This window comes from Drosophila takahashii, chromosome X, assembly GCF_030179915.1.
Source record: "Drosophila takahashii strain IR98-3 E-12201 chromosome X, DtakHiC1v2, whole genome shotgun sequence".
Lineage (NCBI taxonomy): Eukaryota > Metazoa > Arthropoda > Insecta > Diptera > Drosophilidae > Drosophila > Drosophila takahashii.
The window spans coordinates 22,212,425-22,353,033 of record NC_091683.1 but is presented as its reverse complement, the minus strand read 5'-3'; the positions used below and the strand labels follow the sequence as shown (position 1 = coordinate 22,353,033).

At 37.2% G+C, this 140,609-nt stretch overlaps 16 protein-coding genes across 39 annotated transcripts in view; 6 read left to right on the top strand and 10 right to left on the bottom strand.

Moving 5' to 3' along the window:
• The window catches only part of LOC108054731 (farnesol dehydrogenase), a 5,975-nt gene extending 5,068 nt beyond the window's left edge, over positions 1-907 (bottom strand). The window contains exon 1 of the mRNA XM_017137794.3: positions 317-907. Coding sequence (XP_016993283.2) covers positions 317-892 — 576 coding nt within the window. The 5' untranslated portion in view covers positions 893-907. The remainder of the gene's footprint in view (positions 1-316) is intronic.
• A 1,371-nt stretch (positions 908-2,278) lies between these two features.
• On the top strand, positions 2,279-2,701 carry LOC108054730 (myb/SANT-like DNA-binding domain-containing protein 3). Its single transcript, XM_017137793.2, has one exon. The coding sequence runs from the start codon at positions 2,279-2,281 to the stop codon at positions 2,699-2,701; it is 423 nt and encodes a 140-aa protein (XP_016993282.2).
• A 13,751-nt stretch (positions 2,702-16,452) lies between these two features.
• On the bottom strand, positions 16,453-18,175 carry LOC108054733 (uncharacterized). Its single transcript, XM_070218701.1, has 6 exons — positions 18,041-18,175; positions 17,855-17,983; positions 17,722-17,793; positions 17,352-17,521; positions 17,144-17,297; positions 16,453-16,667 (listed from the first exon to the last, which is right to left on the bottom strand). The coding sequence occupies exons 2-6, from the start codon at positions 17,979-17,981 to the stop codon at positions 16,507-16,509; spliced, it is 684 nt and encodes a 227-aa protein (XP_070074802.1). The 5' UTR covers positions 17,982-17,983; positions 18,041-18,175; the 3' UTR covers positions 16,453-16,506.
• Positions 18,176-22,907: 4,732 nt separating this feature from the next.
• stnB (stoned B) lies at positions 22,908-33,849 on the bottom strand. The gene is made up of 7 exons (XM_017153652.2): positions 33,738-33,849; positions 30,434-32,059; positions 27,657-28,920; positions 27,294-27,545; positions 27,054-27,235; positions 26,429-26,639; positions 22,908-25,334 (listed from the first exon to the last, which is right to left on the bottom strand). The coding sequence occupies exons 1-7, from the start codon at positions 33,847-33,849 to the stop codon at positions 25,190-25,192; spliced, it is 3,792 nt and encodes a 1,263-aa protein (XP_017009141.2). The 3' UTR covers positions 22,908-25,189.
• Positions 33,850-33,897: 48 nt separating this feature from the next.
• On the bottom strand, positions 33,898-39,458 carry stnA (stoned A). 4 transcript variants are annotated; one of them, XM_017153656.3, is made up of 3 exons: positions 39,356-39,458; positions 36,058-37,386; positions 33,898-35,177 (listed from the first exon to the last, which is right to left on the bottom strand). In XM_017153656.3, exons 2-3 carry the CDS (start codon positions 37,355-37,357, stop codon positions 33,898-33,900), a joined length of 2,580 nt encoding a protein of 859 aa, XP_017009145.2. In that variant the 5' UTR covers positions 37,358-37,386; positions 39,356-39,458. The 4 variants fall into 4 exon arrangements, with proteins under 4 accessions (XP_017009145.2, XP_017009144.2, XP_017009142.2 ...); XM_017153655.3 differs by having other exon boundaries at positions 36,058-37,531; positions 39,356-39,448; XM_017153653.3 differs by having other exon boundaries at positions 36,058-37,531; positions 39,136-39,407.
• A 2,792-nt stretch (positions 39,459-42,250) lies between these two features.
• Positions 42,251-45,314, bottom strand: FucTC (alpha-(1,3)-fucosyltransferase C). Its single transcript, XM_017153853.3, has 2 exons — positions 44,527-45,314; positions 42,251-43,677 (listed from the first exon to the last, which is right to left on the bottom strand). The coding sequence occupies exons 1-2, from the start codon at positions 45,312-45,314 to the stop codon at positions 43,242-43,244; spliced, it is 1,224 nt and encodes a 407-aa protein (XP_017009342.2). The 3' UTR covers positions 42,251-43,241.
• A 2,300-nt stretch (positions 45,315-47,614) lies between these two features.
• Positions 47,615-48,779, bottom strand: Rab21 (RAS oncogene family member Rab21). The gene is made up of 2 exons (XM_017153504.3): positions 48,571-48,779; positions 47,615-48,499 (listed from the first exon to the last, which is right to left on the bottom strand). Exons 1-2 carry the CDS (start codon positions 48,632-48,634, stop codon positions 47,895-47,897), a joined length of 669 nt encoding a protein of 222 aa, XP_017008993.2. The 5' UTR covers positions 48,635-48,779; the 3' UTR covers positions 47,615-47,894.
• Positions 48,780-50,593: 1,814 nt separating this feature from the next.
• Positions 50,594-53,762, top strand: Coa7 (Cytochrome c oxidase assembly factor 7). Of its 2 annotated transcripts, XM_070219015.1 has the most exons (4): positions 50,594-50,610; positions 51,905-52,047; positions 52,195-52,484; positions 53,009-53,762. In XM_070219015.1, the coding sequence occupies exons 2-4, from the start codon at positions 51,948-51,950 to the stop codon at positions 53,417-53,419; spliced, it is 801 nt and encodes a 266-aa protein (XP_070075116.1). In that variant the 5' UTR covers positions 50,594-50,610; positions 51,905-51,947; the 3' UTR covers positions 53,420-53,762. The 2 variants fall into 2 exon arrangements, with proteins under 2 accessions (XP_070075116.1, XP_017008992.1); XM_017153503.3 differs by lacking the exon at positions 50,594-50,610 and having other exon boundaries at positions 51,879-52,047.
• A 5,080-nt stretch (positions 53,763-58,842) lies between these two features.
• zyd (sodium/potassium/calcium exchanger zydeco) lies at positions 58,843-83,770 on the top strand. Of its 5 annotated transcripts, none has more exons than XM_017153795.3 (9): positions 58,843-59,416; positions 61,142-61,476; positions 77,610-77,783; positions 77,853-78,040; positions 78,112-78,298; positions 81,801-81,881; positions 82,018-82,536; positions 82,828-82,929; positions 82,988-83,770. In XM_017153795.3, exons 2-9 carry the CDS (start codon positions 61,443-61,445, stop codon positions 83,323-83,325), a joined length of 1,623 nt encoding a protein of 540 aa, XP_017009284.2. In that variant the 5' UTR covers positions 58,843-59,416; positions 61,142-61,442; the 3' UTR covers positions 83,326-83,770. The 5 variants fall into 5 exon arrangements, with proteins under 5 accessions (XP_017009284.2, XP_070074871.1, XP_070074872.1 ...); XM_070218770.1 differs by having other exon boundaries at positions 60,943-61,476; XM_070218771.1 differs by lacking the exon at positions 81,801-81,881 and having other exon boundaries at positions 60,943-61,476.
• LOC108065536 (sodium/potassium/calcium exchanger 4) lies at positions 83,351-91,416 on the bottom strand. 5 transcript variants are annotated; one of them, XM_070218773.1, is made up of 7 exons: positions 91,243-91,412; positions 90,149-90,358; positions 89,260-89,447; positions 89,010-89,193; positions 87,179-87,550; positions 86,689-86,864; positions 83,351-83,483 (listed from the first exon to the last, which is right to left on the bottom strand). In XM_070218773.1, exons 1-7 carry the CDS (start codon positions 91,286-91,288, stop codon positions 83,466-83,468), a joined length of 1,194 nt encoding a protein of 397 aa, XP_070074874.1. In that variant the 5' UTR covers positions 91,289-91,412; the 3' UTR covers positions 83,351-83,465. The 5 variants fall into 5 exon arrangements, with proteins under 5 accessions (XP_070074874.1, XP_070074876.1, XP_070074875.1 ...); XM_070218775.1 differs by lacking the exon at positions 87,179-87,550 and having other exon boundaries at positions 89,096-89,193; positions 91,243-91,414; XM_017153542.3 differs by lacking the exon at positions 83,351-83,483 and having other exon boundaries at positions 86,478-86,864.
• Positions 91,417-101,719: 10,303 nt separating this feature from the next.
• Positions 101,720-119,528, top strand: LOC108065720 (sodium/potassium/calcium exchanger 4). 6 transcript variants are annotated; one of them, XM_017153848.2, is made up of 7 exons: positions 101,720-102,081; positions 111,692-111,832; positions 113,784-114,091; positions 114,597-114,828; positions 116,098-116,244; positions 116,311-116,649; positions 118,534-119,528. In XM_017153848.2, exons 1-7 carry the CDS (start codon positions 102,003-102,005, stop codon positions 118,851-118,853), a joined length of 1,566 nt encoding a protein of 521 aa, XP_017009337.2. In that variant the 5' UTR covers positions 101,720-102,002; the 3' UTR covers positions 118,854-119,528. The 6 variants fall into 6 exon arrangements, with proteins under 6 accessions (XP_017009337.2, XP_017009336.2, XP_017009338.2 ...); XM_017153847.2 differs by having other exon boundaries at positions 111,689-111,832; XM_017153849.2 differs by lacking the exon at positions 101,720-102,081 and adding an exon at positions 109,491-109,562 and having other exon boundaries at positions 111,689-111,832.
• Positions 119,529-120,186: 658 nt separating this feature from the next.
• LOC108065742 (uncharacterized) lies at positions 120,187-122,019 on the bottom strand. Of its 2 annotated transcripts, none has more exons than XM_017153879.3 (3): positions 121,524-122,019; positions 121,380-121,466; positions 120,187-121,320 (listed from the first exon to the last, which is right to left on the bottom strand). In XM_017153879.3, the coding sequence occupies exons 1-3, from the start codon at positions 121,581-121,583 to the stop codon at positions 121,087-121,089; spliced, it is 381 nt and encodes a 126-aa protein (XP_017009368.1). In that variant the 5' UTR covers positions 121,584-122,019; the 3' UTR covers positions 120,187-121,086. The 2 variants fall into 2 exon arrangements, with proteins under 2 accessions (XP_017009368.1, XP_017009367.1); XM_017153878.3 differs by having other exon boundaries at positions 120,187-121,323; positions 121,524-122,018.
• Positions 122,020-123,322: 1,303 nt separating this feature from the next.
• LOC108065747 (uncharacterized) lies at positions 123,323-125,443 on the top strand. Its single transcript, XM_017153885.2, has 2 exons — positions 123,323-124,006; positions 124,559-125,443. The coding sequence occupies exons 1-2, from the start codon at positions 123,435-123,437 to the stop codon at positions 125,265-125,267; spliced, it is 1,281 nt and encodes a 426-aa protein (XP_017009374.2). The 5' UTR covers positions 123,323-123,434; the 3' UTR covers positions 125,268-125,443.
• A 111-nt stretch (positions 125,444-125,554) lies between these two features.
• LOC108065641 (uncharacterized) lies at positions 125,555-127,808 on the top strand. 2 transcript variants are annotated; one of them, XM_017153714.3, is made up of 2 exons: positions 125,555-125,791; positions 127,215-127,354. In XM_017153714.3, the coding sequence occupies exons 1-2, from the start codon at positions 125,555-125,557 to the stop codon at positions 127,320-127,322; spliced, it is 345 nt and encodes a 114-aa protein (XP_017009203.2). In that variant the 3' UTR covers positions 127,323-127,354. The 2 variants fall into 2 exon arrangements, with proteins under 2 accessions (XP_017009203.2, XP_070074737.1); XM_070218636.1 differs by having other exon boundaries at positions 125,565-125,791; positions 127,225-127,808.
• Positions 126,786-133,245, bottom strand: LOC108065639 (uncharacterized). 4 transcript variants are annotated; one of them, XR_011419647.1, is made up of 4 exons: positions 132,513-133,245; positions 129,496-129,698; positions 127,200-127,418; positions 126,786-127,052 (listed from the first exon to the last, which is right to left on the bottom strand). XR_011419647.1 is itself a non-coding variant. In XM_017153712.3 (3 exons), exons 1-3 carry the CDS (start codon positions 133,057-133,059, stop codon positions 127,362-127,364), a joined length of 807 nt encoding a protein of 268 aa, XP_017009201.3. In that variant the 5' UTR covers positions 133,060-133,245; the 3' UTR covers positions 126,786-127,361. The 4 variants fall into 4 exon arrangements, 3 of the variants coding, with proteins under 3 accessions (XP_017009201.3, XP_070074735.1, XP_070074736.1); XM_017153712.3 differs by having other exon boundaries at positions 126,786-127,418; XM_070218634.1 differs by lacking the exons at positions 126,786-127,052; positions 127,200-127,418 and adding an exon at positions 127,910-129,430 and having other exon boundaries at positions 132,513-133,244.
• Positions 133,246-133,252: 7 nt separating this feature from the next.
• On the bottom strand, positions 133,253-136,952 carry LOC108065640 (uncharacterized). Of its 2 annotated transcripts, none has more exons than XM_070218637.1 (2): positions 136,633-136,952; positions 133,253-134,235 (listed from the first exon to the last, which is right to left on the bottom strand). In XM_070218637.1, exons 1-2 carry the CDS (start codon positions 136,950-136,952, stop codon positions 133,254-133,256), a joined length of 1,302 nt encoding a protein of 433 aa, XP_070074738.1. In that variant the 3' UTR covers position 133,253. The 2 variants fall into 2 exon arrangements, 1 of the variants encoding a protein (XP_070074738.1); XR_011419648.1 differs by lacking the exon at positions 136,633-136,952 and adding an exon at positions 134,344-134,845 and having other exon boundaries at positions 134,145-134,235.
• Positions 136,953-140,609: the final 3,657 nt, after the last annotated feature.

The window sequence follows — 140,609 nt, the reverse complement described above, 5'->3', positions numbered from 1 at the left end:
GCGTCGAATTTCAAAGACATGGGCAATGGTTCACAATGGGGACTAATTTTTAGGAATGCCGTGATGTAGTGAGAGTAGATTTCAGCGAAAATATTTAAGGTAAGTCAAATTTTATCGGCCACATAATTCGCACTGTCGGCAAACATCGGATTTTTGTATTCTTAGCTATAACGCAGAACCTGTAGGTGATGGGACATAAGTTTGAATGGGACTTTTACTCACGAGCACCCAATTATCATGGAAAACTAGAAATGGTTCGTGCAAATTTTTGGCTGTGTACCTGTGTAATCGAACGAAATAGAAAGCATGTACCAACCGTGACTTTAACCTGCGTCTTGAACTCCCGCATCTCCTGGCGGAAGAGCTCGGTGAGGGCGGTGACCGCGTGCTTGGTGGCCGGGTACATGTTGAGTTCCTGCTGGCTTCCAGGCAGTGGGTTGAATATGTAGTGGCCTACAATGCTGTTGATGAGCACCACATGACCGTCGGAATGGCGCTCCTTCATCGATTCGAAGGCCCGCTGGGTGCAGTGGACCACGCCCATTACGTTCGTCTGCAGCACTTGCTGCACAGTGTCCAGCGGCATGGTTAGCAGCTGTCCGCCGGACAGCTTTCCGGCGTTATTAATCAGAATGTCCACACCGCCCAGTTCTCGCTGGACTGCGTCGAAGGCTTCGTTCACGGATTCCACGTTCGTAACATCGCACTGTCGGATGTGGAGCTGCGATCGTCGATCCTCCGACACTTCCTGGTGCAGTTGCTCCAAACGCTCCAGGCGACGGGCGAGGGCCACCACCACCACACCGGCGGAGATCAGTTTTCGAGCGATTTCCGCACCTATTCCTGAACTGGCGCCGGTCACCACGGCCACGCGATTCTGCCAACGGTTCATGACGACGACTCGAAGCCTAATGAAATCTGTCAGGTCTCTGAGTCAATCGAAAGCTTGGGATGATGGATACCCATTCTCTATTTCCACACACACAAATATGCACTTAAAGCAGTAAATAAATTAGAACACATTAAATATAATATTTGAGTCAAATATTATATTCAAATATTATTTAAAATTATTCAATAAATTACGTACATTTAATAATTCAAGTTAAAACCACCAAGTTTACGAGCTTCCGTGATTATTAGTGGTTCTAACAGCCAACATAAGACAGCACAAAACAGATTTATTTTAATTTATTAAAGATGATAATATAAAAAAAATAATAAATAATAAAGATAATATAAAAAACTAAAACTAACATAAGAGGTTATAGTGCTAACCTTCGACTACACAAATCAGCTTTAAAAACAAAAGTAAAAAGAACAGAAATTAAAGGAAGACTAAAAAAATTATTTTCGACTTGAAAAAAAGGGTTTTAATCGGAACATAAATTAAAAAGTTATTGATAGTTTAAGCAATTTGTATTACGTTAGTTTCACGGGGGCACGGATCCAAAGGAGGGGAAAAGAGGATAGGTATCTATCCCGAAACTAAATGGGACAAATTATACTTTTCTCAGTAATCAATTCTGACAAAAGAGGCAGAGAATCCAAATTTAGTTGGATAGTTCGGTAAACGGGCAGAAACGGCAGCACTGTCCATAACTCAAAATAAAATGTGTGTGTTGTAATTTTTCTACGTGCATTGACGTCTGCAATTACGATTTCACGTTGCATAACCTTCCCAACCGCAGATCAAAGCTATCCGAATACAGATCACTACAACCGCAATTCAATCACTGACGTTCGCCCCAGTTAAACATTTTCCAGTATGAGATCTGCACAGAGAGAATTCATTATACCCTTGCAGAGGGTATAGAGCATAGATATACAGCTGTGAAAAAAATAATAGCACCACTAACCCAAAAAAATTTTAACTAGTCACCCTACTCACATTTTTTAACTTTTCAAAACGGGTTTTAAATAGTAAGACTAAACATAATTTGAATATGAACAAAAATGTTAGCTTTATAAAAGGTTTCTGGACTTATTTAAGAAAATCTATGCAAAACTGGAAAAACGTACGAAAAAAATAATAGCACCACTTCGTCGCAGGTTCGTAACTTTAAACAAATATGTGGAAAACGGGGATTTTTATATAAGAAGTGTTTTTTATTATCTTGATTAGTATTCGCCCTATTTAAAAAAATTGATACGGATATCGAAAATATTGTCTACATATAATTTTTTCAATATGTTATAACATATAAGCCAACATATTATAATTTTTACGATTTGCATTAGCTTATTTGTTTATGTTTGGTTTGTAAAACTTGGAAATATGTCGGAAAGGAAAGTTCGTGGAAAAACCTTTTCATTGTTGGAGGAGCATATCCCCATTGATCTTGTGGATAGTATGAAGCACATTTTGGAAAATAAGAAGAGTGATGCCGATACCTGGAAGGAGAAAGCAGATGCCTGGGAACGTCTTGCTGAGAAATTCGCTGCCCAATCTGGAATAGAGCGGACGTGGAAAACATTGAGGGACAAATATGACCACCTAAATAAGAAAACCCGAAGTGAATTTGCTGCCGAGAAGCTCGAAAGATACCGCACTGGTGGAGGAGTCGCGTCTTCCACTTCTGTTTCCGCAATCTCCGAAAAGATAGGAGCCATAATCCAAACGGCAAGTACGCTGGATAGTTTTAATAACGTTTATAATAACTTTCTAATCTGCAGCATATCTACGTTCGATCGACGATAAGGATAAAGAACCTCCTAGTTTGAACGCCGTTAATAGTAATTGCAGCTTATCCGATACCATTGTACTACAGGTTGTAAAATTGAAGTACATTTTAAAATATTAGCTCTTATGTTTACATACTATAATAATTTAAGGAAGATCCCGCGCTGCAAGAACATGCCGCGTAAGGAAGTGGGATTTCAAGGATGGAATCCAACGAATCTAGGACAAGAAGGACAAGAAGTCGCAGAAACTGTGTTTTCCTCGAAAGAGAGGAGCAGAAGAAGACAGACTTTCCCTTCTTAAGCTTCAGCAAGAATATTATCGAAATGAAAATGATCGAGCTGCAGAGAAACATTCATGCGACATGGAGGGCCACAAACTGCATATGGAAAAGCAGATGGCTGAACTTTTAACTTTTTAATTAGGCATTTTTTAAGGGAATTTTAAATTAAAAAAATTCTGTACGCCCAAAATACACGCGGTTCCTGATTTAAAAAAATTATCCTCATATTGCTTCATTAATTCTTAACAAAGTGGTAAAATACAATTTTTGAAATCGCTTGACCTACAAGTCAAGACAACGATTTTAGTTTAGCAACTTTGCATCAAGCAACAACAGCGCAACGTGTAAGAAAGGGAAAGCCATATTTGCGCTCTTCGGTGCTCGTATTGCTGTTCTCTTCTTACACTAAGTAAGTTTGGAGTATACTCTTGGAAATAATATTTTTTTAAAAATTCTGAAAAATTCAAAATCGGACGACTATATAGCTCCATAGGAACGATCGGAATATTAATAAGAAAACAAGAAAAGAAGTTAGCTTCGGCAGGCCGAAGTTTGTATACCCTTGCAGTTTGAATACATGCTTACCTTCTTTGAGAGCTTCCAACGCTTTATTTCGATGGGTCCTGTTCAGGTATATCAGATGTATATTGGCCATTTTTTAGATTTGGTTTTTAAAATGTCAGAAATCAAAATGAATACACCCAAAAACAAGAAAGGAAGCTAGCTTCGGCCAGCCGAAGCTTATATACCCTTGCAGATAAAGTAAATACCTATAGTTTAATGCTCACTCTGTGCAGTTCCAGGAATTCCAGATTCAGCGTGCCTATTATTTAAATTTTGTTTTTAAGTTGTCAAAAATCAAAACGCCTACTTCCTACAAAGTTACAATGAATTTTCTTATATTTGTTTGAATATTCCCATGGGAGCCTTAAGATATAGTGGTCCGATCCGGCTCGCTCCGACATATGTAGGTACTACCTGCAAAAGAAAAAAGACTTTTGGGAAAGTTTCATGGCGATAGATTTAAAACTGAGAGACTAGTTCGCATAGAAACGGACAGACGGACATGTCTAGATGGACTCGGCTATTGGTGATGATCAAGAATATATATACTTTATGTGGTCGAAAACGTCTCCTTCACTGGCGTTGCAAACATCTATCTGACCCTCTGCAAGGGTATAATAATAGGAAATAAATTATAGCTTCTTTGCTTCTAATTTGTTTCGGTGTAAAACTAAAGGAAGCAAGCTAGGCATAATCACAAATAAATTTGCAATGATTGGTGGGATATTTATTTTAATATTAGTCCGCCCACCACGGGGGCAATTGTAAGCGAAGATTCTGGTTCAGGGTTAATTTCGATTTTTCTCCCCTAAGCTGTTTGCTTCTTCCTCTTTTCTCCTTTCTGTGCCCTTGAATAACTGAATCGAAGTCGTATGATGAGGATACCGTAATGAAATATTGACGGGTCGTATTCGCACACTTGTCGCAGCTGCAAGCCGGGCCAACAAAAGCAAAACAGAAAGCACAAGAAAAACAACAAGCTCGACAGCTGCACAAAAGTTTTTTCTTGGAAATATAAATAAAAATCAATTTGAGGCGCATTTTACAGCGCCGAAACTCAAACATAGCGGGCTTCAAAAACAGTTCGGAGGCGGGGAGCTGAAAATGTTCATAGGGGGTGTGCCTCTTACGCAAGCAAATGTCGGCAATAGTTTACAAATGCCGTAGGGGAAAGTCTGGTGGGGACTTCGTCTTAGTACCGTGTGTTATGCACCTTAAAAATATTTGGAATCAAAATAATGATTTTATTATTGACTTTATACATTTTATAAGTGTGAACTTTAATGACTTTCCCCTAATGCAAGCAGTAAGAACAAATTTTAGTTTCATTTAAAAACAATAAATGTAATGTTAGGTAACATTTTCTTATGTATAAATAGCTATAATAAAATAAAAGATAATTCTACTGAACGTTTTTTGTTGAAATTGTTGTGTAAAACATCAGCTTCAGCTCTATATGATAAGTCCTATATGATTTTGAGCTGTGAAACGATTTTTGGGGCTGTGATTTTTTGCGATTCCCGTCCCATGGGCACACGTGCTATTTGCTCACGTGTTTATGGAAATTGAGCAACGTATTTCAAGTATTTGGAGGAGCGTCAGCCCAAAGCGTCGTTTATTTGCTGACTCGGGACGAGCGAGGAAAAGGCAAGAAAAATGCGCATGAAAATTTCACTGATTACGTATTTGCCAAGGAGGAGGCAACAAACAAGACGAAGTGGGTGTCTCAAACTTTTCGGCAAACAAGAATCTATTAGTCGCATTAGACTCGGCAGGATGCGCCCCTCAGCCGAAGTCTGCAGGCTGGAATACGGGGTTTCCCCCATCAGGGTATGCAGCTTCTGAGGTGTCCGTACCAGTGGTCAGAGTTCGATGCTGAGCACGTGCATATACACTAGTCGGCATAATTATTTTGACAGATTTGAATGTTAACTGTAGTCAAATTGTGAACTTTTAATATTAACTTTTGGCACCTATAGAAAGAGCACTTCAATTCCGTTTAAATTACACAAAAATGTTCTTAACCCATTAAGACCCCTTTGAAAAGTGAGCAAATTTTGTGAAAGTCAAATTTTAAACTTTTTTCCTGGGGCTTAAAACAAAAATGTTTTGATGCAAAGTTTTTCCCCAATCAAAATTAATAATAACTGCAAAAAGTTCATTTGAATTCGGCGATCTCATAGATCTGGCAGCTTTTTTCCAGTGCCAGCGGTTCCAATGCCATCCCTAGATGGCGCTATTGTATATTGTATTGCGCCATCTACCTCCAGATATTGGCATTACTGGCCATGAAAGGCGGAAATGTAGGCGCTAGACAGGTTTTAACGTTTGGGCGTGGCAAACTTTTACTTGGCCAATCGATATGTATTGACAAAACGATACATATCAGTTACTTTCATTCATTTTCATAATAGCTTCAAACTCAGGAACTCCTAGAATCTGCATGCAAAATGATAATCTTCTAGCTTTAATAGTTTCCGAGATCTCAGACAGACAGACAGACATGGACACGACTACAATATACCCTTTTACTCTACGAGTAACGGGTATAACAAAAGTACAACATTTTGAACTAATTTACTACCACATTTTTGAAATATCTTACAGATTTGCTGAATGGATGAAGTAGAATGTCTCCAGTGTGCATACCACCACGGAAGTCTCTCCAGCTACTTTGATTCGCATTGCATTCGTTTTGCCGCTTCAACAGAGGCGACTGGAACAGCTGCTCCCGATCCTAGGGTGTCCTACTGCTCCTTGCGCTTGTTGTGGCGTCTTTTGCTGCTGCTGCGCCTGCTGCCGCTGGCCATAATTCAAATTTGCAGTTTTCTATGCTAATTCGTTTTGTATCGTCGGTAAGATGACAGTGCCCTCGGATCGGCCGCAGAAAGTGTGCCGGAAATTTATGCAGCCCTGGCATATGTGGTGTCCCCTTGAAAAAAGGGGTGTGCGAAATTCAAATTCGAAATATGGAATACGGAATGTGGAATGTGGAATGCGGAATGCAGAGTTCCGAATCCGAAGGACCATCAGGCGACAAGTGAAATGTGCAGGAAAACACGCGACATTTGCATTTTGCCTGACCCTCGAAGGCGGCGCCAGCTGTTTTCATTATGCCAATTTGTCTTGGCCTTCCCATGCCTCGAAGTCGCCCCGCATAATTATGTAAGCAGCTGTCCGGGCCTCCCATTCCCCTCTTTTGCTTTCGGCCATTTAAGCTGGCTTATGCTTCTGTTTTATGGTCGGAAAGGAAGGCTCCCAGGTGGGTATGTGCGGCAAGACTTCCACTGGAACGGCATCCACTTGGCGTGCGGGCTGGTATGACCACCCATAAACTGTCCAATATAGCCACGAACCCTGAGACTGCAACAATGTCCAGTAATCGCCCCGTCTCGCGCGATCTCTTAATGATTGATTCAATTTTAATGCGTATCGAAATTTATTATTATTTGGCTGGCACAGTAATTAGTTGTAGTCAGTAGTTGCCAACTGGTGAGCCGGATATCCTTTTTCAGTTTCAGTTTATGATGGCTCTTCCGCAGCCTCGAATTGGCCGGGATCCAGGACTTCACCGAATGCGAATTCAAATATGGCTACGATGGTGCCGGAAGTACTCTTTTACTCTTGCTTAAAGAATTAAATCTAGATACACTGATAAAAAAATGGAACAGTAAATTTAAATATCCTCCTATTGAATCAAAAATCTCAGATTTGGTATTTAAATTTAATACAAAAAACATTGTATTAAATACGAAACATATTAAAATGCCTAGTTTAATATTAAAATATTTAAATCCATGAAGGATTTATTTATTTGAAAAAGTTTTATATTTATTGTTAATATTTTCAGAATTAAAAAAAAAATGGGTGTGTCAAGTGAAACTTGTTGTGTTCTCTCGTTTATCATTTCATTATTTCTTTTTTTCTGTCTAGGGTTAGTTTGAAGATTATAGGTTAAATAATTCAAGGACGAAGCATGGATTTGGTTTATTTCATATTTATTTACAAGTATACAATATTACATAAATAACAATATTACAATTAAAAGCAAGAGAGAACGCTATAGTCGGGTGGGTGTCCCGACTATCTAATACCCGTCACTCAGCTAAAGGGAGTGCGAGGGAGATATATATGGGACGCTCCATATCAACCCGGCCACCCCCCTTTTTTTTAATTTTCTATGTGGACAGTACCACATTGATTGCAAAGCCCCTTGCTTCCATTATTTTACCTCATACCCATTTTTTTAATGTTACCACTCGTTCGCCGTATAATCACGTTAAAAAGAAAACACAAAATCATTTTTATCCTGCGAACGGAAGAAACAATTGGCATGGTTCAAAATCAAAAAAACCTGTCTTTCCATAGCCGATTACGAGAAAAAAAATAGATTTTATTGGACCGTAGATGACCAAGCGATAGCGTTTTTAAAGTCTAAAAGTAGAATTTCGTCCAAAGGGCCAGTCTGCAAAAATACCATTATATTTTGCTCAGAAAGCCCCATATTTAACGGATTTTATGCCACTGATTTCAAAGTGGGATCTCTCTTGAGGAATTAGCTATGAATTCTTTTGTACGTTTTTGTAGTAGTTAACTGTCAGAAAAAGCTAATAAGTAATATAAAATAATCGTATATGCTTTGGAAAAAATTAACAAATCAATGAAAAGAATTCATAGCTAATTCCTCAAGAGAGGTCCCACTTTGAAGCCAGTGGCATAAAATCCGTTAAAGCTCGGGCCTTTTGAGAAAAATATAATGGTATTTTTGCAGACTGGCCCTTTAGACGAAATCCTACTTTTAGACTTTAAAAACGCTATCGTTTGGTCATCTACGGTCTAATAAAATCCATTATTTTTCTCGTAATCGGCCATCGAAAGACAGATTTTTCTGCTTTTGAACTATGCTGATTGTGCCTTTCGTTCGCAGGTTAAAAATGATTTTGTGTTTTCTTTTCAGCGCGAATATACGGCGAAAGACTGGTACCATTGAAAAAATGAGTATGAGGTAAAATATGGGAAGCAAGGGGCTTTGCAATCAATGTGGTACAGTTCACTTACAAAAAAAATCAAAAAAGGGGGTGGCCGGGTTGATATGGAACGTCCCATATAAACAATATTGATTGCGTATAACTTTTTAATGAATGGTCCGATTTGAAAAATGTCTTCTACATTTAAAACAAAAATGTTTTGATGCAAAGTTTTTCCCCTATCAAAATTAATAATAATGAAAAAAAAAATTGCAAAGTATTTTTTCTTGTATTTTTTCTTGTATTTTTTATGATATATACAATTTTGTTGATTGTTATTGTTGATAACTTTCGGAAATCTTTAAAGGTGTGGGCGCCACACCTTATATAATTGCAATTTTGTTGTGTATATTTATACCTATCGAAATGTAGAAGACATTTTCAAATCGGTCCATTCATTAAAAAGTTATGCGCAATCAAAAAAAATTGTATATATCCATCTCCCTCGCACTTCTTTTAGCTGAGTGAAGGGTTTTGGATAGTCGGGGCACCAACCCGACTATAGCGTTCTCTCTTGTTTTAACTTCATTCATAAATGTTGTATATTGTTCCTATATTTGGACCGGATTTTTAATTCAGTATGGGATTTCTATAGAAACATATATGTTCAGTTATCTGCTGGCGTTAAGAAAGGGGAATCGAGTAATTCTTTGTTTATTAATTTAATTATTTTTAACTTCAGAATGAAGCTATTTTACAGCGGATTACATTTTTTTAAAACCTTTCATTTTTTGGTAAAAAAGGACAACCGAATTCTGTGCAGCTGGGGCAGGGGATTTTGTTTGAGCTTCCTTGGCAGATGCCACTCAATTGTTTCAATATTATTCAATAACATACCGACGGGTGTCGTCGCCCTTTCCCAATGGCCAGATGTCAGAAACTCATATTCGTAAACAAGTTGATTTTTCTCGGCAGCTTGTGTCATTTATTCAGCTCAATTATTGATTCATATTGCGGCCGGGAGGAGACATGTGTATGCCGGATATAGAAGATATAACAAAGGACCCAAGACGTGCAGGACAAATGCTCAAGTCACTATTTAACACAGAGCAAAAAAAAATCATTAAAGAAGTTCTTTATTTGCAATCTTTGCATTATTTACTTGGGCCTATTAACATGACATTTTTATTTTATATGCTAATATTAATAGTATCTAATATTTATAATATTAAACTTCAAGATGCAATATAACATTGCGTACTCCATGACACAAAAACATTATACATTTTTTGGTTTTCAGTGCATCGAAGTATGTGGCTGTTTCAGCCATCAATTTGCTGTCGACGAATTTTTCCCACGTGTCCGAGAGCTGAATCAATCGAATCAGAAGTATACTTATTAGAATGAAACAGGTGCTAGAAAGAAGTAGTTGGAGCATATGCTCCGTTTCGACGGCTGAGGAACAGTGGATTTATTTAACTACATGTACTAAAGCACAGCGACTTACGTACTGGAGCACTCAAGAACCAGTCACGTCAGACCCACGTCTTTCCCCATTGGAGGTTAACAAAAAGGAGCAAACTGCCAGCACACAACACAGCGCAAAAGTTGAGCATAATATTTTATGAGGACTTCATGGCCAAGTCTTCGTCCTGCACATGTGTGCACTGATTGCAGCAGTCCTAGATTTGGGATTTGGGATCCCTCATCCTAAATCCAAGCTAATGATAAATGACCCCAACATGCAGCCAAAAACTGCAGTCAGTCGGGGGCTGGTGTATCAAATTATGAAGAAATAATAATAAAATGTAGCAAAAAGACATCCTACAACTGTTGATGATAAATGAAGCAAGCGTACATTGGGTTGCCGAGCTTTGAAACTTTTCCTCTTGGATTTAAAATACCTCCGTAACTACAAAGAAGCCAAGCAAACCGAATGAAACTTTGGATTGAAAGCAGTGAAACCTTTTGCTAAGTTACGAAACAAAGATTAAGAAGTGTTTCAAAGCTATCGATGCTTATAAAAGGGAGTTCAGTTTTTTTTTGGTTTTGTTAAATGATTTTAACATTGGGAAAAATTATTTGCTAGGATGTATTGTGTTTTATTGTGTCGGCTAGAAATGAAATCCTTGTCTTATCTGTTCGACTGGGTTGAAGTTTGGCTACAGGGACAGGGACAATTTGACAGCCTGATAGGCCCCTGTCTAAGGTGTGTTTCAAAATTATACGACACCAACACACTTATTTTTTGAAAATTTGTAGCGTTGTTGTTGTTTATAGAAAGCGAAACATTTAAATGCAGATCGAAAGAAGAATGTATGATGTGTACGAAAAAAAATACCACGCGTCCTTGATCCTCTTTTTAAGGACTTACCGCTAATTTTTCGAAATATAGTCTTTTTTGGCTATGTGCGATCGTTTCATAATTATACGACACCATCGATTTTTTCCGGTTCCAATGATCAATCTTAACCGAAATTTTTTTTCTGGTTAAATATAAACTAAAAGGTTCCATTTTGAGAGTAATCCAGCCCAAAGGTCCTTTCAATCTTCAACCCATACATAAATATTGAATATGTCTCTCTACACCTTAAAAAAGTACTTTTTCGAAGTCATATCCCACAATTCGTCTTAACTTTTGTCTGGTCAATATTCTTAGCACCTTTTAATCAAATAAGAATCCTGTTTAGTTCATTACGTGCACGAAACAGACCTCCAAAATAATTTTTTAAAGAACTGCCCGATTGGAACAAAACTAGTTTTATTCCAAAAATATTTGATTTTGGGCGATACTTTCTGTCAAAATGCAAAAATTTGTTCTTCAAAACCTTAATAAACTTTCCACATTTCACGATTGGAACATTTGAAATGCGAACCACAGTCTGCGCCCCCTTAATGAAATCTCATGCAGAAAACACTCAAATTCATATGAAAAAATTTGGAACAAACTTTAAAGTGGCGCGGACTGGGGTTCGCATTTCAAATGTTTCAATCGTGAAATGTGGAAAGTTTATTAAGGTTTTGAAGAACAAATTTTTGCATTTTGACAGAAAGTATCGCCCAAAATCAAATATTTTTGGAATAAAACTAGTTTTGTTCCAATCGGGCAGTTCTTTAAAAAATTATTTTGGAGGTCTGTTTCGTGCACGTAATGAACTAAACAGGATTCTTATTTGATTAAAAGGTGCTAAGAATATTGACCAGACAAAAGTTAAGACGAATTGTGGGATATGACTTCGAAAAAGTACTTTTTTAAGGTGTAGAGAGACATATTCAATATTTATGTATGGGTTGAAGATTGAAATGACCTTTGGGCTGGATTACTCTCAAAATGGAACCTTTTAGTTTATATTTAACCAGAAAAAAAATTTCGGTTAAGATTGATCATTGGAACCGGAAAAAATCGATGGTGTCGTATAATTATGAAACGATCGCTCATAGCCAAAAAAGGACTATATTTCGAAAAATTAGCGGTAAGTCCTTAAAAAGAGGATCAAGGACGCGTGGTATTTTTTTTCGTATACATCATACATTCTTCTTTCGATCTGCATTTAAATGTTTCGCTTTCTATAAACAACAACAACGCTACAAATTTTCAAAAAATAAGTGTGTTGGTGTAGTATAATTTTGAAACACACCTTATAAGCTGTTGTCCTTGCAGTCAACTCAGTGAGAACGCATTCAAAGGGTATGTTTATGTCGGAGAACCCCAAGGTCGCAACCAATTTGTTCGTGCAAAAGTATATTGAAAATGGGAAAAGTATGTAACAGGGAGAAGGAAGCGTTTCCCTTAATTTTAGAAAATCGCCCGTGATTTTAAAATGCCATTGAATTAAGAAAAATCTTGTTTATAGAAAAATTTTCTTAAGTATATGGAAATTTGCCTTTAATTTTTTTAAAAAATGAATAAGAAGAGTCGTTGAATTTTTTCTTTGGATAATGGCGATATTTTACGGACTTTTTTCTTGAGCTAATGGTGAAATCGCCTTTAATTCTAGAAAATAAATACCTATTTTTCAGGAAAGTTGTGTAATTTTTTAGTATTCTAGTATGGTGGCCTATCTGTTAGAGGCGTCCGGACACTAAACATTTGTACAAAACGCGCCGCGGAGACCGCGGTTCGACTTCACGCAGGAACGAGTTTAAATTGTTTATTTTAATAGTTACACAGAGAAAATTATCAAAAGTTGTAGGTGCAAGATAAGGGGTGAAACATTTTAAAAAGTAAAACGTTTCATACAAATTTTTTTTTAATTTGCATTTTTAAAACGTTTTCATTTTTATTTTTAAAACGTTTTTATACACCCAAAAAAAAACCAAAAGTTTACATTTAATGAGCGTTGTATTAAAAGTATACTAATGGTAGTATGAAAGTGTAAGTATTAAATTAACACTAATTAGTTTAAACTGTAAACTTTGTAGTGTAAGTGCTACACCAAAGAGTATAAGGCGTAAACCTTTAGTGTAATTTGTAAACTAATTTTATTCGACTACTTAGTTTATTATTTACACTTGTAGTTTCAAAAAAAACTTTATGTAGTATAAAGAAAATGTAGTTGCAACGTACTACAAAATAGTTTCATGCCTACACTTTATAGTTTTTATAGTGTGAGTTTGGTCCTGCATTCCTGTGAAATTCATCCTGAGTCAAGATGTAAGTAAAATATTTATTTTAAAATTAAAAGGTGCAATTTTTCATTTTCTTGTGAAAAAACCATTTCAGATATTCAGAAAATGGACCACTTAACAAAGTTCCTTGATGAAAACAACTTGGACCCATGTTGTCTTATAATCTTATAGGTAAGTTATTCATAATATAAATCGTAACTTTTATAATTAAGAATTTATAAAATATTTTTTAGACTCGAAAAACTACAAAACGAATACCTACATACTATTTTTCCTAATCGTGAAGAAACTACATTGCGTTCCGAGTTTAAAAATTAAAAACTAAAACAGTATATATGTAACGTATATGTGTATGTGTAAAAATAAAATAATATTTTAAAGCAATTTTATTGGGATTTTAGTTTCAAATGTATACTAACAATCTTGATAAATAGTTTAATAAGTATACTACAGCACACGAACTTAGTATAATATGTACACAAAATAGTATAAAACTGAGATTACATAGCGTAGCGTTTACACTAAATAGTATACAAAATAAACCACCAGCCTAATTTTCAGTACACTGAGTGAGTATAAAGTGTATACTCGTTAGTTTAATCTTGGCAACTTCCAAAAGTTTAATTTTAACACTTTTGAAGTCATTAGGTTAATACTCAGAGTATCGAGAAATTTTTGACACTCAATAGTTTACTTTTAATGTACAAATAGTTTAGTTTCTATGATCATTTTTTTTTGGGTGTATGAAAACGGCACGGCCCCATAAAGTATATATATTCTTGATCAGGGTCACTAGCCGAGTCGATTTAGCCATGTCCGTCTGTATGAACGCTGAGATCTCAGAAACTACAAAAACTAGAAGATTGAGTTAGATAGTCGGGACACCAACCCAATTGCAGCGTTCGCACACCCTTTAGCTGAGTGACGGGTATTAGATAGTCGGGACACCAACCCGACTATAGCGTTCTCTCTTATTATATTTATAATTTGTAATTTGTATACTCATTTCAGTTATTATTACAGTTCCAATTTAAAACCACCCATGTGCTTAATTAAAGGAAATTTAAATAAGGTGACAAACAAGAACGAAAAACAAGAAAGGAAGCTAGCTTCGGCCAGCCGAAGCTTATATACCCTTGCAGATCATTCCTATTAATTAACAAATCGCAAAAATGTTCAATTTTCTAATATTTCTCATTAATTTTCCGATCGTTCCTATGGCAGCTATATGATATAGTCGTCCGATTTTGATCAAATTAAAATTGAAATTCGGAAATATTTAAAAAGAGTTATATCCTAGAGTAGAAGATAATACAATAAAAACCAAAGAAGCTAGAATTTATTTCCTATTACTTTTCCATTAATTTTCCGATCGTTCCTATGGCAGCTATATGATATAGTAGTCCGATTTTTTAAATAATAAATTCGAAATTCAGAAATATTTAAAAAATAACATCCCCAAAAGTAGAAGGTAATATTTCAAAAAACACCGAAGCTAGAATTCTTTAAAGTTTTTTTCTTCCGATCCTTCCTATGGGAGCTATAAGATATAGTTGTCCGATCCGGTCGGCTCCGACATATATACTACCTGCAATAGAAAGAAGACTTTTGCGAAAGTTTCGTCCCGATAGCTCAAAAACTGAGAGACTAGTTTGCGTAGAAACAGACAGACGGACAGACGGACAGACGGACAGACGGTCAGACGGACAGACGGACATGGCTAGATCGACTCGTCTTGTGATGCTGATCAAGAATATATATACTTTATGGGGTCGGAAACGTCTCCTTCACTGCGTTGCAAACTTCTGACTGAAATCATAATACCCTCTGCAAGGGTATAAAAACAACATAAAGGCCGTGGCGTCACAGAAACAACCGGGTATAATTCCGAAGCCCGAAAATAGATTTTTGTATTTTCTGAATTTGAGACATTTTTTTTTTGTTATTTAAAAAACTGTATGTGTAAATATCACATTATTAAAAGCAAAAACAGTATATACATAAATCGAATATCGATAGGTTTTTGGCATTTCTGGATTATGCGGCCTTACTATTCCTTTTATACTATTCTTCCTCTTTCTACTTGGTTCCTTGTTCAATAAACACGTGTGCCTCCTATCAGCTAAAATATCTGCAACAAAGTGTTTCTTTATTTGTTCTTACTGGATATATACAAAAACAATATACCCTTTTACTCTACGAGTAACGGGTATAACGAGAAGTCAAGACAAACCAAGGAGATACTAACGAGTAATATCTGTGTTCCACTACTAAAAGGTTCTGCGGATCAAGCTGTTTTCTACAGATTTTCTACACCGTATTTATATTTTTTCGAAAACCTTTATTTCTAAATTCTAAGAAATATTTTTTTACTTTCTAGAAAAAAATTTCTAAATTGCAGTCTATTTTTTTTTTATTTTTAGAAAAAACGTCTTTGATTTTAAAAACCTACTTTCTTTAATATAGACAAAATCCCCAGTAAATCAAATTCACAGGCGATTTTCTAAAACTGCGGTCGGCAGCGCCCTATTAAGTGAGCATAGGGGTTTGTTCTGCCGGCGCGCTGCCCGCACATGTATAACGTCCCTGTAGTTCGCCGGGACTGGTCCCGAACTACACACAAAAAAAAGCACGTCGCCGTAAAATCGATAAGTCCAGGTAATTTTCTGGTTATTCCTACTCATATCGTTTTTACCTGAAATATTCATAAATTTACATTAAATAATATCATTTTGCCGAATTCTCTCTCTCGGAGATTCTCTAACTTCGAAAAAGAGCGCAAGAATCAATATGGCGAGCAAAATGACATGAGTGGAAGGGAGAAAGACTGATTCGAAATTCGAACTGACGTACTTCAAGCATGTTTTCTCGCTCGCACTAGTGTACGTTTTGGTCAGAAATAAGATTTTTTACATTTCGAACATATCACATTTACCTGGCCCCATATCAAGTTAAAAATGATCTTAAAAAAGGTCAAATTGACCTACGATTCATATCGAGTTTTTTTTGGGTGTAGCGAAATCGCCATACACCGGGGGCTTGGGACTAACTCCCGTTCATACCACCCGCAATGTAAATTTCTATCCACTTTTACCACGGCATGTCCTAGGCGGTGGTCATATGGCGAAGTTCTGCATTACCTTTCGCCACAAAAGGGACCGATAGGTGGTCCCATATTATACCCCTTTTCGCCACAAAAGGGGCCACCTATCGGACCATCTATCGGACCACCTATCGGTCCCTTTTGTGGCGAAAAGGGGTATGAAATGGGGTTGGTGTTTTCAATACCAAAAAAGCTGAATGCTATGAAACTTCCCAAGAAAAAATACTTTTTGTTAAATTAATTTATTGTATTATGAGTAGACAATTTTTCTATTTCTTTAATTTATATTTATTGAACAAACTCCTGCTGACACGTTTTTGTTGAGTTCCTCGTTGTTGTTATTATTCGATTTGGACTTATTCTTAAAAAATCGTTTTTTTTGCAATTGAATTGCCTTGGGAATCAATATTTCTGCATTCCCAGACTCTGAAACAATATCTAAAAAAAAATAAGATTTTAGTGTTTCAAAATAAAATGAGAACAGAAACTAACTTCGGCAAGCCAAAGTTTTAATACCCTTGCAGCTTTCAGGAATAAAATTGTGACTAGAAAAGCATAAATATAAAATAAGAATAACCAACAGTTAAATGTAGACTTATTTCACGCTTTTGAAACTTGAACCGACAGACAGACGGACATGGTTAAATTGATATACTTTATAGGTTTGAAAAGGTCTCCTTTACTGCGTTACAAACTTCTGGACTAAATTATAATTCCCTCTGCATGGGTTTATATATATATTTTTAGTTTTTTTTATACAAGCCTGTTCACATCAAATCATGTTTTAAAAGTGAAAAGCAGAAAAAGACTGAAAGAAATAGGATTAAAGACAGATGGCATTCTAAGAAAATAGATTGAAATTGAATCAAGAAACTAAGTATATTATAAAAAATACAGTTATAAAAATAACCTACCTTGGAGTGCACCATAAAAATGTGTAAATGAGTTTAAGGCTTTTTTTCCAGAAAGGCCTTTAACATTAAATCCCACAACGAACTCATCTGTGAGAATCCTCCGCAAGTTTTTTAAAACCCCTTCTGGCAGCAACAACGATCTCATGGCTTTTATCTAAATAGGAAGAAAATTTCACTATAATGTTTATCTCAAAGAAAAAAGACTTACGTAGGAGTCCTTTGCACAACTATTAATATTTTGGTTGACTATATTTAGGGCCTCCTCATCTTTAATTGGGAAACATTTCGCCACGTTTGTGTTTTCCACTCGTTGCCGCACCAGTTGCGAAACAATAATTTTTTGTTCCGCAAGGGAAAGAATTATTTCCTCAAGTTTTTCTAAAAGAAATTAAAATTTGATTATAAGAGCATTTAGCAAGGAAAAAATATACATATTTAAGAAAAGAAACATCACTGAAACAATTATTTAAAAATAATATAAATTAAATAAAAATTATTTTACATTTTTTAAAAACAAAAAAATGTCTAACGTTTATAGTGCAAAACAAAATTTAACGTCAAAAAGTTTAACATTTTACCATTTATTTCCGCGATTTGCTTCTTAACTTCGCAACAATTTGTGCACACTGACGGCTGTTGAAAAGGTTCGTCTGCAATGGAAAACGAATGTACTTTACGTAACAAATTCGGTCGTAATGAGATTATACATACCAAATGCCCAACTATCAGACACTTCTAATTCACTTGGCGGCTGCGCTTGCTCTATTTCCCTAAATCTTTTCTGACATTTCTCCTTTTCCTCTTTAATTAATCGACGAATGTGCCTGTTGCTGTTCATGGCTGAATATCACATATTATTAGGGATTTAACTTGCACAACATATATGGCGGTACTCACCTGTTGACGACACTTCAGAACACAACAAAATATAACACTTTAAATTTACAATAAGACAATTTACAATAAGACAATACAATGTTTACAAAATTTGGCGCAAGCGTTGGGTTAGTGATGGTAGCGGAGTTGGGTAGTGATGGCAATCCGTTACGATTAATATTGCGACTACCGATATCGTATAATCGATGGCAATAAAAACATTCGCTAATATTATTTTTGTTTAGTTCTATGTATATAAAATTAGGTACTTATATATTTATTTTATATATCTAAGCACCAATAAAATCCGCTTGTTATGGAAGGAAAGAAAACGTTTTGCTACTGAACCACCGCTATTGTTAAAAATATTGCTGCAGCTAAATTGCTCATTATTAAATATAAATAATATAAAAAGAAATAAAATTCTATCATTTATTATNTTATTTTATCTCATTATTAAGTTTTTATTTTATTATTTTAACTTTTTTTAAATTTGTTTTTTATATAAACAAAATAAAGTTGTATTCGTTATTAAAATCATTATAAACTTGTCAAAAATTTCATTTTACAATTTTTTTAACTCATATAGAAGTGTTCACATAGAAGTGTTCACTCTCCGATAACTCGTTTGCTCTTGTAAAAAATACACACGCCACCTATTGACCCTTAAGGGACCACTGGGTGGTCGATCCCCTTTCTACCCCGAAAGTGCCACCGGCCCCCCTGAGAACTACAGGGGTAGAACAGCGGTCTGTACACACACATCGATGAGCTGCCCAGTGCAAATTACTCACACAAATAAAATACAAAATGTCAACGTATGTGTGTGCCGACCGCTGTTCTAAAACCAAAGGCGATTTCAGTCGATTTTTTTTTTTGGGTGTACATAAAAATAATAATTTATTATGGATTGAGCAGATTTCTTTTATTTCAAATGCTTTGAATTCTGGTTCGTAACCAAATAAAATAAAACCTATTTTGTAAATTATGTTTCGCATCTTTGCATATACATGGTAAGTTAAATTTTCAGTACTTTAAATAAAATTAGGAATTTCATTGCTGTACAAGGAACTGTGGCATAGGCACTTCGATTTGCCTAAAACTACATCTTGAACTATAAAAGTTTGCACAAAATCGTCAAAGTTTATGCACATTTTCTTGGCCAAAGAGACAATAACATTTTTACTAGATGTTATATTTTTGGTGTAAGTTTTTAATCTCTTATGATTTGCTTCAAATGGAAATGTCCATAAGTACTTGACTGGCCCTGACTCTCGAACGATTTGAAAGTAATGCTTCAGAAAATGATGTTTCGGCTTAAGCGAATCATTAAACAAAACGGTGTATTCCCTGTTGTGAAACTGTATACATTCTTTTAAAGACTTTAAATCTGCTGTCGTGTACTCAGAATATGTAACAGTATCTATAACCTTTAATAAATTCATTACAAATTTCCATACCGTGTCATCGTATGGTACTAAGTCCCCCACCATTGAAGGGAAATATGTAATGAAGGTCATAAGTTCCCGTGCCTTTAAATTAAGTTTTTATACCCTTGCAGAGGGTATTATGATTTCAGTCAGAAGTTTGCAACGCAGTGAAATTATATATATTCTTGATCAGCATCACTAGACGAGTCGATCTAGCCATGTCCGTCTGTCCGTCTGTTTCTACGCAAACTAGTCTCTCAGTTTTTGAGCTATCGAAATGAAACTTTCCCAAAAGTCTTCTTTCTGTTGCAGGTAGTATATAAGTCGGAACGAGCCGGATCGGACAACTATATCTTATAGCTCTCATAGGAACAATCGGGAAAAAAATGTAAAAAAATTATATCTTTGGTGTTTTTGAACCTATAACATCATACTTTTGGAAATGCCATTTTTTATCTAATTCTGAATTTTGAATACAATTTTTTCAAAATCGGACGACTATATCATATAGCTGCCATAGGAACGTTTGGAAAATTAATGGGAATATGATAGGAAATAAATTATTGCTTCGTTGGTTTTTATTGTATTCTCTTCTACTCTAGGGTATAACTCTTTTCAAATATTTTCCAATTTCGATTTTAATTTTATCAAAATTGAACTACTATATCATATAGCTGCCATTGAAACGAACGCAAAATTAATGAGAAATAATAGGAAATTAACATTTTTGCGATTTGTAAATTAATAGAAATTATCTGCAAGGGTATATAAGCTTCGGCTGGCCGAAGCTAGCTTCCTTTCTTGTTTTCCTTCAGTCTTCAGTACTATTTTTCGCTACTTTTTTTCCTTTACGTCATCGGACAATGCCGTTCAGATGTTCTCAAGAAACTAAATCGTTCCGATGCCGAGTCTGCACAAGAATACATCCTCTACTCGTTTCCTACGGTTGAATGCGGAGCGTCGTATGCGGGCAGTGTTAATCAATAAATACTGTCCCATTTGCCTGGCACACCAGAGGGGGGCTTGTCGAAGCAAGTGCCGTTGCCAAGTGTGTGGCAGTGATCATCACACCCTGCTCCACCTTTATCGCAGGAAGGAGCGATCCAGCCAGGACTATTGCCGAGTCCGAGTGGGCGTCTGGTGGCGCAGAATACTGTTCTAGGATGGAAGCTATCCGGTACTTGTGCACAATAATGCATACGGTGCTCCTAGTCATTGAAGACTTCCTTTTGCAATTTGAAGTATATTGCAAGGCGAGCGGAATGTCTACGCCTGGTCTAGCTTATTTTTAGTATTTTTTTTCCTTACGATAAATTTAAGTTTTTTTATAAGTAAGATCTGGTCTCATCAAGGCCATGACTTGACTCTTTGTCAATACTTTGTAAAAACCACACACACAAAACTTGAACACACGAACAACAGAATAAAGACCTGGAAATATATTTGGAAAATACAACACACCGTCTTCTCTTCATTTATACACACACACACCTATTTCTTCTTAGAAATAAAAAAGTTAAAAATTTAATTAAAATCTTATTTTGCATATTTTATATCAAAAAATCCAATTAATTTTAATGATTGAAAATTTAAAATTATTTTGTATTAAGAACGCGAAAAACTTGTGATTGCAGGGAAAATACGGGATTTAATAGTCTATTTACACTGGGGTGGAGTTATGGAGTTATGGGGTTATTGACATAACCCTGTTTTTTTTACATAGGATGTGTATAGGCAACTAGATGTGGGCAAAAGTGGGGTACTTTTAGGGTCTTTGGTATTTCGGAGTATTTTTTTGTATATTTCAGTATATTTTGTATTTATTTCCTATCGTTGAAGGTCCATTTCTAGTCAAATGAACAACACAAACAACAAACACTAGATGTCATTACTCGATATTTGGAGTTAACCAAGTGGAAACACTTTTTTGGAGTAATCGGGTTATTGGCTCACTCGATAGGTTACCCCACACAGTGTGACTAGACTATTATTCGATGACGAAAGGGAGCTTGCTTAATGAATATCATATGACAACTAACTCTTTAACTTCATTGTAAAAACGCTTAAGCCTAACCTAACGAAGGGGCGAGAGACGGGGCGAATTCGCGAGCGCGATTAAAGCTTTATTGCGCTCCCGCCTTACACTATTCAACAAATTACAGTCAAGTTTTTTTCCAATTAACACTCACAATCATTTCAAAGTGTTAATTAAAATTTTTATACCAGTTACTCGTTTTTTTTTTTTTTTAGTGTAACTCATATAATTTTACATTGATCAGCCAAATTAATGGCTATAAAACGTATAGCACAAATAGGAACAAATAACTTGAAAACATAACAGGATGGCGAGTAACAAATCTTATAACTTATAATAGAAAACTAAAACAACAATACAAAAAGCGCATTACTGCTTCAGGACATGTGAGACATGACGTCCTCTTGTCCAGAGATCGCCGGGGTGCCTTCGCTTTAGCCGTCTCCTGTTCATCGGGTTGGCCAAGGAAGCTGCTAGGTGGTTGGGGTGTCCTGTGGGGCGGTCGTTATACCGACTGGAGTGCCGGTTTATCTGGTCCCTGACAGAGGGCATGTGGAGGTCGTTAGCCAGGTCGACGTTTCTGACGTACCACGGCGCATTTGTAATTGTTCGCAGCGCTTTATTTTTAAACTAGAGAGAACTCTATAGTCGAGTTCCTCGACTATTAAATACCCGTTACTCAGCTTAACAACTTTAATATAAATATGCCTTCTTGTATGTTTTTCGCGCGCCCCATTTCAAATAATTTACATTTTGCACTCACATATTCCAAGTTAGAGTGACCAGCTTTTTTCAGCACCAGCAGGAGTGTTGAGCACGCGGCGACGCGCCATCTATGGCACGGAATTGGTACTATTCATACACAAAACTGTGGGCGACACGGCTTTTTGCGGTTTGTGGGCGTTAGAGGGGGCGTGGCACCTTGATCAAATAAACTTGCGCTGCGTAGGAAGCCCAAGAAAATGTGTAGGAAATACCAACCTTCTGTCTTTTGTAGTTTCCGAGATCTCAGCGTTCATCCAGACAGACAGACAGACGGACATGGCTAGATCGACTCGGCTAGTGATCCTGATCAAGAATATATATACTTTATATGGTCGGAAACGCCTCCTTCACTGCCCTCTGCAAGGGTATAATAAATGGCCGCTAGATGGAGTCAGTAGCTTTGACGATTGCATATCTTCATCTGCCTCGCACTCCCTTTAGCTGAATGACGGGTATCTGATAGTCGAAGTACTCGACTTTCAAAATAATTGTTTAAAAATACTTCGCGATATTTATATTTATACGCGAATATCGTGAATTATTTTTAAACAATTATTTCAAAATATTTTGATAAAAAAAGATAATAAATCAGCTCATAAATTGAGGTAAAATACACCAGAAGTAAAGATCATCCCAATATCTTATTAAAAACAAGGAGTTTGCATTGCTTAATATTTGTTGTCTCAATATTTATTTTCTCATTTGACTAGATAATGTTCCATCATAATGCGTTTTTTTTTTGTTCGGTTCATAATAATTCATTACATTGAATTTAGTTTATCGGTTAATACCATTAGCTTTCGCCGCATATTTGTATAATAACGATCAATCCCAGCGCAGTATATGCTCTCAATCCGAAACGGATCGGGAGTATATATTGCATCGGCACCGTCGATTTTTGTATAATTAATTTATAAATATAACATGTGAGAGTGTTTGTCAACCGATCGGTCTGTTTACATGATTTTTCTTTTTATTGTACATACAATACATATGTTATAGACGATATATAATATTTGTATAATTAAACGTAGGTAAATAATGTAACATACATAATACATGAATGAAGAATCGCTTCTTAGGGGTACAATATACACATTCTCTATCAACACTTAACCGTGATTCCATTGCAAGTCGTTTTAAGTGTTCGTAGGATAGCTGTCTGACATGGAATATATGTTGATTTGGAGTTATGGAGTGAATAAGAAATCTAGAAAGGCAAACGTTTTATGAGGTGGTTAAGCTGGGATCATAGAATATATTCATTTAACACGCACAATTAACAAATCTAGTTTTATGCAATCTTCCTATTAAACGCAATCAATCAATCAGTTATTAATTAATATCAATAGTTATGGCATATGGGTCTTTAAACGTCGAACATGGAGTGCAATTTGAGGTCCCCACTTTAATTGAAAACAAATTTTTTTACGACAGAGGAGGCTACTTTACAATCTGTATACGATATTTTTTTATTTCATTTATTGGCGGGGTTCAAAGTTAAAAGCTCTTTCTTATGAAATAAAAATAAACTTAAGGCTTGCGTAAATAATTTATTTAAAAGTTGCACACAGAAGTCAATTAGAGTATTAAAATATATTTTTTTATATTAAAAATTATGTAGTTTTGTCTGTACGCCGGAATACAAAGAAAATTAACATGATGTTTTTTTTTAATCCCTAATAGGAAAAAAATTGTTTCGTATTTTTTCCAAGAGGTGCCTCAAGTTGTGTGCCATGTTTGACGTGGAATGACCTACGTAGTTATGAACATCTTCGTTAAGTTTAAGTTAGATTTTTTTTTTGGTTTCCTCATACACTTTAGTTTACTTTTTGCGATAACAAAGATGATTTGCCTATATTGTTTTCCTTTACTTTTTAGTTTAGTTTGAATATAATTTAATTTGATTCACAACAATAACATTTGAATATGCATTTCCGGTTATGTTTAGCTTTCGCTTGGAGTTTTGAATTCATCTATAAATGTATCGTTAAATCAATGGTATACATAAGCTTAAAGTGTATCTGATGGCTATAGATAGTTTTACGTTAAACTTCCCACACTATGTAGTCTGACCAGCTAGATTGACTTTGTGTAAAGCTAGCAGCTCACTCCAGTGTTAATTAACCTATGCGAAACTGGCGTCTTTACCTTTTTCCAGCCATCAACATTTGGTTAACAATATGCGAAGTTGGCTGCTGGAGCCAGCGTTGGTTAATCTTATGTAAGGCTGGCAGCTCGTTATAGTTGTGTTACCCCTATGTGCATTTGAGCCTTTTTGGAATGCTGCATGGGGAAATTGCTTTTAATTTCCCTGGCTTAATGCCTAGTTCAGATTACATCAGTTATTGAATATATATGCTTCGTGTGTGTATGTTTGAGATTATAACAATTATCCCTATGCATATGTATGGGTTGACTTTACGTACGATCTGGTCTGATATCAATTAACTTTAACGTGATCGTATGGCTACAAGTAACGCAATTTTGTTTTCGTTTTAGGGGAGGCTAGGTTAGGTTATGTGATTATGGCTGTGGCTGCGGGTTTGTAGGGTTCTTAAGACGCTTTAGCTATCTTCTCCTCCAGTGACGTGTCCACAGATCCACCAGCTTCGTCTCGGTCCTCACTTATTTGGCTTTTTACACAGTGTTCATCCTATCGTCTGCTTCGTAATCCTCGCACTCTTCAGTTCCTGCACTTAACATTATTGTCAACTAATATTTACCTAAACCCAACGCGATGAACACGCTGCAAAAGCTAAAGGGGGAAATTGCGGCAGACGAACACGAAAATATATATTAGGGGACAGATACATCTATGTGTATTATATAATAGGTATTTAACAAGAACGATTGGGAAAACCATGCACGTGGAATATCTACAGAAAGCTGCTTGGGTGTACTGCCGTTCAATTCCCTCGGTTATTTGGATTTGCCACCTTAGTTGGAGTCGGAGTCCGAATCGCTAGGCGGAACCGGGGATGCAGTTGGCTTGGTGGCCGTGCTGGGCGGCTCCTCGCGAATGGGACGCGTTGCCGCCAGATACGCGTTCGTGGACTCGCCGTGCGTGGTCTCGATGCCAACCCTGGAAGGAAAAAATTGTACGTCAGTATCTGTACAGTTTTTATCGCCCGATTGCGAGAGAGAGATTGCAAGAGAGTCTATGCAAAGTGTCGAACGTTTCCAATACATATTTTAATATGTTATTAATTTATTTCAAAGGGAACTAATTAATATTTGGAATTTATTGATTAAATAAGTAGGTATCAAATTGAAAGAAGTTAATATAATATTTTTTCAACAATTTTAACAATTCGGTTTTTCTAATTTCATATATTATCTATAAATTATGCCTTTTAATTAAATGAATAATGCAAAATGTACATTCCTACAGTTAAACCTCAAATGGATATTTTTTCTGACCTTCCTATGGTAGCTATATAATAAAGTTGTCCGATTTTTGTTCAATTTAATTTGAAATTCGGAAATTCGGTATTCTTTCCTAGAGTAGGAGAGAATACAATAAAAACCAAATAAGCTGTAATTTTTTTCCTATTATTTTCCCATTAATTTTCCAATCGTTCCCCTGGCAGCTATATGATATAGTCGTCCGCTTTTTTTTTTTAATTTTATCCGAAATTCAGAAATATATAAAAAACATTGTATACAAAAGTAGAAGGTAATATTTCAAAAAACACCGAGGCTATAATTTTTTACCCATCATTTTTCCGACTATTCCTATGGGAGCTATAGGATATAGATGTCCGACCCGGCTGGTTTCTATATTGCAATAGAAAGAAGACTTTTGGAAAAGTTTCAACCCGATAGCTTCAAAACTGAGAAACTAGATTGTGTAGAAACGGACAGACAGACGGACAGACGGACATGGCTAGATCGATTCGTCTAGTGATGCTGATCAAGAATATACTTTATGTGGTCGGAAAGGTCTCCTTCACTGCGTTGCAAACATCTGACTGAAATTATAATACCCTCTGCAAGGGTATAAAAAGGTAGCCCTTTAAAAACTAATGAAATATCGATACCCATAATCGTTTGAGGCGAATCACTTTCACACACAATTTATTTTCACATTCGCTTTTTTCTATGCGCGTGTGTAAAGTAATGCTCACTTAGCGAAATGTTCCAATAGAATAGAATGGTTAATGGATCACTACTCACTTGTACTCGTGCCGTGCCAAGTAGCGGACGTACTTCTCCGGCGGCTCGTCGGCATCCGAATCCTGCACACTCACGGAGCGCACGGTGGTATGCGAGACCTGCGTGGCGGGCATAGTGAACTCCACGAATGCGTATGGCGCCAGTTCGCTTGGGATCTGGTCATACGAAGTAAGGGCCATACGGCAGACCAGCTGATGCGTGGTATAAGCACCTAACGGGAAGAGGGATCGAGGTTAAAGTATGGCAATCACATTAAAAATAACAATAAAATACAATAATAATATATAAAAATAAAATAAAAAAAAAAATAAAAAGATAAAAAACTATTAAAAAAAAAAAAAATACAATAATATACTAGTAATTTGAAAACTACAAAATATTTGATGTTAGTAATTAAGTAAGTAGGTGAGGAAAGTTGTTTAAATATTTTAAAAATAATAATAAGCTATAAATATCAAATCCATGTGACTAGCGCCATAATTAAAAGTGTGCACTTGTAGCGCTGGGATACTAAAAAAATAAATTTAATTTAATTTAATGTAAATATGTACATATAAAAGTACATACATATGCATGTAGTACATACCGAAAAATGATTATTTTGCATTTCTGAATTAAAACTCACCCTGACCCTCCTTGGGCAAACGGGGACAACGCCACACAATGGCCCGATGATGATGCTCGTACTTGGCCTGTCCGGAGGTCACCTCGATCAGCGACTCCTGCAGCGTGTCCACGGCACCCAGTATCCGCTCGATTCCCTTAATCTTGCCAGTTCGCCGATGTGCCGACTTGACTGATCCATATCTGTTTTAGCCCACAAGTAAATGTATGTATGACATTAAATATCCACAAACTCTCCCACCTGAAGTGCTTCTCCACGCGGAACAAGTAAATCCAGCACTCGGGAATGGGGAAGCGCACCGAGACATCCTCGCAGGGGATTTGGCCCAGCTTGCGGGAGGTGAATCCCGGCACCAGGATGTCGGCCCGCAGCTCCACCTTGTTGCCGGTGACACACCAGGTGGCCTTGAGCTGCAACGGAAGTTCGCGATTCTTGGGCGGACGCACACGGAAGCGCAGCAGTTCAATGTAGTTGGCATCGGGCGGTTGGAATCTGCAGGAAATTTGCATCATTATTTGTAGTGGTTCAATGTTCTTTTGTTAATAATAAATGGCCTTGTCCCAAAAATAATGCCGCTCCTAATCCACATTGATTTCTACTCACTTGATGGTGCGCGTTCTCTCGTACTCCTGCTGATTAACCACACTGTGAAACTCAACTGCCTCGAGCCGGATCCACTCCTCGGTGGCCACCGGGATGATGTCGTGCCGGCCGACGACCTCCTTCCCCTGCCGCCACATATCGTTCACGCCCAACTCAATGGTGGGCATGCCGGTGAGGAAGGCGAGGAAGAATAGTCGCACCCGGGCAATCTGCTTAAGGATCTTCCCCTCGAAGTCCTGCTCCACAGTGATCTCATCCACGGCGGTCACTTGAACCTCCTCCATTTTGTAGGTCAATGCTCGTTCCCGCAGGGCGGGCAGTTTGAACAGCGCTTCCTCGATGCAAACGGAGAACTGCTTCATGTCCTCGTAGTTCATCGATCCGATCTTGAAGAGCTGCGACGACTGCGGGGCATGCTCCACGGGCAGGCCCAGTTTCTTCAGATCGCTGCCAAACTCCTTGACGCCCTCGTAGTCGCCAGCGATGGCGTATTGTGCGAACTTGGTCAGCTTGTTGGTGATCCGCTCCGCCTTGGTCACCTGGCCGGGTCTCACCCCGGGTCGCTCCTTGTAGAAAATGTACTGCAGCTTCATGGTGAATATCTTGCCGAACTGATCGTACTGCTGGGCCCCGATCTCCGACACGGAATACGAGGGTTGCAATGGCAGTTCCTGGAAGGGCTGCTTGTCGCCCGCCTGGTTGAGCAGCTGCACCACCGGCACGTCGTTCTGCACCACCAGGCGGACGAAGATCTTCTTCCAGAAGCGCTGTCCGGTGATCTTCTTCTTGTTGGGCTGACGCAGCTGCATCTCCCAGCCGGGTCCCACATAATGGAGTCGCGGAAACTCCTCCAGTGGCTGCGACACATCCTCGTCATAGAGTGGTGTCTGTGGCGTGTCCTGCGAGTCCGTGCGTTTCATGGCGCTTCCATCGGTTGGTGGTGGCCCAGGAGCCGGGAAGCCACTGACATCCTCGAAGGGATTTACGGTTGAGCCGGGCGGTGATGTGGTCTGTGCCTGGTTGGCGGCCCGCGCCGGCGGTGGCGGTGGCGCCAGTTGGGGGGCCACTCCACCACTTCCCTCCGCCTTCGGGCGGATAACCACGCTAAACTCCTTGTCTACCGATTCCACGGAATCCGCGCGTGCTGGTGCCTGCATCGCGTAGAAGTCGTCGTCCTCATTGCCGAACCCATCGTCCGCCGAGTTGGTGTCGCCAAAGGCATTAGCTGAGATTGTGGCCGATCCAAAAGCACTGTCCCCCCAAGCTGCAAAAGGGAGTACATCGGTTCTCAAAAGTGTACAATTATATAAATTTAACTAGAATATTTCCTTTGCTTGGGTGCTTTTAGCAGGGGCCGTAAATAATTATTTATTTGACTAAGAAATAAAAGTCACAATTTAACAAAATGAGCGAAAAAGGTCGATCACAAACTAATGGCTTATTAGAGTAATTATTTTTGTATTTTTTAAGACATTTTTAAGTACAGACACAGACATTTTTTCGGACGAAACTTGGGTGAAATTAAAGTTCTATAAACACAAATGTTTAGCTCTTGTTGCCCGCAATAAAAATTTAAACTTTTTTTATGGAACTGGCTGCAGGTATCAGTACATCCAAAATACCGAAAAAATTCAACATATTTTGGGTACATTGAAAATTACAATGTAATAATTAAGGGGTCGCACTCGGACCAGAAAATATATGAATTGTTGATAAGATAAACAAGATAACCTAAGAACCCCCAAAAAAAACTTCACTTGGTGCAACCACCCTGAAACTTTTCATAGGAGATTATTGTGAAATCGAGCATTAAATTACTGAGTAACTGAATGTTTCTAAAATAGCAATTTTACCTAACGACAAAAGAAATCGGGCCTTAACCCATTAAAAACAAGAAAAGAAGCTAGCTTCGGACAACCGACACTTACATATATACCTTTGCAGATCATTGCAAAAACATTAAATTTGAATTTACTTGCGTATATGTTACAAAAATCTAAATTTTAGCTGCTTTCATATTATTTTGGCATTAATTTTTTGATCCGATTCCAATCTTGTTAAATTTAATTCAAAGTGGCGCTCAGCTAAAACAAACTTGCTCTTCGTAGGAACCCCTTGAATCTGTATGGTAAATCCCAACAAGGAAATTAACCATAAACATTTGAATCAAATTGAGAGTTTTTGTTCTCAAAATATAGCCTCATAGGAGGGTGTGGGGCAAAAATAGTGAAGAGTCGATGATAGTTTGTTGAAGATGCTCGTTTTTTTAAGTGTAGGTACCTTTAAACATCAAGGAGTAACACTGCAAGTTTGAGCAGTAGAAGTCTCCATATATTTGGGTAGTTTGAAGTCACCTTTCTTGCCAAAATGAAATATTTTTTTATTTTTTTTTTTATAAAATCGTTGAAGAAAACTGACGATAAAATTGTTTCTTATATATTTATATAAATATGCACATGTAATTATGTAAGTTGTCTTACATCCATAAATTAGATCTGTATTACAGAAGCCTACAAAGGTGAAGTGATTTGTTAAAGATTACAATGCAGACATAGGCCTAAATAAAAATATTATGAGATAAGGTTTTAGATGAGACTTTCGCTAGGCTAAGCATTTGCTTTTAGTGCTAGGCAAGAAGACGAGGAACTTTAAAAAATAGGAATAAGTTTCAATAATTAAACTACAACGATAGAGGCTGTCTTTTTTCTGCATTATTCTTTAATCAGTAAGTGCTTCTACTCGAAATTGTTTTACCAATTTCGTGTAATAAAACTTACCGTCTCCGCCCGTGGGCGTTATGGCTCCGGATCCTCCAAAACCTTCCAGTATGCTAATATTGTCCTTCTTCACTGAGTCGAACTTGGCCGAGAAGGCGTCGAATTCGTCCGGCTCAGCGGCAAAGATGTTTGCCGTATAGCTGGGCGCCACTTCCGTCGTCGGAGGCTCCACTTCAGGTTCCAAATCGTCCACGGCAAAGATATTGGCCACCACCGCTGGAACGGGCGCGAAGCTCGGCTCTTCCTCCTCCTCGGGGCTGGCGAAGGGGTTGGCGGACAGTTGGCCACTGGCCAGGTCACTGGTGGCCAGCGGAAAGTCGAGACCGGTGTCCATTTGCTCCGGCTCGGGCTCGCTAGTTAGAGGTTCATCATTAGCGAGAGCCATCTGGGTGGTAACAAACGATTCCGTTGGCGGACTGTGATCAGAGATGATCTCGGGCTCCGTTTCCGGTTCAATTTGTGGCTCTGCCTCGACTTCCGGTTCCTGTTTAACATCCCTCTCGTCCTCGTCCTCGTCATCGGAACGCGGCAGATCCTCCACCGTGGTTATCTCGATATCCGGCGTGGGCGCCCTCTGTCTGCTGGCCGTTTCCGGGGGCGCCGCCATGTGATTCGCCTGCCGTTCCAGTCCCGTAGCCGCCTGCGGTTGGGAGGTTATGTCATGTGTACTCTCGTCTGGTCGTATCAGCAGGGAGGTGAATACCGGCTCATCCCGCGAGGTGGTCCCATCCCCCTCCCCTTCGTCCGGCTCGTCTTGTCCGGGCGGCACATCCTCCGCCTTCGCCTCGGGCAGATCGTCATGCAGTAAATCCGGTTTGGGTGCTGGCGGTGCTTGTGGTTGCTCGAAGAGACTTAGTATGTCCTCCTTAGACTTGGGTGGTGGTGGCTTGACCGGCTTGCTCGACGTAGTGCCGAACATGTCCAGCAGGTCATCCGCTTCTGCGGCGGCTGGAGCAGCTGCGGCAACCGGTGGCGGAGGTCTTTGGGGCGCCATCTGACCTGGGGGCGCGGGACGTGGTGGAGCAGGACGAGGTGGTGGTGGGCGTGGGGGCTGCTTCACAGGCGTGGCTGGCAGCGGTGCTGCCGCCTGTATATTCGGCACCGCCGTCGGCACTGCAAATGGATTGTCCAAGGGCACACCACCTGCAACGCCCCCAATCAAGTCCACATCCATGCCCTGAGTATGGGCACTCGAACCACTGTCCACCGACACATCAAGAAGATCAGCTAGTCCCGAATCCGGAGTGGGGCTTGGCGAGTGCAGATCCCGCATCGAAACTGGACTCGGAGATCGGGTTGCGGGTATGCGACCAAGTAGCTCCGAACTGGTCTCCTCCAGCTGATTGGACACCGTGCTGATTAGATCTTGGGTGCTCTGTGGAGGAGCCTGGGGGCGTGGCGGAGGCGGGTGTGCATGTTGCTGTGCTTGGGCCGGTTTCTTGCCGCCCTCGTCTTCCTCCTCAGCACCCGATTTCAGACTCAACGCATCGTCCTCCGCCTCGATCGTGGTCCCAAAGAAACTCATCGCCGGATCGAGATCACTATCATGGGCTGCTTCCGCCTCTGGTTCCGCACCCGTTTCGAGATCATCGCCACCAAAGGCAAAGGGATTTGAAGCTCCAGTAGCTAAAAGAAAGTGTTAAAAAGCTTATGAAGGTGTTTTCCAGTTTCTATACTCGATCAATTCTTGCAAAAATTTGTCATTTAAGTTATGGTAAAATTTCCATAATATAATTTTTTAATTTTAGGAGTCAAATGCCATATTTTGTCCCATTCTCTTTTAATTAATGTAATAAACTTAAGTAAAACAAGAGAGAACGCTATAGTCGGGTGCCCCGACTATCAGATACCCGTTACTCAGCTAAAGGGAGTGCGAGGGAGATGGAGATAAAAATAGAAAACTTTGATCCGCCGTAACTTTTTAACGAATGGTCCGATATAAAAAATTTCTTCTACATTTCGATAGGTATTGATAAACACAATAAAACTGCATTTTTACTTTTCCAAAATATTGAAATTTTTAAAATCGTATATTAGCGATTGTGGGCGTTAGAGGGGGCGTGGCACCCTTTTGAAACAAACTTGCGCTGCGTAGGAACTCCTAGAATCTGCATGCAAAATGTCAATCTTCTAGCTTTTATAGTTTCCGAGATCTCAGCGTTCATACAGACAGACAGACGGACAGACAGACGGACAGACGGACAGACGGACAGACGGACAGACGGACAGACGGACAGACGGACATGGCTAGATCGACTCGGCTAGTGATCCCGATCAAGAATATATATAGTTTATAGGGTCGGAAACGCTTCCTTCTACCTGTTACATACTTTTGCACGAATCTAATATACCCTTTTACTCTACGAGTAACGGGTATAATTAGGTCTGTAGTTGTGTTATTCATTTGGTTACAAAATCCAAAAATAATTTATAAAATATAACGATTGCACTGTGCAACAAAATGAATGTTTTGTAAATTTACCTCGACGGATGCTATATTTTTGAATTCGTTACGAAATCCCAAGTTAAACTGCGTTTTCCAAAAAGTTCCCGGACGCAAGGATTCTTAGCTGAAGGACCTTAAAGTTCGAAAAATGCTGAAATTGGGCAACTTTCCGGAGGTCTCAGAGGCAAACGGATTCATGGTTTGTTTTGATGTTAACATTTTTTAAAAGATACACTTTTTATCTTTCAAACCCCATACTTAGAATAATTTTAGGATTTTATTTAAGAGAAAAAAATTCTATAAAAAATAGTCAAAAAACATAAAAGTATACAGCTGTGGTTAAAATAGTAGTAATGTTGCCGCCCTGTATTTTAAAAGTGGAAAAGTTTTGAGAAAATGGGGTGTCCCAACTTACAAACAGTCCCAACTGCATTAGGGAAAAAATCTGAACATCTACTTTTCATCGTCACTTCATCACTATAAAGCATATTTACAATGTATATATTATACATGGTATATATGTTTCGGAAATCGTTTTATAATTCACTTCCACGCTAGGATAAAGACAATACCCAGCATTATTAAGAGTTTTGGGATGAACTTACTTTTACTGTACTTATACATTTGCTAGAATATTTGACCTATTTTAGTAATAGTATGTTTACGTCCCCATGAAAAGTGAATTGTAATCAAAAGTGTTCCAGAATGATTTTAAGATCAGATGGCTATTTGTATAATGTGTAAAATCGTCTGTTTTTGTATTTTTTTGAAAGCATATTCGAATTTATGTAGTAAGGACCAAATGATAAGAAAACCCTTAATATCGCAAACCTAATAACTATGTGTGTCGGTACATACCTGCTCCGAAGGGATTATCCGTACTAGGTTCAGGTTCAGATTGCATAAGAAATGGATTGGCGGTCATGTCTCCGCCATCCAGGTCGTCGTCCATCAAAAAGGGATTGGCCATGATTTCAGCTGTTTTTTTTTTTTTGTATAATATTTAGACTATCTAGACTTAGCGCTCAATCAGTTCGCTTTCGAGCAGTTTGATCTCTGTCTCGCCGGGCACAAGATTCTCCGCAATGGAAGTGTCAAACGGATCAAGATTGTGAGCGGGAAGGGCAGGTCTCGAGTGCGTCGAGGGTGTGAGTACCTTATCGCCAAAACCCAACTCCTGAGCGTCGCTCTGAACGTCTAGGACGTCGGTTACCGACGTCCTTGTCTCCGGCAGAAGTTCGTTTTCCAAAAGCTTCAGTTCCGTCTGACCCGGTCGGAGATTCGCCGCTATGGAGGTGTCAAAGGGATCAATGTCCTCCTCCGAATCGGCTGCTCCGACGGAATTGGTTAGCTTCTTACGCTCCTGGGCGGGTGTCAAGACCTTGATGTCGATATTCTCCTCGACGGCCAACAAGACTTCGGCGGGAACCGGAGTGGGTGGAGCCCGAGGATCGAAATCGGGGTCGGAGAGGCTGTGCCGCAGATTGGAAGGTTCAGAAATCAGGTCCTTTTCTATATGCTTCAGCTCTATATCGCTAAGCTTCGCCTCGGGCACGTATGACGTGTCGAAGGGATCAACGTCTTCGGCTTCGCGCTCTCGCTCCTGCAAAGGATTGCCAGTTGGTGCGTAGTATGGCGTTAATGGCTTCTTATTCGCCCCCAACTCATTACCCGCTCCGAGCAGATCCGCTGCCGGCACCAGAAAGCCCACAGTCTTGGCCTGTATGTTCAGACTCAAGGAGGACTTTCGCCGGGCGGTGTCGAAATCCGTCTGTATTTGTTCTACTTTCACTTGCGGCTCCGCTGGCGTTTCCTGATCCGCTCGTGGATCAAAGTCCGGATCGCTCAGGGAGTGCTTGATAGTGACTCCTCCTGCGCTGGACTGGTTAAGCAGCTCGCGCTCCAAAAAGCGTAGTTCCGTGGCCTTGGGCTGCACCAAAGCCGATATGGCTGAGGTGTCGAAGGGATCGAAGTCCTCTGGATCCTGGTCGACACTTAAAGTAGGTGCCAAGGGCGCGGGAACCACCTGGCTGAGATCGGTAGCACTGCCAGCAAGAAGATCGCGGGTTGGAGCCGCTAGAGAGGCTGACCCAGTGGCCGGTTCCTCCTCGGCACGTGGGTCGAAGTCGTCGTCTTCCTCGAGTACGGTGGTCTTCTTGATCACCTGTTCGGCGTAGTTTGTGTTAAAAGGATCGTCGTCAGGATTTTCCTCCTCGTCGTCTGAAACGTAAATTGCACCGGGCACGATGTGGGGTCCTGTAGGCGGACGGACTGGTGGTGGCGGACGCTTGGGCTTTCCTAGGGATAAAAAAATATATAAATTGATTGGTTAGGAAAATCAATAATATAAATAAATGGCTCCAAATGATGAACGGCAATAAAATGATTAGTGGTTGATTCTGTTTAAGAATTTTGTTTGGCTATTCAAACTTAAAAATCTGTGTTTTAACAATAAATTTAGTTTTTCTCTTAACAAATAAAAATTGAAAAGTAAAAAATATTAACCTCTGGACACGATTTTTTTAGTTTATAAAAATGTGTGCCAAATTTGTTGTTCTCTTTTAATACAGTATGATGTTGTTATTTAATCTAATAAAATGCTGGGAAAATACTTAATTATAATACTTAACTGAAATTAAAAAAAATATTTGTCATAAATATATTTTACTAATTGATGCAGGTATGACCAATACATATTGGGATCGTCTATCGAAACTTAAGAAAATATATGAATGTAATACGAATGCAATTAGACGTAAAACTGTTATTGGTATATTTTTATACAAATCTGCCTAATATAAATGGCATATATATATAGGAATTCTTCTCTTCCAACCGAAGTTCCAATTTCAGTGCCAAAGAAACCGATTTAAAATTATAAAGATGATTTAAAACTAATTTTTTTCTGAAAAATTATTGTAAACAAAAACATAAATTTTACAAGGTCCCTATTTTTTCAAAAATTTCGTGTCATGTGTATATTTTTATACCAAAGATATTTTTATGAACGCTTAAATCAGCGATTTTATGCACGCAGTAAGCTAGATAAGCATTAAAATATTGTTTATTAAGTAGTTTTTTTAACGGATAATCTGATTGAGCGATAGAGGCGTCATTTGACTTTTCTACTTTTCTCACGAGTCCGTGGTGCAGAAAGAAAATTGGTAGGAACCCTCACCTGTTTCTTGTTCCGGCTGAGCTTCAAATTCAGCCCAGCTGCCTTCTCCAAACGCTTCAGTTGGCAGTTCCTCGACGGGCAGAGCAACCTTGCTGACGACAGTGACCTCCTCCTTTTTCGTCAGTGACTCGGCGGCTAGTTCAGCAAACTCGTCGTCCTCCTCGTCCTTGAGGGCATCGAACTCGAATAGATCCGGGTTGAGCAGCTGATTTCCCAGATCCTGCTGCTCCTGCTCCTCCTCCTCCTCGACGGGCTTGGGTTTTATTAGGTGCAAATGCAACGAAACACTGAGATCTATGGGGGCCGAGGACTCGGGCAGTTCCTCGTCGAGATCGTCGAGTAGATTATGCTGCGGCTCGGCGTTGGCCGCGGCGGCCAGAAGATCCGCCTCCGGATCGGCTAGCTCTACGCTCTCGCTGAGCAGGAGATTCTGGATGCCCTTCCGCAATTTACGCTTGGGATTCGCTAATGCAACGGCGTGCTCGCGGTCCACGCGACCAGATAGCACCTCAACGGCAGCCCCGAGACTCACTAGCTTCTTGTTTCCCTTTGCCCGATCGGCGCCAACAATAACCTTCTCTGCGTAGGCGGTGTCAAAGGGATCGGGTCCGTCGTCGGCGAGAACCGGGGAATCCGGGACAACGGCTAGTTGGAGCTCTCCGCTGGTGATGGCCTCAATGTAATCGGTAGCGAAGATGTCATCGGCCTCATAGTCGCCGGCCTCCTCCTCCGATTCGGATAGCTGGACAACCGCTTCGGCTAGCTTGTCCCGCTGAGCCTCGATCTGCCCCAGACGCTGCCTCTCCCGCTCCTCTCGCTCGGCTTCAAGGCGGGCGGCCTCCTCCTCCTCTTGTTTCTTCTTCTCGGCGGCCGAGGGCAGGCGCTGGTAGAAGGACTCCTTCTTGATCCGATCGAGCTCGTCCTGGGTCTTGTGTAGGATGCTATCGACGCCGGAGGTGAGTGCCTTGAACTTGGCCCACTCCTCGTCGCCGCCGGCAGCTCCCTGACTTTGATCTCCCGGCTGTTGGTGGGAGTTACTAGAGGATGATCCTGGTGCGTGATAGCCGGATCCCGATCCCGATCCCGATACCAATCCCGAGTTGCTGGCTACTGGCTCGTGGTGGGCTTCAACGTCTGAGGCCGCTCCGTCGGATTCACCGGCGTCCGATTTGGTGGCCGCCGCCTCCTGTTTGGCCCTTAGGTCGCGCTTGTACTGCTCGAGCTCTTCCTCGGTGAAGAGCTCCTGGTCCTTTTTCGACTTCTTCTTTTTCTTTTTTAGGCCCTTTGGTAGCTTAAGCATTATCTAATTGCGGAGACATCGAGATCGGTCTGCAAATAGGTCGTGAAACTTACTGACTCCGGGTCGAAAACAAAATCGAGCTGGAGATGAAGGTGGTGGACGTGGTAACGTGGTTACGTGGTTACGGCGGCTACGTAGGATTTAGTTTGGTTCTAGTTGGATGGGGTCTTGGAACTGCGGGTGGGAGGAGCAGACGAGGGATTATGTAAGATATGCACGTCTCACGAAATAGAACCGGTATCGAAACTAGGATATCTAAAATCTGATGGTCTTATGGATTTTTAGGCGATGCAACGACTTGCTCGCCCACTCACCGCCGCCTTTTCCGATGCTTTATTTCGGATGCTCCAGTTGTTATCGCGTTATCGTAGTTCTAAGAAAAACCTTTGGGAAATCCAGCAAAACCCCCGACTGTGTAAAAGTTTATACATATTTATTTACGTATATATAAAGCGCTCGATTGTGTACCTACACGTGAACTTGCCGAATAGCCAAAGCTTTTCCAGCACACACCACTAAGGAAACGCAACAACATCAGTTGAGTCAGTCAAAGCTCAGAGCCCTACGCGCAATACATACAGACACTCACAGTCACTTTCGAGGCGGAAAAGTTTCACTGGCCAAGGCAGCACATTTTGCGGCCATTTATTTATCTAATGTAGGAAATAATTTGAATTTGCTTCTTTTGATTTAATACGCCTTCACTTTAGAGGACATTTCGAACGCTTATGTCAATAATTGTATTTAAAAGGATGTTACTCAGTTTTTATAGAATTAATTTAATGCAATCCCTTTGGTAAATTTATATTCCTAGGCGGAAACCAAATCTTTTAAAAAATGTTTATTCTTATTTCACTGTAAGCACTTCATTTTCTTCCAGAGTTTGTAAAACTATGGTCGCAGTCATAATCAGATCGACAATAATAACTTTATGTCTTTTAAGAATTTTATAGTTTGTTAAAACGGAACCCAATAAAAGTATTTCTATTCTATAATTTAGCTCATTAACGTTTTTAACTCGCAATCATTTATATTGTTTTCATATTTTTGCAAGGAAAATCATAATTTCGAACAACGAAGAAAAGTATTTTTCTTTACAAACTTCTGAGTTCTTAGTTTCGGCAGAAGGTCCTTAGATTTCTGTTGACGCACTTCCGAAAGCTTTAACAGCTTTAATTTTCACAAATGGCACATTGCCCGTACAAAAGATTTTTTGATCTTGATATTGAAATTAGTTTTTAAATTTATGATATATTTAGGGAAGTTACAAAATTGTTCTAAAGTTGTTCATTACCGTTTAAAATTTTTAATCGAAATCGTAATGGTCAGTGTGCTAGACAGATGTGTGTTTCAAAAAAGCGAAGAAAAGATACGGACGATGCCGCTCTCTCTCTCTCTTTGGCTTTCTATATCTGAAAAAGGGGGCAGTAGTAACGTTCTTCTTTTTTCTTTTTCTACCTCTTATTTTTCCTCTTCCTCCTTCTTCTCCTGTCAAATTGGTGTTGTTGGGAAAAATCGATGATTCAGAGACTCACACTTCTGGAAAGTGCGAGTGAGGCGACGCATTCGTGCAAGTGAGACAGCACCCAATCCCTCCACATCAAACACACACTCGCGCGTTTACATACAATTGTAAAAACATACAAACTGAGTGTATGAAAATAGGGGCCCCAAAACTTGATATTTTCGTAGGTCTGGTTTCACCACTTTGAAAAATTGTAGATTGATCTTTTTTCCCGAGATTATTTTATGTGGCTTGTGAAAATTATGCAACTTACGTCTCACACTTGTACACACTTTTATCTCAATAAAAAACTTGATTCGTACGAAAAAAAAACACAATTTCACTGGGCATTAGTATTTCACCCCTTCTTTTTGGACCCAATACTTTTGGAAATATATTAAAATTAGCAAAGAGCCAACATTAAAAACTGCAGCGTTGTGTTAGTTATAGCGAATTTCAGGTATTTTTGTTTCGATTCCCTTCCGGGGCTTTACCTCTGATTTGAACTATCGGGAAATCTAGCACAGAATGAATAAAATGTCGTAAAATTCCATAGGAAGTGCTTTTCGCCAGCAGCGACGTCGGCAGAGGAGGTAGCGGTTGCGACAGCACTAACGGTATATCCTTCCAAAGCTTGGGCAAAGCTTCCAAAAAGCACTGTGCCCTAAGGAAAGTTTCCTCACACAGCTGAGGCTGGATTATTGCTATCCTGTCTCTCCTGCGGGATTTGAGCTGCTCTTAGACGTTAAAAGCTCTGCGAAAGAGAGACTACAAGAGAGCTGTCATCTACGTCACTCCTGTTTGACACTTGACATTTCGTTATTTCATTTGGTTTGGATTTTGAACGCATGCGTATTGAACCCGTTTGTCAGCCCTGACAATGTGGACCAAATTTCCTGGAATTTACATATATGGAATGTAAAGTTTTATACAAATTGTAGGAAAGAGAGAATGTAAACTTAAAGTAAAATCTAAATAAAGCCACTTCTTAACTTTAACCAGGGACCGCAATGTTTACATTGTTTTTTTGGAACTTATTTTTTAAATTTTATTTATTAATCCAACATTAATAACACAGGCCGACAAAATGTGACATGGGTCGGTGTCCAGGCCTGCCACCATTTAATTTCGATAAATGAGGCTTTTCTAAGCATATGCTGCCACTACGCCTATAGTCCATCAGCTCTGGTATTTGTGGTATCTTTAATTTAAGAAAATCACAAATTTTCTTCTTCTTTTGGGATATATCTTCAAGAGTGGTCAACCAATTTTGGTAATATTTTCGGAATTAAATAGTTACATGTCTCTTTTATACGGTCGTTTTGGAAAATTCAATCTAACTCAACCACAAAAGGAGGTGGGCGCATTCCAAATCTTAAAGTCACAGCAAAGTTTAAAAATCTTCATTTGTGAACAGCGTTTAAAAATTAAATAAAAATATTTTCTTCTACAATGCATTTTTGATCCAAAGACACCTTATGTCCTTAATTTTTAAGACACTCATCGGTTTTGTGAATTGTTTTGGAATTTTTAAAATTGTTTTTCTTACTTCCTACACAGTGACGATTCACAAACAAAGTAATTTCTTTGGTCTTGATATCTGTGCCGATAGGTTCGCCTTCAGACAATTCGACGATATCCCACAGAGTATGAAAATAAATCGCTCGGGAATTCATTTTAAAATCAATTGGATGACTTTAACAATTTTGATTTATATTTAACTGTAAATAGAATCACCTGTTTTCGAATGAAGAGTGGAACCAGATTGACAACGCTCAAATGTCTGGCAACACTTGCGCACAATCCAACCACACAAATTTGGCACGGTGGATGAAGTACCGAGACAAAATTTGTTGCTACCTGCGCTAACATAAGAACGAGTAAACCATTTTTTGTTTATCGCTCCGTTGTCCCGGCAGGCAAACTAAAGTACGGACGAGGAAACGGCCCTAAGACCTGTGCGTTATTTTTCCAAATAACAACATTATATCATTTAATGAACATTATCAAACATATAAAGTAGGTTCTTCTACTAATATACATATTTAAAATGAAAAGTATTATAGATTTTGCTGGCCCACCTATACATATGTATACCGATTCCAAAAAATGTGAAATTATTAGAATTAAATTGTTTTAATATAAAATAATAATTTTGTTTTACTGGGAGGGTACTAATATACACGAAAAAATATTATTTTGATGAACAAAATTATATAAAAAACATCATTTTGATGACAAAAATGTATATGAAAAATATTATTTTGATGACCAAAAAGTTCAAATGTTATTTTAAAAATTAATCTTTCTTAAGATTGAATTGATATAAAACAAGAGGGAACGTTATAGTCGGATGCCCCGACTATCAGATACCCGTTACTCAGGTAAAGGGAGTGCGAGGGAGATGGAGATAGAGATAGAAAACGTTGATCACGCATAACTTTTTAACGAATGGTCCGATTTGAAAAATTTCTTCTACATTTCGATAGGTATTGATAAACACAATAAAACTGCATTTTTACTTTTCCAAAATATTAAAATTTTTAAAATCGTATATAAGCGATTGTGGGCGTTAGAGGGGGCGTGGCACCATTTTGAAACAAACTTGCGCTGCGTAGGAATTCCTAAAATCTGCATGCAAAATGCCAATCTTCTAGCTTTTATAGTTTCTGAGATCTCAGCGTTCATACAGACAGACAGACGGACAGACGGACAGACGGACAGACGGACAGACGGACAGACGGACAGACGGACAGACAGACGGACAGACGGACATGGCTAGATCGACTCGGCTATTGATCCTGTTCAAGAATATATATACTTTATGGGGTCGGAAACGCTTCCTTCTCCCTGTTACATACTTTTGCACGAATACAATATACCCTTTTACTCTACGAGTAACGGGTATAAAAATGTCAACTTGATATTCTCGAAAATATCAACTTGATATGTTCGAAATATCAATGTTGCATTAATTAATATCGGTTTTATTTTAAATAATGTTAACTTGAGTGCAATTCCATATCAATTTTTTTTCTGTGTAAGACGATTGAGAAACATAAAGTGGCCTCGTTTCGAACAATCCGAAGTAGTCAGCTCTTTCATCGAAGACGAAAAGCAAAGGGTCCGAGCTTGGTTGCTAGCTGAGCAAAATCAAGTGTTATCCTGTCCGGCTATAGAAGAGTATTCGGCAAATAGATTGTACATGTCTCTTGATGGTAGCGGGTCATTATGCCCCACAACACGAATGGGTAAGTCAACCCACGCGGTGAAACTTTCCCGAAAGTCTTCTTTCTATTGCATGTAGTTTATATGTCGGAGCGACCCGGATCGAACCGCTATATCTTAAGGCTCCCATAGGAATATTCAAACAAATATAAGAAAATTCATTGTAACTTTGTAGGAAGTAGGCGTTTTGATTTTTGACAACTTAAAAACAAAATTTAAATAGGCACGCTGAATCTGGAATCCCTGGAACTGCACCGAGTGAGCAATAAGCAATAGGAGTTTACTTTATCTCCAAGGGTATATAAGCTTCGGCTGACCGAAGCCAGCTTCCTTTCTTGTTTACAAATGAATTTAGGAGAATAATTTTGTTGCACACAAAAAAATTTGCTTGGTAAAATTGACCAACAAAGACAGTTACGTAACTATTAAAATAGTTACGTGTATTTTGTTTTTGCTTTGGGTTTGTGTCTTTGCTAATGGTGTGTATTTTGTTGTTGTGAAATGACTATTTACTTAGTAGAATTGACAATTTTGCTGGTTGGGGCCTGTTTGACAATTATTACAGTTGATTTTACCAAGTTTTTTTTTTGTGTGTGGTTTCTTGCATTGCTAAGTGAAGTAAGAAAAGTAACTATAGCAATTTTTTATCACAATACATTTCAAAAATGTAACAAAAAAGATACTTAAATTTGTACAGTTCTTAAATGCGATACCAACAATCACAAATCCCAAAGTTTACCAGTTAAAAAATGGAAATTCTCCGTAAGAGTAAAGATAATCGAGTTCGTAAGCATTGCTTAAATTTTTCCAAAGTTTTCGTGAAATCTAGTGCTATCAAATTATTTTTGCTCCTCTGTCAGCCGATTGTAATCGCAAGTGAAATTGGTTAGCAGGTGAGTCATATGCCAATTAGAGGCCAATTTCGTAGTTATTTTGCGCCGCTATCGAATCGGAAACCTGTATATCTTATCTCCCAGGTTGTGTACTCAACACAAATTTCTGGGCAAGGCTAACGAACAGACTAGTGTTGATTTGGGCCCAAAACTACTGATGGTGGGGAAAGGTCCGCCCATAACATCTCGCTCTCTTTCGTGGCCGACCGTGCGTTTGTAGTGGCAACCATCCCTTTCTATTCCGCGCACAAGTTGTGGGTCACAACCGAATCTGGCTCTCCAGGCGGCAACTGTTGAACCACCAGGACTGTATGTCGCCGTAGGACTGCGTCTTGTAGCCAAAACCAGGGGCATGGAGCCGGGCGCAGAGGTCGCAAAACGGGGAAGATGAGGCCAAGCGATAGTGTCTTCGCCACCAGAAGTAGCTGACATACTCAGCCGGATCTCCTCCCACGAAGTTCAGGTACTGAGCCAAACCCGCCACGGTCTCGAAGCGATTGGCATCGATGTACGAGTGCGGCGGAAGGATGCGCGAGTAGTCGGCTCCACCGAAAACCACGGGTATTATGTTTCGGTGCAGGGCGTCAAAGAGCTTCTCCGTCACGTAGTCGTCGCACAAGGAGTTCTCAAATGCCAGGTAGAACAAGTAGTCCGTGTCCAACATCTCATCGCAGTGCGGATCCCCGCGGGCGCATCTAAAAAATATCAATATTATGTTGGATATCAGTTTATGACATAAACTTTATGTTCTTAGAGGTTATCCTCTGAGGTCGGTTCATCTTGGTCGACTTTCGAATTACAAGACTTTCAAGATGTGTCATGGTAGTACCCTTTACCCAAACACTTTCCAGTTTTGTTCGAAATAGTTGAAATAAAATTATCTTGTCGCCAAACTTACATAGGATTTAATTACTAATTAGTGGCAAAATTCAACATAAAGTCCACGCTCTGATATGTACTTATTTCTCAAGGAGCATTTTGGCTGTAAACTACACCCAAATAAAATCGATATGAATCGTAGGTCAATTTGACCTTTTTTAAGATCATTTTTAACTTGATATGGGGCCAGGTAAATGTGATATGTTCGAAAATGTAAGAACAAAAATGTTCATTATTCCTGGCCAATACTTATACTAGTGCGAGCGAGAAAACATGCTTTTGAAGTACGTCAGTTCGAATTTCGAATACGTCTTTCTGGCTTCCACTCATGTCATTTTGCTCGCCATGTTGATTACTGCGCTCTTTTTCGAAGTTAGAGAATCTCCGAGAGAGAGAATTCGGCAAAATGATATTATTTAATGTAAATTTTATGAATATTTCAGGTAAAAACGATATGAGTAGGAATAACCAGAAAATTACCTGGACTTATCGATTTTACGGCGACGTGCTTTTTTTGTGTGTAGTGCTAATAATAAGATACATTTCTAAAAATTAAATTTGTACCGAAAATTAACAATTCGACTGTTTATGAAATACCCTAATCGTCAGTAATTCTTCGCTTACTAAACATCAATAAAAATTCGTATCGTATTTGGTCCACTCACCTGTGGGTACCGCATTTTCCGTAAATATCCACGTTTAAGAACTCCTGGAGCCTATTGGCCAGGATCTCTCTTTTTGACAGCGTTTCACAATGGGAGACGAACCAGGCGGCCGTTTTCGTTTTCCCGGACCAGAGATCCCAAACCACAGAGTCGTTAAAAGACGCCGGGGGTTTCCTCCAATGTGGCCTTTCACTGGGGGCCACCACTGCACCCGTTTCGATGTCCAGGAGCTGCCCGTAGGGCCAGACGACGTCCGAGTCAAGGCGATAGGTCATGGTGAGATTGTAGAACCCCCGTTCGTCGTCCAGTCGGTGCTTTGTCTCCCCGGGCGGTTCCATCAAGGCGAAGACGTAGGCCTGGTGGGGACTCCTCTGCAGCGGCACTGGTCGCAGGATCGGATACATCTCCGCCGCATGGAAGACAATGGCGTCGTAGAGCTCTACGGCGGGCAGGAATTCGTGCTGGTTGCTAATCTCGCACTGGTAGACTGGGCACCGAAGCTCATCCCGCATCTCCTGCGGTCCCAGAGTATCCCAGGATAGCTTCCATCGTGGATCCCCAAAGAAATCGTTCCACAGGAGAACAACGCGAGTGGATCGAGTGCTCTGGATCTGCTGGCGCTCTAAATGATCCTGCAAAATTTCGTACTGATTGAGAAGCGGTGACTGGGCGACCCTATGGAGGACGACCAGGGTGCCGACCAAGATAAGGAGGAGCAGCAACAGGGCGCCGCGCGACCCACAAATCAACCGACCCGATCGAGCAGCCATCGACATGTGCCCATACATGGCCATATAACAGCCGCCAAGTATTTCCAGCTACAGTGGGCCCTCCCTATATTCTATAATAAATGGTCTAATTAATCGTTACATCTATGCGCGGGTGTTGTATCGATTTAAATGGAAGAGTTAATTAAACTTTTAAAATTTATAAAAAAGACAAATTGTTAAGATGCATAAAATAAGTCCGTTCGTAACGCTATTTTAAACGATATACACGCCAAGTTCCACTGTAGTAATAGACGTAGTACTTTACCAAAAGGTGCGAGTGCGATAAGGCCGTCCATTATTGATTGCCGGTCCGATAAGTTCAGGAAACTCACTACTCATAACTCACACTCCTACCTGACTGAATAAACATTGGGCTAGATTAGTGATATCTTGCCCTGCAGCCCCACCTCCTGGAACCCAAACTCCTGGTACTCCCACTCCTTACATGGCCAGCGACTGACTGAGTTTCAGGCAGCGCTTCAGGAAGCCTGTCACCAAAGTAAAGACCACAACGAATACGTAGACCAAGCAGATCCGTACGAGGCCCAGCAAAGGCTTCATTCTCCGGCGACAACTGGGAACTAAATACGTAGGAAGTGCCAGGGGTTCCTTGGCCACCCAACTCTGCCAGAAAATTGCAATGGAGCAGAGCAATCTCTGGCAATTATCCTAATGCACTGCCCCTTGGGTCGATGGCGGTGTGATGTCCTGTAATCAAAATTAATGGCTCATTGTCATGAACACGAACTACAACAATTGCCCCAATTCCGGCATACATATTTTTACCCGGTGGTACACTTACAGGACCGAAGTTTACCATCATTAGGGTCTGTGATTAGCATTCAATTAGCCTGTCAATGGTCTTAAGAAAACAGGTAAAGAAAGGGATTTCATCCAATCGCCGTTATTATTCTTCGAAATGGAAATTCGAAAGTTTTGTCTGTTTTTCGATAGGATGAATTTAGTTCATAGAGTCAACAATCATCCTTATTTTTTTCAAGGTAGCCCACTTTGCCTAAGGACGCAGAATTGAAAACTAAGGATTACCATTTTCACGACCGATTTAATTTGTCGACTTATCTAACTTTACGATTAGATTAGATTCAAGCCTTTGTATATTATTAAATATATGGGTACTTCGACCAAAAAGTCGAACAAGCCAAAAAAACCTAAAATTTTGAATAAAACATATTTCCACATGATTTTCCCCCGATATTTGTTTCTAATAAAGTTGATGCTGAGGTAAACTAAAAATGTTGAGTATAGTTTGATTATTTTAGTGACAAACACTATAAAAATACGCAAAAGTTAGTTTTTGGCTTTTTTATACAATTTCGAGTGGTATTATAATTTCAGTCAAAAGTTTGCAACGCACTGAAGGAGACGTTTCTGACCACATAAAGTATATATATTCTTGATCAGCACCAATAGCCGAGTCTATCTAGCCATGTCCGTCTGTCCGTCTGTCTGGATGAACGCTGAGATCTCGGAAACTACAAAAGATAGAAGGTTGGGATTTCCTACACATATTCTTGGGCTTCCTACGCAGCGCAAGTTTATTTTATCAAGGTGCCACGCCCCCTCTAACGCCCACAAACCGCAAAAAGACGTGTCGCTCACAGTTTTGTGTATGAATAGTACCAATTCCGTGACATAGATGGCGCGTCGCCGCGTGCTCAACACTCCTGCTGGTACTGAAATGGAAAATCTGTTGTGATAGTCCGATCGTAATGAGTAATACACCAATCGAAAGGTATTGCAAAAACTTAAAGGATTGCATACCAAGATATTAAATATTTGCTAAAGCGGGCCGAACGAGTAAATTTTAGGTAGCGTACTTATTTAGTCGCACCTAAAATCATTTTTCGTCACAAAAGTTGATATCAGAACTTTTGTACGTTGAAGGTGCGATCGTCACTAGTTTTTTACCTCGTTAAGAGGTGTTTTTATTTGATACTTCATAGAGTCGAAAATGTTGCTAATACGATCCTCTGCAAGAAAAAAAGGGTAATTACTCTTTCCCCAAGCTCGTACCCCCACACACCATATTGATATTTTATTAACTCATTAGATTATTAGAAGAGTATATAGAATGGAAGCAATTTTTTGTTCAACATACCCTCAAAAATGCATCACAATGAGAAATGCACTAGGCATGTATAAAAATGTTAATGGGTCATGTTTTCAATAAGAAAGTTTTTTATTCTATAATGTATGTATGTAATGTAAGAAATCATCCGAGACTTTTTAGCTCTTAAGCCGAAACAGGCTAATTCAACCAATCCTTCCGATAAATAGTCGCCCGAAAAGAATAAAAGTGCAAGTACAACATAATTTATTGCTAGACGCACACAAAGTTCGATTGGGCAAACACTAAATTTTGTACACAAACTAGATGCCGAGAACACGAAACGGAAATGTCTGAGCAATTTGGACAACAATAATGAGGATCAACAAAAATACGTGGGGTCAGTTTGGTACTGGGGTTATTTGATAACAGAAACATACGCGCTATAAGTAAATACAATATATACACAAAATGAACCTCGGCTACAGGGTACTAGTATATAATTATGATTACTATCACAATGGGGACGGCTAAATGCCGCAGCAGGATCGCTGGCCCGTAGGATCGCCGTGATCAGAGACTTCGCAATCCTCGGAGTGACTGGGGCCACCCGTATCCGGATACTCGAGGCGCAGCGGAGCCCCGTCCGGTTCCCGCTGGCTAAGCTGCTCCAGCATCAGATGGGTCAGCAGATCAAAGAGCTCGGCCACGCCCTCGTTCTCCTTGGCCGATGTTTCCATATGCTCGGCGCCCACTGTGCGCGCATATTGCAGGGCATCCTCGTGGGCCACGGCCCGCTGTTCCTCCAAATCAGTCTTGTTACCCACGATTATCAGGGCAATCTCTGTGCCGCGCATTTGCCGGAGCTCCCGCACCCAGGACTTGACCTTCTGGAACGAGTCCTGGTCGGTTATGTCGTAGACGAGCAGAGCGCCATCAGATCCTCGGTAGTAGATGGGCCCCAGAGCGTGGAACCGCTCCTGCCCAGCCGTGTCCCAGATATTCAACTGGGCCCTCCTCCCGTCCTCCAGGGACACCTTGCGCGTCACGAAGGAGGCCTGCAGGGTGCTCAGGTGCTGGGTATTGAACCGGTCCTCCATGTAGCGCAGCACCAGCGACGTCTTGCCCACACAACCTGCAATCAAGGGATGTAGTCCGACATCGCCTGTGGGAATGGGTTACACGCCTCCTGAAGGGCGAACCTACCTTCGCCCAGCAGCACCGCCTTGAAATTAAGCGTGGGACCGCTCCTCGTTCTGCGCGCGCTCATTGTGAGTTCCCGATTGCTAGCTTTCCTGCCCGTACACACATCAGTTTTCAGAAGGGGACACGAAAAAACAAAAAAAAAACAAGAGGAAAATGCAAAACTTAGATTATATTTTATACGTCCGCCAGTGTGGCTGTCGTCCAGCACATTTGAAATGTTACACGTCTAGGCCTCCCGTGATCTGGTCACATTCTACGATTTTAAGGCCCGCTTACACTATGGTCGAGTTATGGGATTATTAGGCTGTTCAGACACAGTGCTTTTAGATAATTACTTCAGTGGGCAATTCTCAGAGGATGTCAAACAAGCCAAAAAGCTTGAAACTTGATAAAAACATATTTCTATACGATTTTGCAGTGATATTTGATTCTGTTACTTAGATCCCCAAATAAGCTAAGTAATTTTAGTATCCTTGGATAATATTTCAGGATAATACCAATAATATGGTCAAAAAAGTCAGTAATTAGTATTTTTCGGTATTTTTTAAAGTTGCTCTTAAACGGTTTTTTGACGTTAAGGTTAAGAAAAACCCCATAAGAAAACGACGTGTGTGACAGTCACTTCAATGCAAATATTATTCAACAAAACCAGATACTGTTTTATAGGGTCTTCCCACAGAGCTCCATCCACCATCTACCATCCGTTGAACGGATGGTCCGTAAGGTTTTGCGTTCCGAAAATTTCCCAGTTAGTCCGCCATCCAATTTTGACGGACTTTGACGGGCTCTTGTATGCGATAGTTAGGCGATGTTTTCTCGGTGCAACTCTGAATTCTTCCTCTTGACTGTGAAATTTGGAACGATGACTGCGAGAACAAATTAAATCGATGTCGGGAAAAAATTAAATAATGCTTCAGCTCATTGTTTTTTGGGTTTTTTTTTTAATTATTTGTAGTTTGTTATGAGCGGAAAAGCGTTCGCGTGTGGGCCAAAATGTAAGCTGTTGTGCGTACGAAAACATCAATGTTTGCAGCAAAGTGTCAAAATATATTCTGAACTTCGTAAATATAACTAGCATTAATTTAAAGTGTACTTTGTAATCCTATAAAGTTCCAAAGTTGCTATAAATTACCAAAAACAGCACAAATTTGGTTTTGTTTACAAATTTTTCATATTAATATTGGCTAGGCAGAAGTGTAGTAAGAGTGTGGGGTACGGGAGGCTAGGCTCCCCCCAGTCAGAAATATGTTTGCATACTCGTTGTAGGATATGTTATAAACGTCCAGATATGTTTTTGAACTATTTTCTTAATCTATTTTTTGTATTATTGTACAATAAAATTAGGAAAACGCAATTTTACGACAGTTTTCCCCGAGTTAAATCCCCCTTCGTTAATGTTGAGCTGAGCAACTGCTCTTCAGTCAGCTGTTATTGGATGGTAGATGGTGGATGGAGTTCTGTGGGACCATGAGTTTCACATTCGTCAAAAATCCCAACCGTTTCAAACGGATGGACTCTATGAGAAGAGGCTATTAGAATCTGAATCTGGAATCCCTGGAACTGCACCGAGTCAGCATTAAACTATAAGTATTTACTTTATCTGCAAGGCTTCGGCTGGCTAGCTGTCTTTCTTTTTTAATTTATTATACATTTTGAACATTGCATGTTTGATTTTACAGAGAAATATCACCGTAGTTGTTCTTCTCTTCAACAGTTTGTTAACTTCAAAAGTTCCAGCTACATTTGCAACAGCGGCGGCCTATGTGAACAGACAGTTGTTAGTGTCTGTGTGCAACATGTATGAAATTCTACTTCGGTTCGTTGTCTCAATTCCTAACATTTTTAATGAAGTTTCAAAAATTTTTAGCAATTTAACGGTTTGAGGTTAAATTAGGAATTAATTTCATATAAAGTGGAACCTTAAAAATCATCGCAGAAATAATTTAAAACGATATGTAGCTACAAAAATCATCGGAAAAATTAAGGAAGAAAGTTATTTCACTACCTGGTAACACTGTAGCACGCAGAAGACGAAAGCATTAGGAATGTCAAATATTTTAAAAATATCGTATCGCTGATATATTTTCTTTAAGAAAAATATCAATATGATATATAATATATCGCCAAAAAAACATCGATATATCAGATACTTTTGATATTTTTTTTCAGTTGAGTTTCAAAATTTTAGCCGCTTAAATAAACTAACAACAAAGACTTTTGCCCTAAAATTAATGTAAAAGCACTAGAAAAGTATAAGCAATATAATTTATTATTATATTATATTAGTTCCACACATAAAAGTGTTTGTTTTTCAAGTGGGATAACATATTTGATGTATTTCCACTTGTTTTAATATTTTTCAAACAAAGTTTGCACTTAGTTTGTTTTTCTTAATTTCACCGAAATAAATTTTAACACGCTTCATTTTTTTGTGCACAGATGAGAGAAAGATATGGGCACTTCCATATTGTCGCTCGGGACATTTGCACATCTTTAAAGTTGAAAAAAAATTGATTTTAATTTTTATAATAGGCTTTTCTATTAACTCTTCCCAAGCTCTATTTTGTGTAAAAATCTTGATTTTGTTCCATTTTTAGTTTTTAAGGTATCGTTAAAAAACTGTCGTATTAGCTCGGGACAAAAATAGAAGTGGATTTCGGGGAAGTTAATTCAACAACAGAATTTAGTGAATTCTGATGAAATATTTTAATGCGATTTTTTTAGAATGTTGTCCAAACATGTCGCTTTGAAATGGTTTTGGTTTTACTTAAAAATTGTTGCCGTTTTTTTTTATGCAGTTTCAACCAGATTCGTTTGGGACATGTCGCTCGGGACATTTTTTCTGACCGTTTATTTCTTTCCTTAATTACTGGCTGTTTTGCATTTAACTTAATAGTTTAACATGTAAATTAAGCATTCAGTACAGAATAATGTCACATATTACCATTCCTAAAGGATAAATTAACAACTGAAGACAGGTCCAAAAAATAATAAAAAAATAGCTAAAAACTAATTTTTGCGTATATTGGTGGGGTTTGTCAAAAAAATAATCAAACTATACTCAAAATTTTTAGTTAAGCTCAGGATCAAACTATTTAGAAACTAATATCGGAGCAAAATCATGTGGAAATATGTTTTTTTCAAGTTTCAAGTTTTTGGCTTGGTGGACCTTTTGGTAGAAGTGCCCATATGCAAATATCAAATAATATCGAAAAATAAAATATCGATATTGTGATATTTGGCTAAATAAATATCACGATATAAATATATTTTTTTTGCAAAAAATATCGATATATTGATATTTTGATATATTTTTGACATCCCTAGAAAGCATAACATAATAATTTTTGGTTGTTATCTATTAAAAATCGCTGACCATGGCCTACGACCTAAAGAAGGAGTCGGACGTGAAGGAGTACGTGGACAAGTTGGGCGTGGAGTACCGATTCGGGTGTTACTCCGAGAAAAAGCCGGAAGGTGAGTGCGCAGTTGGCGGCGTCGCCGGCAGGGGCGGCGGCAAAAAAGTCTGCGATCCATATAACCTCGGTTGCGCGGGAAGGAAATGGAACATTACAAAACAAATGGCGAGACTTCGAAATATGAGCTAACCGCTTCGCATTGCAGCCTGCCACCTGCTGGGTGACTACCTGGAGGGCATCAAGAAGGACTTCGAAAAGGCCTCCAAGGTGTACAAATCGACGTGCGACGACTACGGTTACGCAAAGTCCTGCTACAAATACGGCAACTACAGCTTCCTAGGCAAGGGCAAGAGCGGCAGCAAGGGGGATCCCCGAGTGGCCTACGAGTACTACGAGAAGGGCTGCAACCTGAACGACTCGGATGCCTGCCTTCACTCCGGCCTGCTTCTCGTCTCGAGGTCCATGCCCAAGGAGATCGACAGAAATGTGCCCAAGGTAATGGTGATGGTATGATGATGGATATGTACAAGTACTGAACTACTTGCATTCCTTAAAACACCTGTTATGGTAACGCGCATGTTATGTTAACCATGGGTTAACCTTTCTCTTTCTACATTTTATATGTACTTCCTGCCTGCTTAATGGTACCAAAACTAAAAATACCCTATGAGCCCAACATTGATTTTATACATCTTTCCCACTGTGACGAATAGTCTGAGTTCAAGTCCGAGTATTTTGGTATTTGATATTTCTCATAGCAAATTTAAAAACATAACGCTGTTCAATTTTGAAAATTTGCATTCAAGTAGTGACACATGTAATAACTTAAAAGTAAAGTAATTAGTCACTTTTTAATTTACTTGTTAGCAAAGGGACACTTATTTTCCTTTTGTCTTTGCTCATAATTTTAAAAACATAAATGATATATATAAAATGTAAAGGGATATTATGGATTTTCCCGCCATTACTTTGACAGTGTAAATGTACGGCAGAATATTAATTTATTTAACAACCTACAGGGCTTGGAATTCCTGACCAAGAGCTGCGACATGAACAACGCTACCGCCTGCTTTTACCTATCCGGCATGCACATCTCGGGCGTGCAAAAGAAGCCTGACCAGAGCGCGGTGGCTGCATCCGCCGGAAGTGGGCCAACAGCACCACCCGCCGGAAAGACGCCCTTGAAGGACTCGGACTACATTGTGCTAAAAGACATGAAGAAGGCGTTCCAGTTCGCCCATAAGGCGTGCGAGCTTCGCAACATGTATGCGTGCGCCAATCTCAGCCAGATGTACGCCCGGGGCGATGGAATTGAGAAAAACGAGAAGGAGGCCGAGAAGTACAAAAAGCTAGCCTTGGAGATGCAAGATGAGGTCAAGAAGCAGCAGGAGACGCTAGGGTTCCAGCAGGGCGTGGGCATGCCCAATTGATTCAGATTCAGTTTGATTCCTGCTACTAACTATTGCTGTTATTTCGCCATCGCTTAGTCCACTGTTTTTTTTGTCTTCATGCGTATCATTATCAGGTTTCCCTTTTCAGTCGGTCTAACATTAGTGGCTAAACTAACTAACTTGTGTTTGTAATTTCTGTGTACATAGCGGGCATTTACATGCGACGGAGCGAGAGAGAGAAGGCGTAACGAAGAGAAATTCATAGTTTTAATTGTTAAAGTTATCAAGTAACAAATGAGAAACCCTTAAACCATTCTGTTGATACCTTATATACAAAATATAAACCAGTCCTACCAAAGGACGTTGTCGTAAAACTCCATTATATGTATGTTTCAATTCATACGTGTGATTAATTTAAAATCTAAACGAATTATTCAACCTATCGAATTGAGGTATAGCTTATTTTTTCGTTATTAAATTCCCTTTTGGGTGAACCTTACTATTGGCCAAAAACTTTTTGGGCATTTTTAAGCAAGGTTAAAAAAAAAAAAAGTTTGGAATGTGGAATAAAATTGGAATGTTTCTAAACGTCGGAGTAGGAAAAGGAGAATATTGAACCTGCTGATGCTGTAAGTAAATACTCTGGGAAGAATAAGAAATTGCCCAACTCAAAATTGGGGTTTGGTTTCTTATGATCATTAATATAAATTTACGCTACTTCAGCGCTTTGCGATTTCTGTGGCTCCCCCCAATATAAATCTATTACGTATAAATATACTTAGCATTTTTGAAAAATATTATTCTGTGCAAATAAATTTTAATTCCGACAAATATAAAATAAGCGAATAACAAAAACAAGCAAAACTTAGACTGCGTTCGGCAAAGTTGTCGACAAGAGAAATAGAAATGTTTTTATACCCTTGCAGAGGGTTTTATAATTTTGGTCAGAAGTTTGTAACGCAGTGAAGGAGACGTTTCCGACCCCATAAAGTATATATATTCTTGATCAGGATCAATAGGGGAGTCGATATAGCCATGTCCGTCTGTCCGTCAATACCGTTTGCGAGCTCAGTTTAAAAGCCAGCGCCTTGAAACTTTCACAGTCGTCCTAAAACATGTGTACGCAGATCAAGTTTGAAAGCCGACCCGATCGGACGTCTATATCCTATAGCTCCCATAGGAACAATCGGATATAGCTTTCACAAAATTAAGATATTTCGCTCAGTGTAAGAGCTATTGACAATAATCTTTCTAAATCTTATTATTTTACGCATACCTTGTAATATTTATATATTTTAAAAACGAAAAATGCCCCAAAGTCAACCCTAGCACATATTTTAGAGCTAATCAAGACCTTTAATTTGGGTGCCAAAAGAAAATAGGTCCTGGAAGATGGTTTTTTTCACCAGCAAAGCGTACGAACGTCGCGTGCGACAGCAGAGAATTGCCCATATGTATACTTTATGGGGTCGGAAACGCTTCCTTCTCCCTGTTACATACTTTTGCACGAATACAATATACCCTTTTACTTTACGAGTAACGGGTGTAAAAATTTTAAAAATCGATTTTTTTTTCGCTCGGGTGATCAGAGAAGTCGGTAGCCGAAATCAGGACGGCAGTCCATGTAGTGACGAAGCGACTACCATTATATACAGTGGGGTGCAAAACTGAGTACATGCTTGCCACTATTGACTTTGGGTCCGCATTAAAAAGTTATTAGTAAAGGAAATTAATCCAAATTTGTTGTGTTTATTCTTTAAGTATTTATTAACAAATTCGTATACAAAATAAACACAAAAAAATTTGCTTGGTAAAATTGACCAACAAAAATAGTTAAGTAAATATTAAAATAGTTACGTGTATTTTGTTTTTGCTTTGGGTTTGTGTCTTTGCTAATTGTGTGTATTTTGTTGTTGTGAAATTACAATTTACTTAGTAGAATTGACAATTTTGCTGGTTGGGGCCTGTTTGACAATTATTAGTTGATTTTACCAAGTTTTTTTTTTGTGTGTACTGTCAATTTAAAAACGCACTTGCCCAATTATTAGCTGTTTAGTTACAGTGATGAACTTAATTCTTGGCACACTTGGCATCTTGGACTTTAGGTTCAATTTTCTCCGACTAATATATGAATAAAAAATTAAACAAAGTTTGTTTATATAAAGGCCACATTTTTCTGTTTCAATAATTTGGTTTCATATTTATATCTCTAAAGACTAATTTTTTAAAACTCAAAAACGAAAAAATGAGCCTATTCTGCCCGAACAAAATTCTTGGCACACTTGTGTTGTATTTAACTATTTCGCTAAAACTTAACCGATTTGAATCAATTTTTTTGCTAAATCCGCTTTGTCTCAGTTGTCTAGTGGGCATAATGCCAAATTTGTATCCTTAAACCGTTAAAATAACTTATTTTTAACTAAAAACGGTTACATAAAAGTATGTTAAATGTCAATACCCATATCTGTGAGAAAAATAATATTTTTAGGGCAGGATCAGGGTCAATCATATGCTAATATTAGGAAATATGTGCCCAGAAGTTGTTTTTACCATTCGGATCCTTTTACGGCGTTTTAAAGGACTCTCACTGTGCCAAAATGCAAGGCACACAGCCAGACCCATGGGTTTTAGAGGCCAGGGAAGCGAAAGGATCAAGAAAAAGGATAATGTCAACCCCTAGGTTTTATATGCACAGATCGAAGTTTAGGATAGGAAGGACTTTTACAAGGATATTCAACCAACAGACTTTTTAAAGGCCCTGCAATGTGCTGACTACATTTTTTTGCAGCTAGAAAAAATTCATATATTTTGAAGGTCAACTTTCCGAGTCCTTAAGTCTATGGAAAGGATTGGTATAGCACCTGATAAAGTAAAAAGGTTAAAAAAGTCGATTGGGATACTAAAGTATCTTTTTTTGTATCTTAAATGGTTATATTGGTTCCCCTTAAAATCACTTCAAAAATTGAGTCAAATCGGGTAAGTTTTAGCGAAATAGTTAAATACCACACAAGTGTGCCAAGAATTTGGTTCGGGCAGAATAGGCTCATTTTTCGTTTTTGAGTTTTAAAAAATTAATCTAAACAGATATAAATATGAAACTAAATTATTTTAACAGTTAAATGTGGCCTTTATGTAAACAAATTTTGTTTAATTTTTTTATTCATATATTAGTCGGAGAAAATTGAACCTAAAATCCAAGATGCCAAGTGTGCCAAGAGTTAAGTTCATCACTGTAGATGCTAATGGCCCGCAGGTCTTACATCAACAGTCCTGCTATGTACTTATGTATTTGTGTTTGCCGGCGATTTATGGCGGATCCATTTATATCTTATATCTTATATCACGAAGGCAAACAGAGACAGTTGCCAGATGTCACATAAACCGGGAACCTGCTTTAAGCAAATACCGAACCAGTAAATTGTTTGGAGAACCCATCTCATGGTTTTCGTGACGGGAGTATCCGGGAGTCTTTTTAGATAACGCGCTGGGTATGGCGTTGTGCAAGTTTCAAAGATTTAACATAAGATCAAATATGTAACTCATTGTACTTTTTTCCAAGTCTAGCTCAATAAAGGAATAGATTCTTCGATTTTAGGGTACCAAGCTGATAGTCATATTTTTAAGAACATTAAAGATTTTGACTAACTTACATACGTAAACGTATTTTGCTTTTTTGATATACATATATGAGTGATTCTTTGTGAAACGTATCGAGATTTTCTTAATGGTAAAATGTAAAATGTAAAATCTTTTATTTTTCTCGTAATCGGCTATGGAAAGACAGATTTTTCTGCTTTTGAACCATGCCAATTGTTTCTTCCGTTCGCAGGATAAAAATGATTTTGTGTTTTCTTTTCAACGCGATTATACGGCGAAAGAGTGGTAACATTGACAAAATAGGTATGAGGTAAGCTATTGGAAGCAAGTGGCTTTGCAATCAATGTGGTACTGTCCACATACAAAAAAAATAAAAAAGTGGGGTGGCCGGGTTGACATGGAACGTCCCATATACGATTATTTTATATTACTTATTAGCTTTTTCTGACAGTTAACGACTACAAAAACGTACAAAAGAATTCATAGCTAATTCCTCAAGAGAGATCCCACTTTGAAACCAGTGGCATAAAATCCGTTAAATATGGGGCTTTCTGAGAAAAATATAATGGTATTTTTGCAGACTGGCCCTTTGGACGAAATCCTACTTTTAAACTTTAAAAACGCTATCGCTTGGTCATCTACGGTCTAATAAAATCTATTTTTTTCTCGTAATCGGCCATGGAAAGACAGATTTTTCTGATTTTGAACCATGCCAATTTATTCTTCCGTTCGCAGGATAAAAATAATTTTGTGTTTTCTTTTCAACGCGATTATACGGCGAAAGAGTGGTAACATTGACAAAATAGGTATGAGGTAAGCTATTGGAAGCAAGTGGCTTTGCAATCAATGTGGTACTGTCCATATACAAAAAAAAAAGTGGGGTGGCCGGGTTGACATGGAACGTCCCATATGTGATTTAATATTTCAGGTATGGTTTTCGTTTGCTTTTGGCCTTACACATATGTATGTTTGTAATATCATTCCTTTTTTTCGGTGTAGGGCCAGGGCAATCTGGATGGGGAATTAATGGTGCCGAGCCCCGAAGTAATGGCACGAGTCTGCGCTTAACTTTAATTAGTTGATCGCTCTACCATGACTTGACCTTTGCCAATGCCCTCTCCGCCCGAAAAAAACTGACCAAATGCAAATAAACAAAATGGGAAACTGAATAACTGAAATACTAACGAACAATGCACCCCACAACCAGCACATACGATCTCGGAAAAAATAAAATACAGACACGCACACCAGACAGCAATTCGCCTTTGAATAACTGCTGGTCTAGTCTATAGTCAGTTAAACTGTATTATAGTACATATATAGGCACACATACTCTCAGATGCAGAGCCAAATCAAGCTCGGCGAAAAAACATAAAATAAAAAAGAAATTTACTTTGGCAATCCGAAATTTATATACTCTTGCAGTTAAAACTGCATCATGCGATTACAATTTTAACCAAATAAATGCAACAGATTTGTATGTAAATAGCCCGATGACAATTACGTACATGATTTCTTTGTTCCATGTTTCAGTTACACTTATTTTTAAAAATGTAACAAATATTGTGTCATAGGCAATCATAGGCACATTTCTAGAAAAGCGAACGTATGCATGCCAATTTTCCTATAATAAAATATAGTTGTAGTATGTATTACTACTTTGGAAATTTGCTAAAGTCCGCTCAACTATGTTGCGTAAAAACGACCAGACAAACATGGCTCTACCCACCCCTCTAGTGATGCTAATCAAGAAGAATCAAGCTTCTAACTGAAAGTATAATACCCTCTGTAAGGGTGTAAAAATAGTGAGCTCGGTTTGGACTAAAACGCTTCAAGCACTGATTCAGAATCAGTTTAACGTCAACGTCGGCGGCATCAAGACAATATACACACAACAACACAAGCCAAACCATATCAACCAATTAAAAAAAAAACATAAATATAGAGGAAGAGAAGCAGAGATACTAATCGCAACATTTTCGACAGCGAACAAGGAACGAGAACGGAAACGATTACGAAAAGATCGAGATTAATGTCAGCGAGTACAAAGACGCGAGTAAACGCGGATCGTAACGAATTAAAACGGAACAAAACGGGAAGAAACGCAAAAAACGCTGCGTAACGGGATATGCCTTAGTGTTTTTGTTGTTGTGCCGTAACCTTTAAGTGAGAGTGTCAAGAGCAAGGTCCAGAACAAAAGAGATAGATACTGCAGTCGGACTTCTACTGCTCGAAACCCCTAATCTTAGACCTAATTAATCTGAACTTCGAAGTGTACTATATTTAAAATATGTTTATTTAAAGACTGCTTAGACTCACGAAACGAAATACAAAGGTTTCATAACCCCAGGAGAGTAACACAAAGTATTTTCTTTCCGGCGGTAAAAGGAAATAGATTTTTGTGTCTCGCCGATTACATGAGTTTACAAAATAAAATCGGTAAAATACTCCGGTAATATTTTTGGGCATACTTTATTTTTTCTTTCGAGTTCTGATAAACCAATTTGGGTCATCAAAAATTAATTTTACCGGTAATAGAATGCCTTCAAAACTTCACTATATAGTTCCAGTCGTAAACATAAAAGCAAGGTACCAACAAAGTTTGATAAAGTTGTTACAATTCATGAACAATTAAGGAAACTAAGAAGATTCTAAGCTCACACAACTACCAAAAGTTTAAACTTTTAGAGATTTGCCATGGTGCATAAAATGAGTATTTTTCGGATGTTGAAGCTTTATTGTCTCTCTGATACCTTACGTTATATACACTTGTACCACGAAAAATATCTAGATAATAGATAAAAATATTTTATTACACCCAAAAAAACTTGGTGAAAACGATGATCGATTTGATAAAATTTGACTTTTTGACAATTTTGACTTGATAAGCGGCATCACATCTCATCTTAGTAGGGCAGTTCAAATTTCGAATGTGTCTATCTCCTTTACACTCATGAATTCTTAATTAAATTTAATTTAATTTATTGCTTCTTCCTCTCTTTTTTGAAGTCAGAGAATCTTCGAGAGAGAGAAATCGGCTAAATTATATTATTTAATGTCATTTTACCAGTTTTCCATGGTAAAAACGATATGCATACAAATACTAGAAATGTACCATGCGCATATCGATGTCATCCCTTCGTGTTGTTTTATGTGTAAAAAACTATATGTGCTACAAGGTAACTATGTACATATGTACATTAGGGCGGTCCAAAAAATGAAATTCTTTTCTCACCCCTTAACATGGTATATTAAAGTATGCAACAAAAGTATGTGAAAACAAAACAAATTTTTTTCGAGATTTAGACCTTGCGAAACGTCTTCAAAGTTTGCTTTAAAATTACTCATACGACATGTATAACAGTTCGAATTTGGTCGAAAAAAATCGCTCCCCCATTTGTTGTCTTGTCAAATTATGAATTTCGTTGGAATAATTGGTAAAAAAAAGGAGAGCAAAACATCAACTGAATTGTTGATATCTATGCCACCTTGATCAGAAAAACTTTTTGATCGAAGGCAACAGTGCGTATGGGTGATAAACTTTGAAACCAATGTCAAAGTACCATCATCCAGTAAAAGCAGTAAAATTTGAAAGACCAAACTTTGTCTTTGTCTTTAATGACTGGAACTCTATGTATGAATGTACGTATGAAGGGCATACTCTTACCAGTAAAATTAGTCTTTGTTACCTAAATCGGTTAGCATAAACCGAAAATATGATAAAAAATTAGACCCAGAAAGAGGCCAATAACTTTTTTAAACCTAAAAAAATTGACCTCCTTTTCTTAATCGGGAAGGCCAAACTTTACCGCAAAACAAGCTTTCCATAATTTTTTTTAGAATCAAAAAAAGATCAGTATTTTACGTATTTTATTCCCTTGATCCGCGTTCTTTCTAAAATCGCAATTTTAATACAATTTAAAGAAAAATAATTAAAGTCATACAGTAAGATCTGTTTTTTACAGCTGCTTTGAAAAACAAATCGCCATCCACAAATCGTCCGACTTTCGAACGGAACGAGATGCAGAAGCGTCTTGTCGAGGTGTAATCGTGTGCGTGTGTGTGGGGTCTCGGTCCGTGCGTGGCAGTGTGTGTCAGGGCCTCAATTGCCGCCGTTCCGCCATCCGCCATCCGCCATTCACCACCCACAATTCCACCCACCAGGGAACTCAACGTGCCATTGTGGAACTGGATCTTTAGAACAAATTGAGATAACTCTCGCCGTCTCACTTAAGCCGAGCTGAAAAGAGACTGAAGCCAAAGGAAAAGAGATCATAGAAAATAAAGAAAAGCAAAAGAAACGTGAATAAAAGAAAGGCGCGGGAGGCGAGAGAAACGCGAAAAGAAAACGGCAAAGGAAAGAAAGAGAAAATCAACACCATTGAAGTGGGGATTGAGATTGCGCTTCATACAACGGCGCATCGCAGTTTACGAGTGTCCATCACCACTACAACACCGTGCAGCAATGGAAGACTATTGGGGTCTTAGCAGCACTACGGGTACATAGCCACTAACCTAACTAGCTAAAGACTAAGCTAAAACTAAGCTCCAAAATCAAGATAAGCTAGGCCCATCATATCCCACAATCAACCGACCAAAAGTGTGTCCTCTTAATCCATTAACACAAAAACAAAAAAACACGAAAAACTAAAAACAAAACGAGTCGAGAGGAAAAACAAAAGATCTAGAACTACAGATAATATTATAATTTACAACCACAAGTGTCCTCTTAACTAATTAACAAAACAAAAAAACATCCACCGTAGATTATGCAAATTTTTTTCTGTTGTTTTTAATGTTTTGTGAGACAGCGCAGTGGCGGCGACCAAAAAGAGAGAAACAAATTTAATAAATCAATTAAGTCTGGAATGAAACGGAATAATTTTAATGCAATGCAATTAAGTGTGTGTGTCGTGTAATAACGTCATAGGCCCCCATACATACACAGGGCTAAGCCGACGAAAACGATTTTTCCGCACGATTTCACGCATACTTATGTATAAGTATATTTATACATATATGTATGTATGCCCAAAATGGGTGTATATGTGCAGACCTCTTTATGCCCCCGCGAGTGCATGTGTGTATTCATGAGTGTGTGCGCGTAAACTAAGGCATATGGATCAATTGTCTAAATTGACTCATTAAGTGAATCTTAATGACATTTACTATGCACAGTGATAACCAACACGGTTTCTTACTTGCTTACTTTTCACTTTTTTTTGCTTTTCTTTTTTAGAGCTTTCTTTTAAATGTATTTATGTATAAGCTGTTTTTGGGTTATGTTTAAATTTTTTTCCCTAAAATTGAGTGACAGGTGGCGCATGTGCAGTGTTTAATGTATCTACAAAATCGGATGCACGGTGAGGCGTATGCGCAATGTCCTTTAGGGCCGGTTTCCCGAGTGCCGGCTAACATTTCTCGAACAGATAAAGTCCCTGCTAAGGCATTTTGGCTTTTTCGAGCAACAATGTGAGAGCTAACTTTGACAGGGACTCGGAGTCCCTGTTAAGCGTTTTCGACTCGATAGAATGACAGCTGATTCCCAAAGCCAACTAAGAAGAAGAAACGAAGTCACAGCTGACTATTCCTTTGATTCATGGTACAATTATAGAAGGTAGTCTCGTCGGCTGCCTAACCGTTCGGCTTTTAGTCCGTTAACGTGCTTGAGCGATATCGCTGTCCCTTTTATTCGCACGACTGTCAGTATCGTTAACGGACTACATTTTGCCGACGAGACTACCTTGTATAGTTGTACCATGCTTTGAATTATACCCAAACAGCTGATGAAATAATCGAAGCACGCCATTTATTGCGCTTTACAGCACAATTCTGTGAGTTAACAGCATTCTGTAATTGTTTCTCGTTCAGATAAATTTAAGCAGTCGAGAAAGCGGATTTGTTTTTACGAACAGTTTATCTGGTCTTTAAGTTTTTCGAACAGATAGCTATTAGGGACTTTGACAGGGACTCGAGAAACCGGCCCTTAACCAAGTAAAGAAAAAATACGACATAGTCGTCTTATTATCAGGTAAATGTTACACTGTTAGAAATTAATATCAGGGACCGTAAATAATCATTATTTAAAACTTTTATTCATGGTTTTAAACGTCAAAAATAACGTTCTTTTTACTCTTGTCCACAAAGTATATGCATTTCAACAAATCTGGAAAGCAAATTAACTGTTATTTGTTCATGTCTATAAAAGGCATAAAAACCAGTTAAATTGTTGATTAAAACTTGTAAAAACCTCAGTTGGCCTTTTAAAATAAAAATCTCAAATAATGATTATTTACGGTCCCTGATTAATATACCTATAGATTGCGCCGTAATACTTCTAACGCGAGCGAAACCTACCTCTACTGACAGTGACGTGACAGGTCATATAATCCTTTTTCACCTTTATTTCTAAATTCCTTTTTTAAAATTTGTACTAATTACAAAAATGTAGGTAAGTTGAGGCATTGTCAAAATAAATGCATCAATTCTCATTTCGATTCTACCACGAAAACTGTGAGCCCAACAGAGTTTAGCGATTTGTGGTCCTTTTTATACCCGTTACTCGTAGAGTAAAAGGGTATTTTGTATTCGTGCAAAAGTTTCCGACCCCATAAAGTATATATATTCTTGATCAGGGTCACTAGCCGAGTCGATCTAGCCATGTCCGTCTGTCTGTCTGTCTGTCCGTATGAACGCTGAGATCTCGGAAACTATAAAAGCTAGAAGATTGTAATTTTGCATGCAGATTCTAGGAGTTCCTACGCAGCGCAAGTTTGTTTAAAAATTTCAATATTTATGAAAGGTAAAAATGCAGTTTTATTGTGTTTATCAATACCTATCGAAATGTAGAAGAAATTTTTTAAATCAGACCATTCGTTAAAAAGTTACGGCGGATTAGCTGAGTAACGGGTATCTGATAGTCGGGGCACCCGACTATAGCGTTCTCTCTTGTTTTGTGTATATTTATACCTATCGAAATGTAGAAGACATTTTTCAAATCGAACCGTTCATTAATAAGACATACGCAATCAAAAAATTTGATATATCCATCTCCCTCGCACTTTCTTTAGCCGAGTGACGGGTATTAGATAGTCGGGACACCAACCCGACTGTAGCGGCAACCCCAAGTAGGCATGTAATAGTGAAAATCCAAATTGTAGCCATACAACATATCGACCCAGCCTACTCTATAGAGTTTGTTCTCTATGAAATTTGTACATTCGAAATCAGAACTATTTGTTTCAAAGCTCAAAAGCCTACTTAAAGCAATAACCCTATGCAACATCTAAAATTTACCTCCATGGATGCTATATTTTTGAATGCGTTACAAATTCCCAAGTTAAACTGTGTTTTCCAAAAAGTTCCCCGATGCCACGATTCTTAGCCCAAGGACCTCAAAGTTTGAAAAATGCTGAGATTGGGTAATTTTCCGGAGGTCTCAGATGCAAAACGGATTCATGGATACACTCTTTATTTTTCAAACCCTATACTTAGAATAATTTTAGGATTTTTTTAAGGCAGAAACATACTCTAGAAAACATAGTTAAAAACAAGAAAGGAAGTTAACTTCGGCTAGCCGAAGTTTATATATCCTTGCAGGTATGCCTACTTAAAATGTTGTTTTTACATTGTCAAAAATCAAAACGCCTACTTTCTACAAAGTTACAATAGTTTTTCTATTATTTTTTTGATTATTCCTATGGGAGCCATAAGATATAGTGGTCCGATCCGGCTCGTTCCGACATATGTACTACCTGCAATAGAAAAAAGACTTTTGGGAAAGTTTCATCACGATAGCTTTAAAACTGAGGGACTAGTTTGCATAGAAACGGACAGACGGACATGGCTAGATGAACTCTGCTATTGATGCTAATCAAGAATATATATACTTTATGTGGTCGGAAACGTCTCCTTCACTGCGTTGCAAACATCTGACTGAAATTATAATACCCTTTGCAAGGGTATAAACATAAAAGCAGCAGCTGTATGCTAGTCATAGTAGTAATAGTAGTGTAATAGTAATAGTAGTAGTGTTGCCGCCCTGTGTTTTTAAAAGTTTGTTGTATTAACTTTTCTTATCCAATTAGTCTAATAGTAAAACTTTAATCAATTCGATATTACCAGGAGAAGATAAATAATTATTAACCACATATACTACTTTATTCTGACTCAACACTCCTTACATTGTTATGGTAGTAAAAACTAACAGGGCAAAGACAAAAACCAAAAATTATAAGAAAATAATAACAAGCTAAAATTATACTTATAATGACCCCGGCAACAACATAAAAGCATTGAACATTATATCATTGAATTGGAAATAAAACCCGACCTTTTTTCACCTTTTTTGACCTGAACAAAATAGGTCAAGAGATGCTTGGCATATTCCTTAACCTTTTTTGTCCTAAAAACTGCATATTTCCGATATGCCATTATTATCTTAAAGCTTGTATTTTTATAAGTTTATTGATTTTTTTTTAGATTTTTCTGACCACAAAGAAAAAAAAACCAAAAATCCGATGTCTAGTAATCAAATACAAACATTGTAATTTTAAAAGGCGTTTTGATTCAAAATCAGGGACCGAAAATAATCGTTATTGAAAAATAAAAATCACTAAGAAGGAATTAAGCTACATACATATAGCTGCTATATTCCAAAAATTTTGTTGTTTCCTCCATGCTCTAAAAATTAAATAAACTTTTATTTCAGGATTTTTATGATAAAAATAAAATGTAATCGTTATTTGAGATTTTTATTTTTTGAAATCTCAAATTATCCTTACATGAGATTTTTATTTTTTCAAATCCCAAATAATCGTTAAATGGAATTTTTATTTTTTCAAATCCCAAAAACACTAGTTTACAAACGAAATGCTCCCCAGCAATTGATGGCAAATTCTGTTAGTTTTGGACCCCTAGATCACGAAAATAGCACTAATTTTTTTTTTCGATGGCACAGGTTTTTTTTTTAAAGATTTTTTAAAGTTTGAAATGTTTAATTTCTGAATTATTTATACCCTTGCAGAGGGTATTATGATTTCAGTCAGAAGAGTGCAACACAGTGAAGGAGACGTTTCCGACCCCATAAAGTATATATATTCTTGATCAGCATCACTAGACGAGTCGATCTAGCCATGTCCGTCTGTCCGTCTGACCGTCTGTCTGTTTCTACGCAAACTAGTCTCTCAGTTTTTGAGCTATCGGAATGAAACTTTCCCAAAAGTCTTCTTTCTATTGCAGGTACACACAAAAAAATTTGCTTGGTAAAATTGACCAACAAAGATAGTTACGTAACTATTAAAATAGTTCCGTGTATTTTGTTTTTGCTTTGGGTTTGTGTCTTTGCTAATTGTGTGTATTTTGTTGTTGTGAACTGACTATTTACTTAGTAGAATTGACAATTTTGCTGGTTGGGGCCTGTTTGACAATTATTACAGTTGATTTTACCAAGTTTTTTTTTGTGTGTAAATAACGCAAACCGGTATAATTCGTTTTTTTTTAAATAAATACGCAAGAAAATCGAAATGAAAATTTAATTTTAATAGTTGTGAAATTATTTTTTTTAATCAGTCTTCTTATAATGGAAAAAGTAATAACAACGAGTTTATTTTTGTTCCACTTATTTTAAATATTTAATATTTAAATTACCTACATTTGTTTTTTGAACATACAACAAAGTATTATACAAAATTTTAAACAAATTTTGTAGTGAAAATAAAAGTTTTGGCATGAGAAAATAAAATTATAAAGATTCAAAAATTACCTGAAATTGATTTAGTTTCTGTAAAATTCTTACCTTATTTATGTATCTGTTTGCATATTTTTTTGGGAAAATAATTATTTAATCTAGGTAGATATTAAATTAATTTTTCTTGGTATTAATCGACTAATACATTTGTTTTCGTAAGTAGGGGATGCTTTAGGAAATGTATTTAGTTTTTTTTATCGCGTTTGTCAATAAATTTATTTTAACTTCCCGAACTATTCTGTTCATAATACCCAAACAAAAAAACCGATTTAAAAAAAAAATACATTTTAGTTAAACATAATTAAAAGTACATACAGTGGCGTGCAAGTCTGAGTACATGCTTGCAACTATTGACTTTGTTTACGCATTAAAAAGTTGTTAGTAAAGGAAATGAATCCAAATTTTTTGTGTTTATGCTTTGAAAATTTATTAACAAATTCGTTTACAAAATATAACAAAAAAAACTAATTGGTCTTATTAAGAAATAAAAAACAAAATAAGCTCGCAATTTTTTATGAAAGTCAAATTTAAAACTTTTTTACTGGGGCTTAAAACAAAAATGTTTTGATGCAAAGTTTTTCCCCAAGAAAAATTAAAAATTAGTAAAATTTTACTGAGATCTTTCCATTCAAAAAATCATAAAAAATACAAGGAAAAATATTTTGAAATTTTTTTTTTGCAGTTATTATTAATTTTGCTTGGGAAAAAAACTTTGCATCAAAACATTGTGTTTTAAGCCCCAAAAAAGGTTAAAATTTGACTTTTATAAAAAATTGGGAGTTTATTTTGTTTTTTATTTCTTAATGAGACCAATTAGTTTTTTTTATATTTTGTATACGAATTTGTTAATAAATATTCAAAGAATAAACACAAAAAATTTAGATTTTTTTCCTTTACTAACAACTTTTTAATGCGTAAACAAAGTCAATAGTGGCAAGCATGTACTCAGACTTGCACGCCACTGTAAGTTATACCATTTATTACGGATTCAACAGAAACTATGGTACCAATATCTAGTAATTTGCATCGTTTCTATTTTTTCGACAGGCAAAAACTTAGTTTTATTTGTTTGCAAAAGTAGTAGAAAAATATAGATTTTTTTATTAAAAAGATACTTAAATGAATGTTAGATAAAAAATTATTTTAAAAACATGTAGTTAAATTAAGTAAAAAATATTTCAAAGAAACTAACAAAAGATATCGTTTCTATTATTTCTTCCATTACTGTAGCTGCCATAGGAACGACCTGCAATAGGAAAAAATAAATTATTAATCAATAAATATTCACAAACTAAAATCAATGGATAACTAGGGGGAATAACAAAAAGATCCAGATCATATTGATCAAAATTAATGGCTAAATGAGAGTATAAACCTAAAACCCAAGAGAACAAAATGTGAATACACTTTGTACAGCGCCTCACGTGATTCTTCCGTGCGCAGCTGGTAGAATGGTTGACTGCAAACTGTTAAGTAAGGGGTTCGATTCCCGCATTCTTGGTCGCAAGAAGCTTTTCTCAAAATAGTAAGTTTTTTCATTTTTGTATTTATAATTTATATTGTAATATTAACTATTATTTCAGTTCCGATTTGAAACTAAAAGTGCATTTATGTCAGCGGTCGGCAGCGTCCTATTAAGTGAGAATAGGGTTTTGTTCTGCCCAGCTGCTGCTCGCTCACGTACACTGTAGAACAGCGGTCTGCACACACACATCGATGAGCTGCCCAGTGCAAATTACTCACACAAATAAAAAACAAAATGTCAACGTATGTGTGTGCCGACCGCTGAGTACAATCATTGTGTTTAAATCAGCGGTCAGCAGCTTCCCATTAAATAGAAAAGGGAATAGCTCTGCTCGAGATCGGCCGAACACATTCAATGTAGAACAGCTGTGTGCACACACACATCGATAAGCTGCCCCTTGCAAAATACTCACAAAAATAAAAAAAGGCATTGGAAATCTGAGCTGACCTGACACTATGCACTATGAGGCTTTTGACCACTTTTGTTGGCCAGAAATGTTGAAAATGTTGTTGGAATATGTACGGAAGACCATACAAAAATGTTACGTTTCAGCTGTTCCAAATGAAATTAAAAAATTAAGTACAATTAAAAATTAGACGGTATTTTTTCTTATAATACATTTATACATTTCACTCCCAAAACTTCAATTCGATCAGACCAATACTTTAGGATATATCGTTCTTGAAAGTTTTATTCTTCTGGGCGTTTAGCCTGCCTACGTATTTCAATCGAGTTTTTCTCGTGTTTTCATGACCGTCACGAAAATCTTCTTCTTCCCTATCACCACTGACAAACGTTCTCTTTGTACTTTTCTTTCCTCTCTTCGCTCTGCGCTCAAATTTATATTTCTGATCGAAAAATATAAAACTCAAAAATAATGAATATTTTCGATTTTTATATTTTTTGATCAAAAATAAAACTCACTTGGATGCCACGGGTTTTCTATACCGATTTTGGACGTTCTTTTTACATAGTCCTATAAAACGAGTGCAGACGCACCACCCCTGACAAAAAGAAGCTTGAACTTGGCCTCTGCCAAGTTTTTGTATATGTATTAAAACATGGATTTCAGTTGAAATGCTCTTTATATATATTATTTATACACACAAAGAAAAAACTTGGTAAAATCAACTGTAATAACACTGGTCGACAAAAAAAAGCCCAAGAATAAAAGCAACCAATCCTGAAAGGATTTTAGCTGTAGATTACTACCTCATACTTGGAAACTTTCCATCACGTCGAAGTTTTGAGAAATCCGTGGTCAAAGTTTAAAATTTTTGATTTTTAGGCACTTTTTGCGACCTAATAGTAATAGCCCAGAGCCAAAATTTAGCGGAAAAGGTACTTTGAACCTTTAACTTTAAGATTGTCCAATCACAAAGTTATAGTTATGCAACTGTAAAAAAGGGTAGAATGTGCCTGATCCATAAATTCTAGTTAATTTACTATTTTTATAGTAAATATACAATTATTTATAGTTATTTCACAGTAATTTATAAGAAATATTAAAAAGGTAGTTGTATAATTACCTTTTCCAAAAGTAACTTTATCCTACACCTCCTAAAGGTGCGGGTTGCACTTGACTTCCGCCTAGTGTGGAGTAAATTAAAGACTTTAGACAGAACATAAGTCTTAATAACTCAGAATCTGACTTGGGCTTGGTTCATGAAGGGCTAGACCCAGTTGGGAATTATAAAAAAGGCATCGCAGAAGATTTGTAAAATTACTGTTGCATACTTTTACACTAAAGAAGTTACGTTACGCAAAACAAAAACAAATACACGGACGACTATTTTTATTGTTAAAGTACTATTTTTTATAGTTACTGAACTATCTACATTGGTTCATTTTTACCAAGCTAATTTTATTGTGTGTTCAATGTACATACAACAAACATTTTTGTGTGGGCGTAGCAAGCAAGCGTAAAGTCAAAATAAAAGGCTGAGCAAACTGTCAGAGCTACAATTTTTAAAGTACCTACAGTGAAGGGAAAATAAACAAATTAAATGTTTTGTAGCTAATGCAGCGTTAGATTCGCTTTATTTCTGCCTAAATTATTGGCTTAGGTGCAGGTAAACCCATTTCCAAAAGATACGGAGATAGCACCAAGTAAGACTAACTAACTACAAATGGGATATACACACAGAAAAGCCACAAAGCTGGGTTCGTTTTAAAAATGTATCTTTAAACGAAACACAAAAGTCATATTAAAACGCATTGTCACACTGATTTTCGTTACTTATAGTCCAAAATCAACTTACATATGGGTACACACATGGATTGTACAAATCTCTTTGTGTATGTTGAGAAGCGTTGTAGTAAAAGTCTTTCTACACACAAAAAAATTTGCTTGGTAAAATTGACCAACAAAGATAGTTACGTAACTATTAAAATAGTTACGTGTACTTTGTTTTTGCTTTGGGTTTGTGTCTTTGCTAATTGTGCGTATTTTGTGAATGAAATGAAATTTTTCAAAATATTTTTCCTTGTATTTTTTATGATTTTTTGAAAATAGCTATTTTAGCCGCTTTTTCTTCATTTTCATACAAAATTTTACTGAGATGTCTCCATTCAAAAAATCATAAAAAATACAAGGAAAAATATTTTGAAAATTTTTTTTTGCAGTTATTACTAATTTTGATTGGGGAACAACTTTGCATCAAAACATTTTTGTTTTAGGCCCCAGAAAAAAAGTTGAAAATTTGACTTTCGCAAAATTTGCTCACTTTTCAAAGGGGTCTTAATGGGTTAAGAACATTTTTGTGTCATTTAAACGGAATTAATGTGCTCTTTCCATAGGTGCCAAAAGTTTATATTATAAGTTTAAAATATAAGTACAGTTAACATTAACATTTGTGAAAATACTTTTGACCACCCCTGTATATTTATACCTATCGAAATGTAGAAGACATTTTTCAAATGGGACCATTCATTAAAAAGTTATACGCAATCAAAATTGTTTATATATCTATCTCCCTCGCACTCCCTTTAGCTGACGTACGATTATTAGATATTCGGGACACCAACCCGAGTACAGCGTTCTCTCTTGTTTTTTTATTTTATTTTCGGTTTCACTTGTTTATTTTAGAGTTTGAACTTAGTTAATTGTGACGTTTGCAAAATTAACATATTTTATTTCCCAAATCTTGAGACTTTATATTTCCAAAATTTTAGGAATTCGATACATTTTAATGCCTTGTTTATGCGTCGCTCATTCAATTAAAGTTAACTTAATTTACTGTGATTCAATGTTTTGCTGATTGTTAGCCACGATAAATTGATTATCATTAACGCTCGTCTTTCTCTCCTGCCCATTCCCTGTCGTTGGGTCAGTCGCTATAACAACGGAACGCTGTAAATGTTTATTAAGCATTATTGCATTATGCGGGTTGACGGTTATAAAATGCGTTTGTCTCAATTGACCCCGGACTCCGACTGTCTGCATCCCTCAATCTTCGTCTGCATATGCGCTGTCATTCCTTGTTTTAAGTACATATGTATCTATATCTATATCTTCGCAAGCTAACTCCGACTTCACACTGGGGTCCATCGCATACTTAAAAAAAAGCATGTTCCCGTAAAATCGATATGGCCATGTAAATTTCGGGTCATGCAAAACCATTTAATTTTTACATTAAATGCTCTTTTCGACCAGGTCAAATTTACCTGGGTGTATAAACAAGCACATAAAAAACAAAAAAAGGGGGCTAGCTTCGGCCAGCCGAAGTTTATATACCCTTTTAGATCATTCATATTAAATGACACACTAAACCAAGAACAGAAGTTAACTTCGGCAGGCCAAAGTTTGTATACCCTTGCAGTTCAAATACATACTTACCTTCTTTGAGAGCTTTATCGCGATGGGTCCTGTTCAGGTATATCAGAGGTATATTGGCCATTTGTATACCCTTGCAGAGGATATTATGATTTCAGTCAGAAGTTTGCAACGCAGTGAAAAAGATGTTTCCGACCCCATAAAGTATATACACTCAAAATAAAATCAACCCTAACGTCAAGGAAATCGCCCTACTTTTGTCTTCAAGACAAGCTCGCCCTAAATTTTAGGGTCACATTTTTCTATATTTTTGATTTTTTTTGACGTCATATTTCTAAATTTTAGGGTAATTTTACTAAATTTAAGGGCAAAAATTTCTAAAAAGTAGGAAATTTTCCTAAAAAATAGAAATTAAAAACAAAACAAAAAAACATGTTCAATCATGATTTTTTTTTGAATATACGTTTATATTATGTACTCCTCCCTATATACATACATATGCAGGCGTTGTGAGTCTTGTATATTGTGAATGTTAAAGGTTATGTATTTATTATTATGTATTTGCGCTTGGATTTCTTATCTAACCAAAGCCAAATGTTGTTGTAAATGTGGACTACGGGACTGCGGAAGATTGGGAATGTAGAAATTATGATTAGTTAATATTTTATCTTCATGAAATATTATATCATAATATATTTTATCTTCCGTCGGTGAGAATCGAACCCGGGTCTCCCGCGCGAGGAGCGAACGGCCTACATACTGGGCCATTGTAGCACTTAAATTTGCTGTGGCAAACCGAGCATTGTATGTAAAGGGTCAAGCAGAGAATACATTTTAATACTAATTGCATAATTTTGACCATTCGCGTTTTACTTATTTACATACATATATACTTCTGTATATATTTATGCTATCGCAATTTATATTATGTGTAGTATATAGTAAATAGCTAAATATAAACCAAATTATTTTCGGTTTACCGCTTGCCATCAATAAAAAAAAAGGAATAAAAAAAAGAGTAAAAAAACTAATTTAAAAAAAAACTTAAAAAAAACTTTAAAAAAAAACTTAAAAAATAGTTTGCTCTGGGACTCGAACCAGGGTCGATTCGATTTCTAACCAAGCGCTTTAACCGTCTGCGCTACGAGTACAGCCGCCCGGCATCTGACAAGTTCTGGTATTGAACATTTTGGTGTGCCAGAGCATGTGAAAACAACTATTTCTATTTTTTAGAAAAACTTTCTACTTTTTAGAAAATGTTTCTATTATTTAGGGTTAGCTTAATTTTAGGGTTAGGGCACTCATTTTTAGAAAAAGTGTTGCCAAAATATTTTATTATTTTCGTTTGCCTTTCTATTTTTCAGAAAATTATTTCTAAGTTTAAGGGCATTTTTTCTAGATTTTAGGGTGATTTTAGTTCATGGTAACCATTTTCTACATTTAAGAAATACTTCCTGGATTTAAGAAAAACTTTCTTACTTAAGAAAAATTTCCTTAGATTTAGAAATTACTTTCTTGTATTTAGAAAAAAGAAATTTTAATGGCGATTTTCTAAAATTTAGGGTTAAATTTATTTTGAGTGTATATTGTATTCGTGCAAAAGTATGTAACAGGGAGAATGAAGCGTTTCCGACCCAATAAAGTATATATATTCTTGATCAGGGTCACTAGCCGAGTCGATATAGCCGAGTCGATATAGCCATGTCTGTCTGTCTGTCCATCCGTATGAACGCTGAGATCCCAAAACCACTAAAAAAATAGAAAGTTGGGATTACCCACACATATTCTTGGGCTTCCTACGCAGCGCAAGTTTATCACTATGGACGGCCGTCCATGTAGTGAGTGTCCGAAGGCGACTACTATATATAGCCGCAGAATTGAAAATTTGCTGTTATGGTCCGATCATAATGAGTGATACACGTATCGAAAGGTATCGCAAAAACTAACAGGATTGTATTCCAAGACTTTTAGAAAATCAATTGGCTTGGGAGAGAGAGCGGTGAAAGTGAAAAAGCTTAATTTGTTGGGGCCGGTGGGGACAAATGCCCCCTCGCAATCAAATCAGACGCTTCGTTCAAAAGTTATAGCCAAAAGAAGATTTTCTTCTTCTTCCCAAAATGAAAATTTAATTTTGTTTGTCGGTTTGTCTGTCTGTCCAAAAACGTTGGTTTAAAGTCCTGGAAATTTTATATGGTGTTAAACAGCTCGATATAAAAACATTAGTTACACCACTTTTAGAAAAACTGTCTAGTTTAGCGGGAAACAGCTATAAATGGCTAAATTTCGTAAGCCCATTAGGCACGATCTATTCTTCGATGAATGCAGTTCTTGTAAACAGTTTTGTACTTAATTTTGACACTGTAATATAACTGAGATACACGCGACCTTCCTCTGCTCATGGGCATTTTTTACGCTTTTTAAAACTAACGAAAAATGTTATGGAACAGAACAACTGATCTGTTATGTAATAGGACTGTCAATCCTACATGTATATTAGCTTCTTCTCTGGGGAATGGTTTTTGAATATTTCAGAATTTCCATTTAATTTTGCCTTAGAAACACTCTGCAAGGACATATAAGCTTTGGCTTTCTTTATTGCTTTTAAAATAAAGTAGAAATCTTTAAAATTTATTCTGAACAAATTTCCAGTTATAGTTTGAATTATTGGTAGCCCCCCGCTAATCCCCTGCGTTAATCGACAGACCAAAAACTCAGAGTCCGATGATTTCGATTGAAACATACGACGAACAAAACACAATTTGTGTGATTGGGTCAGGCATACAATAGCGCTTCATATGCTTGAGTGATTACTGGCTTGGGCTTTCTAATTACACTGAACTACATTTTTACTGTTATGGAGCGTGCCCTTATTTTTTTTTTGTGGAGCCGTTTAGCCATATTAGTTCAATTTGTACCGTATATTTTAGTTAGATCTATAACCTGCTTGAAATTTTGACTGCTTTGTTGTAAATATTGACAAAAGGTAATGAAATGCTTTAGGAAATTCTCGTTAAGAGATTGCACTTTCAGATAAAAGAGAAATTTTAATTGATTTTCAAGATATCGCTGTTATAGAAATTGAAATTTGTTTACAAAAGGGTCCCATTTACCATGTTGCGCTGTGCTATTTTATATATATGACGACGTACGGTCACCTCAGTGTCTATGTATAAATCTCCAAATCTTCCCCGACCTGCCCATGGCATCCATCAACTCATGCCGCTCAATCGATGGCTATTATGAGTGTTATTGTGGCTGCCTTTACGCGTTGGGTTTGGTCAGCATTTATTGTTTCAATTTGTGGCTTAAAGTCGGTCCGTCGCTTCTTGTTCTCGGCACCGGGAACCGACTCAGGTGCTCTGCACGAAAAAAAAGGAATCCTAATATGGCAAATCAAATGATGAAAAAAATTAAATTAACATTTTTACACTCTTCCTTATTATTTACTTGAGGTTACATACGTTTAGAACAAAAATAAAGTTTACAATTAAAAAAGTTTCACGGTGGCGAAAGGTTTAAATCCAAAAGCTAAAACTGCTGTAAATCTAATAATTTTATTTATGTAAGAATCCAGATTAAAACCATTTTAGCATTGATAAGATTTTATTGAATGTATTATTGCTAACAGAATACAATTATGAGCACTACGTTACAAAACGTAAAATTTATTTATTTACCTGTATAGATATATATGTGAATACTACAATTATTATTTCCTTTAATTTTAGAATAGTGTAATTGAATAGAATTTTAATTTTATTATCGACTTGACATCGCAACAACTTATTTTAGGTATTACATATTATTTATATGAAACTGATCATAGCTTTATATTTTAATTGTTTATCAATAGCATATATATATATATATTTAAGGGTCTATATAATTGTTGAAAGTCTTTCGGACTTAGCGCTTAGCGCTGAATATAATAGCGCAATATAAATTTCAGTATATTTCAACTCTGTGCGGCTTATTTGACACCCCCATTTAGCTCTCAAACAGAGTATGCAAACGGCCTTGAAAAAGACTTGCCAAGTGATGCTGATTAAGAATTTGCTTATTTTATTTATACTTTACTTCTCCTTCACTAAGTTACAAACCTCTGACATAAGTAAAAGTACCCTGGTAAAGGGTTTTCAAATTAGAAACAGGCCGACCAGGAAAATCATTAAATTATTTAAAATTCTATCCAAATACTATTTGCTATGTTAGATTAAATTACACTTGAAATTCATTGAATTGGGATTTGGTCGCCCATTTTTCCCCGTGTTGATGTGCTTGCAGTTTTCCGCTAGTGGAACTGTTTTTAGCTCCCGGCATAGTTCTCAGTTTCAATTCGGATGAGGTTTCAGCGTGCGGCTTCAGTTTTGTTGATTTGCAATTAAATTTGATGACATCAAAGGCGTATTTATCGCTTCCGCTGCCGATCGTCGCATATTTGATCGATGATCAAGTACATCTATGAGCTACGATAATAAGAAAGCGAGGCTTCGGCTCGGCTTCTGTTTCTGTTTCTGTTTCGGTTCTAATTCGGATTCTGTTTCGGTACCAGCAGATGTATTTGTATCGCTGGCCAGTTGCTTAAGTTGCATCTGTATGGGTATCTCGTGTAATTGTGCCAGTATCTCGTGCAGTTTCCATTTCGGCTTATGTTTGAGGTTCGATTCCTGGGGTGCGGGGCACTGGGTGCCACGTTCTGGGTTCAGATCGCCAGTCTTGTGGTATTTCTTGGAGCTGTGCTGGTTTAGTTCATTACCGACGCTTGAGACTCCGACTTGTGATACAGAAAGAAAAGAAAGACGAGGCTCTCGGGAAAATTCGGCGATTCGGGGACCCTTGTTCCTCAATTGATTGATATTCGTTTTTTTTTTGTTGGGTTAAACATTGTGGCAGTAGCAGTATGAAATGTGCGCAAAACCAGTGAATTTTATACCTTTTCAAACATAAAATATAGATAGACCTAAGATAAAATCGATAATATATTAATACACCAAAGGCTTATAAAGAAGTTTGGAAAATTGATAACATACAGTTATCCTAAGACTTCTAAAAATAGTCAGTAAGAAAACTTATTTTGTGCTTATAAGAATGTTGTAAATTAAAGGTATTATTTATTTGAAGAGATGAGAAAGGAAAGACTTTCAAACCTTAGGCTTAAGCTCTTTTCATTATACAGTTTTTATAAATGTTTTTAAGAAGTAAATACTATTATAATAAATTAAAGAAACTTAAGTGGAATGCTATACAAAAAAATTAAAAAAAGCGTGTCATTAAAAGCATGAAACAAATTACCTAAATTACTTAAATATACTTCATAAGAGGAATTAATAATCAATTAAAAAGGTACGACACATAAGTATGCTACATAAATAAAGTCTTAGATTAGTTATAATTATAAGTTTGAATTTAAACGTGACTAGTGCTACAAATATAAGTGCAAGCTTGCTGCGCTATGATAAAAACTAAATAACATTGAATTAAATAAATAAATTATAGAACAAATGATTGACATAAATACCTTATTTTGTAAATGGGCTTAAACTAACAATCATTGAACGACTTTTTACTGTGCCATATCTTACAGATATAAATTGCACTCAGCCCGCCATCGACGACTTCCCCAGGGATCTTTTCTCGGAGGCGCAAAGGCAGTCCGGTGCTGTTGTACTTCATGTTATAGCCAGTTTATATTTATTCGTAGCCTTAGCCGTAGTGTGTGATGAGTACTTCGTGCCAGCAGTTGAGAAAATATGTGCAGGTTCGTCAGCGGGGTTCGTTGGGACTTTGAATATTTATTACTTACGCATCCATATTAACCAATTACTAGCACTCAACATGTCCAATGATGTGGCGGGGGCCACGTTCATGGCTGCGGCCACCTCCGCCCCAGAGCTGTTTGTTAACGTGATAGGCACCTTTATCACGGAGGGTGATATCGGAGTGGGCACGATTGTCGGATCGGCGGTATTTAACATCCTGGCAGTCGCCGCCTGTTGCGGAATTGGAGCTGGAATGGCAAGTGCAGTCCTCTTTGGGTGCCTTATAGTACTAATTGTCTTATCTCCTAATCCTCTCCTACAATCCAGACTATACCCCTGGACTGGTGGCCGTTGACACGGGACAGTATTGCCTACGGAGTTACAGTGGCCATTCTCATCTGTGTGATGCACGACGAGCGCGTCGAGTGGTACGAAGCCCTCATCCTGGTCTCCCTGTACGCCGTCTACCTGGCGGTCATGTATTTCGACAAAACGTTCCAAAAGTGCGCCAAAGGTGAGTGATATTCCTAAAGATCCTAACCCCCTTGGTAACAATAGTCAACTTCAGGTGCATCGATATGCGAAGATTTAAATATATTACTTCGTATTGGCCACGTGCTTGCACAAATAAGTCAGAGACTGTAACAGTTATCACTTTTAAAATAAAAGTAATTTTTAACAGTTTTGTATATTATTCCTATTCAACGGTCAAACTGTTTCAAAAACTGTGTTATTTATTATACAGAAAATAATTGGATTTAATTGTTTTTGGAAAGGTCCTGAAATTATGTGCATAAAGTTAGCAATGCAACTTTTGAAAATGAAAATTTTTTTCTATCGACAATTTGCCGTTACTTATCCGTAAATTATTCGTGAAAAAAAAAAAATTTGCCGCTCAATTATTTTTAAAATTATAAGATGTTCTGCTAAGTTGATATCAACCCACACCAAAGTGCAAAATTTCCAAAATCTTTTTAATGGGAATTTGCCGTTATTTTGACGTAAATTATTCGTGAAAGAAAAAATTTAGTTTGTCTGGTTTTAACATTTTTTGTTTTAAAACTTAGTTGTTCTGCTAACATACATATGTATGTTCTGTTGATCGAAGTAGGGAACTTGATGTCCTTTTTGCCAGGATTTTACTGCTACCAGTGGTTAAACGACGACCAGTCTTCCAGTTCGATGTTCTGTTCTGTTTTTCCAGATGTCCTGTTGTACTCTGTATTTAAATAGAGCATCCGATTTTCTATAGGAAATCAGGGCAGCGGTGCTCTGAGTTTGTTTGTATGCATGCCAGAAAGATTGCTTTTGTTGCCTTAGATCATGCAGAGTTTTGCTCCACCAAGAAACATTTCGCGGATATAGAGAGGGTTTGGTTTGTGGGATAGCTACATTAGCTGAGACATTGATTCCTTTTATTATTTATGAGGAAGTGGACCGCATCGCTTTGGCTGATTAGGGGTTGTGGGGATAGGGCACTGTGGGATGGGGGAAGGGGACTGGGAGAAGGGGACTGGAGGATGGGGAAAGGTTTGCGTTCTCGCTATGATGATTTGATGATTTGGCTACTGAAGAGTAAGAAGCGGTATTAACCGGATTATGTGACGTTGTTTTGTATATTGTTTTGGCTTCACGCATAGTGCATTTTCTGACTGTTTTTATTTTAAGTATTTCTCTTTGTTCTTGGTACTTAGGACATTGTCTGGAAATGGTCGGATGCTCGCCAGAGCAATTGGCACAGCAGATTTTTGTGAATTTGTTTGGGGAATGGGAGTGGTTGGGCACATTCGGAGCAAAGTGCGGTGTTTCCACATTTTTTGGTTGTGTGACCGAGGAGTTGGCAAGACTTGCATCTCATGGGATTGGGTTGATTTTACCGAGTGCCATGAAATTTAGATTTTAGATGGAAGGTTATAGAGTTCGAATGTTATTAGAATGACTCCGCTGCGTTAAGACACACCATCGTAGGATTTCATAAATTTGTAAACTTCCGTAACCTTTTGAAGCCTCGGGATGAGGAAATTTGGTCATAGTCGAGGGTATTATGGTTCGTTCTCAGTATGAGACCATATTTGAACATAATTTGAAGGTATCTGTGGACAAATAATGCCTCGGAACCATCTTGATTCACCAACAGGATAATGATCCCAAGCATACGGCGCATATCCTGAAGAATTGGCTGCTGTTTTATGCTTTCCGGCAATTGTTTTCACCACCATAAGGCCTGGGCATACACATTATAGAGCAGGTTTGGGTAATTTTGGATCGAAAATTTTGAAAGTTCTATGTAAAAAATCGTCCGTAGACTTTTGTCAATGCCATTTTTAAGTTTTTCGTCCGTAACTTTTAAAGTTTTGTGAGAATAAGAATACAAGTTTGGTTTTTGTATATTAATAACATTAAGAACAAAACTGCATCATTACTTTTCCCGTAAAAACAATAGGAGTGGGGGAACTCCCAAAAAGGGGGTCGTCCGTAGACTTTTGTCCGCAACTGTATTCCAAATATACGGTGCATTTTGAACAACATCATTAGGACAATTGATGCCCTCATCTCGCCAGCAAACCATTTTCACTAGAACTATTTATTTGCAAAACTTGTCACAAGTAAATGTTACCGTTCATAGTTAAAATTCCGTAAAAATATTACGAATACTAAGCAAAAATAAGCGTTATGGGGAAAATAAATACATTTGAATGTACTGTCATTTGAATTCGCCAGGTTCGCCGCACAATAAATTGATGATACAAATTGAATATGTCATCCCAGCCTTAGAAACATAATGGGTTTAAATAGGAAACTAACTGGTATTTTTCTGTGAACCGAAAAGGGACCATTTTCGAACGCCTCAGCAAAATTCTGCGAGCGGTACCTTCTTACTTATGAACATATCGTTCTTAAATTAAGAACGGTTTTTTAATAATTCAAATCGCCATAATAAAAATGCGTACAAATTTTTAGTTTTATATATATTTCGAATACACTTGGGAATACACTTGCATAATCTGATGCTTCTCCAAAAACGTTAACAGCTGAGCGTCGTCGCCGGTTATTTCACTGCAAACTTCCTCGTTGTCTGATAAATTACACTATATTTTACTTGGATTAATGTAAAATGATCTTCCATTTAATTCTTACCATCATACTTTCACGTAAATACGTTAATATCCAGTTTGTTTTCCATTTTAGCACTTTCTTTGCAATTAACACTCACCAGAAACACAAACAATGTGGCGAACAAACAATCGATTTTCAATAAAAATAACCCTTATATCGTAGCTTTTTCATGAACGGCGTTCGAAATTTGAGACCAATTTTCGCATATTCAGACCGACTGGTTCAAAGCTGGAAATTTTTATGAACACTGTTCCACTTTTATGAACAGAAGGTTTTGTCTTTACGAACGGCGTTCTAGATTTAAGAACAAACGTTCAAAATGTGAGAACAAAAAAAGGAGAACGGATTGTTCGCAAATCATGAAAAATGTTCTTGATTTTTTTCGTACTTTTTTTTCTGGGTGCAGAAATTACTCAAAAATTAATGTTTTCATATGTTTATACGCGTTACACGTAGAGTAAAAGAGTATATTGTATTCGTGCAAAAGTATGTAACAGCTAGATGGAAGCGTTTCCGACCCCATAAAGTATATATATATATATATATATATATATATATATATATATATATAGCCAAGTCGATCTAGCCATGTCCGTCTGTCTGTCCATCTGTCTGTCTGTATGAATGCTGAGATCTCGGAAACTACAAAAGCTATGAAGGTTGGGCTTCCTACGCAGCGCAAGTTTATTTCAGTGTCTGGCGCCCACAATTAGATCAAGAATATATATACTTTGTAGAATCGGAAACGTCTCCTTCACTGTGTTGCATACTTCTGATTGAATTCATTATCCCTCTTTAAGGGTAAAAAACAATGCCGATTCTAAGCTTTTAGAGCTATACTTTAAGATTTTACAATACAATACATATTTGCAAAACCTTACTCTCACGATACTACACAGGTGGCGTAAAGCAGGCGCGTTCGCGCAGCCGGTCCTCCAACTGCAGCATACACACAAAAAACAGCAATGAGAAGGAACCAGGTACACAAGAAACCACCAAATCCACCTTCATACCAGCCAACACGTAGCATTCACTACATCTGACTCCTGACATGGTCCCGCTTTCTAAACCAAACTATTAGCTGCCTTTAATTTACTCTAAAAATCACCTTTGCAGAGCTCGTGGAAAATCGTATATGCCAGAACATGGCTAACATTCAGCTGAACGGAGGACTAAACAATGACCCGCCGAAGGCTACAGGCACCACCAGTGGCGGCACTACCACCATTTCGATCACCACCTCAGCCATGACCACCGCGATAGGCACCACCACGCACAGTGTCGGAGCTGAAGGAGAAGGAGGAAGGGCGGCAGGTGATGTTCCTTCTGAACCGGGCTCCATTGCCCTTATGGCACAAATGGACGGTGGCGAGGCAGAGTCCCAGCTAGCTGTGGCTGCCGCTGATGAGGATCGCGAGGAAGAGGGCTACTCCCTGCTCACATACCCGAAGGATAAGAGCTGTTTTGCACAGTTTACCTGGCTCATTATCTGGCCGATTCATCTCCTATTTCGCATCGCCATCCCCGACTGCAAGAAGGCCAAGAACAACAAGATTTTCCCGCTTACCTTCATAATGTGCATCGTCTGGATAGGATCGCTGTCTTACGTGGTTGCGTGGATGATAACCATTATCGGTGAGATATGTGCATGATTATTAAATTACTACTTACTTATTCTCCGGTCTTAGACTAGCAGTCTTTAAATAATTGGTGAACCCCTAAGGGTTGTGAAAACAGCGATAGTGACCATCGATAAATTTGGCTATCATTCTATTTTATTTTTTTCATCCATCTCCCTCCCACTTCCTTTAGCCGAGTGACGGGTATTAGATAGTCGGGACACCAACCCGACTATATCGTTCTCTGTGGATATTCGCCATATATACATATTTTAATGACTTTATTTCTTATTTTCTTTCTACACAGGTGATACACTTAAGATACCTGACTCGGTGATGGGGATTACATTCCTGGCGGCTGGAACTAGCGTTCCCGAAGCTGTATCCAGTGTGATCGTGGCGAAGCGTGGTGAGTGGTCAAAAAACGATATCTGATGAAGTGTGGTCTATTCAAGTATCTGCCACAGGTCACGGATCGATGGGGATCTGCAACTCAATTGGGTCAAACACCTTCGACATCCTGCTGTGCCTGGGGGTTCCCTGGCTAATCAAAGCTGTCTTCTTTCCGATCCAACCGGGACAGAACTACGTGGCCATAAACTCGGCTGGATTGGAGTACTCGGCGATCACTTTGCTGTCGACGCTGTTTCTGCTGTATCTAACGTTCTCCACAAACAAGTTCAAATTGGACAAGAAGGTGGGCACCGCCTGTCTGGTGATGTACCTGGTTTTCATGGTTTTCGCCTCCCTCATCGAACTCAACGTGTTCTTCCGCGTTAACCTGCCCACATGCGGTCGATCATGAGATGGATCTGTATCCGATGATAGCGCGATATACGAAGGCCGACTTGTGGAGTATGAGGTGTGGATGAACGATTCACCATTTTGAATGAATGGATGGAGTGTAGAAAGGCCAGTCATCTAGTGCTGGTTCCGTTTTCCGATTCAGTTTCCGGCAGCTGGCTGGAGTGCAGTCGTTTAATTAATTAATATGAATTTTCTGTTCTATTCTATCTTCCTCGATAGTTGAGTTACGTTATACGTTATGCTGTTATTGTAATAATACTTTTTTTTTTATTATTATTATTAAAGTAGACTCTTTCACAACCTTCGGTTAGAAACCAAATGAAAAATTGAAAATAGATGAGAAGATATGAAAAGAAATTAAAGGGCGAAACACAAAACCAAAACCACACTAAAAAATTTAATAATGTATTTATATGATTAATATATATGAGATTTAACAAAGAGTGGAATGATAGCAAATGTTGTTAATGGAATTTCTTTGGTTTGTGGTAAGATTAACTTAATTTTTTACATTTAGTACGAAACACATACTGTTGGTCGCACTACATTTAAAATTTGAGTCTTTGTCTCGATTAACGTTGAAACTCACATGTTTAGGCTAAGGTGTGTTTCAAAACTATACGACACCCATACCTTTTTTTTAATTTTGTAGTATTGTTGTTGTTTATAGAAAGCGAAACATTTTAATGCAGATCGAAAGAACAATGTATCATGTGTACGAAAAAAATACCACGCGTCCTTGATCCTCTTTTCAAGGACTTACCGCTAATTTTTCGAAATATAGTATATTTTACGGCTAGTTGTGATTGTTTCAAAATTATACGACACCATCGATTTTTCCTGGTTCCAATGATTAAACTTAACAAAATTTTTTTTCTGATTAAATATAATCTAATAGATTCCATTTTGAGAGTTATCCAGCCCAAAGATCATTCGAATCCTCGACCCATACATAAATAACTGCAAATAACTGTCAACCGATTTTCCTAAGGCAGTTTGAATCTCGACAAAACCGAAAAAAATTTTGCTCACAAACTCTCACTCTAAGCGGAACCCTTTTGTGGTTTTGCTTGTCGGTTTCGGTCCGACCGTTCGGCAACAAAGCAATCGGTCTTTCAATAACCACTCGGTGAGACCCTTTTAAGTTAACAGTCACCTAAAAGGGTTTCAGAAAGACTACTGTTAAATAAAAGTCAGAAAATAGGAACCCAGTTTACATAGGAAATCAAGATAATTCTAAAATTGCATTGAACATATAAATGTACATTAGGGCGGTCCACATTTGTATGGAAATTTTTAAGGTCCTACTCTTATCCGCTTATACGGTGCGCATTGCGGTATTCAATGTATACCAAAAGAAAATTTTTAAAAAAATCGTGTTTTAGGGTCTGCGAATTGGTTTCAAAGTTTATCACCCATACGCACTGTTGCCTTCGATCAAAAAGTTTTTCTGATCAAGGTTGCATAGATATCAACAATTCAGTTGTTGTTTTGCTCTACTTTTTTTTAAACAATTATTCCAACGAAATTCATAATTTGACAAGACAAGAAACGATTTTGTTCGACCAAATTCGAACTTTTATACATGTCGTATGAGTAATTTTAAAGCGAACTTTGAAAACGTTTCGCAAGGTCTAAATCTCAAAAAAAAATTTTTTGTTTTCACATACATTTTTTGCATGCTTTATTATATCATGCTAAGGGGTGAGAAAAGAATTTAATTTTTTGGACCGCCCTAATGTACATATTATTGTATTCTGAATTTAGGTTAGCTGTTATTTTTTTTGTTTGCTTCAATATACAACCCTAGTCAAAAGTATTTTCACAAATTTGAATGTTAACTGTACTCATATTTTGAACTTATAATATAAACATGTTGGCACCTATAGAAAGAGCGCTTCAATTCCGTTTAAATGACACAAAAATGTTCTTAACCTATTAAGCACCCTTTGACAAATTAGACAATTTTTTTTGATAGTCAAATTTTTAACTTTTTTCCTGGGGCTTGAAAAAAAAATGGGGTGAACTTCCGTTTAGCTCCAAAATCCACGTTATTTGGGGTCCTGATTATTGGAAAAAAAGTCAAAGTTGGCGCAAATAACGGGATCATGGAAAATAACGGTAAAAACTGTTTTTCTTAAATATCTTCGAATATAATAACTTAATCAAAAAGCTAGCTAAATGAAAGCTATTAAATAAATGAGTATTTTATGTTTTATAAATTTTTTCTGTAAAACTAATAGTTTTCTTTAAAAACGCTAAATAAGAATATTTTTTCACAGTGTTTAAAAATAAAAAACCGTTGGAGCACACTTGCGTCATTTTGCCCGATATATCGCACAAAAGCTTCATATTGTATCGGTGTGTCAAAATTTATATCGATATTAGCGATGATACTACCTAAGCACGAGAATGGCATTACATTTTTTATTTTTTTTTTTTTTTTGTATTAAGTTACTCTCAACCTCGAGCAGCTGAGAGAATTATTACATTTTTTAGGAAGAGCATTTCAGTTCTCGTAGTTAAATATAACATTTAGAAAACAAAATAAAACACAAATTATACAACGGAAATAAAATGTATTAACAAAAAATACATATAAATCATTTATAAAATCGCAGGCAAAAATTTTTTTAAACAAAAATCGCCTTACTACTTTCTTTAAAAGCTTATCCAGTTTTCATTCAGGTCATCCGTTCCATTTCCTTTTTTCGAAGAGCATGAACACGATACATCGTATAAAAAGGCAAAATAGGTCCATCGGCATTTTATGGCGGGATATTGCAGTATTTTAAAATGTTCACACCCAATTTAAAATACTTCTTTTAGTTTTTCCTCGAAAACCTTTATGTTTACGAAGAAAATGATTAATACACAAAAGATCCGTTTTATAAATATCTTCTGTTTTTGTCATTTTTTGATTTTTCTTTTATTTTCCGAAAAAACTGCAAAAAACCGAAAATTTTACGATTTTTACCGTTATTTTTCAAGATCCCGTTATTTGCGCCAACTTTGGCTATTTTTCCCGTAATCAGGACCCAAAAACACGTCAATATGGAAAGTTTGAAAAAAATTGGGGGTAGGAGCTAAACGAAAGTTTATCCCAAAGCCGAGTAAAAAACAATAGTCTCACTTTTGCTGACAGTTAAAAATGTTTATTATAACTGTTTCAACTAAAATTGTATCAAACGATTGGTCATATAGGACTTTATATTCCTTAGGGTTCGTCAATGTCGCACATATTCTCTTTGCTGAACAACATCTCCAGTAAACAAGCAATGATAAGAAAGAGTATATAGGAGATCAGGCTAATCCAACCAACGATCTTGCCTAACAAAAATTTGCTGATCAGAAAACTCACATAAAGGATGATGGCGGTCACTACTAGCATAGCCGAAGTGATGGTGAGAGCCGAGGAATCGATCACGATACTGTGCTGGGTAATCAGGCTCTTTAATAGCCAAGGCAGACCCAGACATACGAATATGTCGAACGTGTTTGAGCCAATAGCATTGCAGATGGCCATTGAACCATAACCTAAGAAGAGAGGTATATTAGTAAAAACGAGGACGGAAGCTATCTTCGGCAAGCCGAAGTTGTAATACCCTTGCAAATTTCACGAATTAAAATTTGACTACAATAGCAACATGAATTAATAAACAAAATATAAAGATCATCAGAGTGTGTGTGCAGACCGCTGTCCTACAGTATACGTGAGCGAGCAGCGGGTGGGCAGAACATAACCCTGCACACACACTCTGATGATCTGCCCAGTGCAATTTACTTATAGTAAAGTATAACATACATAATGTATAGTCTATCTCCACTATGTAAAACGTGGAATTACTTACCCTTTTTGGATACGATATAGGAGGACGCCACTTCTGGCACACTGGTGCCGGCGGCTAATACAGTGAGCCCCATGATCGAGTCCGGAATGTGAAGGTTGAAGCCTACAACGGTTAAAAACCAGGCAAGCAGATAGGATATCGCACTAATCCAAAGAATGGACAGAAGCATGGACAGGAAGAAAATTGACCTAACACTAGGGATGGTGCAGGCAAGCACCAGTTCCGCGGGATATTTGATCGCCCACCAGGTCCACTGACAACAATTAGAGCCTGATTCCGGTTTCGTGCACACGTGCTCTCGGAATCCCTTCAGCGGCTCATCCTCACGCGTCATCGGATCCTCGTCCAATAACTCCGACTCCGTATGCGCCTCTGAGAAAGAGTATTTTTCTTAGCTATAGAAAAGTCCTTGCAAGTTTAATTTTATCTTAAAAATATTTTTGTACCCGTTACTCATATAGTAAAAGGGAAAATTGTGTTAGTGAAAAAGTATTTTACAGGTTGAAAGAAGCGTTTCCGACCCTGAAAGTATATATATTTCTGATCAGGATCACTAGCCGAGTCGATCTAGCCATGTCCGTCTGTCTGTCCGTATGAACACTGAGATCTCGGAAACTACAAAAGCTAGAAGGTTGAGATTTTCCACACATATTCTTGGGCTTCCTACGCAGCGCATGTTTGTTACAGATGAGCGCCACGCCCACAATCGCCCACTAACGATTTTAAAATGTGTCTGGCGCCCAAACATTTAAAGAATTCCGAGAACTATAAATGCAATTTTGTTGTGTATATTTATACCTATTGAAATGTAGAAGACATTTTTCAAATCGGACCATTCATTAAAAAGTTATGCGCAATCAAAAAAATTGTATATATCCATCTCCCTTGCACTCCCTTTAGCTGAGTGACGGGTATTAGATAGTCGGGACACCAACCCGACTATAGCGTTCTTTCTTGACAAGAGAGAGAGAGAGAACGCTAGTCGAGTTCCTCGACTATTAAATACCCGTTACTCAGCTTAACAACTTTAATATTTCAAAAAATTTACATTTTGCATTCACATATTCCAAGTTAGAGTGACCAGCTTTTTTCAGCACCAGCAGGAGTGTTGAGCACGCGGCGACGCGCCATCTATGGCACGGAATTGGTACTATTCATACACAAAACTGTGGGCGACACGGCTTTTTGCGGTTTGTGGGCGTTATAGGGGGCGTGGCACCTTGATCAAATAAACTTGCGCTGCGTAGGAAGCCCAAGAATATGTGTAGGAAATCCCAACCTTCTATCTTTTGTAGTTTCCGAGATCTAAGCGTTCATCCAGACAGGCAGACAGACATGGCTATATCGACTCGGGTAGTGACCCTGATCAAGAATATATATACTTTATATGGTCGGAAACGCCTCCTTCTTGCTGTCACATACTTTTGCACGATTACAATATACCCTTTTACTCTACGAGTAACGGGTATAAAAACCTTAAAAATATTTAACTGGTAGAACAAATACATATTGGGGTCTAGTTAAAAGAAAACTGGAATTTAACTAGTTGCAATTGAAATTCATATGATCCCAAAATATAGCCTAGAGTGTAAATGTCTTGGGAAATTTAACACAAAACAAACCAAAGTGACGAGGTCCTCGGCTCAATCCCCAGTCTCTGTAAATTTTTTTTTGTTTGCTAGGTAATGCTTTAGTTTTATTTTAAACTTAGTTTAACCTGTGCGAGGCAGACAGACAACGGACATGGTTATATCGACTCGGTGACCCTGATCAAGAATACAACATACCCTTTGACTCTACGAGTAACGGGTATAAAAAGTATTCTCCTTACTGCGAACCAAATTCTGTATCCGGCGGTCCAGGATTAGTTGAATGAGATAAGCTAGGTATAGTAGTACAAAAACAGTAGCTTCATACCACTTGACCAGCGAGTCCCACAATACAATCGTAAGAGACGCGATGGCCACGAGGTACCAAATTGTATCCCTCGATATCGGCCACCAATCCAGCTTGCTCTGCAAAAAATAGAAAATAAGATGCTTATGAGACTGTATCTAATTTAATTTGTGATTACTACGCACCGGTGGAGTAAGGATGCCGCACACGGCTGCAATTACCAGGATATTGAACACGGAGGATCCCACGATTGTGCCCACTCCTATGTCGCCGTGAGTGATAAAGGTTCCCACAAAGGCTACGAAGAGTTCAGGCGCCGAAGTGGCAGCAGCCAAAAAAGTGGCTCCGGCAACATCATATGTCATACGCAGCGCTGTTTAAATATGAGCAGTTGTTACGTAAATTAAAAGCGAGGACGGAAGCTAACATCGGCAAGCCGAAGTTTTAATACCCTTGCAGATTTCACAAATTTAAATTTGACTCCAATAGCAACATGAATTAATAAGCAACAAAATATTTTATAATTGAAAAAAATAAAATTTTAAAATTTTTCACCCTATTGTTCCTATGGGAGCTATAGGATATAGACGTCCGATCGGCACGCGCTTTTACCCTGATCAAGGTATGCGTAAAATAATAAGATTTAATAAGATTCAATAGCTCGTACACTGAGCGAAATATCTTAATTTTGTGAAAGCTTTATCCGATTGTTCCTATGGGAGCTATAGGATATGGACGTCCGATCGGGTCGGCTTTCAAACTTGATCTGCGTACACATGTTTTAGGACGACTTTTTCAGTTTTCCCTAAGGAAAAAAATATTTTTTTTTCTTTTTTATTAAGCTAATAAAATAACCTTTCGATCAGTACCAATGGCGTAAAGTTTCATAAGTGAATGTCGAAATGGCAGATTAAAAATAAAAGGTGTACCAACCTACAGACCTCTCCCCTATTTAATGACGACTCTAATAATTTTTCGTCACAAATGTTGATATCAGAACTTTTGTATGTTGAAGGCGCGATCGTCATAGTTTTTTACCTCGTTAAGAGGTGTTTTTATTTGATCAAATCTTACTGTAGCACAAACGCTCCATCGCTGGCACCAAATATTCGTCGCAAACAATCGCCAGGACTATGAAGAGGTACATGCTGAGGAAAAAGCACATTACGGTTGCAACCCAACTTTTCTGTCGCATAAAGTTGGGGAACTCCAAAATGGCCGGCAGAGTGCAATTAAGGTCATCCATTTCAACGCTCCTATATACGAACGCGAAGTGGTTCCATTCTGAAATAACAAAATTTATTAAATCCATAATAAGCCCAAATATATTTTAATCAATATCAATTACTACAAAATTATGTAATTTTTTGACCGTTTTTAATTCATTAATATTACGTGAAATTTTATATTGCATCTTTTACAAACTGATTTCGCAAAAAATTACTTTTTCACATTTTTAATTTGCCTGACATTTTGTTTACATCTACTATTTGGGCATTTATACTAAGTAAACCCGAAAATAATATTTCGAAATTTGCTAAAAAAAGACAAATTGTAATCGGAAACGTCTCACTGCGTTGCAAACATCTGACTGAATATATAATACCCTCTGTAAGGGTATAAAAATATATTCTTGATCAGAAACACTAGACGAGTCGATCTAGCCATGTCCGCCTGTCTGGATGAAACTTTCCCAAAACTCTTCTTTCTATTGCAGGTAGTATATAAGTCGGAACTGGCCGGATCAGACAACTATATCTTATAGCTCCCATAGGAAAGATTAAAAAAAAATCTTAAATATTCTGGCTTCGGTGTTTTATGAAATATTACCTTCTACTCTTGGGAACATCATTTTTTAATATTTCTGGATCACTATATTATATAGCTGCCATAGTTTGTTTTCCTATCAGAATACAAGAGGTTTACAAAGTAAGTTGACCAAATTGTATACTGATAGATTTTCCTTGTCTTATTGTGTTTACAGAAACTTGGTTAAAACCGGAAATTCTTAGTTCGGAAGTCTTTCCAACTAAGTTCACAAAGTACAGGGTTGATCGTCCCTCCCGACGTGGAGGTGGAGTTTTAATTGCAGTTGACTCAAAATTAATAAAAACTTTAAGACTAGACAAATAAACTCTCATAAATTTTAATCAGTATCTTGTGCTTACCATTATTATTATGCTTGAAGTTGGTAGAGTCCCAGACGGAGAGCATGGTGCTAATATGAATCAGTGTTAGCAGAACTATTTCACAATTTTACATGTAAATTATCAAAATATTTAATGTCTACATAAGATAACATCAACAAAAATTTGTTTTGATTAAGTAAAGAAAGCATCGCCTGATTGAAAATTTTTTTGGTTTATACATGGTACAAGTATACCAGGTAGTCCCCCAAATGTAGTCCGTTATCGGTTTTGATAGTACGAGCGGGTGAAAGGGATACCGATTTCGGCCAAGCACGTTAACGGACTAAAAGCCAAAACATTGGGCAGCACAGGAACATAAAATGGATTTTTTGAATTTCCACGAGCTATTGAGTCAAAATCTGCCAATGCTATGACTCTACTCTATGACCTTTGGCCGGACCGCTCTTTTTTCTTGCGCCAAAGAAACTATCTTGTTGATCCAATAACCATAATAAAAGTGGATCACGTGCGCGAAAAAGCTGCTGAGGGCGATTGGTGTGCACCGACGAACAACCAAATCGCAACTGAGCTTACAGCTTACAGGTTTCGACTCGCCGGCATTTATATATGGGCACTTCCATATTGTCGCTCGGGACATTTTGACACCTTTAAAGTTGAAAAAAAATTGTAAAAAAATTGATTTTAATTTTAATAATGGGCTTTTCTTTTCACTCTTCCCAAGCTCTATTTTGTGTAAAAATCTTGATTTTGTACCATTTTTAGTTTTTAAGATATCGTTAAAAAACTGCCGTATTCGCTCGGGACAAAAATACACCCAAAAAAAAAATCGACTGAAATCGCCCTTGGTTTTAGAAAATCGCCTATGAATTTGCTTTACTGGCGATTTTGTCTATATTAAAGAAAGTAGGTTTTTAAAATCAAAGACGTTTTTTCTAAAAATCAAAAAAAAATAGACTGCAATTTAGAAATATTTTGCTAGAAAGTAAAAAATTATTTCTTAGAATTTAGAAATAAAGGTTTTCTAAAAAATAGAAATACGGTTTTTTTAAATATAGACAAATATACAAAAATCTATTTTCGGGCTTCGGAATTATACCCGGTTGTTTCTGTGACGCCACGGCCTTTGTGTTGTTTTTTTTTCGTTCTTGTTTGTCAACTTAGTCTAATTTCCTTTAATTGAGCACATGGGTGGTTTCAAATTGGAACTGAAATGAGTGTACAAATTACAAATTATAAATATAAAAACCCAATAACTTACTATTTTGAGAAAAACATCTTGGTCGCCGCACGCGGGATTCGAACCGCTAACCGCTCGCGCCTCACAGTTTGCAGTCAAGCACTCTACTAGCTACGCCACGGAAGCATCACGTGAGGCGCTGTACAAAGTCTATTCACATTTTGTTCTCCTATTTTTACTCAAATTGATCTGGCTTTCTTCTGGTTATTCCTTTTAGTTTATCATTTAATTTTACTTTTAAATATTTATTGATTAATATTAATATTTATATATTTATTATTTATTATGGTTCAATAGTAACAGTAATTGAATGTTTCAAATTTGAAAAACTTAAACAAAATGCAATACATTTTTTTTATTAATATGTAACTATTAGTGTTAAAAAAAAAAAACAAAAAGACACCACGAGTTTTTCGTTTCGACGTGGGTTTGAACTCACTCTTGCAGCCGCAAGCTTGAATAACATATGCATGCACGCACGCGTTAGACCCCTAGGCTACCAATCCCGGAAATTTTCTTCGATTAATAGCGATTTTTTCTTAGGCTAAAAAAAACTTTTCTAAAAAGTCTATAAGAAAGGAAATCGATCAAATACGGTTAAATTTTTTATTTTCTAGAAAAATATTTCTTAATATCACACATTTTTTTCAAAATGTTAGAAAAATCTTCAAAAAAATTTTCTGTTATTAGAAAAACAATATTTCTATTATGTAGAAATATTTATAATTTTAATGGCAATTTTTTTTTAGTTTTAGAAAAGTTCAGTCTTTTTTTTTCTAAAATCAATAGCGATTTTAACCCTCAAAAAAAGAAAGGATGATTAAAAAAATAAACCTTATAATTTAGAAAAAAATTGATTTTTCTGTATTTCAGAAAATATTTTCTAAAAAAACTCGTTCAATTCAGAATTTTTATTGAAGATTAGAAAATTTTTCTGAATATTAGAAAATTTTTCCTCTTTATGGAAATTTTTTTTGAAGCACAGAAAAATTTTTTTTTCTATATTTAAGAAAAAATAATTTTTTGAGTGTAGAAGCGGATTTCGGGGAAGTTCATTCAACAACAGAATTAAGCGAATTCTGATGAAATATTTGAATGCGATTTTTTTAGAATGTTTTCCAAACATGTCGCTATAAAATGGTTTTGGTTTTACTTAAAAATTCTTTGCCGTTTTTTTTTTATGCAGTTTCAACCATATTCGCTCGGGACATGTCGCTCAGGGCATTTTTTCTTAGCGTTTTAAAAAGTGTATTTCTGTACCTCTATCCCTTAATTACTGGCTGTTTTGCATTTAACTTAATAGTTTAACATGTAAATTAAGCATTCAGAATAGAATAATGTCACATATTACCATTCCTACACACAAAAAAAATTGCTTGGTAAAATTGACCAACAAAGATAATTACGTAACTATTAAAATAGTTTCGTGTATTTTGTTTTTGCTTTGGGTTTGTGTCTTTGCTAATTCTGTGTATTTTGTTGTTGTGGAATGACAATTTACTTAGTAGAATTGACAATTTTGCTGGTTGGGGCCTGTTTGACAATTATTACAGTTGATTTTACAAAGTTTTTTTTTTGTGTGTAAAGGATAAATTAACAACTGAAGACAGGTCCAAAAAAAAACAAAACAAGAGAGAACGCTATATAGGTGCCAGAAGTTTATATTATAAGTTCAAAATATGAGTACAGTTAACATTCAAATCTGTCAAAATAATTATGCCGACCAGTGTAAATAAAGTACGGACTCTCGATGATGTCTTAAATCAAAACATTCACAAGTACCACCCCTTAAAATCGAAAAATAATTATGCAGATATGCTTATATACGTTTATTTTAACATAATTTAATGTCAATAGACCTGCAACTTTTAATAAAGTCAATTTTGTTGTCCAGTGCTATTTACTTCCTATTTAATTGGATAATAATAATTCTTAATGCATTCACTTCCGACTGGGTAGTCAAAGGAATTCCCGTACTCCAAATAAACATCGGCGAATAGTCGCGAGATTTTATTTTCTGGAGCCACTATCTTTGGTATAAATATGTATCTCCTCAGGTACTCGACCTGAAGTGGGCAAATAAATTAAAAAAACGCCTATCAATAATATAAATTATACTAGACCAAGTAAATAGGTGAATTACCAATGACAGCGTGAAGTTGAATTATCTTCCTTCGATTGATGTCATAATGGCTAATTGACGTCATCATGCCCCGATAGACCAGTGATCGCTAGGAATAGATTTGGCACCTGTCCTTGGATCAATAAGTTCTTCCCGATCGTGAGACATATCGATATCGAAACAATCCAAAGTCCCCTTTGAGATGAAGCAAAGGACAATTAAGGGTGCTGTTATCAAATGTTCCCAAGTGGCAAAATTAGGCGGACTTCTTAGCTAATCGAAAATAGTTCGATTTTTCGGTCCTGAATTAAGTATTTAATTTTAATATTCAGCTATCTCGGGGAAAAGTGTCGGCTTGAATTTTAAGAAAATTTAAGCCACATTTAGGGCCGTTTTAACCAAAAGTAGGTCTTAAACTTTTATCGTGCTTACGTTTTCTAGGTTAAGAACCAATGTTTTTCATTCGACTTTTTACTTTAGAATAATAAAGTTAAAAAATACAAAAAATTCGACGAACTCTTTAAGAAAGAAAATAAAAATCTCTATTTTGTTAATTATTCCTATGGCAGCCATAAGATATAGTGGTCCGATCCGGCTCGTTCCGACATATGTACTACCTGCAATAGAAAGAAGACTTTTGGGAAAGTTTCAGCTTTAAAACTGAGGGACTAGTTCGCATAGAAACGGACAGACGGACATGGCTAGATGGACTCGGCTGTTGATGCTGATCAAGAATATATATACTTTATGTGGTCGGAAACGTCTCCTTCACTACGTTCAAACATCTGACTGAAATTATAATACCCTCTGCAAGGGTATAAAAAACACATTAAATGACGTGTGTAATAATTTTTCGTCACAAATGTTGATATCAGAACTTTTCTATGTTGAAGGTGCGATCGTCACTAGATTTTTACCTCGTTGAGAGATGTTTTTATTTGATTCTATAGACAATTCTAAGCAACATTGCCAAAGAAACTATGCTTTGGGAACCACGTTTGAAAAATATCTCAGTAGCCTTGACTTTGGAACATTTTTATGGCCGCGAAAAAAGATATAAATGCACCATTCTAAGACATATTGTCCAAGAAACTATATGCCTCAAACCAGGTTTGACCCTCCACATTTGCAAAAGAAAAATACTGAGATTTCCCACACATATTCTTAAGCTTCCTACGCAGCGAAAGTTTTTTTCAGCCAAGCGCCACGACCCCTCTGGCGCCCACACCTTTGAAAATTTCCATGAATCTTATTCTTTTACGTATACCTTGATCAGGGTAAAAGCGCGTGCCGATCGACCATAGGAACAATAGGAAGAAATCGGTCAAAACTTGACGTTTTTCAGGATATTTCGCGCAGAATATAAGCTATTCCCATGAAACTTTCCATAAAGTTGTTACACGAAATAAGCTGCAGCATCAAAAAAGTCGGTATTTTCAGTTTATGTTTAATTTTAAATGTTCTTTTAAAAAATTGTTAAGCGTAGATTCAAATATCTTAAAGTACTACTAAATAAGACTGCGTTCATATTTTGTTGATACCTTTTTTGTTGATAGTTTATCGGCTAGACAACTTTTAAATTAATATATGTCTCTGCACGAAATAAGCTGCGAGCCACTGTATATTTCTATTCTCTTCTTGGACGATGCGCTGTTGTTTTTATACCCTTGCAGAGGGTATTATAATTTTGGTCAGAAGTTTGTAACGCAGTGAAGGAGACGTTTCCGACCCCATAAAGTATATATATTCTTGATCAGGATCAATAGGGGAGTCGATATAGCCATGTCCGTCTGTCCGTCTGTCCGTCTGTTTCAATACCGTTTGCGAGCTCAGTTTAAAAGCTAGCGCCTTGAAACTTTCACAGTCGTCCTAAAACATGTGTACGCAGATCAAGTTTGAAAGCCGACCCGATCGGACGTCTATATCCTATAGCTCCCATAGGAACAATCGGATATAGCTTTCACAAAAATGAAGATATTTCGCTCAGTGTAAGAGCTATTGGCATGAATCTTTCCAAATCGTATTTTTTTGTGCGTACCTTGAATAGGGTAAAAGCGCGTGCCGATCGGACGTCTATATCTTATAGCTCCCATAGGAACAATAGGGTGAAATCGGTCAAAATTTGACGTTTTTCAGGATATTTCGCGCAAAATATTAGCTATTCCCATGAAACTTTCCAAATCGTATTTTTTTGTGCGTACCTTCATTAGGGTAAACGCGCGTGCCGATCGGGCGTCTATATCCTATAGCTCCCATAGGAACAATAGGGTGAAAAATTTTTAAATTTTATTTTTTCAATTATAAAATATTTTGTTGTTTATTAATGCATGTTGCTAGTCTAGTCAAGTTTTAATTCGTAAAATCTGCAAGGGTATTAAAACTTCGGCTTGCCGAAGTTAGCTTCCGTCCTCGTTTTTATCCAAATTTGCTAAACTGAAATCGTTTTTAATACTAGTAGGTTTTGCAAATACAAAAATTTTATTTCCATTTTGTGAAGAATTGATGAATCAACGCGTTGCAATATAGAACAAACTTTATGAAAAAATAGTCTGGTAGTCGGGGCATCCGACTATAGCATTCTCTCTTGTTTTATTTAATATTATTTTAATTCATTTGTTTTTATTTCAAATAAGAACAAACAATTATTCCCCACCACTACAGTATGTTAGTGATAATAACATGGAAAATATCTGATCAGACTTATCTAAGTAATCCCCTGGATTGACCACCTGTCAGCAATAAATTGTCCAAAATTGACCAAACTTTTAGGTGCATTGAAGTCGAGCAGCTGCCTAAATTGACTTATCGCCTTTTGATTGATATACCCTTGTACAGATAAACACAAACATACATATATAATCTAAGAGCCTTTGCCAGCTGCTACGCCATTGTTAAATCGAGATCCATGACGTTTAAATATACATATATCAGACGTCATGACAACCAACCCCTAAAAACAAAAATGTCCCAAAAAGAGGGCCGACATCGAAATGGAAAACAAATACAGAAGCGTCCTGTCTTTACTGAACGGTAATCGGGTATGATAAAGGCACAAAAAAACTTCATTTGCTGAAGAATGTCTATAAATATGATTTCTTAATATTATTTACAATCCACTGTGGACAAAATAATCTTTAACAAGAGAGAACGCTATAGTCGGGTGGGTGTCCCGACTATCTAATACCCGTCACAGCTAAAGGAAGTGCGAGGGAGATGGATTCATAAAATTTTTTTGATTGCGCATAACTTTTTAATGAATTGTCCGATTTGAAAAATGTCTTCTACATTTTCATAGGTATAAGTATACACAACAAAATTACATTTATACTTCTTGACGGGTATAAGATAGTCGGGACACCAACCCGACTATAGCGTTCTCTCTTGTTTTTTTTTAAATCTTACCGTTTATTTTTAAACATTTTTTTTAATTACGCTCCGTTTTTTAATTTATGCAGCACTTAAGACTCGTTTGAGTTATTTTAATATCTGGTATACAACTTTGTGAGACATCTTAATATCTTTCAGAAAAATATTTTAAAAAATTTGTATACTTTATTCTTTCAACACATTTATTGAAATATATAGTTACAAAAGCATTGCGGCATGTAAGCACGGTCCATAAGCTTGTAGGAAATGGTGTTGTATTATTTTATTCAATTCCAGTTCCGCGTTCCGACTATGAAAATGTTTAAAACAACAAAAAAATAATTAATATTGTGCTATATAAAAATCGGAGAAGGTATTTACCTTTTATAATTAAATAAGTGGAGTATAGTTGTTTTCGGTTTGCCCAGAGTTTCACGCCAAGTAATTCCTTTTGCTTTCGCATGACAGCCTTGATCGTACACGCTTAAATCTCGGTTTCTCCAATTACTTTAATTTTTGTTGTACATAAATATTGTAGTTTATTTATATTCCACCGTACGCGGTATGTAATATTTAAACAAGAAAGAAAGCTAGCTTCGGCCAGCCGAAGCTTTTATACCCTTTCAGATCGTTCCTATTAACTTACAAATCGCAACAATTTTAAATTTCGTATTATTTTAACATTTTTTTTTCTATCCTTCCCTATTGCAGCTATAGAATATAGTCGTCCGATTTTTGTTAAATTTAATTCAAAACTCGGAAATATTAAAAATCATATCATATTAAATACAAAGGGCGGCAACACTACTACTATTTTGACCGCAGCTGTATACTTTTATGTTTTTTGACTATGTTTTCTAAAATTGGTTTCTCCCTTAATAAAAATCCTAAAATTATTATAAGTATAAGGTTCGAAAGATAAAAAGTGAATATTTTAAAATAAACCATGATTCATGAAACCATGAATCCGTTTGCCTCTGAGAGCTCCGGAAAGTTGGCCAATTTCCGCATTTTTCGAACTTTGAGGTCCTTTTGCTAAGAATCCTTGCGTCATAAAACTTTTTAACTTGGGAATTCGTAACGAATCCAAAAATATAGCATCCATCGAGGTAAATTTTTGATGCTGCACAGTGTTATTCTTTGCGGTACTACAAAACGAAGGTAAGCTAATTCTTTTTTAGGGTATGATAAGAGCAGACCATAATAAAATTGTGGGGTCATAGTTCTGTGATTTTGGGTTAAAACGCGCAACCTTAACTGATACGATGGATAACATCACTGCAGATAATAATGAGTGATAGTGACAGTACAAGTCCGGCCAGTAAATTGAGAAAACTATTAGAAAAGCTGGCCTAACTTATAATTATAATATTCATTCAGTGCCCTATTTTTCTGACCTAAATATAGTACTTGTAATTGTGATCTCTTACTTCAATTTTTGTTACTAAGTTATAACCTGCGCTTATAAATAGCTAATTTCCCTTTAATTATTAAAACGAAAGAAAGATTTTATTTTATTTACGATATGAAACCGCCTTTTAACTTTTTAAAGCAACAGCTCTTGATTAACTTTACGAATGCAATAATAAATTATTGACATTACAGTGCGTTTCATTAGGGTTTCTAAAAACAAAACAAATTACAAGGTGTGTTTTAAAAATAACTCGAAAATTATAGTTAAGCAATTTATTATTAGCTAGTTTTGATTTATTGTTTCCTGTTCGATATTTTAAGCGGCTTATTAATAAAAACTCATGTTAAAAAACCAATTGTACAAATGTTTAATTTGTCTGTAACAATATTTTATAGTCTTGATTTTTTACTTCATACCATTTAATCTTACCTTCTATTTTTAATCATATATTTTACAAATGAGCTCGCAATGAGCCATTACTAAGGTCTCTTAGAATGTTTAATTCCTTGCCTACAAGAATTCGATTCAACTGGGGTGCCAAGAAGGGAAAATTTAGGGAATATTTTTTAATTAATTTTCAATAATAGATTTACGTTAATCATTTGTAGTAACGTGCAGCTAGATAAGGAGTTATCCATTGGCGATAGATAAATAAATAAATAAACAAGAGAGAACGCTATAGTCGGGTTGGTGTCCCGACTATCTATCACTCGGCTAAAGGGAGTGCGAGGGAGATAGATATATACAATTTTTTTGATTACGGATAACTTTTTAATGAATGGTCCGGTTTGAAAAATGTCTTCTACATTTCGATAGGTATAAATATACACAACAAAATTGCATTTTTATAAGGTGTGGCGCCCACACCTTTAAAGATTTCCGAAAGTTATCAACAATAACAATCAACAAAATTGTATATATCATAAAAAATACAAGGAAAAATACTTTGAAATTTTTATTTTCATTATTATTAATTTTGATTGGGGAAAAACTTTGCATCAAAACATTTTGGTTTTAAGCCCCAGAATTAAAGTTGAAAATTTGACTTTCACAAAATTTGCTCACTTTTCAAAGGGGTCTTAATAGGTTAAGAACATTTTTGTGTCATTTAAACGGAATTGAAGTGCTCTTTCTATAGGTGCCAAAAGTTTATATTAAAAGTTAAAAATGTGAATACAGTTAACATTCAAATCTGTCAAAATAATTATGCCGACTAGTGTATATAAAAACTAGTAAATGTATAATAATAAATAATATTTGAAAAAACACCGAAGCTAGAATTTTTTAAACGTTTTTTCCGATCCTTCCTATGGGAGCTATAAGATATAGTTGTCCGATCCGGTCGGTTCCGACTTATATACTACACACAACAAAATTTGCTTAGTAAAATTTACCAACAAAGATAGTTACGTAACTATTAAAATAGTTACGTGTATTTTGTTTTTGCTTTGGGTTTGTGTCTTTGCTAATTGTGTGTATTTTGTTGTTGTGGAATAACTATTTACTTAGTATAATTGACAATTTTGCTGGTTGGGGCCTGTTGGACAATTATTACAGTTGATTTTACCAAGTTTTTTTTTTTGTGTGTACCTGCAATAGAAAGAAGACATTTTGGAAAGTTTCATCCCGATAGCTCAAAAACTGAGAGACTAGTTTGCGTAGAAACAGGCAGACGGACAGACAGACAGACGGACATGACTAGATCGACTCGTCTAGTGATGCTGATCAAGAATATATATACTTTGTGGGGTGGGAAACGTCTCCTTCACTGCGTTGCAAACTTCTGACTAAAATCATAATACCCTCTGCAAGGGTATAACAACTTTTAAGAAAGTTTCAAGAACAAGTTAACGGTCAAACGGACGGACATGGCTAGGATAGGGTCTTAAACGGCTAAATAAATGTACACAATTGTAGACTATTGATATTCTCAAATTGATAACGATGTTCTTGATAGATTTCGATTGGGTAAGTTAGGAATTTCCGGACAGCATATTATCATATTTATATTATATTTGATTAAACCATTTCCCTGGCCAATGGACTTAACGAACTAAAATCACCTAAAAAGCGAATAAAGAAGGAGAAGGACTTAAAGGAAAAGGAGCAATATAGAAGATGTGGAAGTCGTAGAGAACGAGAAATAAAAACTGGCCATAAACCAGCAACGTGCACTGACCGACTCGACTTGACTAGACGTACTAGAGAGATATCTTTATAAAACCGTCAATACGAAGCTACGCCGCTGCCTCTGCCGGCGTTACCGCCACTGCCTCTGCCGGCGCTACCGCCGACGTCGCTGTTTATTATTAAGACGGGCGCGAGCGGGTCGTAGTTAATTAGTTGTCCGATACAATTCTAGCCAAGCGGTTTGCCGGAGTTTGCCAGCGAAAAGTGGCGAAAATAAAGTACCGAGAACGGAAGTCCGAAAATTCGAACTCGAATTTCCGCCAGCAAAAAGAATCGGAGCGCTCCGGTGCGCATACGCCGTGCGTGTTTCCCATTCCACAATAAGGCACTATATAAAAATATAAAGTCGGTTAAAGTGCCGCCAGCACGTGCATTATCTGAAGTTGTTTTTTATTTTTTACGTTCCATCGCCGTTTGTTTTTGTTTTTTATAAGCATTCGTAATCCGATATGGTTAGAACTACGTCCCTTTTCTTAAGCTTATTCGTAATAATATGTGGAAGCATTTTACCGGATATTCAAGCGAAAGGTAGGATTATAAACTAAGAAGGGATTTCGAATTTAACTACAATATCAAAAAAACTGTATTTCCTTTGCGGTCAAAAAACAAAAAATTCATTTCACAAAGTTCATATATTATATGTAGTAGCCCAATATTTTCAATGCATTGTGTGTGTCCTGGTCCAATTTTAGCAAGGAAAATATAAGGCTACTAACCCGTGTCAAAAACTAACTAAGCAAAATTAATTTTAACTAAATAAGCAAAGGTCACCCAAGAGTAGTTAAGCGTAGTTATGTACAGGTCAAATCGAATTTGATTGGTATTAGCAAATACACACTTTTTAAATGTCATCATTTCCAATAATATTAATAATTACATAAGTTTAATAAAAATCGGAAGGCTACATTGTCTACATAGCTGCTATATATCTCATACCGATAAGTCAAGGTTTTAAAACATCAGGGAAAGCTCGATTATACGAACGGTCCAGTAATCAACTAAAGATGAAACTGCAAGGGAATATACATATATGTATTTTTAATTATCGGTTTGACAAGTTTAAATTCCTTTCTCGCTTTCACTTTTATTGAGCGCAAAAATCAAGCAGGATATATACGTTTTTAAATATTTTTATATTTAGCTAGAAAGCATACAAAAATGTTCTAAAACTTGAAATCAAAACCAACTTGGCATTAACTTAAAATTACTCTCAAAATAATACATAAAATACATGTTAAAGTTATCATCATTGGCTATTAGTTGAATGAATCATTGCAAACTAAGTCTAACTAGACTCCATATATAATTAGTTAAGGTCTAGTTTTTGGTGACACCCTAGATTATTTTGATAAAGTAAGAGCTAGTCAAATATAACCCTAAAATGTTTACTCTCCCATGGGAAATGTGAGTTAAATATTTGCGGGCCTTTCCGGCTCTCTAATAGTCCAACGGCTTTAGACTCTAGTTTTATCATTAGCAGCTAGCTTATCTAGACTTCCTGTCGCCCCCAAAGCTTTTCAGTTCGCAGTTATCCACTTGATGGATGGATCGATTCGATCGATCAATCAAGTGGCACTTATCCACCGACTGCAAATGTATGCTTCCTTGGCAATTACATCTGTGGTTTCGTTTTCGGTTTACGAGGATGTCGGTGGTGATTTGCACCGGAGGCTTCATCCCTTATCGGATAACCTACACACAACAAAAACCTTGTTAAAATTAACCAATATTATTGTCAAACAGTCCCTGACCACAAAAATTGTCAATTTTACCAGTTAAATAGTTACTTTCACAACAACAAATACACACAATTAAAAGACACACACCCGAAGCAAAAACAAAATAAACTTACACAGAGAGAATTATTTAAGTTATTTGTACTCGGATTAGCTATCAAATATTTGATGGCAAGACTCATTTACTCCCTATGCCAGCCTTTAAGAAGGTTCCTGTGAGTAATGTCATACTCATTATGAAAATATTTGTACTCAAATGGGAAGTTGATGAAATTGTTTCCTAAAATGAAGAGTTTTCAATCAATTCAAGTTTTTTTTCTTAAAGTGAGTTCAATTTGTACTCAATATAAGTTTTTTCCCAAAATTTGTACCCAAAATCAGTACATCACGAAATTGAGAATATTGAGAATACAAATACTTATTTTCAGAACGTCAGAATTCTCTCTGTGTAACTACTTTTTATAGTTACGTAACTACCCGTATAGGTAAATTTTACCAATCAAATTTTTTGTGTGTGAGTGTTGAGTGTACAAGTTATTTTTTTGTTTGTAGTGCAAAGTGAGGTGAGTTTCCCGTGATTGGCATGATGAGTTTATGGTGTCCACACGAACAGCAACTTAGATTTGGAATAGTCGGCGCAGCTATAGTTATAGTTATTTATACTGCCTGATGCCATTAACAGCAAGTAGTGGCCGGGCATTATCTGGTGCTTCGGTCATTTAAATTGTACCGAGTCCATTATCGCCGCAAAGTCAATTTCCTTTCAGATTTCTTGATTACGCATTATGGGCCGAGTCGACCACGAACACAATTGTTTTTCACTTATCTAGGTAGCTCTGATTTTTTCACTTCACTCAATCTGATTGGAAATTTGCCCATTGTCAATAATTCAACACAGACTTTAAAAGAGCAACTGCTTATTTTCACATTCGAATTATTTGATTTAAGTTTCTTTTCCTTAACGGTATCGCAATATGCTAGTTTTTGTATCGGTCGCTTGTAAGGCTTTTTTGCCAATATTTATTTGTTTATATTATGAGAAAATGTGTTGCTTTATAGTTTTGACCATGTTTTACATAGCCATATTCCTGTAACATTATTACTTCAAGTGCTAAATAAAAACCACTATTATATAGAATAGTTTATTTGAATTATATGTGTAGTTTACACCACGATGTTTCTATCAGGGGTCTATCAGGAATGTTTTAGAAATTTCTACCAATTAAATTTTAGAACAACATTTCTTGTTTCATACTTTTTGAATACCGAAGTTTCTTTTACATTTTACCTAAATCCCTAGTCCCAAACTTATGTCCCATCACCTACAGGTTCCGCGGTACAGCTAAGAATACAAAAAACCGATGGTTGCCGACATTTTAAATTATGTGGTCTATATAATTGGACTAACCTTTATTATTTTCGCTGAAATCTACTCTTAATACATCACGGCATTCCTAAAAAATAGTCCCCACACATATTCTTGGGCTCCTACGTAGCTTAAGTTTATTTCAGCCGAGCGCCATGCCCCCTCTAACGCCCACAATCGCCCACTAACAATTTTAAAATGTGTCTGGCGCCCACACCTTTAAAGATTTCCGAGAAGTAAAAATGCAATTTTGTTGTGTATATTTATACCTATCGAAATGTAGAAGACATTTTTCAAATCGGACCATTCATTAAAAAGTTATCCGTAATCAAAATGTTATATATCCATCTCCCTCACACCCCTATTAGCTGAGTGACGGGCTGACCGGATCGGAAAACTATATCTTATAGCTCCCATAGAAAAGATATGAAAAAAAAACCTACACAAGATTATAGCTTCGGTGTTTTTTTAAATATTACCTTCAACAATTTTTTAAATATTTATGAATTTTGAATAAAATTTTAGAAAAATCGGAGCACTATATCATATAGCTGCCATAGGAACGACCGAAAAATTAATGAGAAATAAAAGGAAATTGAACAATTTTGCGATTTGCAAATTAATAAAAATGATCTGCAAGGGTATACAAGCTTCGGCTGGCCGAAGCTAGCTTCCTTTCTTGTTTAGCTTTAATTTTTGCTATTATAATTTTTATAAATCACAAGTGATTGTTTGTATGTTTTTACACTGATGCCTTTAATAATTGTTAAATTATAATTTCTTTTTTAATTGTCTGACTATTTTAGTTTGTTTCAATGCGAACTAAAAAAAAAACATCCGAAAAACGTTTAAACAAAAAGTTTAATAACATGTTGGCATTTTCTCCACCCATTACTAGCAACTGACAAATTTGTCTATTCATGATCTTGATCTTAATGTGAGCACCATCATCGCCATAATCGGCTTGCATAATGGAGATCGGCGCTGGGAGTCGGCTTTAGATACGTAATCGATCGGTAAAAGATAGCAGGGCCTGTATATGTGATTCCCAGATTCCTCGGAAACTAAATTCTCATCCCAAAACCCAGAGCCCAGAGTTCTATAAATACGATGCCATATGCGAAGCGATTAATATGCTTACTTGGGGTTTGGTAATTCCAAAATGCGATTTTCGTTGGAACGATGAAAAGGAATTTATCGGTCTGGTGACGTTGGGGGTTGGCTGCACTAAAACCACCGATCAAATTTGGGAAGTGCCAGCCGGGGACTTAACTGCAAGCCATAATTGTCCACAGGCGGCAGTAATTACAGTCGTTTTCCGACAACCCCTTTTTCTGGCTGCCGATCTTGAGTTCCAGTTTGAGCTTTACTATCTATTTATATTTATTCACTTATTTGTCTAGTGATGCTTGATATTGTTTTGTTTTCATTTGTTTTGCAAGCACAAACAAGTAAACAAGCTCGACTGTCAACGTGAGAAAATACCATGCAACATGGGTTCACAGCCCTTTAGTTTGACCAGACCCTAAGGCACCTAAGCCCCAGAAAATAATCATGTATTTAATCTTGACATACGCATTCAAACAAAGAGATTCTAGCATTTTAAAATTTATGATTGGTAGTCATAGGAACAGCTTTCTTAATATTATTCTACGGAAGTAGCCAATGTAATTTAATCTTGGGGAGTTAGAATTATATGATCTTTCAATATGGGCAATTCACTGAGGATGTCAAACTAGCCAAAAGCTTGAAACTTTATTAAAAGATATTTCTATATGATTTTGACCTCATATTAGAGTCTAGTTAGATAGATCCCTAATTAAGCTAAGCCATTTGAGTATCTTTAGATAATTTTAATAAACACTAATAACACTATGCAGCATCAAAAATTAACCTCGACGAATGCTATATTTTTGGATTCGTTACGAATTCCCAAGTTAAACTGCGTTTTCCTAAAAGTTCCCCGACGCAAGGATTCTTAGCAAAAGGACCTCAAAGTTCGAAAAATGCTGAAATTGACCAACTTTGCGGAGCTCTCAGAGGCAAATGGATGCATGGCTTGGTTCGAAGTTAAAGTTTTTTAAAAGATACACCCTTTATCTTTCAAACCCCATACATAAAATAATTTTAGGATTTTTTTTTAAGGCAGAAATAAATTCCAAAAAACATAGTCAAAACACTGAAAAACATACAGCTGCGGTCAAAGTAGTAGCAGTGTTGCCGCCTTGTGTTTTTAAAAGTTTGATGTTGTAATTTTTTCTTATCCAATTAGTCTAATAGTAAAATTATAATCAATACAATATTACCAGGAAAAGATCAATTACAACAACAAACTTTTAAATACACAGGGCGGCAACACTACTACCATTTTGACCGCAGCTGTATACTTTTATGTTTTTTGACTATGTTTTCTAGAATTTGTTTCTGCCTTAAAAAAAATCTTAAAAATTTTTTAAGTATGGGGTTTAAAAGATAAGGGGCGTATCTTTTAAAAAACTTTAACATCGAATCAAACCATGCATCCATTTGCCTCTAAGAGCTCCGCAAAGTTGGCCAATTTCAGCATTTTTCGAACTTTGAGGTCCTTTTGCTAAGAATCCTTGCGTCGGGGAACTTTTTGGAAAACGCAGTTTAACTTGGAAATTCGTAACGAATCCAAAAATATAGCATCCATCGAGGTAAATTTAAAAAGCACTAAAAATGCTGCACAGTGTAATGGACAAAAAAATAATTTTTTTGTATTTTTGGCGCTTTTAAACGGTATTTATGTTACATTAGTGTAGAAAAAAACTGTCACGAGGACATTAGGGTGGCCTTTTTTAAGGTCAACTGAGCTCAGCATTTGGTTTCTGTGTCCAAAAAATTTATGCGAAAACAGAAAAATTGTATTTAATCGTCAAGGCGGTGCGCAATGCCCCTAAGGTTTCGCTAAAAATTAAGAGTACTCGTTACTCGTAGAGTAAAAGGGTATATTGTATTCGTGCAAAAGTATGTAACAGGGAGAAGAAAGCGTTTCCGAAACTATAAGTATAGATCAGCCATGTCCGTCTGTCTGTCTGTTTGTCCGTATGAACGTTGAGATCTCGGAAACTACAAAAGCTAGAAGGTTGAGATTTTCCACACATATTCTTGGGCTTCTTACGCAGCGCAAGTTTTTTTTTAGCCGAGCGCCACGACCTCTCCAACGCCCACAATCGCCCACTAACCATTTTAAAATGTGTCTGGTGCCCACACCTTTAAAGATTTCCGAGAAGTATAAATGCAATTTTTTTTGTATATTTATACCTATCGAAATGTAGATGACATTTTTCAAATCGGACCATTCATTAAAAAGTTATACGCAATCAAAATTGTTTATATATCTATCTCCCTCGCAATCCTCTTAGCTGAGGTACGATTGTTAGATAGTCGGGACACCAACCCGAGTACAGCGTTCGCACTCCCTTTAGCTGAGTGGCGGGTATTAGATAGTCGGGACACCAACCCGACTATAGCGTTCTCTCTTGTTTTACAGTTCATTTTTAGCGAAACTTTAGGGCCATTGCGCACCGCCTAAACGATGAAATAAAATTTTTTTGTTTTCGCATAAATTTATTGGATACAGAAACCTACCATTTAAGATGCTGAGCTCAGTTGACCTTAAAAAGGTTCACCCTAATGTACATACATACGTCAGTTAAATTTTAAATGCACACGATATGTTCGTTTGCTAGTGGGATCTAAGTACCTACACTTTTGTTGGCGGGTGACGGTGCATAGCCATATAACATTCCTATTAAACAACTGGCAGCGCACCAATAAATAGTATTTACCAAACAATTAGCCAGCGTTTTTTGCATTGAGTCGATTGGCTGAAACTTTGATACGAATTCCCATTTGCATTCGAGTGTTTGGACCCTCGCTTCGAGGTAATTGGAACAAAGAAAAACGCGTCGAAAGCTGATTACAAAACAGGCGGAAAGCCTTGGCAACATCTTGCTCCACAACTGATCGAATCGGTGGGCGGTACCTACAGGTCTGGGGCTTCCCATAGTGAGCAATTTAGCCCTGAGCGAGGGCTTTCAGCCCTCAGCACACAAATTTCCCCGATTTCCGCAAGCCGGCCCGACACTCAGGAATAAAACTCGATTTTGTCTGGGTTTTCGACTGGACTTGAGATTGGGTTTTCCAATACATCTCATAAGCGTTGCGATACACCCAAAGAAACGTTTTTCACGAATTCAAGTGGATTCTCTTTATTTAAAATACGCTATACGTACATATCTTTCAAAAATCGTAAACACATTTTATAAGCTTTAACGTAATGTTTAAACTTTTTACTAAGAAGTATCACTTGTTATCATTATAAAACTAACCATGAGCACAAAATAGGTAAAATAATAACTGATTATTTATTAAAAGCAAAAACAAATTAATTTCACATTTTAATTTCAAGTTAAAAATTTACGATCATAAAAATCATTTTTGTACTAGCAGCTAAAATCATATTCTTATACATATTACATTAAAGGCTTTTGGAAAAGTGAATATTCCATAAAAGGTACGAATTTCATATGTTGACAAAAATAGTTTTCAACCTTATGAAGAATATTACTTAAGACATTTCCTAGCATTCCCTTTATTTAATTCACATTAGATTTCCTTATTTATTTTGAGTGTTTCCACTCCGAAGTGGCAGCTGCCAACAAGTTCAATAAACTTGTTTGTATGCTGAGCTCGGCTCGGTTCGTGTTGTGAGCCGTAATACTCGTAGACAAGTTCTGCGACTGCGACTACTACTAAATGCATTCCAGATACAATGCCAAGTTAGTTTTTTAGTCGGCCAAGACTTTTCTTTTCGGCGGGACGCGAAATGAGTGCCCATGGTTGTGGATGTGAATTTGACCCACTGGGTTTGAGTGCAGGGAGTATGTAAGATCGCCCGATGTTTTCGTTATGTTACTTGCCTTTGTTTTTCCCGCCGCGATTGTCTGCCATGTTTTAATTTTCCACCTGCCGATTGCAGGTGGAAAACAATTAAACAATTATTGCTCTTGTCGCGAAATGTTGCTGCTGTGCAATCGCCAATGTGGCTGCTTGCAGCTGCCACAATTCTTGGCACGCAACATACAAAAATAGAAAATATATAAAACCAAAACAATGGCTAAGTTATGAAAATCCAACGAGAGTGGCTAGAGCATCGAGTTCATCTGAGGAATTGTGTCAAGAGGTTGCCCCCGCTGTGTGGGACTTGGTCAACAAAACCGGCACAAAAAATAATAAAAACGAGTGAAAACGAAACAAAAATAATGACTGACATTGCTAATTAATTTACTGACTGGGGGTGTAAAACTGATAACGTTATAGACCTAGATGGAGTCCTCGCCCTTGCTCAAGATAAGGAAAGACCCCCGTCTGGTAATCATAGAACAATCACACAGAGCCAGACAAATATTAGCAAATCAATTAGCCGAATGCCCATTACTGGATCACTTGTTTTGGGTTTCCAATGCAATTTTTTACAAATAACAATGTTGTAAAAGTTATTCAATAAAAATCGAGCAGAGTTGTTAATAATGGCATCCAACCTAATTGCGCCCACTGCTATATAATTGATTATCTGACCACGAATATAAATGGAATGTTTTTGTTCTTCTTGAGCGCTTCGTGATAATTGCAGAATTTATAATGAAATCATAATAGTCGGGAATTAGCAATGAGTAACTTAAAAGCCAATAAAAGCTATCTGAAAAAAACCGTAGATAAGTGCCCTTCTACGAAAAGCTGTATACCCAGCTCCTATTTAGTTTCATTTCGTGGAACGTATTATTTATCAGCTTAGTTAAGAAATTAATTAATTCATTTTTAAATAATTTCGGTTGTTTTTTTTTAATTTGGATATTTAGGATAAGGGTAACTCCACGTGAAACGTGACAGGCCAATTTGGGTCAAATCAAGTTTTAAATTGAGACTCGTTTGAGATATTTAAATATTTGGTATGCAACTTTGTGGGACATCTTAATATCTTTTAGAAAAATATTTTTAAAAATGTTTAATTTTTAAATCAAGTATTTTTTAAGGGAATTTTAAATTAAAACAAGAGAGAACGCTATAGTCGGGTTCGTGTCCCGACTATCTAATACCCGTTACTCAGGAAGTGCAAGAGAGATGGATATATAACATTTTTTTATTTCGTATAACTTTTTAATGAATGGTCCGATTTAAAAAATGTCTTCTACTTTTGATAGGTATAAATATACACAACAAAATTGCATTTATACTTCTCGGAAATCTTTAAAGGTGTGGCCGCCAGACAAATTTTAAAATCGTTAATGGGCGATTGTGGGCGTTAGAGGGGGCGAGATCTCCGAGATCTCAGCGTTCATACAGACGGACAGACAGAAGGACAGACGGACAGACGGAGAGACGGAGAGACGGAGAGACGGACAGACGGACAGACGGACATGGCTAGATCAACTCGGTTAGTGATCCTGATCAAGAATATATATAGTTTATAGTTTATTATAGTTTCCTATATCTCAGCGTTCATACAGACAGACAGACAGACGGACATGACTAGATGGAGTCAGCTAGTGATCCTGATCCAGAATATATACACTATATAGAACACTTCCTTCTACCTGTTAAATACTTTCTTACCCTCTTACTCTACGAGTAACCTTTAATAAACAAAAATTCTGGGGCGCACACAATTTTAAGGCTAGAATAAACTTTTAAAATGAAACGCATTTATTTAGTCAATCCTATCGAATTCGTTCACGGAGTAACGGGTATCAGATAGTCGAGGCACTCACTCAATATACTCTTTAGTCTCAACCACATGCCAATAGGGGATCGTTGTCGAATCGTTTACCAACATTCTATTTTTATTGTGATGAATGCAGGGCTGTCAGTTGTTTTCTCCTCTGCACCTTAATCTTATCTTTGAGAGAATTCTCCATTAACCTGGAAAAGTGTCATGGGCGCGGAGATATGCATCTCAAGAACCCGACGAGCAATCGATTTATTGGCTGCTTTTGATTTGTCTTTCCAGCAGCAACTGGCAACGGAAGCAATTTTCTGGAGGTCTCACTACGGTATTTTGACGAGCAGCTTCTGCTGGATATTCTTCCACGTGCCACGTGTCCTGGCGAGAATGAAGGATCTCCGATGGACGAGTTTGCCGACCTGTTTACGGGTAAGTTGAGTTCCGGCTCGTGCAGAGATAACCGTAATCCAAGGGTGACCCGAATACGCGGAATGTGTGCACACTGTAAATAAATTCCGCGCTAAACTTGAACTTGTCCGTGGACGATGTCCGTTGTCCGGTATCTGCACACTCCGGTGCCTTGGCCCAATGTCTTTTCCTGCTCTAGCTCTATCAGGGGTCGCGATAACGAGCAATTCAATAGCCAATAAATCAGGCAAGCCACATAGTCTGTTTATAGAATCGTCATTATATACAGTACGCACTGGAGTTATGGACAAACGGACACGAGACAGAGCACTTGGGGAACGCTTTCTTATCGCTAGCAATAGCAAACTTGAGCACTTACTGCTCAGATGTTGATATCTCCGGCGAACGGGTCTAGATTTCAATAGGAACCGAGATAAGATTTGACCGCTTTTACGGTGTCTCAAGCCGAACACAAAGCAGTTTTTTCGGGTCTAAATTTAGGAAATGACTGAGGTCGATCGCGTATCCGTATCTAATCCACTGCTTGTTGTCAGGTGTATTAGATTGCATCTGTGAAGTGTGCGGAAGCCGCTCTTGAGTGGATGTTTCTATGCGCATAATATGGCTTCTTGGGTCTATAAAATGCGTAGCTTTGAAATTGACACGCGTTTATTTACTGCTATAAAGCAGTATATGCTTTTTTATACCAAATGCAATGCTTTAATGCAATGTTGTAATTTGGGATTTATTTATAAAACCAGATTTGTAGGCATTAGGTCCCTTGATTCTCTGGTAAACCGTCCACCAAAAACCGAATTTTACTACGTCAAAACTAATACAAACAAGAGAGAACGCTACACTCAGAAAAATAAACAGCCCGAAATCGCCATTAAATCAAGAAATTCGCAATAGATTTCCGCCGATGGCGATTTACAGTACTTTTATACCCTTGCAGAGGGTATTATGATTTCAGTCAGAAGTTTGCAACGCAGTGAAGGAGACGTTTGCGACCCTATAACTCAAACTAGCCTCTCAGCTTTAAAGCTATCGGGCTAAAACATTCCCAAAAGTCTTATATGTGTCTATTGCAGGTAGTATATAAGTCGGAACGAGCCGGATCGGACAACTATATCATATAGCTCCCATAGGAATAATCGGGGAACAAAATTTTAAAAAAATTATTTCTCGGGTGTTTTTGAACCTATAACCTCCTACTTTTGGAAATGCCATTTTTTATCTAATTCTGAAATTCGAATAAATTTTTTCCAAAATCGGACGACTATATCATATAGCTACCATGGGAACAATCGGAATATTAATGGGAATATAATAGGAAATAAATTATTGCTACTTTGGTTTTTATCGTATTCTCTTCTACTCTGGGATATGAATTTTTTTTAATGTTTTCGAATTGCAATTTTAATTTTATCAATATCGAACAATAGGAACGATCGGAAAATTAGTGATTAATAGGAATTATCTACAAGGCTATGTTCCTTTCTTGTTTATGACCTCTGTTCATTATGGACGCGTCGCGTTTGCATCCATTTACCGTTTAACGCCCCCAAATCCCATACAAAACTTGTTGGCGTGGGGCGAGAAGGGGAGGGTGGAATATTGTCGCGTCACAGGGCTAGAAAGTGAAATTTGTGGTATTTTGTGGTACATTTTTCTGGACCCGAAACTGACAAGAGACTTATAAGAAGCGGGAAATATTAAAACCATTTATTGTTGATATTTACACGCAAATTTACAAATTTTTCTTGATTTAAGAACATTGTGTCTAAAATTAAGAACAATCGGTATTGGCTCATTCCTATGAACAAACGTTCTTCATTTGAGAACATTTTTCAAATTTTATACTGTTTATCTGATAGTATCTGATAGTCGAGTCACTCGACTATAGCGTTCTCTTTTGTTTGTTATTTTATTCATGGTAAATGGTCATATTTTTTGTATCCTAAATCTCTAGTGGAACAGCTCCGCCAGGGATGGGTGGTGCTGCACGTCTTTGCCGCGGTTTACTTTTTCATCCTGCTCGCCATTATCTGCAACGACTACTTCTTGCCGACGGTGGAATGCATCTGCGAGGACTTGCACCTATCAAAGGATGTGGCGGCGGCCACTTTCATGGCCACAGCCACCTCCATGCCCGAGTTCTTTACCAACACGATCAGTACGTTGATCCTGGAGTCGGATATGGGCCTGGGGACGATCATCGGCTCATTAATGTTCAATACACTGGGCGTGGCCGGATTGGCCGCACTGGCCATCGATAAGGTAAGGACATGGGGTTTTAATGCTACGACCCATACCGACCTAAAAATTAACATATTCAGAAATAAACGTACAGCTAAAATTATTTAATGACATTCCATCGGTTAAATACTAGGGGAGTGTAGGGTAATGTGACGAACTCGTCGAATCTCACATATGACGTCACGATAAAAATTCGAAATAAATGTAGTCGTCTCCTCCTATCGTGTCGACAATGCTTATACCCTTGCAGAGGGTATTCTAATTTCAGTCAGATGTTTGCAACGCACACACAAAAAAATTTGCTTGGTAAAATTGACCAACAAAGATAGTTACGTAACTATTAAAATTGTGTATTTTGTTTTTGCTTTGACTATTTACTTAGTAGAATTGACAATTTTGCTGGTTGGGGCCTGTTTGACAATTATTACAGTTGATTTTACCAAGTTTTTTTTTTGTGTGTATGATATATATTAATGATTTAATCCTAAGATACACATTACGTTTCTTATAATTGATTGATTGACAGCCAGTGCAGCTTGACTGGTGGCCAATAGCCCGCGACTGCTTCATCTACATCTTCAACACGATTATCCTGCTGGTTTTGGCCTGGGGCGGCAGTATTAGCTTCACGGAGTCCTGCATCATGATGGGATTCCTAGTTCTCTATTACCTAATCACGTTCAACAACAACAAGTTTATGCCAGCCATCCGGGTATTTATTGAGGATCGGATGAATTGCTGTTTCTCCACACGATATGGTGAGCATTCCATAAGAAATAATACTTCAGCTTCTTACAGTTTGTGAATGTAATTTGGAATGTGACTTGGACTCGAGTTTTTCATTCAAATTTTAAAATGTACGGAATTGATGGAATATAGATGGAATAGAATCCATTTTACACCTTAAGGCCTCTACAGTTCAGATGGGTTGTGACATGAAATCACATACAAATTTCAAAATCTGAATCTATTCCATGATTCCATTTCATTATACCCGTTACTCGTAGAGTAATTATACCCGTTACTCGTAGAGTAAAAGGGTATACTAGATTCGTGCAAAAGTATGTAACAGCTAGAAGGAAGCGTTTCCGACCCCATAAAGTATATATATTCTTGATCAGGGTCACTAGCCGAGTCGATCTAGCCATGTCCGTCTGTCCGTTTGTCCGTCTGTCTGTCCGTCTGTCTGTCTGTATGAACGCTGAGATCTCAGAAGCTACAAAAGCTAGAAGGTTGAGATTTCCCACACATATTCTTTGGCCTCCTACGCAGCGCAAGTTTATTTTAGCCGAGCGCCACGCCCCCTCTAACGCCCACAATCGCCCACTAACGATTTTAAAATGGGTCCTGCGCCCACATCTTTAAAGATTTCCGAAAAGTATAAATGCAATTTTGTTGTGTATATTTATACCTATCGAAATGTAGAAGACATTTTTCAAATCGGACCATTCATTAAAAAGTTATACGATTTATAAATTGTCAACATATATCTATCTCCCTCGCACTCCCTTTAGCTGAGTTACGATTATTAGTCGGGACACCAACCCGACACAGCGTTCGCACTCCCTTTAGCGGAGTGACGGGTATTAGATAGTCGGGACACCAACCCGACTATAGCGTTCTCTCTTGTTTTTAATTTCGAGTTTACACTTAAAATGGAATTTTGTTAATACTCTAAGAAAAGCCTTATATGTGTAACATAGATTAAAAAAATTTTAAATAGAAGGCTTCTATTAATAAAAGCCCTTGTAAAATGTAACATTTGCTCGACAGTAACAGAACTTCGATCTGTTAATATCATTTTATTTGATATCATTTTATATGTGTGTGAGTACAAATTCCATACGAGGTTATATGAAATGAATGGTATTTATTTGGATAATGTTTGGAGCTCTAAAAAAAACCTTGTTTACAAAAGTAAAAGCATCTAGTGATGCTGATCAAGACAGAAAAAATATGTATATATATTATAGCAACCATCATTGTGCGTCGATTCAATTTATGTTACTTAAATTTATATAATTTAGACCTAACGGAGCCCCCAGAGAACAGTGCCAAGGCCCAGCTGCCGCTCAAGAAGGATCCACTCTCGGGCGATGGCCTCTTTGTGGTCAATCTTCCCGAAAACACCTCGTCCATGTCCTCTACCGCCAATCTCACGCACTCAAAGCACTGTAAGCTTGGTTTCACTTATTATTTTTTAATCATTTTTGATCTATAAAATACTTAATAATTTCTAGGGAACGACGAGGATTACGAGGAAGACGGTATGCCTGAAAGTATATACACTTACCCGCGGGACGCCTCCGGATGGATGCAGTTCTGGTGGATCTTCGTCTTCCCCATTAGGTTTACGCTATCCTTGCTGATCCCCCACCCGATGAAGTACCGCCGCCTGTATCCATTATCTTTTATCATGTGCATCCTGTGTATTGGCGGTAACGCCTATCTCATTGTCTGGATGCTGACTGCCTTCGGTGTGGCCATCCATGTGCCCACCATTGTGATGGGTCTGACCTTCCTGGCAGCTGGGTCCACCATGCCGGAAGCCGTGTCCAGCCTTATATCGCTAAGAAATGGTAAGTTGTATTTTGATTACCATATTCAAGGTCAACATCAAGATTTCTTTTCATTTTGGAAGTTACTCAGCAAAAAATGTAATGTAATTTACCCATTACATAACCATAAAAAACAGTTAACTACTGTTGAATATAGTAACGTGCATTGTACATGTACACCCAAAAAAAAATGATCATAGAAACTAAACTATTTGTACATTAAAAGTAAACTATTGAGTGTCAAAAATTTCTCAATACTCTGAGTATTAACCTAATGACTTCGAAAGTGTTAAAATGATACTTTTGGAAAATGTCAAGATTAAACTAACGAGTATACAGTTTATACTCACCCAGTGTACTGAAAATTGGGCTGGTAGTTTATTTTGTATACTATTTAGTGTAAATGGTACGCTATGTGGTCTCAGTTTTATACTATTTTGTGTACATATTATACTAATTTCGGGTGCTGTAGTATACGTATTAAACTATTTATCTAGATTGTTAGTGTACATTTGAAACTATTTCGTATAATACCTATACGATTTCCCCGCTACCTGTAGTATACAATTTATACTATTTAGTTTTTTGTGGTATACAATTTAATCCCATTAAATTCCCAATAAAATCTCGTTGTATAATGTTTTTCTTTTATTATTATTTAATATATTATTTTATTATTATTTGATAAATATTCTTAAATTAAAATAATTTTAATCTTACATAGGTTATGGTATTCTTATTATAACATTTAACAGGGGGACCTTGAAAAACACTTATATTATAAATTTTTAAAGAATTTTCTTTTGCACCAACTTTATAGGCTTGATAATGTTCATCAAAACCCAAAATATCAAATTGATCACTTAAAATAAATAATTCTTCGTTATTATTAATTAAAATGTATCTTATTTTATGCAACTTCATTTTGCTTTGTTGTTAAGCAAAAATCATTTTTATATATTTTATATATTTATATTATATATTTTGCGCAATACAAACATATACGTTTGTAACTCCTTTTCGTGCGCAAAATACTTGTTTCCATGAAAATACATACATTTACGCACAATGCTTTTAAGTGTAGATAAACACAGCGCACTTTTTCCATTTCAACCCCTGTTTCCATGGAAACAAGTATTTTGCGCAACACATACATATGTACATATATGTTTGGAACTCCTTCGCGTGCGCAAAGCACTTGTTTTCATGGAAGCAAGGGGTGGGTTTTTTAGACAACAAATGAAAATGAAATATTGCACTTTTTATTTTAAAATAAATATTTTACTTACATCTTGACTCGGCACGAATTTCACAGGAATGCAGGACCAAACTCACACAGATGAATCATCATAATAATCACAAACGCGTCAAAAAACGCAAAATCTGGTATCACTTTTTGTGTTCCCATACTCGCTTTTGTCCTGGTTTTAAACCAAGGTATAAGTACAAATAAACGCTATCATCCTAGTTTCACACCATAAAAAATAATTTTTCGGTCAGTATAAAATGTATGCTACAGATTGTCACTCTTATAATAATTAGTGTAACCTTGAAACTATAAAGTGTAGGCATGAAACTATTTTGTAGTACTTTGAAACTACATTTTCTTTATACTACAAAAAGTTTTTTTTGAAACTACAAGTGTAAATAATAAACTAAGTAGTCGAATATAATTAGTTTACAAATTACACTAAAGGTTTACGACTTATACTCTTTGGTGTAGCACTTACACTACAAAATTTACAGTTTAAACTAATTAGTGTTAATTTAATACTTACACTTTCATACTACCATTAGTATACTTTTAATACAACGCTCATTAAATGTAAACTATTGGTTTTTTTTTTGGGTGTATACTGTACTGTGTGATTTATTTTTGTGTAATACATATTTTACAAATTTCAGGTGAAAATGGCATTGGCGTTTCGAATTCGTTGGGCGCCAATTCGCTGGCTATATTGTTATCGCTGGGAGTCCCATGGTTTGTCAAGAACTGTATAAACTACGGCACCGGGGAGCCCCAGCAAGTGGGCACTCAAGGCATCGAGTACAACATCCTAATCCTAATAATATCCACGGTGGCGCTTTTCGTTATCCTCAGCTTTAGTGGCTATCGTCTTACCAAACGTGTAGGCGTGGCCCTCTTTACGGTTTATGGAGTGTTTATCGTTCTGCAGATCCTCATCGAAATGAACGTCTTCTTCCCCAGAGATTGCAGTAGCTAGTAATGGACCTGGATCTGGAAACCTAGAAATGGGAAAAACCGACACTTGCACAATCCTTTTGGTGCTGGCACCAGAAGGTTAATACCCCGGCAACCCGCTTACAGGGTCTGAATTCGTTTTGAACTCTTTTTTGGTTATTACTATTTCTGGTAAAGTTTAAATTATTTAAATGATAAGTACAACAACGACTTCCTTTTGTAATTATCATTTTAATATTCAACCGCAAATCGGAAACAGTACATACCAAATATTTTTTTTACACTAGTTTACGCTTGGTTATTGCCTAAGACTGTCATTAGGTTTAGACAACGAAGCTTTCAGCAGCGATTTCTATTTATTTCGTGTTATACATATTGTAAATATGACTCTTTGTATATCCCATAGCCTGTAGTACCATTCACAAATGTTTAAACCGTTACCAAAGCCCAAAACGAGATACTAGCAGTTAAGAGGATAAGCACACGCATATCAACATATAAGAGCCCACGATATTTACCCGTTCTGTCCCGGGCCCAAAAATTCTAAGAAAAGTTCGTAAGGCCACTCACAATAACCTCTAATTGATATTCTGCACATTCATGTATGCTTAACGCTGTAGGAACGAATTGTTAACGTTATCTAATACCCTCGATACAATTGTTATTAATTTATAAATACACCCTAAGATTAATGTGACGAATTCCTTGCCTTTGATTTCGAATTATCTAACACTCAAGTGGCTAGATTGACGTTCTTTTGTATAAATGGTTGGATCCTGAAAAAAAAGCAAGTTATTTGGTGGAGTGGGTGGCCCACAGGGCGTTTACATGTGTGGTTAAACACCTAAAATCCCTCCGGGCTACACACAAAAAAAAGCAAGTCACCGTAAAATGGATAAGTCCAGGTAATTTTCAGGTATTTCATACTCATATCCATACTACGTGAAATATTCATAAAATGTACATTAAATAATATCATTTTTCCGAATTCTCTCTCTCGGAGATTCTCCAACTTCGAAAAAGAGCGCAGGAATCAATATGGCGAGCAAAATGACATGAGTGGAAGCCACAAGATTATCTTTCGAATACGTCAATCGTATAATCCATTGTTATTTTATTGCAATCTTTTATGATAAAGCCTCTAAGGGCCGTTTTCTCGTCCGTTTGTTAAATTTAAAGTAGGGTTAAAACCTTGAAATCGTATGGGAAATCACAGTTTCAACCCTACTTTAAATTTAACAGGCGGACGAGAAATCGGCCATAAGTAAATGTTTTTTACATTGGGTAAAAGAATTAAGTAAGTGATGTACGAAGTCGAAATTATTTCGTACTCGTTTCAAAGAAAATACACGATGTATTGTACAGGCCCGAATATACACGTCATTTTCTCGTGCCTTTTATTTTTATTAGAATAACTCACATTTCGATTCGGACATGTGAAAAACACATTGAATAGTAAACTGTATCAATCAGTTTCAAGTATTATACATTTGTATAGTACTTTGTGTGTTAATTTTTGAACCCTGGTCTTTAGGTTCAGTTTCATTATCTTTTCAGAGGGATTTACAAATCATTCTTCAAAGTTACATCACAAATAATATCATTAAATGAGATCAAATACACCGTACACACATCAAATAAATTTTAATCAAAACCTATTTGAGGAATAATGCCTATGCTAATTAATTGGTGTGTACCTGGATGTAAACATAATGTCTTAAATATATATTCAGATATATATGGTCGGCGACTTTAATGCTCTACCCGACAAAACATAATTAATAGTTGTTTTAAGGGCTTTTGGTTTTTTGTTTGCACACAATGTGTTGGCAAGTGTCTTGAAGCTTCTCAGCGAATCTTTTAAATAAATACTTAGAATTAGTTGCTTGGCTTTTAGACCCATTTTTCTTTACACAAATAATCATACTACATTTGGTATGCTAACAAATGCACACACAACATACATATATAGATATCAAGGAAGTTTTAGAAACTTGCCATGGGCTGCTTTGAATGAGTGCGCGGCCTTGACTCCTTCTTCCTTCTCATGTTCCATAAACAAATCAGTCTGAGCAATTACAATTCAAATGTGCCTGCGAATGCGAACTTGCAGCTTTTAGCTGCCGCTGCCTCTGCCTCTGCCTCCTAACAACCTGTCCAACCAATTGGCACAAATCTCAATAGGTGTGCTCTGCAAATGGTAACTAAAGGCGGCGTGTGGACATAGATCTTGTCGCTAGTCTCGATGACCATTATTAGGTGCAGCAATGATGTCCGTTCTTAACGTAGTAATTGTGCATCGCCACTGTGCCGTTCTTGCTGTAGCTTCCGCTACCATTGCTGCCATTGTACTGCATGTTGGACGTGGAGCTGCTAGTTTCGGAGCCCCATCCTGGTTTGGGTGCGTCGTCGGTGCTGGTGGAGGCGTCGAAAGCCTTGATGGGATTCTGGATGATCTTGCACGTAAACTGGCGATGGGGACCTGGCTCCTGCTAACAATATAAAAGCATGGGGTTTACTACAACTCAAGACTACCAATGCAACCTACTTTTGGCTGGATGGGGAAGCAGCACCACAGGATGAAGGCTATAAACGCCACCAGGGTCCCCACTAGCAATATAAAGTCCTCGATGGTCTGTACAAGGTGGAAAGTCAATGCGTGGTGGTGATCGGCGGCACTCAGTCCACTTACCGGCTCCTCGCCCAGCAGCACATGATTTATCAGATAGACAAAGTCATCGAAGGGTGTCATCGTGACTTTCCAGGTGCTCTTTATTGCACTTTGTTGTGCGTTTGGCAACTGCAACTGCAACAGCTGCTAATTACGAACGGCGATGCAAGCCGCACAACAGCATGGCCGTCCGGAGAATTATACTAAAATTATCATGGCATGGCCATCGGTATTCTCTGGAATAATTTCACTCGATTTTTGCACGGCTTTTCGGCTATGTGGCCATGCAAAGCCACCAATATTGACGGCCTAACACGAAATACTTTTTAGATATGTAGTATTTTTTTAATAATAAACTAAAAGTCTCTCCTCACAGTCTGTTCAGACAGGGGGTTTTTCTTTAAGAGATACTAATTTCAGCTAAAGCGACCTTTTCCGCCATAAGTATATTTATAGTTCTCGTAAGCTTAATAATAATTTTAGACAGCAACTAGCAAAACAAAAAAATTTACATGATTCAGGTTTCTCGAGGCTATTGAATCTTTGATAACCCGACTTTAGCGAAAAGTAGTGGCAACTCTATAACATTTTATAGTCTAGTCACACTATGTGGGGTAACCTATCGAGTGAGCCAGTAACCCGTTTACTCCAAAAATGTGTTTCCATTGGGTTAACTTCAAATATCGAGTAATGACATCTAGTGTTTGTTGTTTGTGTTCTTTATTTTATAAGGATGGACCTTCAACGATAGGAAATAAATACAAAATATACCCAAAAATACAAAAAAATACTCCAAAATACCAAATTCGCCCACTAGATGTGTGTTGCCTATACACAGCCTATGTAAAAACAGGGTTATGTCAATAACCCTAACTCCACCCTAGTGTAAATAGGCTATTAGTATCACCAAAACGTATTATTTACTTTAAAATTAATGGGGTCTTCCCACAGAGCTCCATCCGTAAGGTTTTGCCGTTTCGAAAAATTCCCAGTTAGTTAAAAATGGTTAACATTTACAAGAAAAGTGAAATCTTATCTATAAGCAGATGCCAATTTTAGCCTTAACGGAGGTCCTGCTTCTTTATATTTCAGCCTTTTGCAGTCATTTTCCATCAAATCAATTTTTAAGATTGATGCAAGCCACTTTAATGTTTTAAAAAAAAAAATTTTTTTCTTTGTATATAGTTTATTGCTGGACAAAAGTCTTTTTTAGAAAAAACGTGCAAAAAGTTACAAAGATGATTAGTTTTGTGATATTAAGGATACATTTGGTGATAACTTTGCGTTTTTACTTTTGTGCAACTTTGTGTCATTATAAATACCTTCGCTTTCCTTTCCCTTCCCATTATTAAAAATAACTAACTAATATGTAGCTCCACAAAATAAGCAATGAAAGCTTACAAATATATCCCACTAAGTTAAGCATACAATAAAGTCAATTGAACAGCTGGCTTTCTTCGTTTATCAACAAACTTGAGTAGCGGTATTTGGCTTTAGAGTATGTACATACAATAAAAAAAAATATATATATTTTGTTTTATATTTTTAAAATAATTTTTTAAAAAAGTTGATTTTATGCCAAAAAATGTACTTATTTCCCATAGTGCATTGGTTAGCTCGTACTTTTCGTCGTGGTGAGTATTAGGCCAAACTCTAAAAAATTTGCATTTCCTCTTCCTTTGTTCATTCTCTATGTGAGCACGATTTCTCTTAAAATCGCTGTTGCATTTTTAAGTGGCTGTGTGCAGAGGGTATAAGGCATACATTTATGGGTATTTTCCTAGACCGTTATTCCTGAAACATACATACGTGGTGGTATGTATGCACACTTTGGTCACACTGCATCAAACAGCTGACGGTATAAAAATAAAAGCGATTTCTTAATTTTTATTTGCTTATTGATTTTGGGAAGTTTACGCACTTCATCCTGAAATGGGCAAGCGACGCAGCCGGGAGCGTGATCAGGAACTACAATCTTCCGGTGAGGATGGGGCCACCAAAATGAGCGAACGCAACTCGGCCAAGCCAAAGAAAGCCAAGCAAAAGGGGGAACGCCATTCCTCCATTTCCTCAAATTACTCGCCAGAAAGCAAAAAATCCAATCGTAGCAGCCCCTCGCCGGATAGAAAGAAGCAGATGCCGGGCAGAAAACCGTGGGAATCTCCGGAAGCGCAGCAGATGCGCTCTAAATTGCCTACGAAACTCTCGGAGGAGGTACAAAAGCAGCGATCTAAGTGGGATAGTCCGGAACGCAGCGGCTCCCATCGCAACAGCACAAGGCAGCGCCGGCACAGTCGCAGTCGCTCCAGGGATCGTGGGGAGCGGGATAGAGAACGGGAGCGGGACAGAGATCGCGATCGGAAACGGGAGAGGGAGAATCACTTGCAGCGCAGCGGAAGGGATATGGAGCGCAGCAAGGAGCGACGTCAGCGATCCCCAGGGCAGCGGCAGCGATCCCGGAGCAAGGATCGCCAGCGGAGGTCCCCGGATAGGAGACTTGTTCGGTAGGTCACACACGATAAATATTCAGTTTGATGCTACTGTTATTGCTGAGACCTTTGCTCGTACTTAGATTAGTGTTGGGTAAAAACTGCTCATTTGGGTGAACGTGTTCACTTGTTCTTTTTTTCTCAATGAGTCAACTCACTCAGTTTGCTCACTTGTTTGTTTTGATCAGTTGTTCACTTGCTCAGTTGTTCATTGTCTGTAAAACCGTATGCAAAATGCATCCTAAAAGTAAAAAAAAATACTTTTTGTGCCAAAAACAGCAAAAGAGCAACTGAGCAAGTAAAAAAGATCAAATAAGAGAGCCAAACTGAACAAGGCACCAAAAAAGAGCAAGTAAGAGAGCCAAACTGAACAAGTGAACAAAAGGAGCAAGAGGGCAAAAATGAACAGATGAACAATAAAGAACAAGTTCCAAGGAACATGTTCACTCACTCAGTTTAGTGAGCAACTCTTTTTTGTTCACCCACTCATGAGCAACCCAACACTAACTTAGATGTGTTTAGTTAAGTTTAATAATAATTATTATCAAAATTTGCTCTCATTTTCAGCCGCAGTAAAAGTCCCCGCGATCGATCCCACCGCGAAGGGCGCGACTTTGGCCAAGGACGCCAGCGAAACCAGCGTCGTGACAATCGTAACAGGAATGAGGACGAGCAGTACCAGTGGGGCAAGCAAGGTGACGATAATGCGCCGCCTGAGGACGAGGAGCCAGTGGACAAGGAGAAACCCAACTTCGGTCTAAGTGGCGCCCTCACCGAAGACACCAACAAGGTGAATGGCGTAGTGGTTAAATACTCAGAGCCTCCAGAGGCCCGCAAACCGAAGCGCCGCTGGAGGCTGTACCCGTTCAAGGGCGAAACGGCGTTGCCCACGCTGCACATTCATCGGCAGAGCTGCTTCCTGGTTGGGCGAGATCGCAAAGTAGTTGACCTGGCGGTGGATCATCCCAGTTGTTCCAAACAGCATGCCGCTCTGCAGTACCGACTGGTGCCCTTTGAGCGGGACGATGGTAGTCATGGGAAACGCGTGCGGTTGTACCTTATCGATCTGGAGTCAGCCAACGGCACGTTTCTGAACAACAAAAAGATCGATGGCAGAAAGTACTACGAGCTAATGGAGAAGGACGTCATCAAGTTCGGCTTCAGTTCGCGCGAGTATGTGCTTCTACACGAGAACAGCAAGGAAGACCAGGAGGACGACGATGTACATATCAAGGATGAGCCGCAAGATGCTCCTGCTAAAGTGGCCAATCCTTAGATTGCATACGTGTTCCTGCTTTCGATTGATTGGTTAATTTTGTTAAGCTAACTTCAGACTTTTAATGTATTTCGTTTTGATGTCCAAATCTTGGGCGAGAGATATGTATGTAAAAACTCTTACGGAACACGGTTTTGCGTGTTCACTGCCAACGAAAAAATAAATTTTAACTCGAATTCATTTTGTCTTGTTGAAATACCATAAGGTCAGGCGAAAAATGCTGACACCGTGTATTCTCTGGCTTGCTAGATCTACAGAGTTCAAGTTTTCATTTCTTCGCTAACATCATGAGGTGGCAGTTGACGATCTTGTGGCTCTTCGTTTTGGTGTCTTCCGCACCTGTGATAAGGTTGCGCCGTCAAATAGTGACCCCTAAGCACTTCATGGAACCCCTTTGGCCGCCCATCTTACAGGAAAAGGTAATAATAACCCCCCAGAAGCTGAGAGAGGTGGCTGACCTGAGGGCCAAGATTCAAAAGGCCGTCGATGAAGACACATACGTGGTGGCCGCTTCGCCTTCCCAGGTAAGTAAACCAAGTCTTTTAGGTTCAACTGTATACAATTAAACAAAAACACCTCGTATAAAAAGTGACGATTGCACCCTCAATATACAAAAGTTCTGATATCAAATTTTTTGACGAAAAATTATTATACTTTGTAAAATATTCTCTTTCGGCAATATACTCTTTTGCAATATTACTTGTATGAGATGCTGTAATAACCTTTTAATCAATTCAATGACGAACTTCTTTCTATGCTGCATAGTTTTTGGGCATTAAAGTAAGCATGAAAAGTCAATCATACTAAATTTTTGTCGCTTGATCATACCCGAAATAATCATACGCGAAATATTGGTTGTTGCAGCGCAGCCACATGGACGTTCTTCCCCGGCTCCATGATCTTGACGTTTGCCTCTCGTGCGCCATTCGTCCATTAAGGCGACCTCCTGGTAGCATTTGAGCGCAGGTGCAAAATCTGCTTTGACCATAGATGGCCATTTCATATACAAATGACACAAATGATCACGACTATATCTTATAGCTCCCATTGGAAGGATCGGAAAAAAAAGTTAAAAAAATTCTAGCTTCGGTGTTTTTTCAAATATTACCTTCTACTCTTGGGAATATTGTTTTTTATTTATTTCTGAATTTCGAATTAAATATTTAAAAAATCGGATCACTATATCATATAGCTGCCATAGGAACGGCCAAAAAAAATTATATCTTTGTGGATTTTTTATTACATTTATTCTACTCTGGGACTTGACTATTTTTAAATATTTCCGAATTTCGATTTTAATTTTAAAAAGATCGAACTACTATATTGTATAGCTGCCATAGAAACGATCGAAAAATTAATGTGAAATAATAGGAAATTTAACATTTTGGCGATTTATAAATTAATAGAATGATCTGCAAGGGTATATAAGCTTCGGCTTGCCGAAGCTAGCTTCCTTTCTTGTTTTCATATGCAGAAAAGAGGCAACCAGTCTTAACCTATCTTCTTAACAAATAAGCGTTGTTTTAGAAACAAATGAGAATTGTTTTAATTACATATTTTATATCAAAAAATTAAACAATCGAAATTAATTTTAATGTTCTTATTAATAAAACTCACATAAATCATTTCAAAGTATTAATTGAAAATTTGGTAACTACGGTACCTACACCGGAACCAAAACATCAATACCAAAATATAATCGTTTACCGAATAGAATATATGTAACTGTGGACGCTCGTCCACGTAGTGACAGTATTTTGTATGACTTGAAATCCTTTCTTCTACCTGTTAGGAATACAATATACCCTATTAAGGGTATAAAAATTAGTGTGGATATTCCATATATTTTCTATATTGGTTGGTAGTCGGGGGTGCAACATAAATCCCCAAATGTCTTTAAAATTTTACATTCAAATCTTAGCATTATATCACCTTCTTGTTCGTTAGGATTTTCTAGCCAGCCTTGGTGGAAATTGGCCAGCGCCTTTATCCCTGCGCCAGCCCTGGATTGCGCCAGGATTTAACTTTACTTTCCTTTGGCCCAGATTTGGCTGACAACTTGGATACATTTTGCAGCTCGAAATAAAGGTAAAATCAACGATCGAAGAGGTGCGGGAATCGCAGGAGCTTCGATTCACGACGTTTGAGGAACTGAAAGGAACGAGAGATCAACGAGTAAATGTGATCAATCAAACAAACGGCAAGCAATAACTAGCGTTTGTTTAGCTTTTATTGTTCTTTCAATCGACAACTCGGGAAAATTATCGGGTGTCATGTGAAGTAAGGTTTAGCAAATAAGTTGTTTTTGTATCATGAATCAATTTAAAATGTATTTGTCCTGTACATCTTACATCAATTAGTTTTAGATCTATATTTAAGGTACCACAAACAAAAAAAATTATCTAAAATATAAGCTTACACTATTTAATAGATTTGTGCTTCTGGGTGTTGCATCAAAAATTAAAATGCATTACATACAAACGGGGGGTATCACAGAAAAATCTGCGAACGAAATTCGAAAGGAATTATTTCATACTTCGATACAAGTTTCACAAAAATTCCGCCTAAAGGGATTTCTGTGTCACCCTGAACTATGTTTATGTGGACAACAACTGTAATTTATGCTCTATAACTAAGTCATATACATTCAAATATATCAATGTATTTATTTTTTATATTGTTTATAGTAGCTACATATATATAGGCGCAATAAATAAGTTTAAATAACATTTTTTCAATGTGAGGCTTTATAAGTTTTGTTCCCTTTGCAATGAAAAACCTGTTGTCAATGACATTCAAAAAAAAAAATATGGAAATAACTAAAGAATAAGGCCTAAATCTCACCTCAAGTAAAAAGGACCCGAAACGAAAATTTCCGCTTGAAGTGAGTACTAGGCTTTCGTTTACAACATTGATTTTTACTTAAAAATTTTTAATAAAAATTGGTTTCAAATTATATTAAATTTACAATGTGTATACATAAAATCTTTTTGAATCAAACTAATAAACATGGAACATCTACTTCCAGTTACTGCGGGATCATTTAACTCCGAATACCCATTAAAAAAAAGTTTACCTTTAATTATAAGTTTAATTGCACTATTTTTTGAGTCAAATTAAGAACTTTGGTTGGTGAAATTTAAAGGTAAATTTAAATATAACTAATAAGTCTAATGAAAATAAATTAAACTAAAACATTTGCATTTTAAGCATTTGAAGACTAATACGACTATAAAATAACTTCTATCGTATTTAACACTAGTTTAGCAAACAAAAAACCGTGGGATCAATTTTTTTCGTTTAGTTTTGAGTCGCTAATCACGCTAAAAAAAATTCCAAAGAAGCTTTCTGAAGATATTCAGAACGGTTCTTTTGACTTTTTTATAAATTGTTTAGCGTGAAAAGCGACTTAAAACTAGACAAAAAAATTGGTCTCTGTGATTATTTCGAAAAAATATTGTTGTTGTAAGTTGTAAACTAAAGTAATAGATCGGACTTAACATATTTGCTAGCTGCTAGAACTTTCAGTAAAATTATCAGCATTTAAACATAAAGACATATGTGGCAGACTGATATAAATTTCCACCTAAATACAGAGTGCTGGGTGCTAAAATGATGGGAGTTAAATTCAATTTTTTTTTGTAATTCCTACATACGTAGCAAGTACGTAACTAAGAGTTTATAGTTCAGCTTCGGTTAGATTAGTTTATTTTAGCTTAAATGGGTCGCAGTTAAGATAAGGCGATCTGCTCAAGTAATCAACGAGATGAAGCAGCGGATCCTCGGGAATGACGTCTGTATTTTCTGTGTTCAGCAGATGTTAGTTTTGGTATGAAATCAGGTCACAGTCCGGCAACAATAGAAATAGTTACGGAACTAATATGGATCACTAAATGCTAACACAACGGCTGGCTAGTCTCATGGTTGCAAGACGTTTAACAATAATCGAAAATCGTAAAATAGCAGTTAATAATACGCGAATGTCGTATGGGCTAATAAATAAATCAAAAATTCAACTCAAGCAGCATGGCCATCTAAAGCGAATCCGATTGTCGCTGCTGTCCGCATGGAGATGCTGTGGATGTGGTCGTTACTTCTTGGCCAGGTGGGTGAAGATGTTCATGCGATTGCTCCTGGTCCTGCTGATGATGCTTCGGTTGCTGCTGATGAAGATGTTCGGAATAGGCGTGGGATCATACATAGGGAGCATATTTAGGTCTTATCTAACCTCATCGATGTCCTCGCCTTCAGACGAGCTCCGTATCGTGTTGTATTGCGAGTTGCGGCTGCGCAGCATCCGCAGAAAGCTGCCCACTGCGAAGATAGTTCGGCGGTGTCGGTGGAATATACCTTGGTATAAGGCCTCTCGTAATGTCTTCCGATCCTCTACGTCTACCGATGACGTCAGCGATGTTTGATGGGGTAAACGTGCTGGAAATACAAAAATAATACAAAATTGAGAATACGTATTCCGTAAACAAATCGAACCGCAATTGAATTAATAATAATAATAAATCCGTTAAGAACCTGTCTGTCTGTCTGTCTGTCTGTGGGGTCTACTACTCTTGGGGATATTAAGTTTTAAATATTTCTGAATTTCGAATTAAATATTTAAAAAATCGGACGACTATATACATATATAGGAAAGTAATAGGAAATAAATTTTAGCTTCTTTGCTTTTTATTCTATTCTCTTCGTCTCTAGGACATGGCTCCTTTTGAATGTTTCCGAATTTTAATTTTATCAAAATCGTACGACTATATCTTATAGCTGCCATAGAAATGATCGAAAAATTAATGGGAACTTAATTGGAATCAAATTATAGCTCCGTTGGGTTTTATTGTATTCTCTTCTACTCTAGGATATTATTTTTTTTTAATAATTTCGAATTTCGAATTAAATTTAACAAAAATCGGACGACTATATTATATAGCTGTTATAGGGAAGGATAGAAAGAGTAATGTCTGAATAATACGAAATATAATATTTTTGCGATTTGGAAGTTAAAAAGAATTATCTGATCGGCTGCCCGAAGCTAGCTTCCTTTCTTGTTTTATCTCTTAAGAGAATAAATATTGCAAGCAATGTGCTTTGCAATCAAGTTGGTACTGTGCACTTCAAAAACTTAAAAAAAACTGGAGTGGAAGGTTGTAGAAAAAAACAAATATTACCTTCTACTCTTGGGAATATTATTTTTTATATATTTCTGAATTAAAAAAAAAACGGATCACTATATAATATAGCTGACATAGAAACGGTCGGAAAATTAAATGAAAATTAACAGGAAAAAATTCTTTGTTGATTTTTATTACATTCTCTTCTTCACTGGGATTTAGTTTTCTTTAACATTTCAAGATTTCGAATTAAATTTAACAAATTCGGACGTCTATATTATATTGCTCCCATAGGAAGGATCAAAAAAATAATGCCGTGCGCACGACCTATGGGATATTTCTCTGCCGCTCCGCTCCGGGAAAATTCCTCTGGAAAGAAGGAAGCGTTTCCGACCCCACGCCCCCTCTAACGCCCACAATGGCCCACTAACGATTTTAAAATGTTTCTGGCGCCCACACCTTTAAAGATTTCCGAGAAGTATAAATGCAATTTTGTTATGTATATTTATAGGTACCTATTTTTACACCTATTTTTATTTAGACCATTTTTCAAATCGGACCTTTCATTAAAAAGTTATGCGCAATCAAAATTTTATATATCCATCCCCCTTGCACTGCCTTTAGCTGAGTGACGGGTATTGGATAAGCAAGACACCAACCCGACTATAGCGTTCTCTCTTGTTTTAATCAAAAAACTCGGATAATGGTCATAATGAAGAATTTACGATTATGCATACTCTATGGGTTTGAAAAAAAACATTTAAGTGACTGTTCATACATGAGTCACTTAACTTTAAAATTTCCGAGTGATGATAGTGACTTGAAATAACTTAAGGTTTTTGAACACTTATTCTGATTCATTGGCTTGTAGTCATAGAAAACGTATTGAATTCCACAGACTTGACTTGTCGTGTCTTAATTTATTTTATACGCATATTTTGTTAGTTAAGTATTTAAAAATCATTTAAATGGAATCAGCATTATTAAGCTGACATACTGACCCGATAACTAAACTAATTTGTTTATTGGATATACATATATTGAAATGTAACAATTAAAGCAAACTAAAATTTAAAAATTGCAGTGTCGCACTGCCATAGAGCTATTCAGGCCAAACTAATAAAGCTTTATATATGTCGCCTGGTTTTGACAGCCAATTGAGGCGGCAGCTCAATGAGCTCAATGATACACACACCAATTTGGTTTTTATTTTGAATAGCTGAGTTACTCTTTTTTATACCCGTTCCTCGTAGAGTATAAGGGTATTGTATTTGTATTCGTGAAAAAGTATGTAACCTGTATATATATTCTTTATTATGATCACTAGGCGATTAGATCTTGCCACATCCGCCAATATGTCAAGATGTTATATTTAAATAGTTATTAAAGAGTTATAATTATTCGAATTAGGCTTATCAGAGTAGCGAGTATTTTATAGTCAAAGCAGTGGACTTTAGCGTCTCTATTTATTCTTTATTAATGTTTGATTTATTATACCCGTTTCTCGTAGAGTAAAATGGTATATTGTATTTATACAAAAGTATGTAACAGCTAAAAGGAAGCATATCTGACCCTATAAAGTAGATATATGCTTGATCAGGATCACTAGCCGAGTCGATCTAGCCATGTCCGTCTGTCTGTTTGTCTTTTATTATGTTTATTAAAACCAATTCGTTAAAAAGTTATGCCCGATCAAAGTTTTATATTTCCATCTCGACGCACTCTCTTTAGCTGAGTAACGGGTATAGATAGAGTATAGATTCTCTCTTGTTATTAATTGTAGCTAACCAAAGAAACACCAAAGCTATGTACATATATTTCATGGACCTCTGCGCACATCCGAATTTTGAATATAACTATTTCTTTGTCCTTCATGTCTAGTGCTATGTATATGGCAAGAATTTATAAGGAATATTCAACGAATATTTGGATGTCAACAAATTCACTAATGTACCGAGTTTAGTCGGGGAAATGATGACTTTCCTAGACATATCGAAAGTTCTTCTCATAATATTGAAATAATTGTTGATTATCCTTAATCCTTATTTATATTAGGAACATAAAATAAAAAGAAAACTTATTTTAATCATTGCAAAATCAAAGCTGTACAACTCGAATCGGGTATACTAACCAGCTATAGGTGACTTCGGCGACTTCAGTGAGTATTCGTCGATGCTCTTGCCGCCGAGATCCAGTTTGAGAACTTTCTTTGTGAGCTGTTGGGTAGCCGCCTCCTTGTTGCTGGTCTTCTCTATTTTGATATCCACGTTCCTCTGACTGACGGCGCTCTTGGTGGACATACCAGCCTCCGACCCAGTCGTGCTTGTCGTAGTCGCTACAGTTCCTTTGGCCGCATCCGTCATGTTATTATTGGTGATGTTACTAATGTCGTTGCAACACTTGTTGTCCCCCAAAGTCTGCTGAAGATGTTCCCTTTGAATATTTATTGGATGAGGCACGTTGTCTGCCCCTTTCAGCGCTTCTATTCCACCCGTTATTGTAGTGGTGTCCTTATCAGTATGATTGTTATTGACCGCTGTTGCTTGTGTACCGCCGACAAATGGTGAAGACTCAGCGGTACCGCTTACGATACGACTACTGTCGCCGCTCCCTCTGCTGCTGCTGCTGCTGCTGCTGCTGTTTTCAACGACGTCGGCAGCGGCAACAACAACAACCATTGTTTGAGAGCTCGAGCTTTGCTATTGTTTTATTTTTTACTTAGCATATTCTATATATATTTCCGCTGACGTGCACGCGCCTTTGGGATCTGTTCCGTTCTGTTATAGGTTTCGCTATCGCTTTCAGTTTGTTCGATTCGATTTAATGCGATTCTATTCGATTCAATTGCCGATTGTTCCTCTATATATTGATTCTACGTTGTTTTCTTTTTGAGGTTCGGTGGTCTGGCTTCGTCGGGTATCTGCAGTGTGACAATGTCGAAGGTGGCGCTGTGGAGCGCCACCTGTTGAGCGGTGCAATCGGTTAGAGTGATTTGGGGCAGGGACAGTGTTAGCTGTTGTCTGCGCCTACTCGAATCTCCTAAACTCAAGTGACTTAGATTGTCGATAATCTCATAAAGACGTCGTTGTTCAGGGGATGTGATTGTGGCTTGAAGTAAAGCAGCTTCGCTTGTTGAAGTGGCGAGGGATTTGGCGAGAGTGACTCCTCCGGCTGATGTACCTGTGGGTCCACTTATTTCTGTAGTTGTACAGTCTGGAGCATAATAATCACACATGCTATCTAGCTGCTTTGTTGGCTCCTCTTCCAGCTCCTTTTTAGTACTTTCTTTCTTCTCTTGTCCCTCTCGTTTGACCGACCTTATGTTTACCCAAATTCCCGGGTCGCCGCCCTGTTCCTTGGCCGCCTTGCGTCGCAGATTCTCGAGCAGCGTCACCAGGCGAACGCTCAACTTTTGAACCGGACTCTCGTCGCGCTGCACTACGTCCAAGAACAAACCCGACGACGGCCTTATTGCATTATGCCCCCGCTGGCCAATCGATTGCAGGTACTTGATGTTGGCCTGCAACCCCCGCTCGTAATAGCCGTTGGCCAGTTGCAAATAGCTGTAGAAGTCCAATGGTAGTTGCTGTTGTGGGCTTTCCACGAGGCACTTATTAATATTTATCTTCTTACTGAGACGGCCACTTTCGCTGGTTTGGCTTCCGAGCGCGAGGGCCACCGGCACCTCATCACTGCAATTGCTCCTCCATTGAATTCGGTGGACCAGGTAACGCAGCTGCTCACAGCTGTGTGCGCTCCTTATGCGACGCACTCCGTCGTTGTAGGTGTCGTCGGGCGGCTCACCGGAGCCCGCTGTCCGTCGGCCTCGCGACGCATACGTAGTATCGTTGGATCTGTAATTAGTGAAAGCACCAATTAGTCGGGGTATACATACGTCATGGGCAAAAAATAGAATGGAACCAAACAAAACATTAATTACAATGGCAAATGTAAACACGTACGACAAACAACCGAGCAAGCAACCAAACTGCAGCCCTCAACCCGTAATCCGTAAATCGTTGCCCGTTTTCGAAGCCTGTACGGGGGAAATATAATTAAAAAGACAAGAGAGAACGCTATAGTCGGGTTGGTGTCCCAACTATCTAATACCCGTCACTCAGCTAAAGGGAGTGCGAGGGATATGAATAAATACAATTTTTTTGATTGCGCATAACTTTTTAATGAATGGTCCGATTTGAAAAATGTTTTTTACATTTTGATAGGTAAAATCGGAAATCTTTAAAGGTGTGGGCGCCAGACACATTATAAAATCGTTAGTGGGCGATTGTGGGCGTTAGAGGGGGCGTGGCGCTCGGCTGAAATAAACTTGCGCTGCGTAGGAAGCCCAAGAATATATGTGAGAAATCTCAACCTTCTAGCTTTTGTAGTTTCCGAGATCTCAGCGTTAATACAGACGGACATGGCTATATCGACTCGGCTAGTGACCCTGATCAAGAATATATATACTTTATAGGGTTGGAAACGCTTCCTTCTTCCTGTTACATACTGTTGCACAAATACAATATACCCTTTTCTCTACGAGTAACGGGTATAACAACCACCACTCCTTAGGGGAAAACTGGCAGTTAACTTTTCGCTGTTTGTTTTGGTACCGCAGATAGCTCTTTAATATTTTGGGTACACAAAATCAATTTGAGTTTGTCTAACCCACTATCTCAAACATAATTCGGTGTTGCATATCGGTGGTTTTATGAATGCTTACTTAAGTTTGAGTATTTTCGGCGTCACCTTTTTAGAACTTTTTTATGCCAAGAGTAAAAGTTAAACGTGACATGTAATTTTTTGTCACAAAACATCGAAGCAATAATTTCTACCAGCAATAGAAAAAAATACTTTTGGAAAAGTTTCCCAATAATTTATAAGATACTTGTTTGCGTAGAATCCGTCAGACGGACATGGCTAGAGCGGCTCGTCTTTATGGGGTCGGAAACGTCTCCTGCACTGGTATACCAATTTAACGGGTCGTTATATTTTGTAGGGCTGTGAACCATTCCGGAGCTGAACCACTCTGAACCGGAGTGGTTCCAATTTTTTAGAAAACGAACCAAACCGTAAACCTGAGTGTCGAATTTTTTTATTAATTATAATACGCAAATCATTTTTCTATGCAATGCACATTGGGATGAGAAGCCTTTTTTTTGGTAATTTTTTTTTTTTTAAATACAAAAACTTGTATTACTTTTTCTGATGGCTGGGATATTAAGGGCCGTTTTCTCGCCAGCATGTTTAACTTAAAGTAGTCTTTAAACTCCTAATTTTCATACGTATTTAAGGTTCAAGGACTACTTTATATTTGACATGCGGAGGAAAAAACGTCATTCGTATCGTGATCGAACCCACGCACTGTATTTTCAAACTGCAAAGCTGAAAGTGCGAGTGCTTAGACCGCTGGGCTACCCATTTTCAAACACAATCGCACAATGACCTTAAAATGTGTCTGGCGCCCTCATCTTTAAAGATTTGGATAAAAAAGTATAAAGGCAAATGTTGCTGTGTTTAACACCTATCGAAATGTAGAAGACATTTTTCAAATAGGACCATTCATTAAAAAGTTATGACCAAATAATGAAATTCAAGCAGTGCAAGCAGTCGCACGAATACAATATACCCTTTTACACTACGAGTAACGGGTAAATAAATATTTTCTAGTTGGATTTTTCTTATATTTAGCCCTAAATAAATAAAGAAGACAATTTTTCAAAGATTTAGAGCGACTTTTCTAGTATTTAGGTAAAACATTTTCATGAGTGCAACTTACACAAAATGAGTAGTTCCGGGAAAAAACTAGATACTTAACTTCTAACTGTCAAATTAATCTGATTTTTTATTAGTTTACGGTTTACCTTTAATGTTTTACTAAATAAGACTTAAAAGATCAAAATAAAGTTCTTTTAGTGAAAAAGTTTTGAGAAAGTGGGTTGTCCCAACTTACAGACCTCTCCCCTATATAGAAAATGTCTCCTTTACACGCAAATTTTGAACGGAATACACATTGTAACTAATGTGCTAATTTCCAGCCAACCCGACCTTTGACGTCATTGAGAGGGAAAAAACATAACTAAGCAACTCGAGCTGCAGAGATGCGTCGGAAATGTCGCGCCAACGAGCTGTTCCATTGGTACTCAAGCTATATTTGTGCGAGCAACTGTCAAATAGCCCCGCCCTGCGTCTCTATTTAAGGGTAAATTGCCAGTGGGCAATAAGCACCCACAACCGAACCACCACCAAACCTGGGAAAGTTGTGGACATGGATTGGCCACACATCGCGGAACTGCGCATATCTTGACGCTAATGAGACGAACACTCGAGATGTTTCCTCCGTGGGTCTCCTCCTGCGTCGCCGATGGCTTAACGATCCAGATCCAAGGTGCTGTTGGTGGAGATGCTGCTGTAGCTTGTAATCCCTAAAGTGATTAGCCACCTCGTGACGATAGCGCTCCGGTTGAAAGCACTTTGTATTGTACTCCCTTTTCATGGTCAAGCGGGGAGAAAACTGGCGACCACTGCCCAGCGGAATGCCTTCGACGACCAAGCTGACAGAGGAGCACATGATTTAGGGATCCGGTTAATTGGGCTGCAGTCAGACGACAGTCCACTCCAGACCAACCTGCTCGGCGGAGGCCACTCAGCGAACTACACGGATTGACATTGATGACTCCTCCTCATTAGCCATTGTTGTTATTGGGATATGATGAGCGAGGAACAGGGGAATGGAGCATCTAAGTTGCCCAGCGATGGGGGCTTCAAATTATGCACTTTTATTGAACAACCGAACAATTCAAATTCTGTTGGCAACAACAGTTTGTGCTTATTTGTTATCACGTCAGGTCGCGATTTGTTGTCGTTTGTTCGACATCGCAATGAAATAGGAACATTAAAAGAAGGTTGGATAGGATAATCGAAGTTCGGAATACCCTATAACATTTCTGGACATTCACAAATTATAACATTATTTGTAACCGATTAATTTAAACAATACTACTTATGTCTAAAATGATTAGAATAAAATGTATGGACTACTAGAACAACGTAGTAAACATTGACCATTAACCTTTGCAGTAAAATAGTTGGACATCTTATTAGGGTATGATAACCAATGTTGTGACAGGTACTGCTTATTTTACCTAGGTAAGGCACTATATTTTTGCCAAAAATAATCAGCTAAGTAAGGTAAAAGGTACACAACAAAAAGGTATGTAAATATACATATGTATAAGTACTTTATGTTATATTTATTTTATTGACTTTAAAATAAAATAACAACGTCCTTAAATTAAACATTCACATTTCTATTTCTTTAAAACAAGTAAGACTATTTAAATACTTATAAACGTACATATATCAAAATCTATACCTAGGTAATGTAAAAGGAATTCAATTTTGTATAGCTGGGAAAGTAAACAGGTATGTATTGTATATAGGTAAAAGTATCCAGGTATGTCCTAACACGGATAATAACCATCACCCACCCGTAGCCATTCCACATTCACAACCCGTTTCCAGTTCTACACCCAACCAACCAAAGCCGCTTAGGCCAAGTGGGCGTGGGTTGCCTTCTCTCAATAGAAAAATTAGTAGCATTCATGTCGTTAACCATTGTAACTGGAACATCTCTCCCTCGACCCGTCAATTCTGAACAATATGCATATTTCGACTCACGATAAACAACGATAAAATACGACACAAAGAAATCAACGTAGAGTAACGTTAGCAAATTGAATGATATGTCTAGAGAATATACATTTTAGGGCCTACAATCCACATCCTCGGCACAAGTCGTCAACATTATTCCAAATACCATGCTTTGTTACTTTGATAGATATTTTTTGACAGAGTTTGCTTATATATATTCTAGTTTCGTTAATAACAGCTATAAAAATATAAAATTACACAAACGCTTTTTGGTAACACACTAAGTTGTAATACGTTTTAAATTCAGTAAATGAAGAGGTGTCAGCATAAAGCTTTGGTAGCTTCATATTTAGTCCTCTAACATTTTGATAAGCCAAAAATAAACCTATTAGTTTTTTGGCACAGTCGAAGGCCTGTTATTTAGCCGTTTTATGTGGGAGGCCTGTTATTTGTTCTCGGTTAATTGGGAACAAATTCTTTTATTACCAAATCATCATTAAGGGGGGGGGGGGGGGGGGTAAAGGTAGGGTCTTGGGGGCTGTCCATATATTACGTAATCACAATTTCGTCGATTTTTGACCCCCCCCCATGTAATCAATTCTTCATACAAAAAAAAAAAATAATTTGCACTAGAGTAATCATTTGGTGGACCCCCCCCCCCCTAGATGATTACGTAATATATGGACAGCCCCTTGCAAAAAAAATCGATTATTTTTAAAATTTTTTTTTCTCGTAAATTAAGATCGTAAGATTATACAAAAAATAATTTAAGTCAATCGGACAAAAACTTTAGAAGTTATTTTAAGATTAGTACCCTAACCTCTAAGACTTAAGATTATACAAAAAAAAATTTAAGTCAATCGGACAAAAACTTTAGAAGTTATTTTAAGATTAGTACCCTAACCTCTAAGACTTTAGGTACGTAAGTGCAAGTGTGTTTTCTCAAAACCACGTTTCGAAAGTCCGTGTTCATCAACATATCTAAACGGCTCAACCGATCGTTTTCAAATTTGTCGCATATTTTTCTGCATAAAAAAAACTCACCCCGTGGGAAGCTTTTTTTTTTATTTTTTAACTTCAAATATTTTCTTTTTAAAGCCGAAAGTCACATTTTTAGGTGAAAAACGCATTTTTGACTTTGGACTTTCAAAAAAAATTGTTAAAAATAAAAAAAAGGGCTTCCCAGGGTGCGAGTTTTTTAATTCTTAAGCGAAAAAAACAAAATGGAAATCCGATAATTTTTAGCGGAGGTACAGGGAACACCGCAAAACACCTTTTTTTAATAGTGTTCCAGCAATCGCTTTGCCACCGATATATTAACCGATAGTATCGGCTATAAAAATTAGTGGATGTTACTTAAATGACACTTAATAATATACAAAAGGTTTGAATTAAATCCATCCAACCAGTTTTTATAGAAAAAATCGCTAACATTTTTTTCATATTCAAATTATGTTTAGTCGTACTATTTAAAACCCGTTTTAAAAAATTAAAAAAGTTCAAAAATGTGAGTAGAGTGACTAGTTAAAATTGGTTTGTGTTAGTGGTGCTATTATTTTTGGTAATACTATATATTAGAGGGCTCACCCCCGAAATTCGCGAAAAAATTATCCTCTATGGACCGCGATTTCTATAGAATTTACGTGCAAAAAGAACTTGGCGGTTGGCCATGGTTCTCGTGTAATTGAATTTCAAAGTTCCCGGGTTTGCTATAAAAATCTCTTTTTTCCTCTCTTCGCTCTGAGCGCGCTCAGAGTACAAAGAGAACGTTCGTCAGCAGTGATAGAGAAGAAGAAGATTTTCGTGACGGTCATGAACTGGTTTTACTCCGTCCCTGAAAATGCATAACGCGCCTAAAGAAGTTTCACTTCAAAAAAATTTTCTTGAATAAAGGCGAGACCATGTCCATGTAAAAAAAAATCCTTTAAATATTATAAACCAAATTGCAAAAAATAAACTTTGAAATGTTACGCCGTTTTTGAGCAATAACACTATGCAGCATCAAAAATTTACCTCGATGGATGCTATATTTTTGGATTCGTTACGAATTCCCAAGTTAAACTGCGTTTTCCAAAAAGTTCCCCGACGCAAGGATTCTTAGCAAAAGAACCTCAAAGTTCGAAAAAAGCTGAAATTGGCCAACTTTGCGGAGCTCTCAGAGGCAAATGGATACATGGTTTGATTCGATGTTAAAGTTTTTTAAAAGATACACCTTTTATCTTTCAAACCCCATACTTAAAATAATTTTAGAATTTTTTTTATGGCAGAAATAAATTCCAGAAAACATAGTCAAAAAACTTAAAAACATACAACTGCGGTCAAAATAGTAGTAGTGTTGCCACCTTGTGTTTTTAAAAGTTTGATGTTGTAACTTTTTTTTATCCAATTAGTCTAATAGTAAAATTATAATTAATACAATATTACCAGGAAGAGATTAATTACAACAACAAACTTTTAAATACACAGGGCGGCAACACTACTACCATTTTGACCGCATCTGTATACTTTTATGTTTTTTGACTATGTTTTCTAGAATTTGTTTCTGCCTTAAAAAAAATCTTTAAAATTTTTTAAG

Coding starts and splice junctions, on each gene's coding strand:
- Rab21 (XM_017153504.3), bottom strand. CDS start 48,634: ATGAGCGCGCGCAGAACGAGGAGCGGTCCCACGCTTAATTTCAAGGCG. Junction 48,500..48,570: donor GGCGGTGCTGCTGGGCGAAG/GTAGGTTCGCCC, acceptor CCTTGATTGCAG/GTTGTGTGGGCAAGACGTCG.
- Coa7 (XM_070219015.1), top strand. CDS start 51,948: ATGGCCTACGACCTAAAGAAGGAGTCGGACGTGAAGGAGTACGTGGAC. Junction 52,048..52,194: donor CTCCGAGAAAAAGCCGGAAG/GTGAGTGCGCAG, acceptor TTCGCATTGCAG/CCTGCCACCTGCTGGGTGAC. Junction 52,485..53,008: donor TCGACAGAAATGTGCCCAAG/GTAATGGTGATG, acceptor AACAACCTACAG/GGCTTGGAATTCCTGACCAA.
- LOC108054733 (XM_070218701.1), bottom strand. CDS start 17,981: ATGAACAGCAACAGGCACATTCGTCGATTAATTAAAGAGGAAAAGGAG. Junction 17,794..17,854: donor GTCTGATAGTTGGGCATTTG/GTATGTATAATC, acceptor TTTCCATTGCAG/ACGAACCTTTTCAACAGCCG. Junction 17,522..17,721: donor GCAAATCGCGGAAATAAATG/GTAAAATGTTAA, acceptor AATTTCTTTTAG/AAAAACTTGAGGAAATAATT.
- LOC108065742 (XM_017153878.3), bottom strand. CDS start 121,583: ATGACACCCTTCGATGACTTTGTCTATCTGATAAATCATGTGCTGCTG. Junction 121,467..121,523: donor TGCTGCTGGGCGAGGAGCCG/GTAAGTGGACTG, acceptor CACCTTGTACAG/ACCATCGAGGACTTTATATT. Junction 121,324..121,379: donor GCTTCCCCATCCAGCCAAAA/GTAGGTTGCATT, acceptor TTATATTGTTAG/CAGGAGCCAGGTCCCCATCG.
- LOC108065641 (XM_017153714.3), top strand. CDS start 125,555: ATGAGGTGGCAGTTGACGATCTTGTGGCTCTTCGTTTTGGTGTCTTCC. Junction 125,792..127,214: donor TGGCCGCTTCGCCTTCCCAG/GTAAGTAAACCA, acceptor CTTGTTCGTTAG/GATTTTCTAGCCAGCCTTGG.
- LOC108054730 (XM_017137793.2), top strand. CDS start 2,279: ATGTCGGAAAGGAAAGTTCGTGGAAAAACCTTTTCATTGTTGGAGGAG.
- stnA (XM_017153656.3), bottom strand. CDS start 37,357: ATGCTTAAGCTACCAAAGGGCCTAAAAAAGAAAAAGAAGAAGTCGAAA. Junction 35,178..36,057: donor TCAGCCGGAACAAGAAACAG/GTGAGGGTTCCT, acceptor TTTTATCCCTAG/GAAAGCCCAAGCGTCCGCCA.
- LOC108065720 (XM_017153847.2), top strand. CDS start 102,003: ATGGTTAGAACTACGTCCCTTTTCTTAAGCTTATTCGTAATAATATGT. Junction 102,082..111,688: donor ACCGGATATTCAAGCGAAAG/GTAGGATTATAA, acceptor TTGTCTTTCCAG/CAGCAACTGGCAACGGAAGC. Junction 114,092..114,596: donor CCGCACTGGCCATCGATAAG/GTAAGGACATGG, acceptor ATTGATTGACAG/CCAGTGCAGCTTGACTGGTG.
- LOC108065640 (XM_070218637.1), bottom strand. CDS start 136,952: ATGTGCTCCTCTGTCAGCTTGGTCGTCGAAGGCATTCCGCTGGGCAGT. Junction 134,236..136,632: donor CATGTCCACAACTTTCCCAG/GTTTGGTGGTGG, acceptor CACTAATTACAG/ATCCAACGATACTACGTATG.
- LOC108065747 (XM_017153885.2), top strand. CDS start 123,435: ATGGGCAAGCGACGCAGCCGGGAGCGTGATCAGGAACTACAATCTTCC. Junction 124,007..124,558: donor CCGGATAGGAGACTTGTTCG/GTAGGTCACACA, acceptor TCTCATTTTCAG/CCGCAGTAAAAGTCCCCGCG.
- LOC108065536 (XM_017153542.3), bottom strand. CDS start 91,288: ATGCTCTCCGTCTGGGACTCTACCAACTTCAAGCATAATAATAATG. Junction 87,551..89,009: donor GATACAGAATTTGGTTCGCA/GTAAGGAGAATA, acceptor ACTCTTTCTCAG/AGGCGCATACGGAGTCGGAG. Junction 86,865..87,178: donor CTATATCGTATCCAAAAAGG/GTAAGTAATTCC, acceptor CTCTCTTCTTAG/GTTATGGTTCAATGGCCATC.
- zyd (XM_017153795.3), top strand. CDS start 61,443: ATGGAAGACTATTGGGGTCTTAGCAGCACTACGG. Junction 77,784..77,852: donor AGTTGAGAAAATATGTGCAG/GTTCGTCAGCGG, acceptor ACCAATTACTAG/CACTCAACATGTCCAATGAT. Junction 81,882..82,017: donor CAGCAATGAGAAGGAACCAG/GTACACAAGAAA, acceptor TCACCTTTGCAG/AGCTCGTGGAAAATCGTATA.
- FucTC (XM_017153853.3), bottom strand. CDS start 45,314: ATGTATGGGCACATGTCGATGGCTGCTCGATCGGGTCGGTTGATTTGT. Junction 43,678..44,526: donor GGAAAATGCGGTACCCACAG/GTGAGTGGACCA, acceptor GATATTTTTTAG/ATGCGCCCGCGGGGATCCGC.
- LOC108065639 (XM_070218634.1), bottom strand. CDS start 133,059: ATGGTTGTTGTTGTTGCCGCTGCCGACGTCGTTGAAAACAGCAGCAGC. Junction 129,699..132,512: donor GCCGAAGTCACCTATAGCTG/GTTAGTATACCC, acceptor TTGTATTTCCAG/CACGTTTACCCCATCAAACA. Junction 129,431..129,495: donor AAGGCGAGGACATCGATGAG/GTTAGATAAGAC, acceptor CATCTTCATCAG/CAGCAACCGAAGCATCATCA.
- stnB (XM_017153652.2), bottom strand. CDS start 33,849: ATGGCCAATCCCTTTTTGATGGACGACGACCTGGATGGCGGAGACATG. Junction 27,236..27,293: donor CGCGTGGAGAAGCACTTCAG/GTGGGAGAGTTT, acceptor GGGCTAAAACAG/ATATGGATCAGTCAAGTCGG. Junction 26,640..27,053: donor TTTGCCCAAGGAGGGTCAGG/GTGAGTTTTAAT, acceptor TCTTCCCGTTAG/GTGCTTATACCACGCATCAG.